The 139,574-nt window shown below is 45.2% G+C and overlaps 2 protein-coding genes across 6 annotated transcripts; one reads left to right on the forward strand and one right to left on the reverse strand.

Moving 5' to 3' along the window:
* Positions 1-30,189: 30,189 nt before the first annotated feature.
* On the reverse strand, positions 30,190-115,710 carry abhd4 (abhydrolase domain containing 4, N-acyl phospholipase B). 5 transcript variants are annotated; one of them, XM_084313268.1, is made up of 10 exons: positions 115,687-115,710; positions 115,467-115,537; positions 114,631-114,673; positions 106,887-106,969; positions 100,209-100,313; positions 98,820-99,108; positions 95,746-95,933; positions 90,300-90,411; positions 50,973-51,159; positions 30,190-30,962 (listed from the first exon to the last, which is right to left on the reverse strand). In XM_084313268.1, exons 3-10 carry the CDS (start codon positions 114,654-114,656, stop codon positions 30,957-30,959), a joined length of 996 nt encoding a protein of 331 aa, XP_084169394.1. In that variant the 5' UTR covers positions 114,657-114,673; positions 115,467-115,537; positions 115,687-115,710; the 3' UTR covers positions 30,190-30,956. The 5 variants fall into 5 exon arrangements, with proteins under 5 accessions (XP_084169394.1, XP_084169393.1, XP_084169390.1 ...); XM_084313267.1 differs by having other exon boundaries at positions 30,190-30,965; XM_084313264.1 differs by lacking the exon at positions 30,190-30,962 and adding an exon at positions 31,809-34,426.
* A 5,159-nt stretch (positions 115,711-120,869) lies between these two features.
* Positions 120,870-138,111, forward strand: dad1 (defender against cell death 1). Its single transcript, XM_084313025.1, has 4 exons — positions 120,870-121,069; positions 121,448-121,583; positions 134,671-134,842; positions 137,877-138,111. Exons 1-3 carry the CDS (start codon positions 120,995-120,997, stop codon positions 134,799-134,801), a joined length of 342 nt encoding a protein of 113 aa, XP_084169151.1. The 5' UTR covers positions 120,870-120,994; the 3' UTR covers positions 134,802-134,842; positions 137,877-138,111.
* Positions 138,112-139,574: the final 1,463 nt, after the last annotated feature.

Below are 139,574 nucleotides of genomic sequence, written 5' to 3' on the forward strand. Positions count from 1 at the left end.
ACATATCAGCGGGGGACTTGCACTCCGGGTGGTACCGCAGGAATGTTCTTTGTTGTGCACTCTCTATGGACGTGCAATCGTTTATGTTAGGGTCGGTGGAGGCTACGGTGCTCAATCCACAGAACACAGACTTCTTAATTTCCACCTCCTCTGGACTTGCTTCGCTCGGGATAGGCATGGGCCACTGTCCTTCCGGGAGTCTTAGGAATGCGGGGCCGTCACTGTAGACATTGCGACGGGTGAGGTCATCCAGGGGCATCCCCCGGGTGATGACGTCAGCTGGGTTCTGTTTTGTATCAACGTAGCGCCACTCTGTTTCTCCGGTTAACTCTTCGGTTAAGTCTTGAATCTCGGTGACTCTGACTCCCAAGACTTTGTACTTGCATGAGTCCGATTTGATCCAGGCGAGTACCGTCGTGGAATCTGACCACAGGATTGTTCTAGACACCGGTATGGTGAGCTCACGTTGGATGAGCGTGGCTAGGTGCGCTCCGGCTAGGGCTGCGCAGAGCTCTAGACGTGGGATAGATTGTTGCTTGCGTGGGGCTATTCTCGAGCGGGCGAGGACAAATGCTGTGTAGATCTCTCCCCCCTGGTCTTGGGCCCGCAAGTAGGCTACTGATCCGTATGCGACCTCTGAGGCGTCACTGAAGACGTGTAAGTCCATTTTACATGTCTCTGGCCTCACCGTGGGTGGGAAGTAGCTTCGGCGCATATTAACGCCTGGGAGTGAGTGGAGCTCCATCTCCCACTCTCTCCAGGTGGATATAAGGTGTGCGGGAATGGGGTCGTCCCAGCCCTGGTCCTCCGTCTGGTGGTCGGCGCCGCCGCCGGCCTTCCCTGCTCCGTAGTCAGGGGCTTGTGTCTGTAGTGAAGCGAATCTGTTTTGAATCGCCACACCAATCCCAGGGTCATCTCCTGGGCTTCTCCCGGGATTGTAGCCATCCAGGTCTCGCTGCTGGCTGCCTTGTCCTCGGAGGAGAGGCTGCGCAGTACTTGCGGATCGCTGCTGGCCCACTGCCTGAGATCAAAGCCGCCTTTGATCAATGAGGCGCGGAGTTTAATCAGGAGAGCCTCGGCTTCTTCCTGGGTTGAAAGGCTTTGTAGACAGTTGTCTACGTAGAAGCTGTTCTTTACGCTGTGTCGGACCTCTTCGTCCGCTGCTGGGTCCTCTGCTACATGTTTCTGTAGTGCAAATGTCGCACAGCAGGGGCTGCACGTCGTTCCGAAGGGGAGGACTTCCCATTGGTAGATGGCTGGGTGCTCATCTCCTGGCTTCTCTCTCCATAGGAACCGTAACAGGGGCTTGTCCGCCTCTACTAATCTCACCTGCAGGAACATTCCTTTAATGTCCCCGCTGATGGCCACCTTTTCCTGGCGGAAGCGGAGTAGAACGCCGAGTAGGGAGGGGCCGAGTGTGGGACCGGGCAGTAACTCTTTATTCAGATTTTGGGATCCGATCTGGTAGCTGCAGTTAAATACTATGCGGTCTTTACCGTTGTGATGGACCTTGTGGTGGGGCACGTACCACGATTCAGTGGTCTGGTCAGCCTCTTTAATGTCCATCTTTGTGACGTGTCCCGCTGTGATGAGCTTCTCAATCTCAGCGCGGTATACACTCTCTTGGGCGGGGTTCTTGGCTAAGCGCCGCTCCGTGTTCAGCAGGTACCGTTCTATGGCGTCTGTCTTGGCGTGGAAAGTAGGCATTCCTTCTCGCCGCAGGAGTGGCGTGGCGTATCTCAACACGCCGTTGACCGGGACTCTCTTGGTCCCTGTCTCGAGGAGGTGAATGGCGTAAATGTCATCTTTAGAGCGAATGTCTTTCTTTCCATTCTTAAAGGGCATTTGTTCCAAGCTCCATAGCCGCTCTACGTGTTGCAGGAGTGCGGTTTCTCCCTCTGTGACTCGGGAGTGGAGACATCTAGTGGCTGTACTTCGGTTGAGAGATTTGGCGAGCGGGCCTTGGAGAGTCCATCCCAAACGGGTCTCGACTGCTGCAGGACAGCCTCGGGGTCCGGTATGAACCCGGTCTATCGGGACAATGAGGTCTGCATGGTCGGAGCCTATCAACAGGGTCGGCATAGCATTGTCTATGAGCGGGATCGGTAACTTGCGCAGATGTGCATATTTATTAGGGATGTCCGATATTATCGGCCGACCAATATTATCGGCCGATATCGGCAGTAAAATGTGATATCGGAAAATATCGGTATCGGTTTAAAAAAAGAAAAAAACAATAACAATATTTGTTATATATATATCCAGTGAAATTATTAGTTACCTGAAATTATTCCGTTTTTTTTGGGGGGGAAACCCTGCATATATCGGTATCGGTTGATATCGGTTGATATCGGTATCGGAAATTAAGAGTTGGACAATATCGGAATATCGGTATCGGTAAAAAAGCCAATATCGAGCATCCCTAATATTTATCCATCAGCTTGGCGACGGGGTATGTGTACCGCGACAGTCCTATTTCTTGGCTGGTGAAAGCGTCTGCAATCTGGTACCGTCGCTCAGGCTGGCCGCTTGCTGCGATAGAGAATGAGACATTCTCGCCCTTTATCGTCTTCAAATCTCGTCTTATTGTCCGAATTGTCATTTGGGTTTCGCTTCCCCGCAGCCCTAGCTGGGCCGCAGCGGAGGCGAGCAGCAGGGTCTTCTCTGACCCGTCATCGAGGACGGCGTAAGTGTCCAGGACTTTATTCTGGTAGCTTAGTGTCACACGCACTACTTTTAGGAGTACTCGGGCTCCACTGCTGCTGGCGGGATCGATGTACATGACGCTCGCTTTGCGGCTGGATGGTGCAGGTGAAGGGCGCCGTCTGTTACTGTCGTGAAGTATGTCCAGATGGGCTCCATCGCACTTGGTGCACCTTTTCTTTAAGCGGCATTCGGCTGCCATGTGTGAGCGCGCACAGCGAAAACAGCGCTTGTTGGACTTTATCCATTGACCTGCTTCCTCCGCGTTCAGCTTGGGGAAGGAGTCACATTGCGCTAGCCAGTGTTCTTTCTCACAGTAGGGGCACACTATCTTCCACTTCTCCGTTCTGGAGGGGGTACTGTGGCTCCTGCTGCTCGGTACTGACTCCGATTGGTGCATCACAGTCACCGATCTTCTTCCATCATTTAGTCGTCTGGTTCCTTCTCTGGAGCCAGGGGTGCTCCGTCCGAATGTATCTAGCCGTAGGCTGCTGACTTCTCTCGCCAGGAAGTCTGCTAGATCGAGGAGGTTCGGTTCGGGGCCATTCGGGTCTCTGTGGTCCCTCTGCCGCCTAAAGCGCTCCTGACGAGCGGGCGGCAGCTTCTCCAGGATCCTTTCCACATTTGAGTTGGCGTAAAGTTCATACTTCCCCTTCTCTCTTTGCGCTCCCAACATCCCTACCAGGGACTGCACTCTGATGGACAGGTCGTCCAGTGCTCGATTGTCTATTGCTGGGGGTAAGCGGTCGATGTGTCGGATCTCCTGGATCACGTAATCCCATATGCGCCCATACCTCTGGTCCAATGCTACCAGCGCTGCTGTGTATGGGGTGGTGGAAGTCGCGTAGGCGAGCGCTATATTATGTGCGCGGGGCACCTTTAAGTGCTGCAGTAGGATGGCGTATTTGTGGCGTTCATCCAATACATCCACCAACATGGTCTCCAGACACATGCGGAGTTCTGTATACTGGGCCCGGTTCTCTTGGGTGAAGTCGGGTACCATAGGCGTGCCAATGTATGACGCTGACTGTGGATACATCGGCGAGCGTTGGGGGGGAGGCCTCCTAGGCGAGTCTCCTCCCGCTCCTTGGTATGGGCTGGTACCGGCAGTGTACCATGGCCCGCTTGTCCAGGTGCTGTTCCTCGGTGCGGGTCGTGCGTCGTGCTCACCCGTGTATAGAGTCGGGGGTCTGTAGCGCAGCTCCGCGGGAGTATAGCCTGGGCTGTACCGGACCTCCTGGTCCGGTAGAGTACTGTGCTGTCTTCGGGCGCGGTTCTCCTCCTCTTCCTCTTCGTCTTCAGTTAGGTCATCCAGTGCTTGTAGTCTCTGGTTTAGCCTCTCCACAGGATATGCTGCTCCTTCCCGGTTGCTAGGTCTCGCTTGGACCGGTGGGGGGAGGTGGTCTGTGGGGGGTATAGACCTCGTCTGTTGGTCAAGTTCAGGGTTGTTTACTCGGCTAGGGGATGCCGCCCTGGAGGTGTGTCTAGACGAGTTCCTGGAGCCTCTGGCGGAGGGAGAGGGTGTTGTCCGTCTGATCAGCTGTTCTATTAGTTGCGCTTGCTGTCTGTCGCGCTCTGCGTCCCGTAGAGCACCAGCAGCTGCTCGCTGGCTGTCTGCTCGGTCTCGGGCCACATTCTCTTCCATCTGAATGTGTCTTATTTCCAGGCGTATGTGCTCTTCTTCGCTCCGTTGCTGTAGCTGCAATCGATCGCGTTCACCCTGGAGTCTATCGCGTTCAGTAGAGGCTTTCAGGCTGACGAGGAATGCCTGCTGTAGGGTCCTCTCTGCCTCGCTGGGAGAAGGCGGTTGTATAGGGGAGCCTTCCCTCGGGGTACTCCTTGCGGAGCCTTGGAGCTCTATCTCCACGGTGCTCTCCCCGTCTTCTTCCGTGCCGAGTTCTCTCTCGGTAGCGTTGTATTCCTCCCGGGACTCATCGGGGACTACTTCTTCAGTACTGGCGGGGTGTGAAGTCATGTCTGGTTCCCACTGGTCCCCACCGTGAACTTGGTCAGTTACATTAGAGCCCGTAGGGGCCTCTATGGTCGGGGTAGTCTGGGCGTTGGGGTTAGACATACTTTTACTTTCTAGTTTTACCGCGTTTACTGTTAGTAGAAGACTAGGTTGTTGACTGACAGCGTAAGCCTCTAAGTACTGAGGGAGCCGTCGTTCGCGCTGCGGGCGTTGGTTAGGAGGATCGTTTCGTGGAGTGTTCATCATAGGCCATTTCAATATTAATAACACTATATTAATATTACACTAATTACCCTCCGGCTCGAAGGACCAATTGTAACTGAGGGGTACAATTCCCTGACTGTATTACTAGATATGATACTTACTACCACTACCTTTGTACTTAATATTCGGCCACCCAGTACACGGCATAAATATATTATCATGAACACTCTCACGTAGATGAAACGGATCCAACACAAATGTACGAATTAGAAACAGGTCTTTATTTCCTACACAGCGATGGTGTGTAGAATAAGCACTTAATCACTTAATTACATTTATGAATTGAAATAGTATGCACTTTTATGGCAAGGAGTATTCGTCGGTATATCAATAGATAATGTCCAATCTCTGAAGGCGCAGGTGGTAAATATACGACCTGGAATAGTTAAGGAATAACAGCAATGATACTTTAATGATTATAGGCTGGATACACTAGAGGGGGTTAATCCGGTCGCTTGTAAGCCGACAGGAGTAGGAGGGGGGGGGGGGGTAGAATCCAGCTGCCTCGTCCGGCCAAGGGTATCCCAGGAGAACCCACTGTAGTGCCGTTCAATGCGCCGGCGATCCTTGGACCACAGATGAAAGCAGGTGGACTCTTTGTGGGCCGGCTCTCTCCGGTCCACGGGGGAGAGATGTGGAGAGACCTCGTCTTGCAGAGCGTCTCCTCACCTTGCGTCCTCTCCAGGGGGGGGGGTTCCAACACACGGTAGTGTCGGGGGTCTTTATCCATAGAATAATCAAAGTATCCAAAGCATAATCCGTGCCTGGGAAGGCGGGCTGTCGTCGGTAGAATAATCCGGTATACAGGTCCACTCGCTCGTCGGCTCTAGGGCTCCTCGGGTGCAGCTTCACATAGGGTCAACCACCCTGGGTAAGCAGCCAGTTCTCTGCCCGAAACGATGGGGTACTGACTACGGTAGTATTCTCACCGCACGAAGCACTATATATTAACAGACTATTATTAGCTTAATAGACTACGTCCAACTCGACGATATAGTGCCAAATATGACCATTCAAATATTAATATACACGATGTCTCAATACCGATGGTAGGCCGAACTTGGCCTTACTCCCACACGTGGCATCGCGGGGAGGCTTTACGTCTGTGACTCTATTGGAGGGTAAGAAACTGGACTGAAAAGAAAGTCCTACTTTAGTAGCGCAGTATATATACGCACTATGAACAAATAGTCCCATTAGTGGTGCGGTAGCCAAATTCCTACGCGGAACTAGGACTTGTTCGTACATGTCGAGCGGTACGTTTGAACTGGGTCTGAGGGGTATGGCAGCCTGGCACCAAGGTCTCGACCAATAGTAGAATGGAGACTATTATGGGATGTTCAGTAGGCTAGAATGGATATTCAATGCATATTGTACAAGGAATATACAAGGGATATCAGGGAATATTAGAGAATATACAAATACAATTAAATATATATAAATAAATATATATATTCGGTTTAATCTGGCCCTTCACAACACTTGTCGTTTAGGAGCCTCTTTTTAACTATGATTTCTTTTTTTGTTTTAGTAAGGGTTATTTGAGTATCAAAAAATATACAGTGATGGTCGGAGACAGGTAATTCAGTTATTGAGACATTTGTTATGCTTAGCCCAGTTGTTGTTATAACTAAGTCTAATGTATTTCCAAGCTTGTGAGTTGCATTTGTTATATGTTGTGTTAGGTCAAAGCTATCCAGTAGATTTTCTAGCTCTATAGTTTTGGAGTCTGTTTTCTTATTAAAATGGATGTTCAAGTCTCCATTTAGGATCACCTTATCATATCCGGTAACACATAATGAGATCAGTTCAGAGAGCTCCTGTATAAATATTGGTGAGTGTCTGGGCGGTCGGTAAATCGTGACAATAATGATTGATTCTGTTTTCAAATAGAAGAAGTACCATTCAAGTTTCACTGTTGATTGATTGAAAACTTTATTAACAGATTGCAGAATGGGTACAATACAGTACAGCTCAATACACACAATTGTTAAGGGGATGCAGACCAGAGAAAGACTTTCGTCTTGTTTACATCAAGGTCCCCCATTTTAAATTCATCAGGACATACATATATGACATACATGACATACAGATACAGTACTGCTACATCTATACATTTATGACATACCAGATGTCATAAATCACTGTATGCTAACACAAGGTCAACGGTACAATGGAATGTGTTGGACGAGAAAACAAGTCTGCTCAACAGTAAGAGCACTAGTCATATAAAGGTAAATAAAGTAAGTAAGGGGAAAAAATGGAATAACACAAGTAAGATATAGTAGTATTAGTATTGCACATTGGGTATGTAGCAATAGTCTGCAATATCTATATTTTCATGTAAACAGTGTGTAATAAGGTACTAGTGAAGTGGATAGCCTCTTCCTAATAATAATAAGTGTTACAAAGGGTCAGATTAAACCGAATATATATATTTATTGCCTGAGATCCCATGTATAATATCTGCATATCGTTTGATATCCCCTGTATATTCCTTGTACAATATATACGGAATATCCCTTTACCTGGTAGCAGGACAGACCATAATATTCGTTCCCCTATTGGAAGTGATCCCCTGGCGCCAGGTACCGAGTAAAGCCTTACCCCCTCGAGCTGACTTGAAAGCTACCGCCAGGACTTGCCCAAACATGCCCGCTTTCGCCCAAGGCTACGAGACAGTGAGTAGGCTGGCACCATCGTTTACCCCCCGCATATATAAATATAGCGCGGCGAATACAGAACTCCCCTTGCAGTTCCTCTTCAGTTCGCCTTCAGTTCAGTCTGGTTCAGTTACCAAGTAAAGCCTTACCCACTACGCAACGTGCGGTACAGCAGGGCTCGCATTGCCCCAAGATAGTCTCGTGTTATCCTAATACGTCTGTTTGTCGTATCGTTCGCTGTTTATTAGTAAACCTTCATTACGAGTCAAAGACCACGTGGAGTGAGTAATTGTGCGTCGACATAGAGCACTTATTGCCCGTGCTAATAGTATAGTAACGTCGAGGTTAACCGTGCACTACCGCACCGGAGAGGATATCTACACCGGAGCAGCAGCACCACGGGGGATTTACACCCCGCCCGCAGTGCCACTTTTCCGGCAAGGATTATTATTCTTCATTCTTCACTAAGCTGCTGGAAGCAGAAGAACCGTCTACACCCACTGCTGTGGGACCCACGTGCCCGTGGAGACCATCACTCAAGCCAGTTTCTGTCGTACCAGAGACTCCACGGCTCTCACCTACACGGCGCGCATCCTGGAACCAGGCTGCCTCTCCCCGCTGCTCCAGGGATGACATCGCCTCCGTGAACCATTGACTTGCCTAGAGCTTTGGCCCCCTCTGCTGGCTTACAACCGGTAGTACACCCTTTCCCAGAAGATCCCTAGATAATTACTTAATATTTACTATTGACTCGCCTATGCACATTCTATTTGCCTTATAAGCGCAACTAAGTCATGTAATATAATCCCTTTTATGTAATAAATATTCTAACCGAGTATTTTGTGTGGAAAACCGTGTTATTGTTGGAGTGTTCTAATCTAATAATACTTATGTACAGTATTGGCCAGGAGTACATAGACGGTAGTGATTAATGATATCAGTACTTGATTAATACAGTCAGGGAATTGTACCCCTCAGTTACAATTGGTCCTTCGAGCCGGAGATAATAATTAGCGTAATATTAATATAATATTAATATTGACATGGCCGATGACGAACACTCCACAAACGGTTCTCCTAAGCTAGATCGCCCGCAGCGCAGACGACAGCCACCTCCCTACCTAGAGGAATACTCTGTCAGTCCAATACCTAGCTTTAAAGGGAAGTTAAACGCGGAAAAAGTAGAAAGTAAAATTATGTCTGACCTTAACAACCAGGTTACCCCGACCACAGAGGCCCTAGTGGGTGCTAATGTAACTGACCAAGCTCACGGTGGGGACCAGGAGGGAACTGACACGACTTTACCCCCAGACAATACCGACCAAATAGCCCCCGATCACCCCCGGGAGGAAGACAACCCTAGAGAGACGCGCACCCAGGAGACGGATCTCCTCGGTACGCAACAGGAGAACGGATCTCCAACCAGTACTGCCGGGAGCCGATCGCCCCGAACGGCGTCTTCCCCCAGCGAGGCGGACAAGATGCTGGCGCAGGCACTCATCGCCACCCTGGCAGCCTCCACCGAACGCGATCGACTTCAAGCGCAACAGACGTGCGAGCGCGAACATTACGCAGGTGAGCGAGAGCGCTTCCAGGCGCAACAAAGGAGCGAGGACGACCGAATAAGACTGGAGACCAGACGCCTCCAGACAGAAGAGAACATCGAGCGAAGCCGCGCCGACGTCGCAAATGCACAGCTCCACGCCGCCCATGCCAGCGCCAATGCCCAGCGCGACGTCGAGAGAAGCCGCGCCGACGTCGCAAATGCACAGCTCCACGCCGCCCATGCCAGCGCCAATGCCCAGCGCGACGTCGCCAACGCACAGCGCGACGCTGCCCAGGCCAGTGCCAATGCGCAGCGCGACATCGCCAATGCCCAGCGCGAAGCCGCGCGCGACGCAGCCCATGCCCGGCGCGAGGCAGAGCGCGACCGGCTGCAGGCGGAGCTGATGGACAAACTAGTTGCCATGGCGACACCCCCTCACTCCGCACGGAGCTCTCAGAGGTCGTCAAGACACGGGTCTAGGACACATTCCCCTACCCGACGAAGCGACCCGGGACCCCGCCAACAGGAGGAGCCTGTCCACGTCTCCGAACCCCCTCCCCAGCCGGCCCATACGAGACCTAGCAACCGGGGTACAGAACCGAACCACGCCGAGAGACTGAACAGAAGACTCCAGGTCCTAGCAGAGGAAGAGGAGGAGGAAGAGGAGGGGTGTCAAGCCGACCAGCAGCAACGTGCTCTGGCCCAGGAGGCCCAGTACAGCGCCGACCCGCAGCGACGTACTCAGGACCAGGAGGTCCAGTACAGCCCAGAAGTCAGCCCCGAGGCCCTGCGTTACAAACCCCCGACTCAACCCACGGGTGAGTTTGACGCACCGCCAGCCCCGAGGAACAGCACCTGGGTACCCGACCTTCGGTACCCACCAAGTACCAGCCCAAGACGACACGCCAGAGGAGACTCGCCTAGGAGGCCTCTCCCCCAACGCTCACCGATGTACCAGTCATCCATGACATCATACATCGCCACGCCGTCGTTTCCCGACTTCGCCTATGAGACTCGAGCACAGTACACGGAGCTCCGGATGTGCCTAGAGACAATGATGGTGGACGTCGCTGGTGAACGCCACAAGTATGCAATATTACTGAAGCACCTGAAAGTACCGCGAGCGCACAATATAGCGCTGGCCTATGCCACCTCTTCGACACCATACACAGCGGCCCTAGCGGCGCTGGACCAGAGATATGGACGTATATGGGATTACGTAATAGAAGAGATAAGGCATATTGACCGCCTACCCCCAGCCACAGACAATCGCTCACTAGACGACCTGTCAATCAAAGTGCAGTCCCTGGTGGGGATGCTGGGAGCGCAACGGGAGAAGGGCAGGCATGAGCTATACGCCAACTCTAACGTTGAGAGGATTTTGGAGAAGCTGCCACCCGCAAGACAGGAGCGCTTTCGGCGGCAGAGGGACTACCGCGACCCCGACGGCCCCGAGCCATCCCTCCTTGATCTAGCCGACTTCCTGGCGAGAGAAGTCAGCAGCTTACGACTAGATACATTCGGGCGGAGCACGCCAAGCTCCAGAGAGGGACCCAGGAGAATAAATTATGGAAGAAGATCGGTGACTGTCATGCACCAATCAGAGTCAGTACCGCAGCACTCCAACCACAACACCCCCTCGACGAAAGAGGACCAGTGGAAGATTGAGTGCCAGTACTGTGAGGGAGAACATCGGCTCCATCAGTGCGAAGACTTCAAGAAGCTGACCACGGATGATGTGAGCCAGTGGGTCAAGGACCACCGCCGCTGCTTCCGCTGCGCGCGCAGCCACCTAGCAGCTGAGTGCCACCTGAAGAAAAAGTGCAGCAGGTGCGGTGGCACCCACCTGGAGGTCCTGCACGACATCAACAAGCGTCACCCAGGACAACAGAGTGGGCCCGTCGCGGTCATGTACCACGCCGAGGCGGTGGCACCAGAACCAAAGTTCCACCAGACCGCTCCCTTCTGTCCCGACTGCTACGGCAGACACTGGCGGACAAGGTGCGACTCGTACCACATAGAGTCTACGTCACCACCCACAGGAGTGCTCCACATTGACCAGCACAGCGAGACCCCCCGAGTGCTCCTCAAAGTGGTCAGAGTGCTCCTGAGCCACGGGGACAAAGTCATGGACACTTACGCCGTCCTTGATGACGGGTCAGAGAAGACCCTTCTGCTCGCGTCCGCTGCGGCCCAGCTGGGACTGCGGGGGAGCGAGAACCAAATGACGATTCGGACAATAAGAAGAGATTTAAAGACGATAAAGGGCGAGAATGTCTCCTTCACTATCGCAGCAAGCGGGAAGCCAGAGCGACGGTATAGGATTACAAATGCTTTCACCAGCCAAGAAATAGGACTATCACAGTACACCTACCCCATCCCACAGCTGATGGATAAGTGTGTGCACCTGCGCCAATTACCTATCCCGCTCATAGACGGCGCTACCCCGACCCTGTTGATAGGCTCCGACCATGCAGAACTCATAGTCCCGATTGACCGGGTCCATACCGGAACCCGAGGCTGTCCTGCAGCAGTCGAGACCCGCCTAGGATGGACATTGCAAGGCCCCCTCGCTAAATCTCTCAGCCGAGCAGCAGCCACTAGTTGCCTCCACTCCAGAGCGACAGAAGAAGACACCGGCCTCTCCCCCGTACAGCAGAGGCTATTGACATTAAGCGAGAGGCCCGTGAGAGAACCGTGGGTACCAGAGGGAGTTCGGAACTCCACCCCCCTCAGCTGCGCTTCAGACGTAGCTGACCTCGAACCCAGCACCCCAAGCGACTCCTTGACGGGGCGGCCGGGACCGGCCCCTCCTCACACGGGGTACAGAGCGAACAAGAGAAACAGACGGAGGAGGAGAAAGCACAGCCAAGCCCAGATCAAAGCAGTCTCAGGCCCGCTTCCTCCTAAGCCCCCCTTCATCCCGTCTAGCCGTCATGACCATAGACCAGTCACTACCCCGAGCTGCGTGGCCGGCCGGCCGCGTAAGCAAAGTGACCACTGGTACCGACGGAAAGGTCAGAGTGGCAGAAGTGCTCGGCCAAGGGCGGATCTACAACCGACCCGTGGCGAGGCTGATCGAGTCACCAAGGCTCCCCGACTCGCCTAATGACGACCATGACCCCTGACTTTGTGAACTGCCCGACCCCTCACAACGGACATTGAGTAGTGGACAGTGCGGTTAATCTGTCCCTGCTTAGCTAATTAGGTGGGACTAATTAGGGGGCGGCTGTTACAAAGGGTCAGATTAAACCGAATATATATATTTATTGCCTGAGATCCCATGTATAATATCTGCATATCGTTTGATATCCCCTGTATATTCCTTGTACAATATATACGGAATATCCCTTTACCTGGTAGCAGGACAGACCATAATATTCGTTCCCCTATTGGAAGCGATCCCCTGGCGCCAGGTACCGAGTAAAGCCTTACCCCCTCGAGCTGACTTGAAAGCTACCGCCAGGACTTGCCCAAACATGCCCGCTTTCGCCCAAGGCTACGAGACAGTGAGTAGGCTGGCACCATCGTTTACCCCCCGCATATATAAATATAGCGCGGCGAATACAGAACTCCCCTTGCAGTTCCTCTTCAGTTCGCCTTCAGTTCAGTCTGGTTCAGTTACCAAGTAAAGCCTTACCCACTACGCAACGTGCGGTACAGCAGGGCTCGCATTGCCCCAAGATAGTCTCGTGTTATCCTAATACGTCTGTTTGTCGTATCGTTCGCTGTTTATTAGTAAACCTTCATTACGAGTCAAAGACCACGTGGAGTGAGTAATTGTGCGTCGACATAGAGCACTTATTGCCCGTGCTAATAGTATAGTAACGTCGAGGTTAACCGTGCACTACCGCACCGGAGAGGATATCTACACCGGAGCAGCAGCACCACGGGGGATTTACACCCCGCCCGCAGTGCCACTTTTCCGGCAAGGATTATTATTCTTCATTCTTCACTAAGCTGCTGGAAGCAGAAGAACCGTCTACACCCACTGCTGTGGGACCCACGTGCCCGTGGAGACCATCACTCAAGCCAGTTTCTGTCGTACCAGAGACTCCACGGCTCTCACCTACACGGCGCGCATCCTGGAACCAGGCTGCCTCTCCCCGCTGCTCCAGGGATGACATCGCCTCCGTGAACCATTGACTTGCCTAGAGCTTTGGCCCCCTCTGCTGGCTTACAACCGGTAGTACACCCTTTCCCAGAAGATCCCTAGATAATTACTTAATATTTTACTATTGACTCGCCTATGCACATTCTATTTGCCTTATAAGCGCAACTAAGTCATGTAATATAATCCCTTTTATGTAATAAATATTCTAACCGAGTATTTTGTGTGGAAAACCGTGTTATTGTTGGAGTGTTCTAATCTAATAATACTTATGTACAGTATTGGCCAGGAGTACATAGACGGTAGTGATTAATGATATCAGTACTTGATTAATACAGTCAGGGAATTGTACCCCTCAGTTACAATAAGTATATATTCGATTTGTAGGGGCGCTTTATATTTGTGGAACAAATCTCAAGGCGCTACAGGGTAGAATAACATAAAAACTAGTAAGAGTAAAAAAGAACAAAATAACTTAAGTAGGACTAAAACTAGTAAAAGAGCATAAAATAAGGTCTAAAACTAGTAAAGAGTAAAATAACATAGAATGGGTGGAGCTAAAACTAAATAAAAATGAACAAAAGGCTTTATTAAAGACACAATATAAAAAAAATCACCCACCCCACCGACATCCTTCTCTCTTTCATGGTGGCAAAACAGTCACTGGAGCACTCATGCAGTCTGCAAAATAGACTGACCAAAGTAAAACACTGGAGCACTCATACAGTCTGCTAAATAGACTGCCCAAAGTAAAACACTGGAGCACTCATGCAGTCTGCAAAATAGACTGCCCAAAGTAAAACACTGGAGCACTCATGCAGTCTGCAAAATAGACTGCCCAAAGTAAAACACTGGAGCACTCATGCAGTCTGCAAAATGCAGATGGCGAATTTACTGTATTTTGAGCAGGGCTCTAGAATAATTGAGTGTATTTTGAGCAGGGCTATAGAATAATTGAGTGTATTTTGAGCAGGGCTCTAGAATAATTGAGTGTATTTTGAGCAGGGCTCTAGAATAATTGAGTGTATTTTGAGCAGGGCTCTAGAATAATTGAGTGTATTTTGAGCAGGGCTCTAGAATAATTGAGTGTATTTTGAGCAGGGCTCTAGAATAATTGAGTGTATTTTGAGCAGGGCTCTAGAATAATTGAGTGTATTTTGAGCAGGGCTCTAGAATAATTGTTCCACTGGTGCATTCAACTTACTATGGGCCATCAAGTGAAGAGCTGCAGCAAGAACTGGACACGGAGAAGTGACTGGTATCACACAGAGAAGTGACTGTTGATCACACAGAGAAGTGACTGGGATCACACAGAGAAGTGACTGTTGATCACACAGAGAAGTGACTGGGATCACACAGAGAAGTGACTGGTATCACACAGAGAAGTGACTGTTGATCACACAGAGAAGTGACTGTTGATCACACAGAGAAGTGACTGGGATCACACAGAGAAGTGACTGTTGATCACACAGAGAAGTGACTGGTATCACACAGAGAAGTGACTGGTATCACACAGAGAAGTGACTGTTGATCACACAGAGAAGTGACTGTTGATCACACAGAGAAGTGACTGGTATGATCACACAGAGAATTGACTGTTGATCACACAGAGAAGTGACTGTTGATCACACAGAAGTGACTGGTATCACACAGAGAAGTGACTGGTATGATCACACAGAGAATTGATTGTTGATCACACAGAGAAGTGACTGGTATGATCACACAGAGAAGTGACTGGTATCACACAGAGAAGTGACTGGTATGATCACACAGAGAAGTGACTGGTATGATCACACAGAGAAGTGACTGGTATCACACAGAGAAGTGACTGGTATGATCACACAGAGAAGTGACTGGTATCACACAGAGAACATTGGTACGATCACACAGAGAATGTGAGACTACCCTACTGTTGGTCTGGGGAGGGTATAGACTACCCTACTGTCTGTCTGGGGAGGGTGTAGACTACCCTACTGTTGGTCTGGGGAGGATGTAGACTACCCTACTGTTGGTCTGGGGAGGGTGTAGACTACCCTACTGTCTGTCTGGGGAGGGTGTAGACTACCCTACTGTTGGTCTGGGGAGGGTGTAGACTACCCTACTGTTGGTCTGGGGAGGGTGTAGACTACCCTACTGTCTGTCTGGGGAGGGTGTAGACTACCCTACTGTCTGGGGAGGGTGTAGACCACCCTACTGTCTGTCTGGGGAGGGTGTAGACTACCCTACTGTCTGGGGAGGGTGTAGACTACCTTACTGTCTGTCTGGGGAGGGTGTAGACTACCCTACTGTTGGTCTGGGGAGGGTGTAGACTAGCCTACTGTCTGGGGAGGGTGTAGACTAGCCTACTGTCAGTCTGGGGAGGGTGTAGACTAGCCTACTGTCTGGGGAGGGTGTAGACTAGCCTACTGTCAGTCTGGGGAGGGTGTAGACTACCCTACTGTCTGGGGAGGGTGTAGACTAGACACCATGCCTGCTCCGATACATGTGGAGTCAGCAACCACTTATTTTCACATAACAACTAGGAAGTTCACTGGGAGACTTGGAACTACTGTAGGGACGCACCGATCTGACTTTTTCAGTACCGATACCGATACCTGGGCTTTGGGTGTCGGCCGATACCCAGTACCGATCCGATATTGTTCAATTAATAAACTGTATGCCTCACTGTGTGGGAGAGACTGGGATCATTCTTTTGTGATCAGGCTTGACTTAAAACATTACTTTCCTAACTTAGTGAAACAAATGAACACAGATATAAATGTACTGAATTGTTATTTATTATTATAAAAAATATAATCCGATATATATATATATTTTTCCCCCGCTACCCGATCCAGCTATTTTAGTCATATCGGGCCGATATCCGATATCAATATCAGATCGGTGCATCCTACCTGGACCTCGCTGCAGTTCACTCCATCTCCCCTCAGACCCCCTCCCTGCTGAACAGGCACCTCAGACCCCCTCCCTGCTGAACAGGCACCTCAGACCCCCTCCCTGCTGAACAGATACCTCAGACCCCCTCCCTGCTGAACAGACACCTCAGCCCCCCTCCCTGCTGAACAGACACCTCAGACCCCCTCCCTGCTGAACAGACACCTCAGCCCCCCTCCCTGCTGAACAGACACCCACCAGGACTCCCACCGGCTGACCGTGTGGAGGCACCGCTGCCGGGAATGGAAGCCATGTTGTGCTTAGACCTCTACACTACCCAGACGCCCACAGATTCTACCTTTGAGGTGGTCGATCCTATACATTCTCTCATTCTAACTTTTCGTGAATTAAATCGTTTATTATTATTTTTTTATCTACTTTTTCTCCCATCCCAATTTCGTATTGTCCAATTCTACCCTCCCCTGTCTCGAACGCTGTTAGGCCATGCCTCCCACTGGCCGGCTGCAATGTGGACGAAGCCTTGCATCACGTGTCCCCTCCGGTACACGAGGAGGCAGCCGTCGCATCTTTTCACCTGAACAGCGTGATCTCTCAGTGGCGAGGGTCTGCGTGGGAGGGACACGCCGCCCCCGTTGCTTCCTGATGCTGCTGTGCAGGCGCACCAACCGACCTGTAGGAGTCGCTGTCCACAACGTCCGATCCCCACCCACCAGCTTCCCACCCCTAACACTGCCAATTGTGTTAATATGAACGACCAGCCAAGCTGGTAGCAATGCCGAGAGCTGGGCTCGAACCCAGCATTTGCAGCATTAGTGGCGAGCGCCTTGCCCACTGCGCCACTTAGCCGCCTGTGAATTAAATAGTTCTGAAATTAATCCATTACCGATTTTGTCGAGGACCCCCTGGAATCCTCTTTAAGAACTCCTATTCATCCCCAATAACCACTACTCTAGTCTAGTCTCTAGTCTAATCTGAGACCACAAGATCATGTGAGAATCCTTAGGGATCCAGTACTCTAGTCTCCTAATCTGAGATCCACTACTCTAGTCTCCTAATCCGAGATCCACTACTCTAGTCTCCTAATCTGAGATCCACTACTCTAGTCTCCTAATCTGAGATCCACTACTCTAGTCTCCTAATCCGAGACCATGTGAGAATCCATCTTCGTCAGGCTTTAAATTACACACAGTGGTTCGGACCAATCAGCATCAGCGTCTGGTTTAGGTGTGTCAATTCTTTTGGTATCCTTTCCTTACAAAGACGGCGAGAGGACATGCTAACTACATCTACATGTAGTTTCCTCTTCAGACTTCAGCGCTCTCCTATTGTCATACGGTTTGTTGATTTGATTGATTACAAGTTAGCCTGTAATAGACAGTGATAGACAGATGGTTCATCCAATCACCTGCCAAGTAATTTTTTTAAGTGCCTGCCTTTTTCCAAACAGTTTCCACGAAAGACTTGGACTTCCTGTAACAAACCATCTGGTCCGTCAGCGTGTATATTTTCCCTAACGGACTTTCACTTCCGCGTTCGGGATGCGCGATCTGATTGGCCACTTCCGACATCACATCAATATACTAACTAACTAGCTATTCATATCAATCGAAATAACGTAGTTTTCATCTCTCTATATTAACGTAACTAGCTATTCATATCAATCGAAATAACTTATTGTTTTCATCTCTCTATATTAACGTGATTCCATCAACACAACATAAATGTTCAAAACACGACTTCATTATTGCGCGATCTTGCAGTGATTTGAAGCTTATCTCTGCTCTGTTTACGTTGGGTGGACGAGCAGTGAGTTTTAATATTGAGCACGGCATAAGAATAGCCTACCAGTAGCCACAGGCAGGAGTCTTTAGATCACAGGCTGGTCATGCATAATCTCGCCCACCAGACTCTTCTACCGAATTGACTAGGTCATGCAAGTCAATCAATAGATTACACTTTCTGTAGGCCTAACACTCACCTACTCATTCTGTTGTGACACAACATGACATGTTAGGGATGTCACCTTCCGTGATCAGAGATGAAAACAATACGTTATTTCGATTGATATGAATAGCTAGTTAGTTAGTATATTGATGTGATGTCGGACTTGGGCTGTGGAACTGAAGGACTTGGGCTGTGGAACTGAAAGATAGGCACAACAGCATGTCCTATATGCTCTGTAAATAACTATGTACAGATACCGAGATGTCACATCATGTTACCTGTTACCTGTTTATTGCACAATGTTGTTTTTTATTGGATTCTATTATATGTTGTACCACTGTATTGCACATCGTTGCGGGCAAGACCACCCGCATTTCATTGTATACTTGTATGCTGTGACAATTAAAACTCTTGACTTGATTGTTAGGAGTAACGCGATTGGCGCTGAGAGAAACATCAGTGGCCAATCAGATCGCGCATCCCGAACGCGGAAGTGAAAGTCCGTTAGGGAAAATATACACGCGGTCCGTCAGGTTAACTCATGATATTCTACAGGAAGTCCACAACCATGGATTTTTCTTTTATCCACTTTTTCTCCCATTTTTCTATATTTTCTCCCATCCCAATTTCGTATCATCCAATTCAACCCTCCCCTGTCACGAACGCTGTTTCTTGCCTCCCACAAGCCGGCTGCAATGTGGACTAAGTCATACATAGCACAAGTCCCCTCCGGTACTTGAGGTAACAGCAGTCGCATCTTTTCACCTGCGCAGCTCGATCTCTCAGTGGCGAGGAGTAACGCGTGGGAGGCTCACGCTGCCCCCGACACTTCCTGATTCTACTGCGCAGGCGCACCAACCGACCTGTAGGTGTCGCTGTCCACAACGCCCGATCCCCACCCATCAGTTTCCCACCCCCTAATACGGCCAATGTGTATTAGTATGAACGACCAGCTAAACTGAAAGCAATGTGGAGCGCTGGGCTCGAACAGGCGAGCCCAGCGTCTCCGCATTCGTGGCGAGCGCATTGCCCACTACGCCACGTAGCCGCCCTGGAGTATTTTATTTAAAGGCAGAGGACACAGTCCATGGTATATGGAAAAAAGGGTTTCCATTACTATACATTTTCTTTGTATTGTATTGTATTACTTTTAGCCCAACTAAGAGCTAGCAGAGGGCTGAATGGCATCACAATGAATGAATGAATGAATGAAAACTTTATTTAACAGATTGCAGAATGGGTACAATACAGTACGGCTCAATACATACAATTGTTAAGGGGATGCAGACCTGAGAAAGACGTTTGTCTTGTTTCCATCAGGGTCCCCCATTTTCAATTCATATAGACATTTATGACATACATAACATACATGACATTTATGGCATAGGGACATATAGGTATTTAGTACTGATACATTTGTGACATAGGCGGTATTCAAATATACAGTACTGTTACCCCTAGATCCTGACAGAGTATATACATATGATGGGGAGGGGACTGTACATTAGGAGGGGGTGGGTGGGTGGGAGGGGAATATACATACGGCGGGGAGGGAATATATACATGCGGTGGGGAGGAGACTGTCTATTAGGAGGTGGTGGGGGTTTTGGGCATTTACGGTGGCCAGTTTCGAATTGCAGCCTCCCGTAGGTGCTCTTTAAGGGCGGTTTTGAATGTGGGCAGGGATTCACATTCCTTTACAGCTTTGGGTAGGGCGTTCCACATTGTTGTGGCATAATTGCGAAACGTGTTTAGTCCCTTGTTTGAGCCGAATCTGGGTTTAACATGATTTGTTGAGCTTCCTCTGGTGTAGTGGTTGTGGTATTCACTGACCTTTGGGAAGTATTTTGACATGTACATGGGCACCCCGGTCGTATAGTGTATCTTGTAGACCAGGCCCATTGCAAGTTGCTGTACTCTGTCGTCTACTCTAAGCCATCCTAGGTTGGCAAAGTGGGCAGGGGTGAGGTGGGTTCTGGGGTTCAGGTCAAGTAGTAGTCTGACCAGTTTGTTTTGTGATGTTTGTAATTTTGTTTTAAGCGCCTTTGAGGTGCTTTGGTACCATGAGGTGCACGCATAGTCATAGTACCCTTGAATGAGTGCTCCTGCCAGAGTCCTCAGGGTATTCTTGTTTACCAGAGAGGAGATCCGGTACAAGAATCTAGTTCGTTGGTTGACTTTTTTTATTACATTGGATGCCATTTTGTCACAGGAAAGATTTGCCTCTAGGATGGAACCCAGGTAGGTAATTTCGTCTTTCCTTGTGACAATATTGTCACCCACTGTAACTGAGAAGCCGTCGGTCTTGCTGAGTTTGTTATTTGAACCGAAGAGAATGGACTCTGTTTTGCCCATGTGTAATGATAGTTTGTTATCAGCGAGCCATATGCAGATTTTGCCTAGTTCCGTGCTGAGGGTTTTTTCAACCTGCAATTTGTTCTTGTCAGAGACCAGCAGGGCTGAGTCGTCCGCAAACAGGAACAAGTTGCAGTCACAGGCTGACGACATGTCATTTGCATAAATTAGGAAGAGTAGCGGTCCTAGTATGCTTCCTTGTGGAACACCACAGCTCACTGTGAGGGGGGGGGATAGAGTACCGTTTACCTCTACCATCTGTTCTCTCCCCTCCAGGTAGGATTGCATCCAGCTCACTGATAGGCTATCAAAACCAATTGCTTTTAGCTTGTCCATTAGAATGGAGTGATTGACAGTGTCGAAGGCCTTTTGTAGGTCCAGCATGACCATGCCGCAGTATTTGCCAGCGTCCACCTCTTGTTTGATGTGGTCGTTCAAATAGAGGAGGCATGTGTCAGTGGAGTGGGACGTTCTGAAGCCAGATTGGAATTCGTAGATTAGGTTTTTTTCCGCCAGGTACTTTTCGACCTGTTCGTAGACTATTTTCTCCATGACTTTCGAGATGGAGGTAAGAATAGAAACAGGGCGGTAGTTGCCTGGGTCTAATTTGCTGCCCTTTTTGTGTAGAGAGTATCACACCAAACAACACAGCGCATTCCCTCATCCATGAGTGAAACTTGAGTGGCAGCTGTGAATAGGCACAATTTCTACTTAGAAAAATGTATATTAACAATTCATGAAGCAATGTTAATTAACCAAACATCTAACTGTAATCATAACCAATAACCAGGATCAATATATCCATATAAGCATGAGGACACAGAATATTGCAAGCATTATCCGTGAAAACAGGACAGAAAAACACAATACAGTAAATATTGTATAGATTTAGCCATTTTTCAAAAAAAGAAATTTGATCCACTTTCTTTTTTTCTATTTTTCTCCCATCCCAATTCCACTGTGCCAATTCTTCCCTCCCCTGTCTTGAACATTGCTCGCATATGCCCCCCACTGGCCGGTTGTAGGGAGGATAGAAGCCTTGCATCACATGTCTCCTCCGATACACGTGGAGGCAGCCTGTCGCATCTTTTCACCTGCCAGCGCGGACTCTCATTGGCGAGGTGTAACGTGTGGGAGGCTCACACTACCCCCGCCATTTCCTGTCTCTGCTGTGCAGGTGTCCCCCAACCGACCTGTAGGAGTCGCTGTCCACAACGTCCAGATTACCACCCATCGACTTCCACCCGCTGACTCTGCCAATTGAGCCAGTATGACGGCCGGCCCAAGTCGGAGGCAACGCCGACAGCCAGAGTCGAACCCGGTGTCTCTTGCGTTGGTGACGAGCGCAATGTCCGATGCGCCACCCAGCCGCTTTTCACATTTGTAACAACCATGTCTAAAAGGGCCGAGGGACAAAGAACAAAGAAACCATACACACAACTGATTAGGCAGGCAGCGATTTTGTTTAGTCATAGAATATTTTTGTATTTATTAAATTGCATAAAATACAGACAGCAGTTTGATCCAGTTATAGATCGTATAGCTCTACGCTCTGCTCTATTGGAACTATCCCTTTAATCCATTCTAATACTGAAAAACGTTCACATGTACACACCCCTATTCACCTCCGCCTGGCTACACCCACATCCGCTCCTATATAAGCGGGGTCGTGGCCACACAATCAGCTCCTTCTCTACTTTCACCACCGAAAGTGTCTGTAACACACTACTTTAAGTTTAGTGCCAAAGTAGTTTGTGAGGGATGCGCAAGAGAAGAGGAGCTGCGTTGACATTGTATCTTTGTTTTATCTCACTATTTTTCGAGAAAATGAAGCGATAATGTCTTCACCACCGGAGAGTCTAGAAGATGATCATTCTGACCTCCACCGGTGCTTCGCATTGGGGCGCGCGTCGCTGAGCAATCCCCGCCGGCGTTGTCTCCGGCTCTGCAGCTGGATACTATGCCTCGGGAGACGGTCGGCTGTGTGAGAGCTGACGGTCTCCCTGGGCGGGTGATGTTTTTGCGACGCGAGCCTCAGGTGTGTCAGTTGTGAGGGGACAACTGTGTGCAGCTTGCGAAGCTCGGCTCCAGGCTAGAATCCTTTCGTTGCCCTCATAGCGGTGTGGAGGGGGTTCTAGTCTGATAATATACTCCTCCTCAGTGAAGTCGTAGCTTTGTTTTCCTGGGGCCGTGATTCCGAGTCTGCGGTTCAATTCCTAAAAAACGGACACCCTCTGCCACCGTGCTGGCCCCGTTTTTCAAGACGAAAACACCCGGCACGAGGGATGCGAGTTTGGTGTTTCATTATGAGAATATCTCCGAGCTCGAGTCGGCTGCAGCCCGCAACGGGGCTTACTGCCGATGCGTCTGGTAAACACCGTTCTGTGAGAGGGACGTGTTGCCTTTTCCCCTTTTTTCTTCGGATAAAAAGGAGGAAAAGACAGCAGCTGTCAGAAGTGTTGGCCTGTATCGCTATTTCTCACGTTATATACAGCTTCAGAGTAGCCGCTTAGCTTGCTACTGCGGTAGCTAGTGGCTATCGATAGCCGAAGGAGCTAACTGTTAGCCAGTTAGCTGCTAGGCTAAGTAGTTAGCTGGTGGCTACGCTCGGCTGGAAACGTTAGCTTGATGCTATCAGTTAGCCTGGAGTTAGCTGTTAGCTTATGCTACAACCATTGGCGCTAGCCGTGAGGTAGCGGGCCCTGGCACTCTGACTACGGGGTCATCTCTGGCAGAAGATGTCATCAGGACTGCGCCATGACGGCCGCAGGAGGGGGGCGTCGCGCCGGAGCGAGGCTCCAGCCGTCGCCGCTTCTGGTCCTGCCAGCGAGAGGCCTCGTCGACGTGGTAGACCAACCTGTGTTTGCGGCCTTTTCGTCCTGCGTACGAGGTGCAGGTAAGATGTCCCTAGGACATTGCCCCACTCTTCCTTCCTCCCCCTCCCGAATGTTTTTGGTTGATAACGATGTCGTTGTTTAACAAAACATGTTGCTTCACTGCATTTGGAGATACGACGTGTGCTATGTGAACATTTTCTTGGTTGCTATCTTGTATAGCTTAGGTTTTAGCATTGGCCAAGGCTTATGTCTTTCTCTCTACCTAAAAACGGCGTTATTTTTTACGCGAGTAAAAATGAACTGGGGTTTTTTGTTGTATGATGAGAAGTTGTGTGTGTGTTCATGTAACGTTTAGACAACGTGGCTGAGTCCACAACTGGCTGGGTGTTAACCTGCAGCGCTGTACATAGTGGCATGTGATCGAGGGCCTGAGCCCTCTCTTAGCTTGTTATTTTCTTTACTTAAGGGTAATGGTAAAAATAACGAGTGGCAAGTTTTCACACATAAGCAGAGCCGTGGATAAAACCTGTTTTCAAACGAGGTTATCGGCTGTGGCTGGCGTGCATGATGTAAAGCTTTTACTCTACAGGTGAGTACTGTATGTGCTTCATCTGCCGCGCCATGCACCTGGTGTCACGGCTGTTTTTTCTTTTGGCATCGTATCAGGGGTGAGGTGGTGAGTGAAATTATTCCCCGGTTTGCCCCTGTCCCCCCCCCTCCCCTCAAATATGATTTTGCTTACAAAACGTGTGTTGATTCACTATATTTTTGGGGATACGGTGTAATCCCTCAGCTACTGCTGGGGTTGTGCTCTTGCTTAGGGAGAGTGCAGTTTTCTCGCTATTTGTTTGGTCGCTATTATGGACTTAGCAAGGCCTGTAGCTAACACTTGGTCGAGGACTTATGTCTTCACTCGTCATAAAAGACGGCGTTCCTCTTGCAATAGTGAGAGTGAACTTTTGCCTTTTTTATTGTGAAAGAGGGTTGTGTGTAGGGCTGGGCGATACGGCCTCTAAATGATATCGCAATATTTTTTGGCCATATCACGATACACGATATATATCGTGATATTTCGACATTTCCCCTAAAGCACTTAAAAATGCTTGATTTAACCCTTTGATGCATAGTCACGCCAATATGATGATTATAATAAGTCCCTGCAACATATGTTTGCATTATTAAACCATGAAGATGCTTTAAAAAATTATTGAATGAAAATGTACTAAGAGTAGTCTACTGACACACTAATAAAAAAAATTATTTACATCGAAGACAATTTATTGGGTGCCTAAAGGCCTCTGCATGCTACAGAGACTGCAACACAACATCAGCACGACTTCAACGCAACATGTTGTAGAGGGTCTTGTAGACTGTGTTGTGAGGATGTTGCGTACCTCTCCCCAAAATCTAATCTGAACAACCTTGCGTTGATGTTGCGTAGCAGTGATTGGTTGGTTAGCGAATGGGGGCGGGGCTGTCATAGAATAATATTAGAATACCATCCTCCATTGTTGTAGCCAGCCAGCTAGCGTTGATGCTATTCAGAATTTATTAACATAGCTACTACAACAACACAGTAACGTTAATATAATTACATGCATCATTGTTTACAATGAACGGTGGGGCTAATCAAAAGGACTGGACACCGGGACAAGTTAAACAGCAATCAATTAATTTAATATAACAGGTAGTTCGGGCTGCATTTTCGTGCCTACAACCACAGCCATAGGGATATATATCCGGCTTTGACGAGCTCTCTCTCCTGCCGATTAAATTCAGCAGCTCTTCCTCTACCTCGAGTGCCTGCATTTGCACAAAGGCGTCCATCCCTGCTGCTAGCTAACGTTAAAACTAACCTAAAGTTAGTTGTTCACCAACGATCTATTCTACAGACATCAACAAACACAGAAGTTACACAAGCAGAATACATCACAAATACTTCCGGTCGGGGGATTTCAAAATAAAAGAGCGACGTCTAAAAGCACCGTAAATACGTTAATTTTGTACATTATCTAACGTTAACACGAACCTAAACTAACTTTACATTAGTTTAGGTTCGTGTTAACGTTAGATATTGTACAAAATAAACGTATTTACGGTGCTTTTAGACGTCGCTCTTTTATTTTGAAACCCCCCGCCCGGAAGTAAAAATTATGCTTATTTTTCTGCTTGTTATCAATGGGTTGGTTGAGAATTGAAGTTTCATCTATCTAGGGAACCTAGCTACATCCGGGGTACAATGTTGCATAGGCTGCTCGTCGATGTTGCAGAAGCATAAAGGCAGAGTGTCTGCAACACTGTTGCATTGTCGATGTTGTGTTGCATTTGCTTCGCAGTTTCTGTAGCATGCAGAGGCCTTAAGACTTTTGGACAGTACTGTGTTTTCTATCCACTTTAGCCAAACACACATATATATATATATATACACACACTACTGTGAGAAAATAATAATCACACACAAAGGGATAATGGCTTATAGCAGACTTAATGATTTTAGAATATTTCAGATAATGGAATTAAATGTTTACTGGATGTCAACTATCCAGTTAGTATTTATACTGTAACGTTTGGCTACTTTAAATCATTGAATGTAGAGAGAGCAAGAGAGCCAGCCCCCCCCCCCCCCCCGGGTTTTGTTCTAGGTTTGCGTTTTCATCGTCTAAGCCAGGGGTTCCCAAACTTTTCAGGCCGGGACCCAAAAAATAAGGCGTCAGAGAGCCGCGGCCCAATGCACATCGTCAGGCTTTTTTTTTTTTTTTTTGCCATGCAACCGATTTTTTAAGCCAAATATCACTTCAATCCTATTAAGTTAGTTCAAGTTAGTTATTAATTTATATGTGCTATTTATGAGAGGGCTAACTTGTTGCAAAATAATAATGATAATAATAATAGCCTCATTAAAATACTATTGTTGCTTCTGTTGTTTTCAGCGTTTTATGTTCATAATCTGTTATTTAGTTTGAAATGTTCGTTGAAATAAGTAGATTTTTCGTTTTTGTTTATTTAATATTAAGTTAATATAAAACCATATAGTCACATTTTAGAATACAATAGAATAGAATTTTAGAATACAACTAGAAACACTGTCCTGGCCTGCTTCTAAGTTCAGTGGCCTAAAAAAAAAAAAAAAAAAAAAAAAAATTTTGAAATCATCTCGCGGCCCTCCCGTGGCTGCTCGGGGCCCACCTTTGGGTCGCGACCCCGACTTTGGGAACCACTGGTCTAAGCTGCCGTAGGTGATGTCACACTCGAATGTAAACAGGAAGAGTTTAACACACAGAGATGGAAAGTGGATGATATAAAGAAACGAATAACCAATAAATATGAAGTTATGTTTAAACTACCATTGTCAAGTGTCATCAATATAACCCACCCCCTTTCCTCACGAATGGAACTAGTGTTGTGGAGTCCGCTTTGAGCGTTTTCCAGGGTTAGCAGCTAACGCTAGGTAGCTTAGCCTAGTCATCATGGATAACTTGGTTAGCAGCTAACGTTAGCCCATTGCTTGCGTCAATTAAATTGCATGTCATTAAAGGTCCGCGCTGGTCTGTCTAATTAAATTACAATTGCATGTAATTTAAGGTCCACGCTGGTCATGTGTCTATAATGAAATGAGAGGACAGCTCTGCGCTAAAGCTAAAGTCTCATCAGCCGCGACGTGACAACATATACTCGATGTTCACGATATACTAATTGACTACATCTCATGTAGAACAAGCCGCGATACATCGAGTATACTCAATATATCGCCCAGCCCTAGTTGTGTGCATCATGTTTTCACGTTTAAGTAAACGTGGCATTGAGTCCACAACTGGGTTATGTCAGGTGTTAGCCTACAGAAGGTTACATGTATAGCTCTTGTACCAAGGCCTTTGGCCCCTCTCTTTGGTCTGTGTTTTTTCTTACTTTAGGGTAAAGGTGTAAAAATTCAAGTGGTTCGCACATGAGCCTGAAGCCGTGTATAAAGCCAGTTTTTTGTAGATCGTCTGTGGCTGGCGTGCAGAATGTGAAGCTGTTACCCTAACAGGTATAATGCGCTTTCATGTAGCGCGCTACGACTGGTGTCATGGCTCTGCTTTGTTGTTGCATCGTATCAGGGGTGAGGGGTCATAAGGGGTGGACTAATAACCCCTCCCCCCTTTACTGATTGGCCGTCAGTCTCCCTGTCGGCTGAGGGGTCAGCGCGTCACAGGGAGGGGGAAGGGGTTCCCTGGTTCCACTCCATGTTAGGATGGGTGGGTCACAGGATTTCTCCCCGGCCGTGGAATACGTCACTGGGCGCGTTTTTCCTATTGGCCATGAGACATCCGTGAGTTTTCAGGCTCTGTGCTACAGACCGCTGTCATTGTCAAAGTTGGATGATGCGATGCATTCGAAAACTGTTTGTTTTCTGCTCTGCTCTCTATTAAAGTGTGTATTGGGCCGTTGGTCACTTAGCCCAATTATTATTACATGTATCTTTTTCAATTGTTACTCACGTAGAGGTCTCTCAGGGGGTACTTCTGTCTTCCCCTCTTATGTAAAGAGCAGAATTGACAGGGTTTTACCCTCAGACGCTGATGAGACTCGCTGCCCATCAATCTGTCGGGGAGTCGAGATAAGAACAGGAGACATGGCGTTCCTTTACAAGCACCACTACCTCCCCCACCAGGACTTGGCTCGTGCACTCCCCCCCACCCCCACCAGTCCCATCTCCTGGCGCTGCACTGCCGGCTGCCTCGTGTGAGGGATCACTCCCCCCCCCCCCCCCCCCCCCTACAGCCCTGTAACAACCCCAACCCACCCCCCCTCCTCCCGTACATGGCGCTGCCTAGGACAGCTGCCAGTCTGTTTGCGGTGGTGAATATGCATATGTCTGTCTCAAGGCTAGCCCTACATGCGTCATCAAAGCGCATGTAGGTGTTTTTATGCTGTGTACCATTATTACTATCTAAATTGTAATAATTGTGGAATATTACTGTAATGAGCTGTATGTGTATGATCCAAGCGTCCTATGATCCTCATAGGAGCATAACAGAAAAAAGCATTCCATGTGAAGGTATTCTGTATTTTTGCATGTCAACTAATAAAGAAACTTGAAACTTGAGACGCGTCATATGAGACCCGTGTCTGTGTCTTATAGACCGGCTTCCTGCTGCTCGTCCCAGACTGCATGGAGGGAACGTTGTCTGGTGTTTCTCATTAGAATTCAACATTGATGTGTTTTGGAGTCTCGACGTGCATATAGCGCTGGCCCTGGGTGCATGAGGTGGGCCACCAGGAGCAGTGCATTCGCATACTGACCGTCTTGGTGGCGCCCTCTGTGATGTTTTAGATCGACACACGTACCTACCCCCCTCTTAGGACTGGGGATGGCGGCGTGACTATAGGATGCGGGACTGGTTCTGGTCGCGCCGGACCAGGTCAGTTAACCCGTTGTCCACCGGGGCGCAGATCTGCTGTTCTGGTACCCCAAAGGTGCTTTTCCGGGGGGAAAATGCCGGGTCGGGCCGGGCGTCGCAGGGATTGATGTTGTGGATGTGCGTGTCATATGTATGCCACCACGGGTTGCCCTTAACAGTGACGTGCTTGGTCCATACTGTGTTGTACCTTGCGCTGTGTTAGGGGGCTTGGTCCTCTCCATTTGTTTCACCCCTCCCTCCCTGCTAGGACGGGGCTGGGAGGGGGCTGTCGGGGAGGTTGTCGTCAACTCCTCTAGGCATCCCTGTGTAGGTCCCGGTCCGTCGAGCCCAGGTCCGAACTCGTTCTCGTCGATCTGTTGGCCTGGGTTAACCCTTTGAAAACTGAAACACTTGTGCTGCTTGTATAGCCTGTGTATACACACAGTTATGTTTCTGAGTTTTCTTTGTGGGTTAAGGGAACAACCGCCTCCTGTTAAACTAAACATAGGGGGGTGGTTGGTTCTCCGGTGTGTTGGTAGCAGAGTCGACTCTCGGGTTGAGGCCGGGCTTGACCCCGTCTGCCCTAGCGTATGCACCCGCATCTTTCATGACGTCTGCCAATTGTGTCAGCCTCTTCTTTGAACCTTGACCCCGCTGGATTGGGGGGTCGGGTTTGTGGAGGTTATGACATGGTGCACAGCATACTGAACACCCCTTCCGCCGGGATACTGTTCTCACAGTAGACCCCTTAGGCACCTGTCTAGTCCGCAGTGCTCCAGGCACAGGTCGAGTTCTGCTCTTGGGACCTGTTGCCTGGATTGAGGGATCAACCTCCTTGGGCGTTGTCTCCCCGGCATGCCGACTGGCCCCGCAGTGTTGTGGGGGGGTAGCCTCTTGAAGAGTGCTTCAGAGCGGCGTGCCGAGGGGGGAAGGGCCTGCTCTTGATTTGGGCCCTGTCCGATACGCTGGAGATGTGGGGGCTGTGACGGGGGTGTTTTGCTTCCCTTCCGTTCCCTGGTGGCATGTGGGATGCGCGCCTGAGTGGTCGCGGGTCCTTCTGAACGACGGTAAGTCCCACGGTCTGCTCACCCTGTGCGTTTGAGGTGCTAAACCCTCTTCGCACAGTCGGATCCGATTCCCTCCCGTCCTCCACTAGGGAGGACTGGGGGGCTCGGGTCCTCCCCGGTTCTGATGGTTGTAGGGGGCCTCAGCGGGTACAACTGTCGAGCTTTTCGCTCTGCTCAGCTCCTGTGTTCCAATAGAGCAGAGCGTAAAGCTATACGATCTATAACATAAGGTTATCCTATAACCCTAGTTATACGAGTATAGCGAGCGCTCTGCTCTGACTCACTGAGGACCCCATGGTCTTTGCATTCGGTAGTGAAAGACTTGGGAAGGAGCCGATTGTGTGGCCACGACCCCGCTTATATAGGAGCGGATGTGGGTGTGGCCAGGCGGAGGTGAATAGGGGTGTGTACATGTGAAAGTTTTTCAGTATTAGAATGGATTAAAGGGATAGTTCGAATAGAGCAGATCGCTCGCTATACTCATAACTAGGGTTATAGGATAACCTTACGTTATGGACCAGGAGATATCTGGTCACATGAGAGGTCAGAGAAAATATTAGAATCACATCTAACTGTACTGTTGTTCACTTCAGGCACAGGATCAAAGCTTCACTGGCTTCAGCGGGATACAGTATAGTTACTAAAAACACAGAGTGAGCAGTGTGCGTATCAAAACTCTTGTACAGCAATAAAAACGTTTGTACTTAAGGGATTCAAGAGTTCAATTCAAACATAGGAATGAACATATTAATAAGTAATACAATAATAAATAACATTACTGTATATTATCAACGTACCAGGAATTTACACTGGCGGCATTTTTTTGTATCCGTTTTCTATAATGTGCCAGACTTATTTGAAATGGTTGTAATCTCCACCAGGTGTGCATGTTGCGTGTGAGACGGACTTAACACACGCATGCTTTTCTGATGCTGTTCCTTTTATACTTCTATCCTCATTTTCCCCGGACTTGCGTGTGAATGAAGTGTGGTAATGCAGACAACTGCCATATAAAAACATTACATGTTCACAAAAAATGAAAGTTCTTACATAATTATGTAATCTCTTAAAGGCATAGAGAAGAATTATCCAAAAAAAACGATGTATAGAAGAATGATCTTAATAAACTGTGTATAGACTCATACAAACATACTCCCTCTCAATCATCACTTATGATCCACTAGAAGTGTGTGGTGGTGTCTTCATGACTCCTTCAGCTCAAACCTGCTAAAAGACAGGTTGTTTTCATTAGATTAGATCTGTTCCATGCCTGGATCCAGACCCTGATCCATAGTCCCACCTACATAAAATTACTTTACGATGCAATTCAGTTTCATTAATATAGGCAGATATGGTCCCATATAAAAAATTACTTGATAGAATAAATGTATGCACAGAAATCCCAATTGCCAAACTTTGAAAGTCATCTTCGCTCCCGTCATCGTCGGCGATTATAGATTGCAAAAGAAAATGCTTCCATGACACTCACATCTCGCAGTCATTAATCATCCGACATGCGTGTAGATTCTAGGCCTGTCCCCGACTAAGGATTTGTATAGCCGACTTTGATTGGCCGAAATGTGCAGATAGTCAACAATTTTTTTTTTATTTAGATAAAATAAACAAAAATAAATAAATTATAAAATTATATACATTCTTTTTTTGGGGGGGGGGATCATTCCATTTGGGCTGTGGGCGGTTCTTAATGTCTTTTTTTTTTATCTACTTTTTCTCCTTTTTCTATTTTTCTCCCATCCCAATTTCGTATATCGTCCAATTCTACCCTCCCCTGTCTCGAACGCTGTTAGGCCATGCCTCCCACAAGCCGGCTGCAATGTGGACGAAGCCTTACATCACGTGTGTCCCCTCCGGTACTCGAGGAAGCAGCCGTCGCATCTTTTCATCTGCACAGCGCGATCTCTCAGCGTCGGGGGTCTGCGTGGGAGGGCACGCCGCCCCCGTCGCTTCCTGATTCTGCTGCGCAGGCGCACCAACCGACCTGTAGGAGTCGCTGTCCACAACGTCCGATCCCCACCCATCAGCTTCCCACCCCCTAATACTGCCAATTGTATTAGTATGAACGACCAGCCAAGCTGATAGCAATGCGGAGAGCTGGGCTCGAACCAAGCGTCTCCCGCATTGGTGGTGAGCACCTTGCCCACTGCACCACCTAGCCGCCCCAGGGTTCTTAATGTCTGAAGGAGTCGACTGAAGGCTTCTTGTCCTCTGCGAAAGCATGCAATTGGTCCACTGATGGATACATCTTGATATGTTCATTAGACGGGTGAAATCCTCTTTCAGTGCCTCTGTGCCCGTTTTCTTAGGCAGTTAGCCTCTGGTATGCGCACCATTAGCGTTAGCCACACTTCTAGACCTCTTTGCTTTTGGAAAGAATGATACAAAATATATATTATACTTTTTTTTGTGTGTGTGCATTCGACTAAGAGGTTGGCAGTCGACTACGGCTCTTTTCTGTCCTCAATTGGACCATAAATGAGCAACATATATTTGGCAGATTTTGATGACCGTTTCTTTGTTACTGTCGCATGGTTGTCCTGTTGGACTGATTTGCAGCCGGGAGAGCTGCAGCCAACTTGAGGGTCGTGGCTAGAAGGTATCCGCATTTAGTCGATTATCCACATAAACCACATAGACTTATAACCCTTACCTTAACACTAAGCGTAACCTCAGTAGGGATAGGTATCGTTAGGATTTTATCGATACTACTACTCTTATCGATACTGCTTAACGGTTCGGTACTTTATCGATACTCTTATCGGTTCTTTTTGATTATTTTTTTTATGATTTTTATATTTGCAGTTGAGAGCATTGGTCATCTCCCTACAGTAAAGATTAGAAATTATTGAAAATTTGTGTGGAGTTGTGGGAATAGCTGCTTCAATAATAACTTATAACAACAACAGACAAGTTAGACAACTATGTATACAAAAAAAAACGATATACACCGAATGATTAGTTGTTACCTAAAGTCCTTGGACTCCACTGTAGAGAACGGGTGCAGGCCTTTGACAACAAACTTTGTCACAGCCCTGTGACACTCGTTCACCCTATCCTCTGTCATCCTTCCTCTAGCTACTAGGGAGAAAGGACTTTGGGTGGTGGAGGTAGAGGGAGGATGTGTGGTGGCCTGGGCTCACTGGGCTGCGACATGGTGGCTGACGCCTCAGCTTGACTATCTATAAAACGTTTTTAGATTGTAGTATTTGTAGCTAAACAATAATTTTGTTTATTAGCTTATTTGTAATAATTCGTTATTAGCCAAGGCAACTCCGTATCTTGGCTTACCGGCTGCAGTGGACGTGGATGCAGATGGAACACTGCGCGCAAGGCAGTCGAATACGCGCATTTCTGCACACTAATATCATGTTTTGCCAACAGATGTTTTAATAAATTGCTCGTATTGCCACCCTTACTGGCAAATGTTTTGTTGCACTTGTGGCAACGTGCGTTGTCGGCATCGACTCTTGTAAAGTATATTCATACTTTCGAGCGCTTCGCTCTATCCGCCATCACGACTCAGTGCATGCAGAGGCAGAGCTGTCTGTGTCAGCACGGAGACAGCACCTTAAGTTAAGAAGTACCCGTAAGGGGAGCTCCAGTAGCTCACCACGTACCGCGAGTGCTATTTCAGCGCCGTGGACAACCGTGCTCGTCACGGATCTGGGGCTGAGCGAGTTCGAATCCCGGACTGCAGCCGTGCCTTTCCCAGAGTGTCTTCCCCCCCATCTGAACCCTTTCAGCCTGCTTCTGTCGGTCGAACTTGACCAAGTATAAATGCGATAAACGTATAAAAGAGCCAGGGAAATGGCCAAAGTTTAAAAAAAATAAATAAGTACCCGTATGTGTATGACTATCGCGACTCGCGAGGAGTGTGTGTAATAATAATAATGGCTCGCTGCGGCTCGCTTCTCGTGCAGAGACAGAGAGAGGAGAGATCGTTCGCAACTTTTAAATAATAATAATAATAATTTCTCTAGAGTATCGATAGCAGTACCGATGACGTCGGAGCTTATAAATACTCCGGTCTTTTCTAATATAGTACCGGTTCCCGTTTAGAACCGGGGTCCGGGGGTCATCCCTAAACCTCAGTGGAGACATCACGCCCCACCTTAACCCAAAATAAAAGATCCATCATCTTTAAAGTGCTGAACTAAGCCTAGTGCTAAACATGTAACTGATGGAATTTAAACGCGTTTATATATATAACTCCATTATATATAACTCCATTATATAGTCCAACGGACAGTCACGGAGCTATATCCATGTGGGATGGGCGACAGTGGCTCAAGAGGTAGCGCAGTCGTCTGGCAATCAGAAGGTTCTCGGTTCGATTCCCGCTCCTCCCGGGCAGCGTGTCAAAGTGTCCTTGAGCGAGACACTTAAACCCCCAATGAGCAGGTTGGCACCTTGCATGGTTGCCTTCACTGTCGGTGTGTTGATGGGTGAATGTGAGGAACAAAATTGTAAAGCACTTTGGATAAAAACTATATAAATGCACCATTTGTGACTCAGTATACATCCCTCACGCTGGATCAGTGCATTACACCCACAGGTGTAGAGAAGATACTGTCCCAGCTTCAGTCCACAGAGTCACATATGTTCTCCACCATTTTGTTGAACACTTCTGGCTGGTCAGCATAGACATGGTGGGAGGCATCACCCACCAACTAGAGAGAGAGAGGGGGGAGAGAGAGAGGAGAGAGAGAAAGAGAGAGGGAGAGAGAGAGATAGAGAGGAGAGAGAGGGGGGGGGAGAGAGATGGGAGGGAGAGAGAGAGAGAGCGAGACAGACAGACAGACAGACAGACAGAGGAGAGAGAGAGAGGAGAGAGAGATAGAGACAGAGAGGAGAGAGAGAGAGGGGGGGGGGAGGGAGAGAGAGAGGGGAGACAGAGAGGAGAGAGAGACAGAGACAGAGAGAGACACACAGAGAGAGAGAGAGACAGAGAGAGAGGAGAGAGAGAGAGAGAGAGACAGAGACAGAGAGAGAGAGACAGAGAGACAGAGAGACCCCTGATGTAAGTAAGCAATAGAAGAGGAGCTGTTAGCATCAAGTCGCGGAGTCGGCCTGGGGTGCAATTTAAGCCCAACATTGTTTAATATATATATAAATGAATTAGCAAAGTTATTAGAACTTTCCACTGCACCCGGTCTGACTCTGCACGATACCAATGTAAAATTACTGATGTATGCAGATGATCTGGTTCTGCTGTCAGCCACTAAAGAGGGTCTACAACAGAACCTAGACATCCTCCACCAGTTCTGCCAGACATGGTCTCTGAACGTAAATATGAAGAAGACTAAAGTCATGGTCTTTCAAAGGAGACACGAGTCTCTCACATAATACATTTAAATTAGGTACACACATATTAGAAAACACAAAAAGCTACCCATATTTGGGATTGAAAATAAATCATAATGGTAACTTCAATATGGCTGTGAATGAACTGAAGGAGAAGGGAAGAAGGGCTTTTTATGCCATCAAAAGGAACATTCCAATTGACATCCCAATTAGGACCTGGCTCAAAATTCTAAATTCTGTAATAAATCCAATAATATTATATGGCAGTGAAGTGTGGGGTCCATTAACTAACCAAGATTTCCCAAAATTGGAAAAACACCCATTAGAAGTACTGCATGCAGAATTGTGCAAAAACCTACTTAGGGTCCACAGACACACTGCCAATAATGCATGCAGGGCAGAACTTGGCCAATACCCCCTAATCATTCAAATTCAAAAGCGAGCCATCAAATTTTACACACACCTCCAATCAAGTGACCCCCACTCCTACCACTACAAAGCCCTTCAGAGCCAAGAGATGAACCCAGATAAGAGTCCCCTCTGCCAGCTAGTCAGAAATCTCTACCCACAAACGCTTCAGGACAGATACCAAGAAATCTGGCCCAACCAAATAATCTCAAAACAAAAAGAAAATTATATAGAATATTGGAACAAATCAACCAAATCTCAAAGTAAATTAGAATTCTATTTGACCCTAAACAGAGAGTACACGGTGGCAGAATACCCGACTACTGTGAATGAGATAAAATTAAGAAAAACATTGACACGGTACAGACTGAGTGGACATAGTCTAGCCATAGAAACAGGCCGTCACAGGCAAAACTGGCTGCCCAGAGAGGCCAGGCTGTGTTCACTTTGCCATCAGGGGGACATTGAGACAGAACCTCACTTCCTGCTATACTGTGAGAAATACAAGGATCTAAGAGAAGTCCTCTTTGATAAAATAAACAAAATTGATGCACAGTTTATCCATCTCCCTGATCACCAAAAGCTGCTATACATGTGTGGGGAGAAAAGTCAGTGTACAGCATTAGCTGCAAAATATGTAGACGGTTGTCACAAAATAAGAGAACAAGCCCTGTAAATGTATCTGAGTGGCCACACTTGAAAAATGACTACCCGATCGAGTGACTATTTTGTAAATTAATATGTTTCTTGTTGATTGTCCTTACTGTTATTACTAATATTATGATATTTTATTGCTTAATATATATGTTATTGTTTGTATGTTGAACTTGCTTTGGCAATAAGTATGTTAATATTTCATGCGAATAAAGCCTATTTGAATTGAATTGAATTGAGAGAGAGAGAGGGGGGGAGAGAGAGAGAGGGGGAGAGAGAGACAGAGAGGAGAGAGAGAGAGACAGAGGGGGGGGAGAGCGAGGGAGAGAGAGGAGAGAGAGACAGAGAGACAGAGAGAGACACCCAGAGAGAGAGAGATGGGGAGAGAGAGAGCGCAAGGGAGAGAGACAGAGGGAGAGAGACAGAGAGAGACACACAGAGAGAGAGATGGGGAGAGAGAGATGGGGAGAGAGATGGGGAGAGAGAAAGATGGGGAGAGAGAGAGAGCGAGAGGGAGAGAGAGTCAACCAATATAATCTATATAACCAGTTTCTTCATACAACTGACCTGTAAGGTCCCTATTTTACATTAATCCTTTCATTGCCACACTACCAAACGGTTAACCCTTTCACTGCGACAATACACAGGTTAACCCTTTCACTGCCAAACAACAGCAGGTTAACCCTTTCACTTCCGCACTAACCGTCGGTAGTGTGATAGTAAAGGGTTAACCTTCTGTAGTGCGGCAGTGAAAAGGTTAAGCTCAGTTCGTGTAGGAGTGATGCAAACACTAGTAGCATAAGTAGACTCACTGTCTACTGTTTAAATGGCTCCCTTTGCTGATTCTCAACCTTAACACATTGGTTGCCAGCCGGATATGACGATTTATCGCTTGGATGCCACCACGTTAACCCTTTCAGTGCCACGGACAACATATCTCGTTGTATTAGCCCCCCCCACTGAGTGCCCACAACGACAAATATCGTTTTATTGTTTTATTAGGGATCTGAAATCATATTTCATCAACCGAGTCTCCCGTTGGTACACCAGCTCCTACAGGAGCTCAGAATGGAAAAAAGCGCCCCCTATCGTCTATCCCTGTGTAACTGCGGATCTGTAGATATGTAGAGGCGGAGCCAGCTGGTTCCTTGTGCTGGCAAGAAGTCTGATCAACATGGAAGTCATCGCGGGACGGGAATCAGCCTGGAATATATATTCACAGCAGCCAATACTCAATCAATAAGCGTGATCGATATTTGGAATGGCGATCAGGAATTGGAATGATCTTTTTGGAGAACATCTGATCTGAGGTAAGGAATCTATTTGACCAGTCTTGGGATAATCAGAGTTGTATTCGCTGAGATCTCAGCGTTTGCCCTATGTGTGATGTGTCTGTGTGTGTGTGTGTAGGCGATCGCTGATGAGGAAATAAGAGAATAGATTTTTCAGCTCCCGTCCATACGTACACATATACTATCGATAATCTAGCGTTTATTTGAAAACTATTCATAAATAGGCCGAAAAATTACAACGTTTTTGTGTATTCTAGAATATTCCAGTAAATGTCTTTTATCATGGAATCTTTATATTTTCCTTGAAAACGAGGGCTTTTCAAAATGCTATAAAACGAAAATGAACCAATAAAAAAACAATTCCGCTTCGACAATGTTGACTGCAAACAAGTCATTGATAAAGCGACGGGCAGATTAGACACATAGCCATAATTTAAAACATAGATTAGGCGTTTTTAAGCTAACATTGAAGTGGATGGTGGCATTCAACGAGTAAATCAAGGTTAAGCAAGGGCTCTGAAAGTGTTAATCAATGGGAGGACGAGCACATTTGCGAACGCATAAACTATATCTTAAATTATCGCTATGTGTCTAATACACCAGTCGCTTATCAATGACTTGATTGCAGTCAACATGTACGAAAATGAACTTTTAATCCTTGGTGTCAAACAGTATAATGGAGGCTATCCAAGAGGGGGTCCTGTGGGGGGGGAAGAGCGCGCAAGAGCATAGTATATGTATTGTTTTGTATTGTAATTAATTCGTATATTTTTAATCTGCATCTATTTTGATTTAAAAACTGGGCTGTCATTATTGTTAGTATTATATCGGTAATAGTCCTGGGATTTATAGTGGATTTAGACTGTTAATGCGTGTATGTAATGTACAAACAAAAAAATAAAAAAATAAAAAAAAACATGTACGAAACGGATTGTTTTTTCACCAGTACATTTCAGTTTTATACTGTTTTGAATACGAGTATAGTTTCGGAGAGTTCTAGTAATTTCAGAGAAATTCCGCAAAAATAGCCATTTACTGGAATACACAAAACACGTCGTCATTTTCCGGCTGATTTATGAATCGTTTTCAAATAAACGCTAGATTATCGAGAGTATTTGTGTTCTAATGCACGATACAAAAGCGGGCTGAAAAATCATTTATTTGTGCCGCGCTCAGCGCCTAACGCCACACACACACACGTTGTGAAATCTGTGAAAAACAAACTCTGATTAACCCAAAACTGGTAACAGATTCCTTACCTCAGATCAGATGTTCTGAAAAAAGATGAATCCAATTCCTGATCGCCATTCCAAATATTGATCGCGTTTATTGATCCAACGTTATTGTCTGAAACGCATAATCCAAGCTGCTTCCAGCCTCGCCAGTGAATCTGGTAACACGACACTGCTTGCTAGAGATAGGAAAATCCTGGACCTGAGTATTTCTCTGATGCACTTTTTCACTCAATCCAATCCAATGATGTGCATTACCATCCGGGAGACGATAGGGGGCGGTATTTGCCCTTTTCGAGCTCAGAGCCATTCCCAATGATAATGTCAGGCTGGACAGATGAAAAATTAATGGATATAGCTAATAAAAGAAATAACGATTAAATAACGAGAAATCTCGTTATTGGCAACCAACGCATGTCGGCCAATAACGAGAAATCTTGTTGTTGGCAACCAATGTGTTAATCCTATTGTTCTGTTGTGAGGAGGCCATGTGATAATCAGTATGTTCTGTGTCTCGAGAGCTCGGCTGCATGGGGTTAGGGTTAGTTAAGGGCAGGCGTGTAAAAAGTACCCATAAATTATACTTAAGTGAAAGTATGGGTACAGTCTCAAAATCTTACTCAAGTAAAAGTCAGAGTATCTGGCAAAAAACACACATGAGTAAAGTGTTTCTACTTTTAAATGTACTTAAGGCCATGGTTACACTGGGGAATACAGCAACGTTTTTGTTGCTGAATGATTACGTTTGCTGTCCAAGTTAAAAAGAAACGCCGTTTTGGCAGGAAAACGCGTTGTCCTACTGGCAACGCTGAAAAGGTGTTTCCGTTTTTGAATACTCGCCAAAACTCACAGACAATGGTGCCATGTAATTTGCGTGAGCCGGATACAGAGCCGTTGTTGCTCAACGCCCATGCGCAGTAGAGACCTGCACGGTTATTTCCAGTGTTTACAGCAGAGCTGTCCCAAGTAGCTGCGGCTACCATGTGTTGTCAAGTTATTGTTATAAGGAGCCCAGTCCAAGGTACAACAGTCTGCATTCCCTTAACAATTGTTTGTATTGAGTCATATTGTATTGTACCCATTCTGCAATCTGTTAAATAAAGTTTACATCCATTCATAGCATTAACGTTACCAAGCTACTAGCCACAATGCTATACTGTTATAATGGCATATCCCAATCACGTTAGCACGTAAGCTAACAAACTTTGCTGCTAGCCACAATGCTATACTGTTATACTGGCATATCCCAATCACGTTAGCACGTAAGCTAACAAAATCGGTGACGATCTTTTTGTGAGACTAAACTCCGCTCTTGGTGGTCAATTGTGTTGATGTTAGTTTTGTTTCATCAACAAATGAGAGGCAGAACACACAGTGAATGTATCCGTTTTGTTTATTGCACTTTTATTGCACTTTCTTTGCTGAAAAATAAATGCTACGTTGGCTAAATGGCTCACGCGAGGCATTTAAAGATGGTGGATTGTTGATTTTTAGCAGGAAGTGTATTGGCACATTCAACTTTTCTGATTGGTTGAAAATGGCCTTCATGTTTGAACTACATCGCCACCTACTGCTTTGGCATTGTACTACATGTATATACATCACTGTGCTCAGGAGGCAAAAACGATGTCTAACTTGCCTGCCATTACGTTGCGTTCTGAAAAGCGAAACTGACCCTGAAAACGAAACGAAAACTGGCCATAGTGTAACCGCAGCCTAAGTACTAAAAAGTAAAAGTTAAAACTTTTTTCTGACAGTCTATTCTTCTGATAGCAGGTGTTTAATCAAAGATCTCTGCTTTCTAGTCTTGCACAAGGACCAATCAGCATGGGTATGGGCGGGTTCATTTTCCATTGATGGGGATTTGATTGGCTGTTTTTAAATAAAGCGCGGCCGCAGGATTAATAACGTTAACGTTAGTTCGGCCAGAGAAACAAATATATTAATTAAAATGGTTGGACCTGCGAGATTTGTACTTTGTAGGTCTGCATTTTAAATGTAAGGAGTAAAAAGTATGTTTTTTTTTCTCTGAAATGTAATAGAGTAAAAGTACAAGTATACAAACCTAATAATACTCTAGTAAAGTACAAATCCCCAAAAAACAGTACTTAAGTATTGTAACGAAGTACAATAATTCAAGTATTTTACACCCCTGGTTAACCCTTTTACTGCCACATGACAGAAGGTTAACCCTTTACTATCACACAACCGACGGCGATGCTCCATCATTAGCATCATTAGCTCCGCGGATGCTATGCGGATGGAGCATCGCCGTCGGTTGTGTGATAGTAAAGGGCTAACCTTCTGTATTGTCACAGTGAAAGGGTTAACCGGCTGTCATGTGGCAGTGAAAGGGTTAAGGGTTAACCCAGCCTGAGAATCGTGACCCCTGACCTCTAGTGCAGTGGTTCCCAAAGTCGGGGTCGCGACCCAAAGGTGGGCCGCGAGCAGCCACGGGAGGGCCGCGAGATGATTTCCAAAAAAAAAAAAAAAAAAAATCCAAACACTTTTTTTTTTTTGGAAATCATATCATACAAAAAAAAGAAGCCTGACGATGTGCATTGTGCTCTCTGACGCCTTATTTTCTGGGTCCCGGCCTGAAAAGTTTGGGAACCCCTGCTCTAGTGCACTGCAGTCTCCTCAGCTACTAGTAGGTCTAGCCGCAGGGACACACTGAGGGCCCTTTCTCACTCACCCTATTTAGTTTCTATTTCGTTCCGTTCTGCCCATTCCGAGATCAGATGCGAACTCCCCCCCCCCCCCCTCCCCCCTCTCCCCCCTCTAGTTTGCGTACACACTGCAGTCTTGTTTCGTTCCGGGTTCTGTTTACGGTTTGCCTTTTGAGCGTTTACGCTTGCCGTAGGTGATGATGTCACGTTCAAAAATGTAAACACAGGAAGTGTTAACATGGTGCTGGAGACTGAATACTGATATAAAATGAATAAATAAGCAATAAATATGAAGTTATATTTGAACCTCTGTTGTCAAGCCTTGTCAATATAACCCACCCCATTTTATCACGAATGGATGGTGTTGTAGAGTTCGCTTTTGAGCGTTTCCCAGGGCTAACGCTAAGCTAACGGTTAACGCCTAGTCTAGTATAGCCTGTAGCACTTTCTTTTCAGCAAAGAACGTGCAATAAACAAAACGGATACATTCACTGTGTGTTCTGCCTGTCATTTGTTGATGAAACAAAACTAACATCAACACAAGTGACCACCAAGAGCGGATAGTTTAGTCTCAAAAAGGATCGGTAGCATTGTTAGCTGCATGCTAACGTCAATGGAATTTGCCATTATAACAGTATAGCATTGTGGCTAGAAGCTAACGTTAGCTCACGCTACTTAGCCAGCACCAAAACTGATGATATCGAGAGCTATCAGTAGTTAGATAACATTAGAGACAACGCTGTGTGTATTAAACAAAGGTGAATAGATGACTGGGCCATTTTGTTTAATGCTTGTTAAGTTGAAAGAGGAGCTTTGAGCTAACAGGGTTTGATAGCTAACACTAGCTCATGTTATCCAGTGGCAGTGCCAATCGGTAATGCTAGCAGAATGAATGGATGTAAACTTTATTTAACATATTGCATATGGGTACAATACAATACGGCTCAATACAAACAATTGCCCATAAATATCGTTTTTGTGGGTATTCTCCAGTTGTTGCTGTGTGTGGTGTTATCTGCCCAAAATTCAAGCAAGCATGACAGTAACGACGTTGTGTGTGTCACGCCCCCCGCACCGCACGGCGCGAACCCGAGACCACCTCTGCCAGCTGATCCCGTTCAGCGGGGGGTGAAACGAATCAGCGCCGTTTCGCACCCCAAAAGGGGTGAGTGAGAACACTCCCCCCCGTGCTCCGGGACGGTGATTCGATACAAAAGGCTGAGTGTGAAAGCCCCCTCAGAAATAGCTGAGGAAACGGTGTCTGCGGTTCACTAGAGGTCTGCTCTAGTGACGTCACCTGCAAGAATATCTGATCCATCGTTTATTTATTTATCTATTTTTGCACGTTCCCCTCCTTGTTGGTTTGTCTTGCTACTTTTTTTTATTATTTTTTATTATCTTTTTCCTCCTTTTTTCCGTTTTTCTCCCATCCCAATGTTAGTCGTTATGCCAATTCCCAATCCCCTTCCTGGTCGTTGCGCACTCTACCCCCTACCGTCGGTCTGGGAGGGCGGAGACTATCACATGCTTCCTCCGACACATGTGTACCCAGCCCACCGCTTTTCACCTGGCAGCGTGGACTCTCACTGGGGGAGTGTAACGTGTGGAAGGTCACACTACCTCTTAGATCCTTCCCTTGCTGTGCAGGCGCCCCGACCGAACTGTAGGAGTCGCTGTCCACAACGACCCAGACCCACCCTCGCCGAGTTTCCCACCCGCTAACACTGCCAATTGTGTTAGTATGGACAGTCGGCCAAGCCGGAGGCACCACAGCTGGATTCGATCCCACTGTCTCTGTGGTGGTAGACAGACGCTTAGTCCGCTGCACTACCCGGCCACCCATTTGTCTTGCTACTTTGACTACGCCCAGTCTGTATCTAGGACTACGCCCAGTCTATATCTAGGACGCCGCCCAGTCTGTATCTAGGACTACGCCCAGTCTGTATCTAGGACTACGCCCAGTCTATATCTAGGACGCCGCCCAGTCTGTATCTAGGACGAGTGAGTCACTTTGACTACGCCCAGTCTGTATCTAGGACGAGTGCGTCACTTTGACTACGCCCAGTCTGTATCTAGGACGACGCCCAGTCTGTATCTAGGACGAGTGCGTCACTTTGACTACGCCCAGTCTGTATATAGGACGACGCCCAGTCTGTATATAGGACGACGCCCAGTCTGTATCTAGGACGACGCCCAGTCTGTATCTAGGACGACGTCCAGTCTGTATCTAGGACTACGCCCAGTCTGTATCTAGGACGACGCCCAGTCTGTATCTAGGACGACGCCCAGTCTGTATCTAGGACGATGCCCAGTCTGTATCTAGGATGACGCTCAGTCTGTATCTAGGACGACGCCCAGTCTGTATCTAGGACGACGCCCAGTCTGTATCTAGGACTAGGCCCTGTAGTCTGTATCTAGGACTAGGCCCTGTAGTCTGTATCTAGGACGACGCCCAGTCTGTATCTAGGACGACGCCCAGTCTGTATCTAGGACGACGCCCAGTCTGTATCTAGGACGACGCCCAGTCTGTATCTAGGACCACGTCCAGTCTGTATCTAGGACGACGCCCAGTCTGTATCTAGGATGACGCCCAGTCTGTATCTAGGACGACGCCCAGTCTGTATATAGGACGACGCCCAGTCTGTATCTAGGACGACGCCCAGTCTGTATCTAGGACAAGTGCGTCACTTGATTGCCATCGCAAAACAATTAGATGGGATAAACAAAGTGCCATCATAATCATATCTTATCTGTATCGTAACAAATACATCATGACATCTTATCATACTGTATCGTAAACAAATCATATATCACATCATATCATACTGTATCGCAACAAATATCACATCATACTGTGTTGTAACAAACCATATACTGTATAATAACAAACCATATATACTGTATAATAACAAACCATATACTGTATAATAACAAACCATATACTGTATTGTAACAAACCATATATACTGTATAATAACAAACCATATTGATAGAATCCTTGTTTTTCAATGTGTATATAATGTAAATATCTGTAGATGACAGCATCTGCTATTAGATCTCAGATGAGGAGGACAGGATTAGTGGTGTGTGTTTTCAAGTTAGACTGGGCTCCGAGGTCTTCAGCAGGTTGGTAACATCAACACCTGATAGCACTGGTGGGGGAGGTTTGGTCAAAGAGCTACGGGGAGAGTTCGACATCGATAGAAACGGACATTTAGTGTTTTAAAGGTGACCAGCCGTTGCCATGGTAGCGTGTCACTTAGTAACGAGAAGAGGGGGCGGGGCCCCGTTGCTAGGGAAAACATGTTATGAGATGTGAGTTTTTCCGGGGTAAGTTAGATTAAGACACAACGTGGAGGCGAGCATACGCGTTGATCGGAGACTTTGAAACTATCCCTCCTCCCCTCGCGGAAGGAAGGGAAGGCCACGTCATCGCTAGCTTCGGCTAACAGGGAAGGTTTTGGCTGACGACGAGGCCTCAAAACCATTGGACTAATAGCAGAAGAGACGGTAGAGATAATGAATTCGATATATTCTTCCAAGGACCTTTCAGAACTGTGTTTCCATCTTGTGCAGAGTATGTTTATGAAAATAAACATCATGATCTAAGGAAAGAGATCACATTGCCAGTGTTGTTTTCTTCTGATTACGGATGTACCAACGGGGTTTGATACAGTGTGTGACAGCCAATGTGAAGTATTGAAAACAAACACAACACAGATGGGGAGAGTCACGGAGGAGCAGGTGACGAGATGAGATTGGCTGATTACCGAAGTATCCAACAATATATACTGTTTTGTAACAAACCATATATACTAGGGGTGTAACCAGGGTGCGATCCACGGGGGGAGCTGGATGAGCCATGGCTCCCTTAGATCAGACATCAGCTCCCCTGAAAACATGATTTGTGAATCTTTGGGGGGTCTCTAAATGACTGAAAATAAATGCTACTTTTGCCATGCATTTCTAATTTTTCTGTAATTTTCTGTATCATCATCGTGTATAATAATAAACGTATGCTATTTTGGATGTATGATTAATGATTTGCGCACTAATTCACACGTAATATGGCAACATGCATGCTATTCTTGCAATTACCATTCGGAGCGCGGCGGCGCTGCAGCCTGCACGCACGCACGGCACAAATCAAACTTGACACACTTTGTAACCTGTGGCTGTGACTTGTTGACACAGTGATCGTTTTGACAGCCAGTAAATAAGGTCACTCAGGAATGCATAATGTCTAAACGAAAACAAGTAAGCCTAACCAATTTTGGTTTCACGAAGACAGTGAAGCTGACAGAGCAGCAGGAGGCGGGATCATCTACAGGCGACGCCGTTACAATTACACCTGCTGCTGGTGCTGCTCCGGTGGGGACTATTATTAGTATTATATCTTTGACAACGCCCGGTGACCGTGCCGGCGCCTGCTGCGGTCGTACCAGAACAGGAGTCTGAGATAATCACAAGATACTGTAGACAGTGTTGGATCTATCATCTATCTAACTAAATCATGGATACTTTTTTTATCATGGAATGTGCTGTGCAGACGGCCGGACCACAACTACATCAACAAGTGAGTTGTCTGTTACTGAAACTGATTGAATATATGACAGGATTCAGGAGGTTTATTTGTCACATACATACATACACATTAATATATGACAGGATTCAAGAGGTTTATTTGTCACATACATACATACACAACACAAGGCCTACTAAAGGCTACAGTAACGTCTGCGATCACAGTCCGACTCCTCCCTGTGGCCGGGACTACTATGACATCACCGCTATGACATCACAATGTTCCAGAACGTTCTAGCCTGTTCTAACCGGTCCTACTATGACATCACACTGCAGCTTAACTGGAATTACACTATGACACGGCTGCAGTTACACTCCCACCAAGCATATATAAGCATTGTATATGATTCTTACGATAACTGCCCACATAATGCCTAAAACGTAAAGCAATAACTACAATAACTATGGTCCTTGGCCTCCACAGGACGAATCACCTCAGCCTGCCTGGAGGGAGAGAAAAGGATAGAAAGATATATAGAGCAAGCTAGAGGGCGCAAGAGGCTTCATTCTGCTTCCACCAGCGTCACCGTCTTATGGATGGGCCTCTCCAGGACGACTGGTGTGGAGATGCGCTTGCCTTTCTTATCAAGATTGGGGTCGCTGATAAGCAACTTAAGGCTTCGCACTCTCCTGTCTCTCCCTGGGTACACCTCAATAACCTTCACCATCCTCCACTGGTTACGTGGTGTGGACTCATGCTGTAGGAGTACAATGTCGTCGACCCTTGCGTTCCTACGATCCTTGGTCCACTTCTGTCTCGGTTGGAGGTGCAGGAGGTACTTCTTCTTCCATCTTGTCCAGCAGTGGGTGGATAAGATTTGAACTCAACGCCATCCTTTGCCGATGTACAGATCTTCCTTGACGAACTGTCCAGGAGGTGGAGCGAGGATTGTGGCCTTCGTGGTCAGGATGTGGCTTGGTGTCCGGGGCTCTGGACTAGATGAATCATTGAGCCAATCCGTGGTCAGAGGTCAGCTGTTTACAACCGCTATGACTTCATATGGGAAGATGGTCAAGACAAGCCCCATCAAGCTCCTTCTGATGGTGCGTCTTTGTCTTTCCCAGAAAGCAGCAGGCTTCGTTGCCGCCTTCGTGGGTCCTTTGGCTTCCACAGGTTTCTTGGCTGCTGGCTTCTTGGCGGGCTTGTTGGCTTTAACCTCAGCCTGGTTGATCTTGAGAGAGCCGGAGGCTCCGGTACCCTTGACCTGGAACAGGGTTCCTGGACCAGGGTTCTTGTCCCAGTCATAGCCACCGACAGCTAGAGCATTCGTTACGGCAGAGACGCACCGCTCCCTCCCACCTTGACTTCTCCACGTGGTCCAAAACGTTCCATCCCATAGTAGGTGAATGGCGGAGCCGTTTCCATTCGTTCCTCCGGGAGGGCTGCCATTCTTTGCTGTTCCGTGCATCGTCTGAACTTCCTGCACGTAGTGCACTTGTAGATATGGGATGATACTGCCTTGCTGCATCCTAGTATCCATATGCCATTGGATCGGAGTGCCTTCATGGTCATCCCTCGTCCCTGATGGTGCACTCTCTCATGATAGTGCTTGACGAATAACCCACACACATGACTGTCCTTTGGAAGGACCGCTGGATGCTTCCCCTGTGGCTGTAAGGCGGCGTGCGTTAGGCGGCCGCCAACTCTGAGGATGCCTTGGTCATCCAGGAATGGACCTAACCGGTGCAGATTAGTGGCTCTGCCTTTGACTGGTGTCTCCTGGTGACTGTCTTGTGAAAAGGTTGCTTCTTGCACCATCTTGATTATGGTTAGCTCCGCTTCTCTCCTTTCCTCTAGACTGGTGGCTTCACAGGACTTTGGCTGGTGACCTTTCCTTTCTTTCACATGGCGCTGGAGTCTGGCGATAGCTTTCACCAGTCTGGACCAGTCTGAGAACTTGTGTACGCGTGCTAGCAGCGGCCAGACTTCTTTCACCCGTGTGGTGAGCACCTGGGCCTTCCTAAGTTCAGGGTCGTCGCTTGCGATCTCTCCCACCTTGCCTTCTCCACTTGGTAACCCTTTCTGCCAAAGCAAGTCTGGGCCGGTGACCCAGTTAGAGGCTATCCGTGGCTCTGCTGTGAGACCTCTTCAGGCATGGTCGGCTGGATTCTCTTCCGCCGCCACATACCTCCATTGTGTAGACTCTGTGCTTTGCTTGATGCGTTCCATTTTCGACTGGAACCTTAGATTCTCTTGGGGGATGGGGGTGGCCTCTGACGCTCTTTCAGCAACGTCAGGCTCCAGCATCTTTATGTCATCTGCAGGTAACACAACTTCCTTGATCGGTGTTCTACCGACATCGTGCCCTTCACTTATTGTCGAGATCTTTAGCTGACCTGGTTCACCCTGTGTGTTGAGAGCCTTTGCTGTCATTTCGCGGATCAAGGTTGTGTCACTTTGTGTATCGCGGAGTGCGATAGATCCGTCTTCTTGCCTTGTTTCTGCTACAGCTAGCAGTGGAGACCGCTGCTGGTTTTGCCTTGGTTGTGCTTCCGCTGGCAGTGGCGCCTGGTACCGGTCTTGCCTTGCTTGTGGTGCAGCTTGCAGTTGGGGTTGCCGTGGTGGTGCTGCAGCTGGCCGTGAAAAATGGTGCTGCCCTACGCTTGCCTAAGACGTGACTTCCTCTTTCACAGCGACGCCTCGCTCTTGCGACACCTTTATTTCTCCAGCTGGGTAGCCACTTTGGCTGGCTGCTTGAGCTGCACCTTTGGGCTGATCGTATACTTGCGGTCGTGCCGTGGCAGCCCTTAGCGTCTTCCTAGTTTCCAATCGCTTTACTTCTTCTTCTTCTTCTTCTACTTCTTCTGAGGTTTCTTCTGCGGTTTCTTCTTCTTCTTCTGCGGTTTCAGCATCCTGCTGAACCTTTCTCTGTGCAGCTTCTAGCACCCTTCGTCTTTCCGCGGCTTCAGCATCCTGCTGAACCTTTCTTTCCGCGGTTTCAGCCTCTTCATTGGCTTTTCTTTGTGCAGCTTCAGCGTCTAGTGTCTGAAGTGCTTCCTGCCTTTGACCCTCTTGCTCTCGTGGAGCCCTCTGAGGTGCCTGCCTTGGGGCTGGGTGGGCTTGCAGTGGCGCCGGTCTGTCTCCAGCTGGGTAGTCACGCCGGCTGGCTGCCCGAGCTGCCCGCAGCTCCAGCTCGGCTACCACCAGCGCTCCTTCTCTGCGTCTAGCCTCTAGCGCTCCTCGTCTTTCGGCCTCTTGTTTGACCCTTCTTTCCGCATTTTCGGCCTCTTGTCTGGCCTTTCTTTCCGCGTTGTCAGCATCCACCTGGGCCTCTCTTTCAGCGTTGTCAGCCTCCACTTGTGCCTTTAACTGTGCCTCTTCGGCTACCAGTTTCCGGATTGCTTCACTGTGCTCCTCTTGCACTCGCAAGCCGTCTACGATGGCTTGTCTAGCTATGACATCACCGCTATGACATCACAATGTTCCAGAACGTTCTAGCCTGTTCTAACCGGTACTACTATGACATCACACTGCAGCTTAACTGGAATTACACTATGACACGGCTGCAGTTACACACGCAGCTACACTGAACGATAGCTGTAATTCAGCCTAGCATATTAGCCTTAGTATGGCGAGTCAATACTAACGGACAAGCCAGAGCCATGTCATTGTTCAACTTTATTGCGAACTTTATCACGCATTTGAAACGGCATCACCCGAATGTGAATATCACTGGTACACGGAAGAAACAGATCCTAGTGCAAACCCAGCTCCCCGTTGCATTCAAGCAGCATCTCGCTATTAGCCAAAGCAATAACAAACGCCATATGTGTTTTTATAGCAGCAGATCTGTGACCATACTCCGTTGTCGAGAACACTGTGTTTAAGCACATGTTAAAAGTAATATAGCCCGGCTACCTAGTTCCCTCTCGTCCGTATTTCAGCCAGCAAGTCATACCACCAGGTTATGTATAAACAAGCACACGCTACAGTTGTCCACGACTTATCCTCCAAGGCATCTGCTATATAATAATCTTCAGATTTACTTAAGTGTTATTAGTAGGTTACAGCAGTAAGCATTAGTTTGCTCAGTCAATTATGGCCAATTTGTTTTATATTGTTTAATAGTTAAATAAATAGATAAATGAAAAGCATTTTTTTTGTATCTCCCCCCCCCCCCCCCCCCACTGTACCGAAAATAATACCAAACTGTGACTTCAAAACCGAGGTACGTACCGAACCATGGATTTTGTGTACCGTTACACCCCTAATATATACTGTATAATAGGGCTGACCCCTATTAGTCGATTAGTCGACTAATCGGTCGAAAGGAGCCGTAGTCGACTGCCAACCTCTTAGTCGAATACAAAAAAATATATAATTATAAAAAGAAATATTATCATTCTTTCTGAAAGAAAAGAGGCCTAGAAGCGTGGCTAACGCTAATGGCACACATACCAGAGGCTAACTGCCTACGAAAACAGGCACAGAAAGAGGATTTCACCCATCTAATGAACACACTAGACTAGACAAATATCAAGATGTATACATCAGTGGACCAATTGCATGCTTTTGTAGAGGACAAGAAGCCTTCAGTCGACTCCTTCAGACATTAAGCACCCCCCACAGCCCAAAATGGAATAAAAAAAAAAAAAAAATATTATATATCCTTTTTTTGTCGACTAATAGTAGACTAACGGCAAATTTTGGCCGACTATCCAAATCCTTAGTCGGGGACAGCCCTACTGTATAATAACAAACCATATATACTGTATAATAACAAACCATATATACTGTATAGTAACAAACCATATATACTGTATAGTAACAAACCATATATACTGTATAGTAACAAACCATATATACTGTATAATAACAAACCATATATACTGTATTGTAACAAACCATATATACTGTATAGTAACAAACCATATATACTGTATAATAACAAACCATATATACTGTATTGTAACAAACCATATATACTGTATAATAACAAACCATATATACTGTATAGTAACAAACCATATATCATACTGTGTCATAACAAACCATATATCATATATATGTATGGTATCATACGTCACATCATACACAACATATATCCCTCAGCCGGCCCGCTGCCTGCTCACCAGTACTCTGGTCTGGGTCTGGTTCCGGATGCAGGCCACCCGGTACCCGGAGGAGCTGTCCACCCAGGAGCGCGCCCCATACAGCATGCTGAGGGGAAGGGCGGGGGCTAGCTGCTGCACCCTCTGCAGCATGGGTCTCTTGGCCCAGCCCAGGTACTCTGCCATGGCCCGGAAACCCACCTCACCGCTGGGAGAGGAGAGGGGGAGGAGAGGGGGAGGGGGTGGAGAGGGAGAGGGGTAGGGGGTGGAGAGGGAGGTGGAGAGGGAGAGGAGAGGGGGTGGAGAGGAAGGTGGAGAGGGAGGGGGGGTGGAGAGGGAGAAGGAGAGGGAGGTGGAGAGGGAGGTGGAGAGGGAGGAGGTGGAGAGGGAGAAGGAGAGGGAGAGGATGTGTGGAGAGGGAGAGGAGGCATGGAGAGGGAGAGGGGAGGAGAGGAGAGGGGTGGAGAGGGAGAGGATGTGTGGAGAGGGAGAGGAGGCATGGAGAGGGAGAGGGGAGGAGAGGAGAGGGGGTGGCGATGGAAGGGAGGTGGAGAGGAGGGGTGAAGGGAGGTGGAGAAGGAAGGGAGGTGGAGAGGAGGGGTGGAGAGGGAGAGGAGGTGGAGAGGGAGAGGGAGGTGGAGAAGGAAGGGAGGTGGAGAGGGGTGGATATCATCATCAAACCTTTATTTAACCAGAAAATAAAAACCCTTTGAGACAGAGGTCTCTTTTTTAAGGGTGATCTGGCCAAGAAGGCGAGCATGAATTATGACAAAACATACATAACAAGACACAATACACATACAGTAGACTACCATACAACAGACATTTTAAATGAAAAGTAAAAAAAAAAATACAAGTACAATAAAACAATAGCAATCAACCAATTTGTTTTAATTCAACATCAAAGCGGGAGCAGCAGGTGGAAAGGATTTCCGATATCTTTAGTTTAAAACAATACAAGGAGATCGGAGAGGCCAATTTGAGACGTGTCTGGAGGTCATTCCAGGACCAAGGACCAAAATAAAAAAGGCTTCTTTTACATGCCTCAGCACAGGCGGTATTTTAATAAAGCGCATCCAGGTGCTGGATCTGAGGTTGAGCGAGTTTTGAATTAATTCAAGCTTGGAACTGATGTACCATGAAGCCCATGTCCATCCCATTGCAGTTGTGTCCTTGGGCAAGACACTTAACCTACTTGCCTCGTATGAATGTGTATGCATGTGAATGAATGTTGGTGGTGGTCGGAGGGGCCGTAGGCGATGATTATTCGCCACGCTTCCGTGAGTCTGCCTCAGGGCAGCTCTGGCTGCAATTGTAGCTTACCACCACCGGTATGACTGTGTATGAACGAATAAGGGACTCTGTGAAGCGCTCTGAGTCAGAGAAGAGCGCTATATAAATCCAATCCATTATTTTTATTATTATTTATGAAGTTTACCAAGAACAGCCTTATATATAAAAACTAAGGCTGTCAAAGTTAACGCGGTATTAACGCGTTAACGCACAATTCTATTAATGCCAAATTTTTTTTTTACTCACGATTAACTTTTTAGAAAAATAATAATAAAAACTATATATTTTTTTAACTAGACTTCACTCAGGTGTATTATTGATACTGTAACTGAGGGGTACAATTCCCTGACTGTATTAATCAAGTATTAGTATCATTAAACTACTACCGTGTATGTACATTACTGGCCTTACTGTACACAAGTATATTAGATGACAACACTTCCACAATGAAACGGTTTCCACACAAATACTCGTTTAGAATATTTATTACATAAAGAATATTATATTACATTACTTTGGTGCGCTTATAAGGCAAAGAATGTACGTAAGTAAATCAATATGGAATGTTAGGAATTAGATCTGGTATTCTGGGGAGGGGGGGTGTACTACCGGTTGTAAGCCAGCAGGGGGAGGCAATGCTCTATGAAAGTCAATGGTCCACGGAGGCGATCTTACTCCCTGGAGCAGCGGGGAAAGGCAGCCTGGTCCCAGGGTGCGCGCCGCGTAGGTGAAAGCCGTGGAGCCTCTGGTACGACAGAGACGGGCTCGAGTGATGGTCTCACGGGCAGGTGTAGATCCCACAGTAGCAGTGGGGTAGGCGGTTCTCTGCTCCAGCAGCTTGGTCAAAGCAATGAAGAATAATAATCCTTGCCGGAAAGTGGCTCTGCTGGTCCGGTGTAGGTATCCTCCGGTGCGCGGTAGTGCACGGTTGAACTTGACGTTACTATCCTATTAGTACGCGGCAATAAATGCTCTATGTAGACGCACAATTACCCACTTCACGTGGTCTTTGACTCGTAATGAAGGTTTACTAATAAATAGCGAACGATACGTTAAACAAACGTATTAGGATAACACGAGACTCTATCTTGGGGCGATGCGAGCCCTACTCTGCCCACGTTGCGTAGTGGGGAGAGACGTCACATGGATAACTGGAACTGAACGAGACTGAACGGGACAAGGGACTAAGAGGAGTTCTACATTTCTTGCGCCCTATTTATGTGCACGGTGAACAAATAGTACCATTCGTATTTCGGTAGCCGTATTCCTACGCGGAACCGGGGCTAGTTGGGACATGTTCGTGTCGGTAGCTTTCAAGTCAGCTCTAGGGGTAAGTCACTGGCGCCTAGGGGATCGCTTCCAATAGGAGAACGAATATTATGGTCTGTCCTGTAGACTAAAGGGATATTCAGTGTATATGTACAAAGAATACACAAGGGATATCAAACGATATACAAATACTATACATGGGATCTCAGGCAATAAATATATATATTCGGTTTAATCTGACCCTTTGTAACAGATACTATGTTTGTTTCTGACTCAAAGTGTGTGTGTGTGTGTGTGTGTGTGTGTGTGTGTGTGTGTGTGTGTGAGATAGAGAGGGGGGGTGAGAGAGATGAGGAAGGGGCAGGAGAGAAAGAGAGCTGGGAGAGTGTGTGTGTGAGAGAGTCGGGGGGGGGGGGTGTGAGTCCTCAGCCCTTGTGTGGGTGAATGTAACAAGTTCCTAACGTTTTCTTTCCCCTATTATTTCATGCACACTGTATCCAAACATTTATGGAGTCACCGAGAGACTAAACCGGGGAAATAATCCTACCTGCCAGACGCGCCGCGCCGATTGTCATGAAATCACTGCTCCAGGATACTGCGTTTGGTTACTTTATTGCGATTAAAAGCAGTTGATATAGTAACGTCATTAAAAGTAGATCACAGCTTGATTTAATATTGTATAACGTGCGGTCAGCAAAGTATGACTTCCCCGTTCACTCCCTCATCATTCCAATACCTTAAACCCGCCGGTGAACAGCTGACTTTTACTCATACTACTACACCACGTGACCCTTTTGTGAATGACGTGACCATAACAACCCGTCTTGTTGTTTTAAGTTATTTTGTGCATCACTCCGTTTTGAATTTGATGCCAATTTGTAATGCATGAGGGTCATCCTTTTGTGTTTAAATGGCTGCATAAAGCAAGCATTTGTTGACTCATGTTGATAAGAGTATTAAAACTTGGAACTTGAAAAAGACCGGTTTAAGCTTAAGGTAGATACAAAAATGTATTAAAGAAATGCGATTAATTAGCTATTAATCGTGAGTTAACTATGGACAATCATGCGATTAATCAGGCTACGGCTGCCCAAGACATTAAAGTCCTGCCATAGACTCATCTTCTTCCCCCTCAGCAGCTCGCCTGGTAAATGAGTCAGGTGTCCCCCTGCTCCCCCCCCCCCCCTCTATGGCGAGCTGCTAGGGCTGGACCTCTGGACTTGAACTGTGCTGCACTGTTTCCATGTCCCCTACCACTGCACTTTACTGTCTTATTGTTGTCTCACTGTTCTGTCCTGTTTTGCACTTAATTATTTATTTATCATTATTATTATTATGTTGTTCCTATTTGTGAAAATATCAATCATGCACTGTAATGTCAAATCACGTTCCATTTTGTACCTGTATTCTGAAAGAAATCTGAATCTGAATGGCTACTCCATCTGCCCCGCCACGGAGGTAAGGAACCTGGGCGTAATACTGGACTCAACCCTCTCATTTCACTCTCACGTCAAGTCCGTCACCAGATCCACCTTCTTCCACCTCAGAACCATTTCCCGCCTCCGCCCCTCACTCTCCGACACCTCAGCGGAAACACTCATTCACGCCTTCATCACTTCCCGCCTCGACTACTGTAACGGAATCCTTCTTGGTGCTTCCAAGAAGGTTCTGGATCGCTTATAGTACATCCAAAACACTGCTGCGAGGGTCCTCACGCGCACCAAACCCTGGCAGCACATCACCCCCACCCTGCAAAAACTCCACTGGCTCCCCATCAACTACCGAATCTCCTACAAGATCCTCCTCCTCACCTACAAATCCCTGCACGGGTTGGCCCCTTCCTACCTGACCAACCTATTCCACCCCTACACTCCAGCACGAGGCCTCTGCTCCTCCAACTCCGACCTCCTCACCATCCCCCGCACCAGGCGTTCCACACTGGGAGACCGAGCTTTCGCTGTAGCTGCCCCTAGACTGTCGAACTCCCTCTCCCCCTCCATCCGAGGCTCTGACACTATCAACCTATTCAAAACCCACCTAAAAACACACCTGTTCACACTTGCCTTCACACAACACGGCCCTGCTCCCAAGTAGCCCACCCCTGACTCTTTTCTTTTAAGCCACAGATCCCGTTGTTTTGTTTTGTTGTTTGTTTTTGTTTTGTTTTCTGTTTTTTTGTTTATTAATTTCAACCACTTCATCCAATTGGACAGCACCTTGCTTCCTTTTTTACATTTTTACTTTTATACATCTGTCTGATTGAAAACTTTATTAACAGACCGCAGAATGGGCACAACTGAGTCAGCACGGGCTGAGATATGAACGACTAATGCTTGCTATCTATCTAGGTCGACCTCGGACGTTGCTATGTAAATACGCTGATGTTATTGAACGTGTAACTATATAACGTTAATGCCACAAAACGAATGCCTTTGTTATCATAAGTAGTAACTTTGATGCAGTAGTGTGTGTGTGGGGCGGCGCTGTTAACACTTTGGTTGCCTAAGGTTAAATTAATGATATACCATAGATTGCCAGCGCTATTTGTCTATGGAGAAAGTCCCCTTCTTTGCAGGGCTATAACTTTTTAAATTCTATTGCTACATTGCCATTATTAGGGCCCATTCAAAGTCCTATATGTATTGTTCATTGTGTAGCAACGTTAAACTTTTTCATTCACATATTCATAGTAAAGTATGGTCTAATGTATAAGTATGTTTTCATCTCTTTCTGCAGCTTTCTCCAGAACGTGATATATAGCCCCAAATGCATTATATTGATGATGAAATACAGTTTGATGGCAATCAGCGCGATATAAAAAATTCCAACTAGACGTACTTCTAGAAGTTACTACACGTCATCTGATGTTGACCGGATGGGCGAGGGGGCGTTTATAATTCTGTGGGCAGCGTTATACCAATCATCTAATGTGGGTCAAATGTTCATCATAGCAGTTAGTGTCGAACACGGTAATATTACACGCTAAAACTCACCCCAGTCTCCGCGGGCCGTTGGGCGATCAGCGTGGGGTAGACAGTTTTCCATTATGGGATGTTGAAATAGTCGGTCCATTTCCAGGTTGTATAATAATTAGTGCTGTCAGGCGATTAAAAAAATTAATCTAATTAATTACAGGATTTGTAATTAATTAATCTAATTAATCGCATTTTAATCGCATAACCATTTTATGCATGATATTCTATATTCTATAATCATATTTCAAATTGCATGTGTCCGGATGGCAGAATTCAGTACTGTATCTACAAAACCTTCTGTTTAATCATCTTCCATCTATTAATTTGCTTAGATTTTTCAGGTCTGGTCAATTTGAGCATAGTGTTATTCACAGTCAAAGATAAAACATTTTTTTTATTGATATTCTCATTTGGTTCATTACAATTTACTCAAGCCTAGTAACAGACACAGTATTTCTGACACTGGGAATACATTCCCTGAGATCCATAGATGTCCCTAGAATCAGATACCAAGAACATGCAAATGGACCATATAAAAAAAAGTCTGTAATGTGTATTCTACGTTCTTATGGAATGAACGAGATAAAAAAAAAAAATAAAAAAAAAAAAAACATTTTTTTTTTTTTTTTTGTAATTAATTTTGAGTTAATTTTCATAACGCGATAATTTGCTGTGTAATTAATTAATCTAATTAACGCGATAAACTGACAGCCCTAATAATAATATATACGTCCAAATCATGTTGTTTTTTCGAGTTATTTGCAGCGATCGATGTTCACTGTGTGAAGACGGAGTCTCTCTAACATTAGCGAGTGCCCGGACCCCATATGGAGTGAGTCCTACCGGGTTAAAGGTTGACATCCGGTTTCGATCTGCCGATCGGCCACCAGATGGCGGTCTTGAACCGCTAGAGGATTGAGAGGAGATCACACTTGTGTCTCAGGCCAGCGGAGGGACATTATGAATCCGATCGCAGATTTTTGAAATATTGATATAAAGACGACGTACAGCGTCCCCCGGCAACTTTAGCATGGCCAGCAAAGACGTCTAAAGACGCCCCCTGGCAGTCAAAGTGTTAAAAAGTTTCAACGTGTGGACCAGATTGACGCGACACAATCCTCTTGGACAAAACATCACGATATCCACGATACGTTTAAAAAGTGTATCGTTAATGAACTGTACCCGATATTTATATAATATCGTCATATCGCCCAGCCCTAATATACGGGTTTCGGTGCCATGCGTTGTGGACCAGAGCCGCGTATATAGCCGTGGCAAGTTGTTATTGTTTTATTCCATATTTATAACGCTATTAGCACTTTGACTGCCTAAAAACGCTTTACAGCGTCATTGCTGGCCATGCTAAAGTTGCCGGGGGACGCTGTACAGCGTCCTTATATCAATATTTCAAAAATCTGGAATCGGATTCATATTCCCCCTCCGCTGGCCTGATATCCACCAGCAGGACCCACTGAGCTCTCTGGCGGTTCAGGAGCGCCATCTGGTGGCCGATCGGCGCAACCGCTTAACAGGAAGCGCAGTAGAGGTTTTGCTGGTCGGCCCTATTACTTCCGGCCACTCGGTATAGGTTCCGGCACTCTAGCTCGTCACTCTACATAGCGATCGATTGCCAATAACTCGATAAACAACATGATTTGGACGTATATACCATTATACAAGCTGGAGATGGACCGGGTAATAATATATCCCATAATGATAAAATGTCTACTCGACGATGATCGCCCAACGGCGCGCGGAGACTGGGGTGAGTTTCAGCGTGTAACGTTACCATCTTCGATACTAACTGCTTTTATCAACATTTGACCCACATTAGATGATTGGTATAACGCTGCCCACGGAATTATAAACGCCCCCTCGCCCATCCGGTCAACATCAGATGACGTGTAGTAACTTCTAGAAGTACGTCTAGTTGGAATTTTTTATATCGCGCTGATTGCCATCAAACTGTATTTCATCATCAATATAATGCATTTGGGGCTATATATCACGTTCTGGAGAAAGTTGCAGAAAGAGATGAAAACATACTTATACATTAGACCATACTTTACTATGAATATGTGAATGAAAAAGTTTAACGTTGCTACACAATGAACAATACATATAGGACTTTGAATGGGCCCTAATAATGGCAATGTAGCAATAGAATTTAAAAAGTTATAGCCCTGCAAAGAAGGGGACTTTCTCCATAGACAAATAGCGCTGGCAATCTATGGTATATCATTAATTTAACCCAAGGCAACCAAAGTGTTAACGTCCGCGATCGAGATGCATGACCTACCCACATATTTGATTTTCGAAACATGCAATACCGGCCAGATCCGCTCAGGGGCGCCATCGCTCCACTGCAGTATCATTGAGGGGATTTAAAAAAAAATCTTTTACAGTCCGTGAGCCTCGATTCCAAACGAAGACCCTCCATCTTTGATCACGTTACCGAACGCATATTTCAGCCTGGAATAATGGGATTTATGATTAGCCAATGGACATATCGATCTACCAGAATCCGATGACTAATGAAGAAATGCTGCCGGCGATCACATGGCCCGACGGTAGGATACTATTCCCCCAAATTACAGCTGGATTGGACATTGTTTTAAAACCTAACGTGATAGATCACTGACATTGGCTACCTGAACGCACACTCTATTGCTAATCAATAATACTAATCGGCGTTCCCCGCCGCCCCCATTTCATCCATAGATGCTCTGTAATAGTCCGGATGCTACGCAGTTTGTTTTATTTCATTCGTATACATACAGCAGAAATGGCGTTTGATATAACGGCGCCAACGTTTAGCCTATTATCTAGCTTCCTGGGAAAAAGACGAGACGAAAAGCGCGATAAACCTTATATTCACGACGCTATAAAATGACAACCAACCGATGGATTTTTCTTTTCTTTAAGCCATTATGAAGGCACGGTTTATGCACTCAAGTGACAATGAGAATGGACAGATAGCAATACTATAAATTATATATATAGCTCTTAGAAAATACATCGGTTTGTAAACAAACCTCTGTCCTCTGAGGCATAAAGGCATAAATCGCCGCAAGAGTGTGGTCGCCGGGGCTTCCGGTATGAGAGCGGAAGGGTAACACGCATGCGGTGGAGCTCCTGGTCAAAAGAGTGAAAAAACGGATAAAAAAGGACCCGAAAAGTGATTAAAAATGAAAATGCAAACGAGAAGGAAGGAGGAAAAAACAATTGTGAAGGAGAGAGAAATGGAGGACTCACGGGAAGAGGAGAGTTTGATGGAACAGAGCCCCCGAAACGAGACCGAGAAGGGTCAGGCGGAGGAGGATCGGCTGGGACAAGCACGGGAATGCCAGGATGGGATATTGGAGACCATAACAGCGACGATAAAACTGAACACGGACACGATAAGGAACGATATTGGGAAGTTACGGGAGGAATTGAGGAAGGAACAGGAGGACTTCAAAGGTGAAATGAATACAGAACTCAAAAGGGTGGATGAGAAGATGGCGGAACAGGACAGAAACGTAACCGAGTTACAGACAAGAACGGCGCAAGCGGAGGAATGGACAGGGTTTGTACACCTTTTCCAAGGCAAAATGGAAGCACTTTTCAAGGTGCATTTTCAAGGTGCATTTTCAAGATTTTCCAGCATCTTATGCGGCTGTGGTAAATTAAATATTTACTCAAAATGATTATTTCACTTCTTCCATCACATTAAATCAGATGTTATTGTGCTATAAACAACCAAAATTATGTAGACTTGACATCATATATAACCTGGCTGAGCCCATGTGTTATGCAGTAACGTACTGTATATCTGTATGTCATAAATGTCATGATGAATTGAACATGGGGGACCCTGATGTAAACAAGACGAAAGTATTGCTCTGGTCTGCATCCCCTTAACAATTGTGTGTATCGAGCCGTACTGTATTGTACCCATTCTGCAATCTGTTAATAAAGTTTTCATTCAATCAATCAAACGTGACGAGCCAGGCCAATTTTAGCATGTTAATTTATGGAATATGCAATCTAACAGCTAACGTGAACTTTACAGTAAATTACATGGATAATAATGTTAAGGTAGTTAGTTCATTCCTGTAGGTAAACAATCACTCAAATAATCACCAGATAAAACTTCAATTTCAATCAAATATCTTATGAAAATTTGCTAAATAAGAGAACAGACTTTGAGGTAGGCAGTCAATCAGCTCCTGGAGCCTTATGTATGTAATGTATACAAAATGTATACAAAATCAAACACTTTAAAGGCAAAACATATCTCCTTGAGAAAAAACTGCATCGAACAACAAAATAGTGCAAACAGGCTGTGGTAAATTGACTGGAATGAACTAACAACCTTAACATTATTATTTTTTTTAAAGGTTTATTTTTTGGCGTTTTATCGCTTTATTTCTACTGGGCAGTCCAGTAGAGAGAGACAGAGGAGGAATGGGAGACAGAGTGGGGGGGAAGACATTCGGCAAATAACGACGGGTTCGGGAATCGAACCCGGGTCGGCCGTGTCGCGGCTGAGCGCGCTATGTGGTTCGCCACTGGGGTGCCCCGAACCTTAACATTATTATCCATGTAATTAACTGTAAAGTTCACGTTAGCTGTTAGATTGCATATTCCATAAATAAACATGCTAAAATTGGCCTGGCTCGTCACGTTTGATTGATTGATTGAAAACGTTATTACCAGATTGCAGAATGGGTACAATACACTATGGCTCAATACATACAATTGTTAAGGGGATGCAGACCAGAGAAAGACTTTCGTCTTGTTTACATCAGGGTCCCCCATTTTCAATTCATCATAACATACACGACATACATGACATACACATATACAGTACGTTACTGCGTTCCAGACTACAACTGCTCCACAACAGTTCCACACCAGTCTCCGTAAATGTTCTGTTATAAAAATAAAATACCATTTCAATACACAACAAGTTTTCGTGTTTCGAAATACATGAAAGGAAATTAGCTAACGTTGATTCGCCTAACATTAAGCTAGGCTACATGCTGCCTATTTCAAAACACTGCGGTGAAAAACAGAGTCCGGTAAACACGAGTTTGTAATTCCAATAGTGTATTCTGCCTGTTACTTGACTATTTCGATTATTGAAGTGGTATTTTTATAACGAACATTTACGGAGACAAGTGTGGAGTCTTGTAGTCTCAAACTTAGTAGTACCTGGCGAGCCAGGCCGAGACACGTTAATAACATCCATGGCTCATTGGCTCACCTTTCATGTGGCTCTCCCCCATGGTAAAGATCTGCAGGTCCTTTCTGCATATGTTGCACACGGCTACTCTGGGATGTTGTCCTCTTTTTAACCATGACTTATGTTATATCTCCAAGCCAGAGCTCATTAAAACGACAGCCTCCCGGCATGTTGGCCACACGCGCGCGCACGCTGTTCTCAGATGGCACAGGTAAAAAAACTACGGGTAGAGCCCAGCCACATTTCATTTTGCGTGAAAGGCGAAGGCAAAATAGGCTCGCTCGAGTCGCTCCGACTTATTTTATTTCTTTGTCTAAAAACCAAACTATTCAGTCAGATAGCGATTTATTATGAAAGTATAAAGTGCAATTACAATTTCAATAACTTTCCAGCACTTTATACACAATTCAAGCACATTTAAAACCTTGAAAACAGCACATTGAAATACAAGCATTTTCAAGGATTTCCAGCACCCGTACGAACCCTGAATGGAACACAGAGATACACGAGGTATTAACGTGTGCGATTCAACAACAAGAACAGATGGAGACAAAGCTATCGGACATGGAGGGGAGGTCACGGAGAAATAACATCAGAATATGGGGATTGAAAGAAGGAGTCGAAGGGGAATCGGTGACCCAATATGTGGAAAAGCTTATCAAGGAACAACTGGAGGAGACGGGACTGGAAAAAATGGAGATACAGAGGGCCCACAGGGCGTTGGCTCCGAGACCGAAACCGGACAGACCTCCGAGGGCGGTGATTATTAACTTTCTGAGATTTGAGATTAAGGAATTGATACTCAGAACCGCGTGGACCAAGAAGATAGAAATCGAGGGGAAAAGACTGTCGTTTGATCACGATTACTCAACAGCGGTAGCAATAACACGCAGGTCCTACGCGGGACTGAACAGAATTCTGAAAGAAAACGGAATGAAATTCCAATCACCCATGACCTTGCTAAGGATTCACTGGAAGGAAGGGACGGTGACGTACGCGAAGGCGCGGGAGGCGGCGGAGGAGATGAGGCGACGGGGGATGCAGATGGCGGAGGACGGAGAAGGAAGGGGACAGGAGGGCCAGAAGCTGAGCCTGCAGCAGAGATTGGAGAAAGCACGCAGATGGACCAGAGTAGGAGATCGAAACCCGGGAGAGGGAGGAGAGAGGAGAAGGCCGAGGTGAGACGTGACAGACCGAAGGCGGAGACAGATGAGGAGGCCAGAGACGGAGAAGGAGGGGAGAGGAGGCGGGAGGAGACGAACGGATGAGTACACGCACAAGAGATTGAAAAAACTATCCAAATAGAGACAAAATATAGAAACTGAAAAAACATATACATAAACACACATTCCCAGGTAGAGGCAGGATATAGGAACGAACATAACGTATACCAGCGTTTCCGTTAGCCGGTAATTACCGGTATTTGACCGGCAAAATCTGTTGAAGTCCGACATATTTAATCTCTCCGGTCATAATGTCCGGTGAAAATAATTCCCTCTAAGCACAATTTGATTATTTGAATTGTATTCAAATAGGCTAAAATTAAATAGCCTATGCGATGAACGAAACAATCATTACATTTGTTATCGTTGCTTCACCAAGCAGCCGGTCTAATAATGACGACGCTGTGTCAGCGAGAGCTTGCTGCTAGATTTGCGAAAAGCATGCAGCTGCAGACCCACAGAACCCACCAGCTTTGCTGGCACAGTGCGGTCCCCAGACCTGGAAAGCTGCTCTGCGGGTCTGCAGCTGGATGCTTCTTGCAAACTAACTGCAGCCAGCTCGCGCTGACAACAGCTTTCATTATTAGACCGGCTGCTTGGTGAAGCAACGATGAAACGAATGTAATGAATCGTTCATCGCATAGGCTATTTAATTTTAGCCTATTTTAATACAATTCAAATAATCAAATTGTGCTTAGAGGGAATTATTTTCACCGGACATTATGACCAGCACCAAGTCGTTGGGAGGTGGAGATATACATCACGCAAACCCACGATAATGTTGCCGTCTCTCTGCCAAATTTCTCAGTTCTTCGCTTGATATAATTAATACAAATGTCCAATATAACGGAATTCGTTAGCTCATAAAAATGTGATTATAACAGACTGCTGTTTAGTGTCGGACCGACTGCCCACATACGCGGTCTATTTTATTTCAAGTCAGCAGCAGCACGGAGTATCGAGGGACTTATTTTATTTGGAATATATTAATGACTGTATACGCAAAAGTAGCCTAGTTTTAAGTAATAATATTATAAATCTACATGCCTTGAGGATGACATTCTTTATATAGCCTGCCTATCAATTGTTTTAAAGCTCAATAAACTATGACCATCGACTTCCGGTTGTGTGATGTCCGGGTAGCAGCTTGAATCTCGAGCTCCTCAGAACCCCCGAGATAAACGACCCAACAAACAGATATTGTCAGCAACATTTAACGAGTGAAACGGTAAGAAGTCTAAAGATGAGCCCGAAGAAACGAAGTGCTAAAAGAAATACCAAAACCGACTCTGGAAATGAGAAAGATGTCACAGATGAACAGGCTTGTCAAACCAGCTCTTCCGACACTGACGAGGAAACAGAGAGAGAGGAATCCGCGATTCTAAAAGAATTAAAAGATCTAAGGAGAGAGAATAAAGAAGCACACAATGCCACCCAGTCTTCAGTGAGCAAACTTGAAACATCTATGTCGCAAGTAACTGAATGGATTGACAAAACAGAAGGTAGAATTACGGTAATTGAAAAAGAAATCACGAAACTGGATGATAGTGGAATGAGACACCAGAGGGCGCTCAAATACCTTGTAAGAAGAGATGCAGAAATTACAGCAACCTGTGAAGACTTGCAAAATAGACTCAGACGCAACAATATCCGGATCTACCAAGTCCCTGAAGGTAGCGAGGACAAGGATACTAAAGAGTTTGTGAAGCAGCTATTGACAACATCCCTGAAAATAACACCTGAACTTGAGTCTGAGATTAAGATAGAAAGAGCGCACAGATCACTGATGGCCAAACCGAGAGAGTCTAGCGCACCCCCGCGCTCTATCATTGTGCGCTTTCTAGATTTCAATATCAAAGAACAGGTTCTACAGCTCGCATGGGGACAAACCGTCACATTTCAAGGGAAAAGGATCTATTTTGATCACGATTACTCCCCAGACCTGCAAAAGAAGAGGGGTCAGGTGCGTCACGTCATCAAACAGCTGAAGGAAAAAGGGATACGCGCTAATTGCCCATACCCGGCACGACTCAGGATGACAACAGAATCGGGAACGAAGGTGTTTGACTCTCTGGTAGATGCAATTCCCACACTGAAAGAACTGGGAATTCATGTCCAAATCGACGAAAGAGAGAAACTACAAAGAGAACTGACAAGGGACAGGTGGCGAACACAAAGAAGAGGGCGTGAGCAGCGAACGAAAGGAGCCATGACGTCACTATCTGCCGCAGACCTAAGATCATTCATGGACGATAAAGATGAGTAAACCAGTTAGATATAGTAAACTAACGAAATGTTTACAATAAGTGTAAAACACAAGAAATAATGGACATGCTGCTGACTAATATGATTATCATTTACCCTGAGTATTAATTACCTGTTGGGAAAATTTAAATATATTAAATCTACTTTAATTTATATGTGGTTCTGAGGCCAGAGACTGAGCCATAGACGGATCACACTTAGCCTGTGTTACCAGGCAAAGGTTAACCCTATACGTTCGTGGTTAACTTCTCTGCACTTAGTGCAATATGCTCCCTGAGAGAGAAAGCTACACCTCTCTAGAACATCGGGAGATTATTTCATTTGTGATTTATGTAAGACAGCTTACTGGAAAATTGGAAGCCCTAGGTTTTCCCTTACAAGTGAATAGGGGACCATTTTGTTTTGTTTTTTATGTTGTATACTCTTTGACAAATGCCTCAAGCTCATATACTATGGAAGATAGATCTATGTTGTACATACGAAATACAATGACATTATGACAAGCCTTAAATGTATTAGTTACAATATAAATGGTCTTAACAACCCAATAAAGAGGAAAAAACTTTTTGGACAACTTAAGAAAATGCAGTGCTCTATAGCATTCATTCAAGAAACGCACTTATCAATGAACGAACACCAGAAACTGAAGAGAGAATGGGTGGGCCAGGTGTATAGTGCGTCCTGTCAAACAGGGAAAAAGAGAGGAGTGGCTATTCTATTTAACAAATCAGTATACTTCACCAAAGAAAAGGAAATTGCAGATGACCAGGGCAGATATGTTATGGTCCTGGGGTCAATAGGAGGATCAATCATAACCTTTCTAAATATATATGCACCAAATGAAGACTGCCCCAATTTCTTTAAAGGTATAGCCTCACTTTTGGCTGGTAATGCCAAAGGAATTATCCTTATGGCCGGTGATTTCAACTGTGTACTAAATCCAAAAGTAGACAAACTGCCTGTAGATTGTGGACCCATTTCAAAAAAATCTAGATCACTGAATGCAATGATAAAAGAATTTGGACTTATAGATGCATGGCGTTTCCACCATCCTAGGCAGAAAGACTTTACCTTTAGGTCTGGGGTCCATGGTAGCTACTCTCGGATAGATTACTTCTGTATTTCCAAGCAAGATATTGACAAAGTTGAATCATGTATCATTGAACCAGCGACCATCTCAGATCATGGACCTCTAACTCTTCAACTTAACCTCAGTACCAATAAAATCTTTAAATATTGGAGGCTCAATGTATCCATGCTGTCTGACTCTCACACACGGGAGAGGATAAGTGAAGAACTGAAGAGTTATTTTGATCTCAACAATAAGGGGGATGTCTCACCATCAATTTTATGGGACGCGGCAAAGGCTGTAATGAGAGGTAAAATTATCTCAATTTCAAGTGCACTAAAGAAACAGCGAAATGAAAAACAGCAGAACCTAGAAAATGAGTTAAAAATACTAGAAAGGAAACATAAACTGAACAGAGATGAAGAAGATTTAAAAGCTCTACTAACCTGCAAACAAAAACTAGATGACCTGTTGACATACAAAGCGGAAGGAGCCCTTAGATTTGCTGGTAGGAATTACTATGAGATGGGAAATAGGGCAAGCAAGCTACTGTCATTCCAGCTCCACAAAATACAGTCAAGTCAGATAGTTCCAAAGATTAAACACCCCAGCACACACATGGAAGTAATGCAAACGCAAGAAATTGCTAATGCATTTGCAGATTACTATACCGACCTCTACAAAGCACAGCAATTGGAAAACAAGAAAGAAAAAATCAACAACTTCTTAGATAACCTTAAACTTTCTAAACTATCCCCAGATGAGGCGGATGAGCTAACCTCCCCTATTACGGAGAAGGAGATAGGGGAAACTATTCAGATGCTTAGGAACAATAAATCACCAGGTACAGATGGGTTTTCAAATGAATTTTATAAACATTTCACTGAACAATTAACACCAGTATTAAGTGTAGTTTATAACTATGCCCTATCTGAGAGAGATCCACCAGGAAGCTGGTCAGAAGCTATTGTCTCGGTAATACATAAAGAAGGTAAAGACCCCACAAGATGTAGTTCCTATAGGCCCATAAGTCTCCTTTGCAACGATTTCAAGATATTGACATCTATACTTAAAAAAATAATACAGAAACATATAACAAAACTGATACACCCAGACCAGACTGGCTTTATCACTGGTCGACAGGGTGCTAACAACATCAGAAGAACTTTAAATCTGCAAACAGTGGCTGGATTTCGAAAAGAACCATCAATGCTTCTCGGCTTAGATGCCGAGAAGGCATTTGATAGAGTTGATTGGCTGTACCTTGAACTAACATTGAAAGGTATGGGATTCAATAACACATTTATAGAATGGATAAAATGTTTATATAAAAATCCTAAGTCTAGAGTAAGGGTGAATGGTCACTGCTCTCACTTCTTTGACATACAGAGAGGGACACGCCAAGGAGACGTTTTGTCTCCATTACTATTCGCGATTGGCATAGAGCCACTAGCGGAGATGATTAGATCAAACCCTCAGATACAGGGAATAGATGACCAAAAAGGCATTACACACAAGATCTCGCTATTTGCTGATGACATTTTACTTTATATCAAAAACCCTTTAGAATCAATTCCAAACATAATGATGGATTTAAGAAATTACGGCGAACTGTCGGGTTATAAGATAAATGAGACCAAATCAGAAGCCATGATGATAGTGGGAACATGGCCAATACATCTGAATAGTATAGCACCCTTCCATTGGGCTAGAGACGGATTCAGGTATTTAGGAATCATTTTGACTCCCAGCAGCAATCAGTTATATCAAGCAAACTACGAAAAGTTGATTGTACAAATCAAATCAGACATGGCCAGATGGGACATTTTACCTCTCTCCCTAGTGGGAAGAATAGAATCAATTCGAATGAATGTGCTACCTAGACTTATTTTTCTCTTCCAGTCTCTACCTATACCAATACCTGCCACTACCTTTAAAAGGTTAGATAAACTCCTATCCAAATTTATCTGGCAGAGGAAAAAACCTAGAGTAAGGCTTAAAGCACTATGTTTGCCAAAGAACAAGGGTGGTCTTGGTCTACCAAACCTAAGAAACTACTACTGGGCAGCTCAATTACGCATACTTGTGCATTGGATACAAAAGGACCTAGACTCAGGATGGGTACAGATTGAGCAAAACTCAATTCCAAAGACCCCTCTCAGATCCATAATATTCCTGGGGAAAGCATACTGGAAAAAAATTAAGATTGGTAACAAATGGATTACAAATACATTAAAGGTATGGGAAAGTGTAAGGAAAAAGGGGGGAGGTCCACGATCAATATCTAGGGCCATGCCAATAGCAGACAATACAGAATTCCGGCCAGCTATGGAGGATGGGGGTTTTAAAAAATGGGCGGATTTGGGCCTGGTTACTATCAATCAATTAATGGAAGGAGACTGTTTTAAATCGTTTGCACAGCTACAGCAATGTTTTGATCTACCTTCGAAAGACATGTTTAGATACTTTCAAATAAGACACTATGTAATGACTCACAGTGAGTGGGAAGCAATTAAGAGACCACCAACAAATGTGGAGCGGTACTTTATAAACACAATAGAAAAAAACTTGATGGAAAGAAAGCAGATATCCAATATTTACAACATGTTACAACTAGACGATCCAGGAGACACCACCTATATTAAAGAAAAATGGGAGTTGGAAGCTAATGTGATCATAGAAAATGAAGAATGGGAGGACAGCCATTCAAGCAATCATAAAATCACAAATAGCCCAATGTGGAAGGAGTTTGACTGGAAGGTCAAGGTCAGGTACTTTAGGACTCCTCAAGTTCTCTCCGGATTTGCTGGTGGGTCCTCACCACTATGTTGGAGAGGATGTGGAATGATCGGAGATCATACACATATTTTCTGGGACTGTCCAAGGGTGCAGACATTTTGGATGAATATCAAAAATGAGATTAAAACCATTCTAGATCTTGACTTACCTCTGAATCCATCGTACTATATCTTGGGATGTATACCGAAAGGCACATACTATGGAGATACGTTATATATCTTGAGAGTGATACTGTTAATAGCAAGGAAAATGATAACTATGGCATGGCTACAAAATCAACCACCGACAATCAAACAATGGACCAAGAGACTGAGACAGATGTATACAATGGAAGAAATGACTGCACAATTGCAACTGAAAAAAAGATATGTTTATGCAGAGATGGTCACTTGTAACCTTGTACCTGGAGATACATTAGCATGAGCCTGACGCCCTCTCTCTCTTTTTTTTCTTTTCTTTTTTTGTTGTTCTTTTTTTTCTGTTAAAGTATATATTTTTTTCCTTTTGCTAAATTTATTTTTCTATTTATTTTTTCGTTTCTTATCCTACAAAAAAATCATAAAAAAAAATATTGTAAAAATCCCTCCCCACTGGGTTGTTTAAGAGGCGTACTCGGATTATACAGCTTATTTTGATTACGCTGAATACCTTAAACAAATTGAATAAGAGGGAAGAGCCTGAGTAACAAATGTCATTGACTATGTGAATCAAGTATATTATACTGTATGATTAATGCAATGTGATGTTCAATATGACACAAAATAAAAGAAAGTTAAAAAAAAAAAAAAAACTATGACCGGAATTAATCTCATTTGTCCGGTAGATTGAAATCTTGCAGGTCACGGAGACCGGCAACAATTTTTTCTAACGGAAACCCTGACGTATACATGGACACATAATACACATGCTGATGGAGGAAATAAATGGAAATATAATTAGGTAAAATAGACGGAACACAGAACATATTGAAACAAATACATAGACACACGCTGTGAGTAACACAGTTGGAAGGGATTAAGGGGATAAATGGACATCACATAGGAAAAAGAGGGGAGGAAAAGAAAGTAAAAGGGGTACACAGAAGACACCACACACGTATTTGGGAGGAAGGAGGGACATTGGAACATATGAGCCACACTGAGAGGGACCTAGGAAATGGGGGTCTTTGATCAGAATGAAGGACAGAGCGCTTTTGACCAGGAGCTCGACAGCAATAAAAACAGTAAGAAGGCTGGACAAATATGACGAGCGGTTGGGGGTAAGGGTTTCAAACCCCCAAGCCATCAGGAGGGGGCCTCTCGCTAGGAGAGCAATTACCCCTCACCCACCAGCAGGGGACAGGGGGGGGGGACACAGGGACCCCCCGAACGCCTTGGGAGCACTTTATGTAAAGTTTATGTTTTTTATTTATGTTAATCATTATATGTATTCGGTGAAGAGAGCGGAGGCTACAACCGGAGGGGGGAATGACTGTGACATGGGGGGGACTGATAGACGAAAGAAGAAGAAAGATGACAAAGGTTAAAGGTATAAAAATGATGTCGTTAAACGTTAATGGAATGAATAATACGATAAAGAGGGGCAAAGTGATGTTGAAGTGTAAAAAAAGTGAGATGGAAGTGATTTTTTTGCAGGAGACACATTTGGTAGCACAGGATCATGAGAAACTGAAGAGATTTGGATATGAAAATGCATACTATAGTTCCTTTAAACGGAACCTGAGGAGAGGAGTAATCACGTTAATCAAAAACACAGTCAAATTTGAATTGATCAAGGAAGTAAGAGACAAGGAGGGAAGATTTGTTCTGGTGAAGGGGAAAATGGAGGGCCAAATGGTTACGTTAGTGAATGTTTATGCACCCCCAGAGAGTGAGAGGGATTTATATGAGACCATTTTTGATATGATAGTGATGGAACTAGAAGGGATATTGATATGCGCGGGATATTTTAATGTAGTACTGAATCACGACCTAGACACCACGAGTACTGGAAAAGGACGGACACAAATCAGTAGATATATGAATATTCAGATGACGGAAATGGGAGTTATAGATGTTTGGAGGGGGATGCACGCCATGGACAGGGAATACACACATTACTCACACCCGCACGTGACATATGCGAGAATAGACTACTTTTTGATGACGACGGGGGACAGTTACAGGGTATGGGAGAGCAGAATAAGAGTAGCGGACATATCGGATCACAGTGCCATATATCTGACAGTAGATCTAGAAGGGAGACGGAGGAACACGATCTGGAGACTAAATGTAGGAATATTAAATAACAAGGGGGTGGTGAGTCAGATCAAGGAGGAGATAGCCAGGTATAAGGAAGAAAATGACAACGGGGCGGTAGATCCGAACATTCTATGGGACACACTGAAGGTGGTGATAAGGGGAAAATTGATGGAGAAGACAGCAATGCTGAAGAAGGCCAGAACGGAGACATATCACAATCTGATAGGGAAGCTGAAGAAGCTAGAGGGGAGACACCAGATATCAAAAGAACAGGAAACGCTCGGAGAAATCAAAGAAGTAAAGGCCAGGATAAATAGGGAATTATTGACGGAAATAGAAAAGAAAGCGAGGTTCATGAAACAAACGTACTATGAAGGGGGACCAAAAGCGACCAGACTGTTGGCTAGGAGAATTAGGACGCAACAGAAGTTGAACACGATACACACAATAAGGGATACAAAGACTAATGAAATATTGAGAGACCCAGCTGAAATAGAGAGGACATTTAGAGAATACTATGAGAGACTATACATGCAGCCAAAAGCAGCGGGAGAAGAGGAAATAGAAGCATATCTGGAGAAGCTAGAGTTACCATAGATAGGGAAAGAACAGAATGAAGAATTAAATAAAATAATTACGGAACGAGAACTGGAAGAGGCAATTAGTAGAGCTAAAAACAACAAATCTCCGGGGAGCGACGGATTCCCATCGGAATTCTACAAGACATTTAGAACGGAATTAGCACCCATGTTAGGGGCGGCGTTCAGACACACGATGGAAGAGGGCAAAATGCCCCCCCTCGTGGAAGGAAGCCATAATCACCACGATACCGAAGGAAGGGAAGGATAGAGAATTATGTAGTAGTTTCAGACCTGTGTCCATACTCAACGTGGATTACAAGATGTATACATCGATAATATCAAAGAGATTTGAGACGTTTATGCCAGACATTATAGATGAAGATCAAACTGGATTTATTAAAGGGAGACAGACACAGGACAACGTGAGAAAGACATTACACATAGTAGAGGAGATACAAAAACAAGGTGGTAGCGCGGTACTGATTAGCCTAGATGCAGAAAAAGCATTCGACAGTGTGAGCTGGACATTTTTATATAAAACATTGATGAGGTTCGGACTGAACGGGAGGGCGATGAAGATGATCAAGGCGCTATATCAAGAACCGACAGCGAGGGTTAAGGTGAATGGCAGCCTGACGGATAGAATCAGATTAGAGAGGGCTACCAGACAGGGATGTTGTCTCTCACCAACGCTCTTCGCCGTTTTCATAGAACCACTGGCGCAACTGATCAGACAGACCGAGGACATCAAGGGAGTAAGGATAAAGGGAACGGAATATAAACTAGGCCCATTTGCGGACGACGTGATAGTATACATGAGACAACCAGACAAGAGCTTCCCGGCACTGATGGATCTACTGAAGGAATATGGCCACTACTCAGGATACAAACTAAACTAAACGTGACAAAGACACAGACCTTAGCATGGAACTATACCCCAACGACGGAAATTAGGGAACAGTACGGGATAAGATGGGACATGGACAAGATTAAATACTTAGGGGTGAACATCACGAGAGGGGTGGGGAAACTGTTTGAGGCGAACTATACACAGATAAATCAGAACATCAAGAGAGACTTAGAGAGATGGACAGTAATGCCCTTGGACTTCAATTCAAGAATAGAGGTCATTAAAATGAACATACTATCAAGGTTACTGTACCTGTTCCAGTCACTACCGATACAAATACCACAGAATCAATTCAGGGAGTGGGACAGACTGATATCGAGGTTCATATGGGCGGGGAGAAGACCACGGGTCAGATATAAAACACTACAACTACCAAAGGAAGAGGGAGGGATGGCAGTACCCAGCCTACAAGATTATTATTATGCAGCGCAACTGAGAGCAGTGACGTGCTGGTGTAACGACAAATATGAGGCAAGATGGAAAGACATTGAAAAAGAAGGGGAGGGATACAAGGTACAAGCTCTGGTGGGAGATAGGGAACTGTTCAAAGAAAAAGAGGGACTGTTAGATCCTATCACCAAAAATGCACCTTGACCATATGGAACAGAGTAGTAAAAACACACAAATTGGAGAAGCAGTCAGGGGTCCTGAGATGGGTAGCACATGACAAGAGATTCAAACCAGGGAGGCTGGACCATGGATTCAGAAGGTGGGAGAGGGGGGGGGCAACAGCGATATGCAAAATGATAGAGAAGGGGGAAATGCAAACACTACAAAAATTAAAGGAGAAATTTGGACTAGAAAACAAGGACCACTTCAGATATCTACAGATTAGAGATTACTATAATAAAGAAATAAGAGGGGACAAGGAAGAAGAACAGAATGGAATAATTAGGATGATAGTAAGGGCATACGAAGGAGGGAAAGGAAGGGTAATATCAGCACTGCACCGGGCTATAATGACCAGCAAGGGACACACGACCGATTATATAAGGGAGAAATGGGAGAGAGAACTAGAGATAGGAATAACAGGGAAGGAATGGGGGAACATATGCGAGGTGCAACATTCAACAACAGGATCGAGGATATGGAAAGAGTTTGGATGGAAAAACATAATCAGATTATTTATAACCCCAGAGCTGAAGGGAAAATATGCACCAACACAAAGAGCATGCTGGAGGATGTGTGGGAAGGAGGGGGCAAATCACACGCACATATTCTGGGGATGTCAGAAGCTGAAGGGGTATTGGGAGGAGATAGGGGAGGCAATGATCAGAATATTGGGATACGGGTTACCACAAACAGGACTGGTGCTTTACTTAGGAGCAGGGCTGTACGCTAAGCTTTTTCACTAGGGGCACACTTGCCCCTAAATGAGAAATTTAGGGGCAAAGAATATTTTTTAAGGGCAAATTTTTAAATAACTATTTTACCATTATAGTAGGGCTGGGCGATATGGCCTCTAAATGATATCGCGATATTTTGACATTTCCTCTAAAGCACTTAAAAATGCTTGATTGAACCCTTTGATGCATACAGTCACGCCAATATGATGATTATAATAAGTCCCTGCAACATATGTTTGCATTATTAAACCATGAAGATGCTTTAAAAAATTATTTAATGAAAATGTACTAAGAGTAGTCTACTGACACACTAATAAAAAAAAATATTTATATCTAAGACAATTTATATAAAAACTCTTGGGTGCCTTTTACACAGTAGTGTTTTCTATCCACTTTAGCCAAACACACACACACACATATATATATATATACACACACACACACACACACACACACACACACACATATATATATATACACACACTACTGTGAGAAAATAATAATCACACAGACTTAATGATTTTAGAATATTTCAGATAATGAAATTAAATGTTTATATCATCAACTATCCAGTTAGTATTTATACTGTGTGTAACATTTGGCTACTTTAAATCATTGAATGTAGAGAGAGAGAGAGAGAGAGAGAGAGAGAGAGAGAGAGAGAGAGAGCGAGCCCCCCTTCGGGTTTTGATCGTCTAAGCTGCCGTAGGTGATGACGTCACACTCGAATGTAAACAGGAAGAGATGGAGACACACGGAGATGGGAATTGAATGATATACAGAAACGAATAACCAATAAATATGAAGTTATGTTTAAACTTCTGTTGTCAAGCGTTGTCAATATAACCCACCCCCTTTCTTCACGAATGGAACTAGTCTTGTGGAGTCCGCTTTGACCGTTTTCCAGGGTTAGCAGAGATCGCTAGTTAGCTTAGCATAATCCTAATGGAGACCTTGGTTAGAAGCTACCGTTAGCTCATTGCTCGTGTCAATTAAATTGCATGTTATTAAAGGTCCGCGCTGGTCTGTCTAATGAAATTACAACCGCAACATTATATTGCACTGTACAGCCCTGGTTGTAGGCTAATGTTTTACTACAATTTGTATGGATTAATTTAGGAGTGAAATGCGAATGAAGGGTTGAAATCACCACTCGCAAGCTTGCCCCCAGATATTATTTTAAACTCGCACGGACCAAATTATGGGGCAATTTGCGATCATATCATCGCAGTGTACAGGCCTGCTTAGGAGACCTGACACACGAGGGAATACAAGGGGGGGACAAATATTTAATAAAGATAATGTTGATAGCGGCCAGAAAAGCAATAACAAGACTGTGGTACAAAGAAGACCCACCGACAATAGCACAATGGGTAGGAATAGTGGAGGAGATACAGGATATGGAGAGGATAACACACATGCTGAGGTTACAGGAAGAGAAATTTGGAGAAAGATGGGGAAAGTGGGAGGATTACAAGGGGAACGAAAACGACATCACAGAGGAAGAACCAAATGCATCACAAGAGGGCGAAGGGTAAAGGAGGAAAGAGGTTCAAGGAGGGTCTCTGAACCCATGTCACACACTTTTAACTTAGTTAGTATTTTCTGATTTTCTTTTTCTTTTTTTTGGGTATTACAATTGTATTACATTTTTTGTACTTTATTATTTATGTCTGTTTAACAATGTTGTATTAATAATCAAGGAAGATGTGGTTTGTAAATGGGTGAATCAAAAGGCAAAGAGAAATTTAGTATAAAAGAAATAGAAAGGGCGAAGGATAAGAGAAGAAAGAAATTCAAGGAGGGTCACTGGACCCATACCATACATATTTGCCTTAGTCAGTATCTAATCCTTTTGAGTAGGTATTAAATTTGTCTATACCTGTTCAAGGGCGGTATACAATCAGTCTTTGTATTAAGTGCCTGGAAAAACAACTGTAGTGGAAACATATAACCAACAATGCTATTCATGTAACCATTTATGTTCACTGCATTCTTTCATATTGTGTTATGGGATCCATTTTTGTGTTGTTTGTCTATAAATGTTAATAAAAATGTAAGTTTAAAAAAAAGTGTGGTCGCCAAAGTGTTAAAATCCAATCTATTATTATTATTATTAAGAGTGATGAATAGAGTGATGAATAGTGAACAGTGATGAATAGAGTGAACGATGAATAGAGTGAACAGTGATGAATAGAGTGAACAGTGATGAATAGAGTGAACAGTGATGAATAGAGTGAACCATCGAGCGGCACCAAGGCAAGTGTCATGTACATTGACCCCGCCAGCAGCAGCGGCGCCCAAGTGCTCTTAAAGGTAGTCCGTGTGACATTGAGCTACCAAGATAAAGTCATGGACACTTACGCCGTCCTTGATGACGGGTCAGAGAAGACCCTTCTGCTCGCGTCCGCTGCGGCCCAGCTGGGACTGCGGGGGAGCGAGAACCAAATGACGATTCGGACAATAAGAAGAGATTTAAAGACGATAAAGGGCGAGAATGTCTCCTTCACTATCGCAGCAAACGGGCAGCCAGAGCGACGGTATAGGATTACAAATGCTTTCACCAGCCAAGAAATAGGACTATCGCAGTACACCTACCCCATCGCCAAGTTGATGGATAAATATGTGCACCTGCGTCAACTACCTATCCCGCTCATAGACGGCGCTACCCCGACCCTGCTGATAGGCTCCGACCATGCAGAACTCATAGTCCAGATTGACCGGGTCCATACAGGACCCCGAGGCTGTCCTGCAGCAGTCGAGACCCGCCTAGGGTGGACACTACAAGGCCCCCTCGCTAAATCTCTCAACCGAACAGCAGCCACTAGCTGCCTCCACTCCAGAACGACAGAAGAAGACACCACTCTCCTGCAGCATGTCGAGAGGCTATGGACACTAGAGACAATGCCCTTTAAGAACGAAAAGAAAGATATTCGTTCTAAAGAAGACATTTACGCCATCAACCTACTCGAGCAAGGGACAAAGAGAGTCACAGTCGGCGGAGTGATGAGATACGCAACTCCACTCCTGAGGCGAGAGGGAATGCCCACCTTTCACGCAAAGAAAGACGCCACGGAGCGCTATCTATTGAACACGGAGCGGCGCCTAGCCAAAGACCCCGCTCAAGAGGGTGTGTACCGCGCTGAGATTGAGAAGCTAATCACAGCGGGACACGTGACAAAGATTGACATTAAAGAGGCCGATCAGACGACCGAATCATGGTACGTGCCGCACCACAAGGTCCATCACAACGGCAAGGATCGCATTGTGTTTAACTGCAGCTACCAGATCGGATCCCAAAATCTGAATAAAGAGCTCTTGCCCGGCCCCACACTCGGCCCCTCCCTACTAGGCGTGCTACTGCGCTTCCGCCAGGACAAGGTGGCTATCAGCGGGGATATCAAAGGGATGTTCCTGCAGGTGAGACTAGTGGAGGAGGACAAGCCCCTGCTGCGGTTCCTATGGAGAGAGAGGATCGGAGATGAGAACCCAGCCATCTACCAGTGGGAAGTACTCCCCTTCGGAACCACATGCAGCCCGTGCTGTGCTACATTTGCACTACAGAAACACGTCGCAGAGGACCCAGCAGCAGATGAAGAGGTCCGACACAGTCTGAAGAACAGTTTCTACGTGGACAACTGTTTACAAAGCGTTTCGACTCAAGAAGAAGCCGAGGCTCTCCTAATCAAGCTACGCGCCTCCCTGATCAAAGGCGGCTTTGATCTCAGGCAGTGGGCCAGCAGTGACCCGCACGTATTGCGCAGCCTCTCCCCCGCGGACAAGGCTGCCAGCAGCGAGACCTGGATGGCGACCATCCCAGGAGAAGCCCAAGAAATGACACTAGGACTAGTCTGGCGCTTCAAAACAGACTCGCTCCACTATAGACACAAACCCCTGACTCCAGAGCAGGGAAGGTCGACGGCGACACCGACCACCAGACGGAGTGTGTACAGAACACTCGCCAGACAATATGACCCGTTGGGATGTATTCTACCTTACACCACCAGGGCAAAGATGATTGTACGAGCACTATGGGACAAGGACCAGGGCTGGGACGACCCCATACCCGCACACCTTGCCTCAACATGGAGAGAGTGGGAGACGGAACTCCGCTCACTCCCAGGCGTCAATATACGCCGCAGCTACTTCCCATCCACAGTGAGGCCAGAGACATGCAAGATTGATCTACACGTCTTCAGCGACGCCTCCGAAGTAGCCTATGGATCGGTGGCCTACTTGCGTGCCCAAGAGAAGGGAGGAAAGATACACACTGCTTTCATCCTGGCTCGCTCAAGAATAGCCCCACGAAAGCAACAATCTATCCCGCGTCTAGAGCTCTGCGCAGCCCTAGCAGGAGCGCATCTAGCCACGTTAATCCAACGTGAACTCACCATTCTGGTGCACAGAACAATCTTGTGGTCAGATTCCACGACAGTACTCACATGGATCAAGTCTGATTCATGCAGATACAAAGTCTTCGTGGGAGTCAGAGTCACCGAGATTCAAGAGTTAACAGAAGCAGCGAGCTGGCGGTATGTGGACACCAAACACAACCCAGCTGACGTCATCACCCGGGGAATGTCTCTGGATGACCTCACCCGTCGCAACATCTACAGTGACGGACCAGAATTCCTCAAGCTCCCGGAAGAAGAGTGGCCTACGCCCACCCCACGGGAAGCAAGTAACGAGGAGGCTGAGAACAAGAAACCTATGTTCTGTGGACTGAGCACAGTCGCCTCCACAGACCCCAACATAGATGACTGCATTACCCTAGAGAGTGCGCAGCAAAAGACATTCCTGTGGCACCACCCAGAGATTCAGTCCACCACTGACATTTCAGCAGCTGACTACGAAGAAGCAGAACTTCTTCTACTACAACGAGCCCAGAGAGACTCGTTCCCCGATGAGCTAGACTGTCTACAGGGAGGAAAGCCCGTCCCATCAGACAGCAGACTGCTCCACCTGGCACCCGAGAGTGACGCCCATAATCTCATCAGAGTGGGTGGTCGCCTGCGGAGAGCCCCCGATCTACCGGATGACATTAAGTACCCGATAGTCTTGAACAGCCGACACAAGGTCACAGAGCTGATCATAAAGAAATACGACGAGGATGTACACCACGCAGGAGCAGAGAGAGTCTTCGCGGAGATCAGACGTCGCTATTGGATACTTCAAGGAAGAGAAGCGGTGCGACGCTTCCAGCGAACCTGTCTAGACTGCCGAAAGTGGCGCGCGCAGCCCAGCATACCACGGATGGCTGACTTACCCCCCTGTCGCCTCCGACTCGGCGACAAGCCATTCCACTCCACAGGCATGGACTGTTTTGGCCCGTTGTATATAAAGAGAGGAAGAGGAACCGAGAAGCGGTGGGGTATTGTATTCAAATGCATGACCACCAGAGCGATACATATCGAGCTCCTTCCGACCATGAGCACAGACTCATTCCTTATGGCCTTCCGAAGATTCACATCACGGAAAGGAAAACCGTCTACATTGTTGTCTGATCACGGGACAAACTTCAAAGGCGGAGAAAGAGAGCTGAGAGAGAGCTTCCAAGCTATGGGCCCAGAACTTAAGACCCACCTCGCTCCATCCCAGATTGACTTCCAGTTTAATCCCCCGAACGCACCCCACTTCGGTGGAACCTGGGAACGAGAAGTACGTTCTATAAAGACAGCCCTGTACGCCGTGCTTGGGGCCCAGACTGTGGCGGAGGAAGTCCTAATGACAGTCCTCACGGAGATCGAGGGAGTATTGAACTCAAAACCCCTCGGTTACGTCTCCAGTGATGTAGCAGATGTCGACCCAGTCACCCCCAACACACTCTTAATGGGGCGGCTGGACCCCGCGCTACCCCAGACAATGTACAGGCCTGAAGAAGCGAACGGCCGAAGAATGTGGAGGTACAGTCAAGTACTAGCTGACAAGTTTTGGAGCAGCTTCCTACTCCACTACCTACCGTCTCTACAGACCCGCCAGAAGTGGGTAAAAGAGAGAGACAATTTGACAGAAGGAACAGTCGTCATGATTATTGACCAGTCACTACCCAGAGCTATGTGGCCGGCTGGCCGCGTAAGCAAAGTGATCACCGGTGCCGATGGCAAGGTCCGAGCAGCTGAAGTACTCGTCCAAGGGCGAACTTACACACGACACGTGGCGAGGCTAATAGAACTGCCCCGACTCCCAGATACTATCGATGATGACCATGACCCCATGACTTTGTGAGTTGACTGACCCTTACAGCGGACCTTGAGTGGTAGACAGTGCGGTTAATCTGTCTCTGCTTAGCTAATTAGGTGGGACTAATTAGGGGGCGGCTGTTGTGAAGGATCAGATTAAACCGAATATATATATTTATTTATGGATATATATTTAATAGTATTTGTATATAGTTTGATATCCCCTGTATATTCCTTGTACAATATGCACTGAATATCCCTTTAGTCTACTAAACAGCCCATAATAGTTTCATTCTACCATTGGACGAGAACCTGGCGCCAGCAGCCATACCCCTAGGTTCAAGTTCAATCGTGCCGACCAACATGTCGTGGCAAGCCCGGTTCCGCGTAGGAATACGTCTGGCGAAATACGAATGGTACTATTTGTTCACAGCGCATATATATATGGCGCAAGTAAAGTAGAACTTTCTTTTAGTCCATTAGTTCTTTACCCTCCAACTAAGTAACAGACGCGAAGCCTCACCCACGACGCACGTGTGGTGCAGTAAGGCCTACTTGGCCTCAGAATAGGCATTGAGATATCGTGTGGATTAATAGTTGAATTGTCATAGTTTGGCACTATACCGTCGAGTTGGACGTATTCTATTAAGCTAATAATAGTCTATTATGTATGGTGCATCGTTCGGTTAGAGTTATAAAGTGAGCAGCACCCCCATCGTTCGTGACGTTATCTGGAGTCTTAACCAGGCTGGGCAGACCACTAGTGGTGCTTGCATCCGAGGAGCTCCGGGCCAGGACGAGCGGACCTGTACATTGGATTACTTTACCCGGACGACGGCGAGCCTTCCACGGCTTGGATTATCTACATGCTTTGGGTGCTTTGATTATTCCATGGATAACGGCCAACACTGCTGAGTGTTGGAACTACCCCCCGGAGAGGAGTCCAGGTGAGACGGCGCTCTACACCAGTGAGGTCGCCTCACGTCTCTCCGTTGTGGACCGGCAGCTACCGTCCACCAGAGGGTCCAGCTGTATTCATCTGCGGACCGAGGTTCTGTGGGCATCGTGTTCAGGACTCTGAATTCTCCCAAGAAACCGTCGGCCAGATGGGATACCGCCAGCGGCTCTTCTAACCCCCCCCCTTCCTACTGTCTTACAACCAGCGGGACCCCCCCCCCCCGTTAGTGTATCCAGCTATAATCATTTAAGTACCATCGCTATAGTTCCCTAAAGAACCGGGTTGTATACTTACTCCCTGCGTAACCAGAGATTGGACATTCAATGTTGATTTACCTACGAATACTCATTTGCCATACAAGTGCATTTCAAATCATAAATGTCATCAAGTGAACGTTGTATATACCCTTTGCTATATAAAATATTCGATTTGTACATTTGTGTGGACTTCGTTTCATCAGGTGGGAAAGTGTTCATCATATCTATATCATGTACTGGATGGCCAGAAGTTAAAGTACAAGAGGTAGTGGTTTAATAATACCATACTTATCAATACAGTCAGGGAATTGTACCCCTCAGTTACAGTGATGAATAGAGTGAACAGTGATGAATAGAGTGAACAGTGATGAATAGAGTGAACAGTGATGAATAGAGTGAACAGTGATGAATAGTGAACAGTGATGAATAGAGTGATGAATAGAGTGAACAGTGATGAATAGTGAACAGTGATGAATAGAGTGATGAATGGAGTGAACAGTGATGAACAGTGATGAATAGAGTGATGAATAGAGTGAACAGTGATGAATAGTGATGAATAGAGTGAACAGTGATGAATAGAGTGCTGAATAGAGTGAACAGTGATGAATAGAGTGATGAATAGAGTGAACAGTGATGAATAGAGTGAACAGTGATGAATAGAGTGAACAGTGATGAATAGAGTGAACAGTGATGAATAGAGTGAACAGTGATGAATAGAGTGATGAATAGAGTGAACAGTGATGAATAGAGTGATGAATAGAGTGAACAGTGATGAATAGAGTGAACAGTGATGAATAGAGTGATGAATAGAGTGAACAGTGATGAATAGAGTGAACAGTGATGAATAGAGTGATGAATAGAGTGAACAGTGATGAATATAGTGAACAGTGATGAATAGAGTGAACAGTAATGAATAGTGGAGAATTATCCAGCGCCTTTCCTACAGAGATATTATTATTATTATTATTATTATAGGGGCACTTATTATACAAGTATTATTTATCATCTGGTGCCACCTAGTGGGCGTTTACTGCAACTGTAGGATGCCTGGGGACTGAGATTTGGACAGGTGAGGCCGATTCAGCGTCTCTGTGACGCACTATTTAAGCGACACACGTAGCCATATGCCTGTAATGAGAAAAGCCCCGTGGGCGATCTAACTGGCTAACGGTACGTTGCATTGTATCATCTCTTGTATGCACTGACTCTGTTCATAACTATCATTTATGTATGTAGCGCATGTGGCTAATGGATGCCGTTTTGTTTCCTGTTTTGTATAGGTAAATAATCTACTGACCGATGCTAAATGCTGACAGCTACTACTAACTGGCTAAATGCCACTACTACTACCAAGCTGCTAAACGCTAAATGCTGCTAACTAAGGACTAATGCTACCAGCTACGAGCTGCCTGAATTGACCATCTGGTGGCTATTAGTCAATGACAGTGGAATATTGGAGCGTTTGGATGGGATATCCTAAATAAATAACGTTCAAGCAAGAGTCTGAATTGTTTCCTTTGGTCCGGTATAAACAGTTGATCGCCTGCACCCTTTCAATGGGGAGATCTAGTTGACACATTGACAGTGACTGCTAGATAATTGAACAATTATTTACCGACGCGCCCGCTATGAGACGGGACGGACGGAACGCAGAAGCAAGTGCCCGCGTGAGATACCCCTCAACGTCAAGGTGGAACCAGGACAGAGTGGATACACACGACGGGGCACATTGGAGAGGACGCAGTTAGCTCAAGGGAAGTGAAACGTTGATGTTGACTGCTTATTGGGTTGGAATCGCCGTATTCCGCCCACATGCTGGTTGCTTGAAGTGGTGGAGTCGCCGAACTCCATCCAATGTGAATGCTTAATGCTAGCCATTAGCCAACCAATGCTAAATACTGCTAGCCACTAATGCTAACGCTGTTAGCCAAAGACTGCTAACACTGCTAGCTGCCAATGCTTAAACGCTAGCCATTAGCCAACCAATGCTAATACTGCTAGCCACCAATGCTAACGCTGTTAGCCAAAGACTGCTAACACTGCTAGCTGCCAATGCTTAACGCTAGCCATTAGCCAACCAATGCTAATACTGTTAGCCACCAATGCTAACGCTGTTAGCCAAAGACTGCTAACCCTGTTGGCCAAAGACTGCTAACACTGCTAGCTGCCAATGCTTAACGCTAGCCATTAGCCAACCAATGCTAATACTGCTAGCCACTAATGCTAACCCTGTTAGCCAAAGACTGCTAACACTGCTAGCTGCCAATGCTTAACGCTAGCCATTAGCCAACCAATGCTAATACTGCTAGCCACTAATGCTAACCCTGTTAGCCAAAGACTGCTAACACTGCTAGCTGCCAATGCTTAACGCTAGCCATTAGCCAACCAATGCTAATACTGCTAGCCACCAATGCTAACGCTGTTAGCCAAAGACTGCTAACCCTGTTAGCCAAAGACTGCTAACCTTACTAGTCAAAGAATGCTAACACTGCTGGCCACCAATGCTAGCTGTGAACATTATCATTGACACCCATGCCTTGGCTGTGTTGAACCAAGCAACTATGTTGTTGCTCCAAACGCTGTGAACATTATCATTGACACCCTATGCCTTGGTGGTGTTGAACTAAGCAACTACGTTGTTGCTCCAAACGCTGTGAACATTATCATTGACACCCATGCCTTGGCTGTGTTGAACCAAGCAACTACGTTGTTGCTCCAAACGCTGTGAACATTATCATTGACACCCAATGCCTTGGCTGTGTTGAACCAAGCAACTACGTTGTTGCTCCAAATGCTGTGAACATTATCATTGACACCCAATGCCTTGGCTGTGTTGAACCAAGCAACTACGTTGTTGCTCCAAACGCTGTGAACATTATCATTGACACCCATGCCTTGGCTGTGTTGAACCAAGCAACTACGTTGTTGCTCCAAACGCTGTGAACATTATCATTGACACCCCATGCCTTGGCTGTGTTGAATCAAGCAACTACGTTGTTGCTCCAAACGCTGTGAACATTATCATTGACACCCTATGCCTTGGTTGTGTTGAACTAAGCAACTACGTTGTTGCTCCAAACGCTGTGAACATTATCATTGACACGCCTATGCCTTGGTTGTGTTGAACTTTGCAATTATATTGTTGCTCCAAACGCTGTGAACGTTGCTATTGATGAACTAACCTAAAGTGACTATGTTTCATCCGACAGTCTTCAAATTGCTCTTTACGTTGTGAACTGTACTATAAATGAATTAACCAAAAGCTGTAACGGTGCTCACCAACTCTATCCTACTTGCTCACTCACATTGTGGTCATTACCAGGTTTCAAGTGAGTTAAGCAAAACTACGTTGACCCACCAAACGGTCCCGTCATTATCCCCTGCTGGGAGCAGTATCATTGTAATCACACTGCTACACGCCAACTGTACAACTGTGCTTCTGACTGTTAACCCCATTGTTTACTACTGCCTGCGACCAGTGACTCAGCCGCAAAAGGAGCTCCAGTTGGGGCAACGGCTGACTGGGACAAGATGGAGGGTGTAGATGTGGAAGAGCTAAAGAAGAGGCGTACTGCGGCGCAAACAGCTTTCACAAGGAGAGCTAACCAGGTAGCTGACAATGTTGACACCGCATCGCCAGCGGAGCTGGTCAACGACAAGAAAGCTCTTCAAGTAGAGTTTGCTAAGCTCGTTGACACGACGGGAGACTATGTTGGAGCATTGGAGGAGGCCGACGGAGCCGCACATGCTACCGTGATAGCCGACGCCACAGCAAAGAAAGACGCAAGCAAGCAGAGGAAAATGGCACTGGAGAAGAAGATCTTCTCGGAGGTATGGTCCCGCTTCGTTCAGCCAGAGTTAGGCCCCCTTGAAGTGGAGTTCAAGGAGGCCTTGGAAGAGACAAAGAGACTCAGCACCCAATGGGCACCCAAAGACAAAAGAGCGTTGGAGGGGAACAAATTGGAGAGGAGACTCAACGCCTTCGAACAGATGGTGAGAGAGTGGAGATACTTTCTTCCAACTCCCAACATAGCTGAATTAGGGAAGCGGTACAGGCACCTAGACGAGGAAAGAGCAGCACTAATGGACAGGTGGTCGACCCTCCTAGAGCCTGGAGGAAAGGGTGGCGTTGAGCTGGACGACGAGGATGAAGAGGAGGAAAAGGTACACGACGTTGAAAGGGATGGCGACGTAACCAGCCCACCTGGCGTCGCCAGGGACGCTCCTCAACATGCCACTGAAGCTAACCCCTCCCCGTCCGCCGACGATAAAGGGGCGGTCGCTCATGCCCATTCACCTCCCCAGTGTAACAGCCGTCAAGCAGAGGGCGCTTATGGAAGCCCTCCCTTGCCTCCCGGCAGCCGTGAGGAGGCCTCCAACGCCGTCCATCTCCAGTATGGAGTAGGGACCGCAGGAAGTGGGCCTCTCCATCATGCTGGAAGGCAATCACCCCCACGGGTAAGACAACCCAGCAGGGAACCCCGTTTCAGTTCATCCGTCACCATCTATATTCATGCCAACCCCACTGACACGCCTCAGTCACGAGGTGACCGCGCCACGCCACCAGGTGATGAGGGCGCAACGCAGGAAGGTCTCGCTCACCACAGAGTCCACCAGGGGGCCCGACCTAGGATCAAGCTTGCCGCCATCAATCTACCCAAATTCTGTGGGGACAGAAGGACCTATTGGCGCTGGCGGGATAACTGGGAGGACCTCCAGGCGCTGGCAGAACCCTCAGGTTTACCAGTGTGTAAACTGTATCACCTACTGGACAGTGTGGAAGAGCCACTGAGGAAGAAGCTTGGGCTGGATCGCTGTAGAACCGCGGATGACATCTTCAGGCTCCTAGACAACCGCTTTGGGGACAGGAGCGTGACCGCAAGCCTGATCCTCAAGGACCTGGAAGAAATGCCTGCAGTGCGAGGCAGCCAGCCTAGGCCGATGATAGACCTGGTCCAGGCAGTGGAAACCGCACTGTATGACCTGAAGGACCTTGGAATGGAGGATGTTATCAAGAACCACTTAACTGTCGCCGCCATAGAGAGGAAGCTGCCTATAGGCATGAGAGAGAAGTGGATCTCCTACGAGCGTGACCCCGCAAATGGCGTCACGCCCAGAAGCTACTTCGACAGGCTCTTGTCATTCCTGAAAGGACAGGAAAGGATCCTCGAGAGGCTAGCACAGCTGGAGATCAGAACCACCCACGCTGGCGATAGACCAACCCAGCGTGAGATGCTGAGCGACAGAGGTAGTGAAAGACAGTCATTTACCAGAACAACAGTGAGTGATGTCAGGAGGGAGTCCCAGAGGGACCCGTGCACCATGTGTGGAGACAAAGCACATGGAGGGAGACTTTACTTCTGCCCGGCCTTCAAGAAGGCTTCATTGACGGAGAAGAGAGCCCAGGTGAAAAAGGCAGGGATGTGTGCCAAATGTCTTGATTATCACGGGGTTGACAGCGGGTGCAGGGAGAGATTCTTCTGCCATGAGGAAGAGTGTGTGGAAGAGGACGGCCCTGTCGAGCATCATTTCCTCCTCTGCCCCAAGACGCAAGGGAGGAGTGAAGCAACCGAGGAGCCACGAGCTAGGAGAGGACCCCAAGGCCTGACAGAGAAGCAGGAGGAAGTCATCGCTGGGTTTGCGCTCCAAATGGAAACATTCAAAAAGGCCTTCACGAACAAAACAACCTCCAAAGTGTGCGCCAGCAAGAGCCTGTTGGACAAAAGCGGCATAAAAGAATATCCAGTCCTCATGATGCTCATGGATGTCACAACAAGAGGAGGAGACTGTGTTGGAGCGTTGATGGACCTCGCCTCCGACACCAACTATATCACTCACAGAGCCGCCAAGAGACTCGGGCTGACCGGCGAGCCAATCACACTGGTCGTGTACGGTGTTGGGAAGATGGCAGTCAAAGTCGATACCAAGAGGTATGTGGTGGCAATCAAGGTATGGACCCCGAAGGGGACCTCAAGGTGCCATGAGATGCTCTGCTATGGCCTTGAGGACATTGCCAAGGTGGACCGAGTGGTGGACTCTGAGCAGCTGGAGCTGTTCTTCCCACGTGTCCAGCCAGGAGAACTGACCCGGCCCGAGACCATCGACCTACTCATCAGCGCCCGGGAAGGTCGCTTAGTCCCACAAAGAGTGGGGAGAGTCGGCGATCTGGTGCTGTGGGACGGCCCGCTGGGCAAGACTGTGAGTGGTGCACATCCAGACCTCTTTGAGGGGGTAGAGTTGACGGCACGCCAATCATTGACCCACTTCGCACACTCCATGGGGACGAAGGCCGTCGAAGTGAAGAAGCACCTTGCGGTAGACCTGACCGAGAGTGGCCACTCACCTGGTGCGAAGGAGCAACCTGCATCACTCCCTAACGACCATAGGATCTCACAGTCGGCACTCCTGAGAACGGAGAAAGCCTCAGGAGGGACCTCGCATGGCGTTGAGCCTACACCAGACAGGCCCGGTCTGGTCAAGGTGGGAGGCGTAACACCACAGAGGCGAGACCAAGGACACTCATCCAAAAGCGCCTCGAGAGGAACCCCAAGTGGAAAGGAGCCTACACCAGGCAGACCCGGTCTGGTCAAGGTGGGAGGCGTAACACCACAGAGGCGAGACCAAGGACACTCGTCCAAAAGCGCCTCGAGAGGAACCCCAAGTGGAAAGGAGCCTACACCAGGCAGACCCGGTCTGGTCAAGGTGGGAGGCACAGCGCCACGGAGGCGAGACCAAAGACACTGGCCCAAAAGTACCTCAAAAGGGGCCTCAAGTGCAAGGAAGCCCACACCAGGCAGGCCCGGTCCTGCAAAATGGGATGCAGTTACGGGCAAGGAACTCCAAAACACGTCCGATGAACTATGCCTGGCTGGGCAGGAAGGAGAAGTCCACAGGGCCAACCACGAGGGCGTTGCTGAAACCCTTTCACAATTGAGGAACAATGACCAAGTCAAGGACGTCGAAAGTCGCCTGTTTCTGGCACAAAGAAGGACGTCGAAAGTCGCCTGTTTCTGGCACAAAGAAGGACGTCGAAAGTCGCCTGTTTCTGGCGCAATTGAGGACGCCGAGGTTTGCCTGTTTCTGGCACAACTGAGGACGTCGAAAATCGCCTGTTGCCGACATAACTTACGTAGTTTTCACGGACGCCGTTGAGCTACCACTGTAGATAGAACGAGAGTTGTATCTTTTCTTTTGTTTCCCTTTAAATATAAGTACATTTGTATGGGTAGAACAATTTGTATGGTTTGGGTAGTTTTCTGAGCCCTTACGGCCAGAATACTAGGTGGGAGGTGGAGAATTATCCAGCGCCTTTCCTACAGAGATATTATTATTATTATCATTATTATAGGGGCACTTATTATACAAGTATTATTTATCATCTGGTGCCACCTAGTGGGCGTTTACTGCAACTGTAGGATGCCTGGGGACTGAGATTTGGACAGGTGAGGCCGATTCAGCGTCTCTGTGACGCACTATTTAAGCGACACACGTAGCCATATGCCTGTAATGAGAAAAGCCCCGTGGGCGATCTAACTGGCTAACGGTACGTTGCATTGTATCATCTCTTGTATGCACTGACTCTGTTCATAACTATCATTTATGTATGTAGCGCATGTGGCTAATGGATGCCGTTTTGTTTCCTGTTTTGTATAGGTAAATAATCTACTGACCGATGCTAAATGCTGACAGCTACTACTAACTGGCTAAATGCCACTACTACTACCAAGCTGCTAAACGCTAAATGCTGCTAACTAAGGACTAATGCTACCAGCTACGAGCTGCCTGAATTGACCATCTGGTGGCTATTAGTCAATGACAGTGGAATATTGGAGCGTTTGGATGGAATATCCTAAATAAATAACGTTCAAGCAAGAGTCTGAATTGTTTCCTTTGGTCCGGTATAAACAGTTGATCGCCTGCACCCTTTCAATGGGGAGATCTAGTTGACACATTGACAGTGACTGCTAGATAATTGAACAAATAGAGTGAACAGTGATGAATAGAGTGAACAGTGATGAATAGAGTGCACAGTGATGAATAGAGTGAACAGTGATGAATAGAGTGAACAGTGATGAATAGAGTGAACAGTGATGAATAGAGTGAACAGTGATGAACAGAGTGAACAGTGATGAATAGAGTGAACAGTGATGAATAGAGTGATGAATAGAGTGAACAGTGATGAATAGAGTGAACAGTGATGCGTCCTATAAGGTGAGCTGGAGATAAATCTCAGAGCGGTGATAAAGCGGATCGAGTTTGGCTAAGGCAGTAGGAGAAGCACATCTATAAACTATGTCGCCATAATCTAGTTGTGACAAAAAAAGGGCCATAACCACCTGTTTCCGGGAGGCGGGGGAAAGCATGATTTAACCCTATAGAAAAAAGCAACTGTGAATTTAAGTTTTTGATTAAAGCATCAATATGATGTTTAAAATCTAGATTCTTGTCCAGCCAGATGCGTTTTGTACCTTTCAATAACCTCAATAGAACAACCATCAAGGGTGAAAATAGAGGGGGGAGAGGAGGTGGAGATGGAAGGGAGGTGGAGATGGAGAGGGAAGGGAGGTGGAGGGAAGGGAGGTGGAGGGAAGGGAGGTGGAGAGAAGGGAGGTGGAGAGGGAAGGGAGGTGGAGAGGAGGGGTGGAGAGGGAAAGGAGGTGGAGAGGAAAGGGAGGTGAAGAGGGGAGGTGGAGAGGGAAGGGAGGTAGAGAGGGAAGGGAGGTGGAGAGCGAAGGGAGGTGTGTGTTTTCTCACCTGGGTGTCTGGGCGTTACAGTGGTAGATATACTGCGTCATCGTATCGTCCTCAAACAGGTCTTCAAACTTCCTCTTGAAGTCCGGACGGAATCTGTTCACCAGGCCTGGGCCTGAACAAATGATATAATGACACTATAGCCTACTGTCACACGGCATGTCACCTTGCCTGCCTCCAGGACATAAAAACATGGATGACCACCAACTTCCTTCAACTCAACAGCAAGAAGACAGAATTAATAGTTGTAGCCTCCACAGCCCTCCTCCAAAAGATCGACCACCTTGTTCTCTCCGTGGATGGCTACTCCATCTGCCCCTCCACGGAGGTAAGGAACCTGGGCGTAATACTCAAGTTCAAGTTTCTTTAATAGTTGTCATACAGAAGTACAGAATACTTTTATACAAAATGCTTCTTACTGTTACGCTCCAGAGACTGTGCTAGACAAGATAAGTATGAAATAAAAAAGTATAGCATGTAAAATAGAAGTAAAATAGAGGTCACAGTGTTTAGTATGTACAATGTTCGATGCAGAATAGAAGACTCCGGTATCGCTTGCCTGACCGCAGCAGTTCAAAGAGGCAGTTGTTCGGGTGGCTGGAGTCCTTGATGATTCTCTTAGCCTTCCCCCTGCACCGCTTGTTGTAAATGTTCTGGAGGGTGGGAAGCCCCCCTCCAATTGTGCGTTCGGCTGAACGTGTCACTCTTTGTAGTCTGCTACGGTCTTGTGCAGTGCTATTCCCAAACCAGGAGGTGATGTTGCCAGTCAGGATGCTCTCTATTGTACTGTACATGAGTAGAAGTTCCTAAGGATCTTCTGACTGACTTGGAACTTCTTTAGGCGCCTGAGGAAGTAGAGGCGTTGTCGTGCCTTCTTCACAACACTGTCAATGTGTGTGGTCTATGTCAAGTCCTCGGATATGTGGGCTCCGAGGTACTTGAAACTGTTCACTCTCTCAACCGGTGCCCCGTCGATGCTGAGGGGGCTGTAGTCCTTGACCCCCGACCTCCTGAAGTCCACAATCATCTCTTTTGTTTTGCTGACGTTCAGGGAGAGGCAGTTCTCCTGACACCACTGTGACAGATTCTCTACCTCTTCCAGGTAGGCCCTCTCGTGGACTCAACCCTCTCATTTCACCCTCACGTCAAGTCTGTCACCAGATCCGCCTTCTTCCACCTCAGAACCATCTCCCGCCTCCGCCCCTCACTCTCCGACACCTCAGCGGAAACACTCATTCACGCCTTCATCACTTCCCGCCTCGACTACTGTAACAGAATCCTTCTTGGTGCTTCCAAGAAGGTTCTGGACCGCTTACAGTACGTCAAACTCTGCTGCGAGGGTCCTGACGCGCACCAAACCCTGGCAGCACATCACCCCCACCCTGCAAAAACTCCACTGGCTCCCCATCAACTACCGAATCCCCTACAAGATCCTCCTCCTCACCTACAAATCCCTGCACGGGTTGGCCCCTTCCTACCTGACCAACCTGGACCAAGGTACTGGAACGCTGGTGCCAGGACAACAGCCTGCTCCTGAACATTGGTAAAACCAAGGAGCTGATCGTGGATTATAGGAGAGGACAGCAGGAGACAGACACACACACCACTGAGGATAAACAGGGCCACCGTGGACAGGGTGAGCAGCTTCAAGTACCTGGGGGTCCACATCTCAGAGGATCTGACATGGTCAACACACATAGACACAGTTGTAAAAAAGGCGAAGCAGCGCCTCTACCACCTGAGACAGTTAAGGAAGTTCAGAGTATCGGGGAAGATACTCCAGTCCTTCTACTCCGGAGCTGTAGAGAGCATCTTGACTGGAAACATCACTGCCTGGTATGGAAACAGCACGGCACAGGACAAGAAGGCCCTACAGAGTGGTGCGCTCTGCCGAGCGTACCACGGGTATTGCACTACCTCCCCTGCAGGTTCTATACAACAAGAGGTGCAAATCCAGAGCCTGCAGAATAATGAAAGACCCTCACCACCCCAATAACAGCCTGTTCCAGCTGCTGAGGTCAGGCAGACGCCTGCGAACACCAGCTACTAGGACAGAGAGGCTTCGGCTCAGCTTCTTCCCCCAGGCCATCAGAGCCTTGAACAATGAACTCTCCACACACAAGCACACATTAGCACACACACGACACGCACGCTGTGCACGCTCGCACACTAGCAGCCACTTTAACATGAGAAAGCACTCACTCATGCTGCACACGCCCACACTTATGGCCACAAAGGAAAGGTCACTTTAAAAATAGTATAGTAACAGTGTATTGCACTACCAAGGGACCTAGCATGTCCTTCATGCTCTGTAAATAACTATGTACAAATACCGTGATGTCCCACTATGTTACCTGTTTATTGCACAATGTTGTTTATAGGATTCCATTATATGTTGTACTACTGTATTGCACATCGTTGCGGGCAAGACCACCCGCATTTCATTGTATACTTGTATGCCGTGACAAATAAAACTCTTGACTTGACTAACCTACTCCACCCCTACACTCCAGCACGAGGCCTCCGCTCCTCCAACTCCGACCTCCTCACCATCCCCCGCACCAGGCGTTCCACACTGGGAGACTGAGCTTTCGCTGTAGCTGCCCCCAGACTGTGGAACTCCCTCTCCCCCCTCATCCGAGGCTCTGACACCATCAACCTCTTCAAAACCAAGCTAAAAACCCACCTGTTCACACTTGCCTTCACGCAACACGGCCCCGCTCCCACGTAGCCCACCCCGACTCTTTTAAGCCACAGATTCCGTTGTTTTGTTTTGTTGTTTGTTAATTTCAACCACTTCATCCAATTGGACAGCACCTTGCTTCCTTTTTTATCTCTTTTATCTTATTTGTTTTTTCCTGTTGTTACAACACAGATATTCATAATTTTTTATCTTTTATTTTTTATTTTTCAAAATTTTAATTTTTCCATCCTTTCCTTGTACAGTGTCCTTGAGTCTGAGAAAGGCGCTTCTCTCTTAAAATCCAATCTATTATTATTATTATTATTATTATTATGGTCCTGCCCACCCTAACTAGGGATGTCCGATATTTTTTTAATTTAATTAATTTAACCTTTATTTGCCCAGGCAAGCAAGTAAGAACAAATTCTTATTGTATTTATTGTCAAAAGTATGCATAATGTTGTGTTAATTCCACGACAAGAGATATGTAATGTTAATTACCTGAAATTATTCCATTTTTGGGGGGGGGGGGGGGACCCTGCATATACAGGTGCAGCTCAATAAATTAGAATATCGTGGAAAAGTCTATATACTTAGCTGTATTGATGCAGTCATTTGTGCAAAAGGAGCCCCAACCAAGTACTGAGTGAACATACATGAACATACTTTTCAGAAGGCCGACATTTCTATATACAAAAGAAAAATACATCTATTTTTTATTGGTGATACAGACTTTTGGGCTTTCATGAGCTGTAAGACAATCAATTAAAACAAATAAAGGCTTGAAATATTTCACTTTGTGTGTAATGAATCTATAATCTATGAGAGTTTTGCTTTTTGAATTGAATTACTGAAATAAAATAACTTTTCCACGATATTCTAATTTATCAAGCTGCACCTGTATAACGGTATCAGTTGATATCGATATCGGAAATTAAGAGTTGGACAATATCGGTATATCGGTAAAAAAGCCAATATCGAACATCCCTAACCCTAACCCTTACCCCCTGTTCCTGCCCCATCTTACCCCCTGACCCATCTTACCCCGTTCCTGCCCCATCTTACCCCCTGACCCATCTTACCCCCTGTTCCTGCCCCATCTTACCCCCTGACCCTGCCCCATCTTACCCCTGACCCATCTTACCCCCTGTTCCTGCCCCATCTTACCCCCTGACCCTGCCCCATCTTACCCCCTGACCCTGCCCCATCTTACCCCCTGTTCCTGCCCCATCTTACCCCCTGACCCATCTTACCTCCTGTTCCTGCCCCATCTTACCCCCTGTTCCTGCCCCATCTTACCCCCTGTTCCTGCCCCATCTTACCCCCTGTTCCTGCCCCATCTTACCCCCTGACCCTGTCCCATCTTACCCCCTGACCCTGTCCCATCTTACCCCCTGACCCTGCCCCATCTTACCCCCTGACCCTGTCCCATCTTACCCCCTGACCCTGCCCCATCTTACCCCCTGACCCTGCCCCATCTTACCCCCTGACCCTGCCCCATTTTACCCCCTGACCCTGCCCCATCTTATCCCCTGTTCCTGCCCCATCTTACCCCCTGTTCCTGCCCCATCTTACCCCCTGTTCCTGCCCCATCTTACCCCCTGTTCCTGCCCCATCTTACCCCCTGACCCTGTCCCATCTTACCCCCTGACCCTGTCCCATCTTACCCCCTGACCCTGCCCCATCTTACCCCCTGACCCTGTCCCATCTTACCCCCTGACCCTGCCCCATCTTACCCCCTGACCCTGCCCCATTTTACCCCCTGACCCTGCCCCATCTTATCCCCTGTTCCTGCCCCATCTTACCCCCTGACCCTGCCCCATCTTACCCCCTGACCCTGCCCCATTTTACCCCCTGTTCCTGCCCCATCTTACCCCCTGCCCCATCTTACCCCCTGCCCCATCTTACCCCCTGACCCATCTTACCCCCTGACCCTGCCCCATCTTACCACCTGACCCTGCCCCATCTTACCCCCTGACCCTGCCCCATATTACCCCCTGACCCTGCCCCATCTTACCCCCTGACCCTGACCCATCTTACCCCCTGCCCCATCTTACCCCCTGACCCATCTTACCCCCTGACCCATCTTACCCCCTGTTCCTGCCCCATCTTACCCCCTGACCCATCTTACCCCCTGACCCTGCCCCATCTTACCCCCTGACCCTGCTTCATCTTACCCCCTGACCCTGCCCCATCTTACCCCCTGACCCTGCCCCATCTTACCCCCTGACCCTGTCCCATCTTACCCCCTGACCCTGCCCCATCTTACCCCCTGACCCTGCCCCATCTTACCCCCTGACCCTGCCCCATCTTACCCCCTGACCCTGCCCCATCTTACCCCCTGCCCCATCTTACCCCCTGACCCTGTCCCATCTTACCCCCTGACCCTGCCCCATCTTACCCCCTGACCCTGCCCCATCTTACCCCCTGACCCTGCCCCATCTTACCCCCTGCCCCATCTTACCCCCTGACCCTGTCCCATCTTACCCCCTGACCCTGCCCCATCTTACCCCCTGACCCATCTTACCCCCTGTCCCTGCCCCATCTTACCCCCTGACCCTGCCCCATCTTACCCCCTGACCCTGCCCCATTTTACCCCCTGTTCCTGCCCCATCTTACCCCCTGACCCTGCCCCAATTGCCCCATCTTACCCCCTGACCCTGCCCCATCTTACCCCCTGACCCTGCTTCATCTTACCCCCTGACCCTGTCCCATCTTACCCCCTGACCCCGCCCCATCTTACCCCCTGACCCTGCCCCATCTTACCCCACGGTCCTGCAGCTCTGATGACCGCCAGTGGGTTGAAGAGGGAGACCACAGCAGCGATAGCCTTCACCCAGTGAGGAAGGGGTGGTCTCTTCACCACCTCCGTCCCCTGGCCCCCCTGGGTCTCCTGCCCTGGCTGAGGTCGCTCGGGGAAGCCCCACGGGTCCACCAGGATCAGGTGACTCACCCTGGAATCAGTTTAGGAAATGTCACCTAAAACTTTTGATTTGAACTGAATTTGTAATAATAATAATAATAACTTTATTTGTATAGCACTTTTCATACAGAAGAAGATCTTTAATCTTTCAAAATGTTCAGTTGCTATTGCATGCACTCATCTGTGTTCCACCACACACATGAGTGCATGCTTACCAACTGTCCGTCTGCAACACTACTATCACCAACATCTAAGAAGGGAGATCCCCCCTTGAATGGCCCTTCTAAGGTTTCTCTCCTCCACATTGCCTGTGGAGCTTTTTTCCCTATTGTTAGGTTTTAGTGAGTTTTTCCTTACCTTCGCGTGGGGTATGTCTGGGAGTGCTTGCATTCTTTCATTTATTTGCATTTATTTTAAATTTGTTGGACCTTATGGTGTTCTTGTTCTGTTCTTGACTTAGTTATGTTTTCTTCTTGACTTGTTTAAAGTAGACGTGTACGGCCCATGGGGACATTAACGTGTGTTGTCGGGCCCTATAAATACATTTGATTTGATTTAAGTTGCAGTTCAAGGTGCTTCACAACAGTAAAAAATACAGGCATAAGCGAGCATAAAAAGATAGAGAGGTAGCAAGGTAAGGTAAATCACAGTGTTTCACATTAGGATCTAGCATCCCAATAGGCCTCTCTGTTTACAGTTTCATTCAGTAATACAAATAATAAAAATAGTTTAAAAATAGGCTAAAAATCATAAAATAGAACGGACATACAACCCAAGTAATCAACCCATGTTCACAGATTCCAAGACGTAAACGTTTCCTGTATCGGCCGATACAGAGTCGATCCGATTCATCGCTGATACTGAACAGTATAGACTTATTAAAATATTGAAAATTATTGAAATATTATATAATATACATTTACATTTACATTTAGTCATTTAGCTGACGCTTTTATCCAAAGCGACTTACAAGTTCTGTATGACAAGCCATCAGGAAGGGCACAACTCTATCAGCTGAGCAGCTGATACACTCTGCTTTCATTTCTACATGTAACACTTTCTTGGTGACTTTTAGTGAACAGCAGAGCAGCATATACGGGTACTTTGGCTCTTTCTGCGTCCACGCCTACTTTTAGTGTAAAACACAGATTCCTATTGATCGCTATTCTATCTGGCCTGTATAAAAACAAAAAATGGCAGAACGCTTACACTTGTTTGAAAGGTTTGTTTTGTTAGTGCATCAAGTTAAGTCAAGCAATTAACCAGAAATTAACATGGAAACAACATGTTAACTATATTCAAGGAAAAATATCTAAGTCAGTAGCAATATTGTATAAATGTAAGGATATATTAAACTACAAAGCCTTGCACATCATTTACTGCTCACTTATACTTCCTTACATATCTTACTGTGTGGAAGTATGGGGGTCGACATTGAAAAAGACGGTAAATCCAATAGTCTTACTGCAAAAGCGGGCCATTCGGAACATTTTCAAGGTATGAACACACAAATCCATTGTTTATAAAGTCTCATATTATCTAACCCTAACTAACCTTACTGTCATGCACTTGTCCTAATAAACTAACCTACACTGTAGCACTCAACACTTTGATGAACATTGTTACTCAGCTGATAGAGTTGTGCCCTTCCTGATGACTTGTTGTACAGAACTTGTAAGTCGCTTTGGATAAAAGCGTCAGCTAAATGACTAAATGTAAATGTATATTATGAAATTGAATGATTTTGTTTATTATAAAACTATGCAAATAATGTACAGAGCTAAAGCAAAGTTACTCCTGGATGGTGTGCAAAGTTTTTTTTCAATACATGAAAGAAAATATTATTTGAGAGATATTTGTAAATTTACTGTTCAAAAAGATAAGAAAGGGATTAAAAGGAGGTGTATTTCTATTATTGGGGTTAACTTGTGGAACAATGCAGATCAGTTAAGAATGAGTCATTCGCTTTTGGTTTTTAAGAAAATGGTTTTGTAAAGCTATTTTTGAAAACTACAAAGGTAAATACAGTTTTTTTTGCTATTTTCTTTTAGAATACTGTTTTAGAGTCTTTAATTTTGTTAAGAATATAGGACAGGCATATATAAGCATTATGCTTCAGTCTGTACCTTTTCAGTCACTAATATCAAATATTGTTAAATGATTGTATATATTGTACTGTGTGAGATGATGACTGAATAAACTACTACTACTACTACTAATTACTTTCCAACATTGCCCACCATTGAGCGTTCCTGCTGTTGTGAGAAGGTAGTTTGATCCATCACCAGGCTCCTTCAGTCTGTGGTGTTTCCCCAGTCAGCTGCAGCATATGTCCCCATTTCCCTACCTGGATATCTATTATCACACTTATGAATCTCTGGGTGACCCTAAAACTAAGACGTAATGCCCATTTCTGGGATGTCTTTCGACATGATTTACATCAGTTTGTTTTGTCCTAAAGTTTGTGAGCATAACCTCCGTTTACTGCCCATGTTGTTTTCCCCCAAAAAGAGGCGTGGTGCTCACAAATCAGGGCAGAGGACGTACTGCTGGTCTGACGTATCGGGGGGGATATTCTCTGGATATTTTAGTCTGGCATTGGAACGATATCCGATACCAATCTATGATCAATCTCTAGTTGATCAAAAGGACTGCCACTAAATCATGAATATGATTCATCATTATTGATATAGAGACAGCTGCACAGAACAAACGTCTTTGAGAAAGACACGAGTCTACAAACCTGCTGAGGACCGCAACTAATGACTACTTCTATCAGTTCAGCGATTAGCACCAAAGAAGGTCACCTTGAAGGGTACTGGAGGGTTAAGGTCAGAAGGTCACCTTGAAGGGTACTGGAGGGTTAAGGTCAGAAGGTCACCTTGAAGGGTACTGGATGGTCAGGGTTAAAGGTCACCTTGAAGGGTACTGGATGGCGTAGGAGGTGGCCAGGTAGCCCCCGAGGCTGTGGCCCAGCAGGATCATCTTGTCCAGGCCCACCGCCTGCCTCCACAGCTCCATGGACTGGATGAACTGCTGCTCGGCCCGGCCGGGGTCCGCGGGGAACGCCGGCCTGGAGCTCCGGCCGAAACCCAGCAGGTCGAAGGCGTAGACGGGCCGCGAGCGGCTCAGCGCGTCCAGGTTCCTGATCCACAGGCCCACCCCGCCCCCAAAGCCGTGCACCATCACCAGGGGGGTCTTGGAGGCTGTGAGTGTGAGAGGGGAGCGGGGGCAGAGAGGCGGAGGCATGTATGGACCAACACAGGTACAGAGCAATACTGCGTGTCTACAGCTAAACCAATACAGGAGCAGAGCAGAAACAGTACCAAAGAAAAAACATGGACAGTAAGAAAAAATACAGACAGTATAAAAGGACAAATGCTAAGGTTGATAACATCCCCTAAAGTGCATATCTTAGTAAAGTGCATAATGCATAGAGAGGCACAATTTACAGTAAAAGTGCATATAATTAAAGTGCGTAATGCACAGACACACAGAAACAGCACTTCAACAACCTGACTAGTAACACACCAAAATAAAAATAAGATAATATACAAATCTGGGGGGGAGGGGGGAGGTGGTTGGAAGGAGGAGAAGGTGTGAGAGAGTGTGAGCCAGGCCCTGTTTACATCTGTATCGTGTTGATTTATTCAGAGTGTGAACAGGGCCAAGACAGAAAAACAAGAACATATTAAGAAAGACTAATTCAACCAATGGAGAGCTCTGCTGCGTGTCTTTCTGGTTCCGTCAGAACGGCCACAGCCACTGGAAACAAAGATTAGCCGCTGGAATTTGACTGTTATGATCTCTGTGACCTGTAAGGGTTTCTGTTATGTGTATAATGTGCTAGCCTATGTACTGTATGTAGGTACAGTATGTGTGTATAAATGTGGATGTATCCTGTATCCTTTCATGTAGATATGCTGTGTGGATGTATCCTGTATTGATGTCTTTCATGTAAATATGCTGTGTGGATGTATCCTGTATTGATGTCTTTCATGTAAATATGCTGTGTGGATGTATCCTGTATTGATGTCTTTCATGTAAATATGCTGTGTGGATGTATCCTGTATTGATGTCTTTCATGTAAATATGCTGTGTGGATGTATCCTGTATTGGTGTCTTTCATGTAGATATGCTGTGTGGATGTATCCTGTATGTGCTAAGTGAAGTTACTGTGGCTAATCTTGGTTTTAACCAGAGGTTACGGCCATAGAGGAAATCCTTCCAAAACCAGAAATGGAGTTCAGTACTCACTGTGAAGCTCTAATTTTTATTTTTTTTATTCACTGGAGGTCAGTAGTACCTTGCTCCACAGGTTTGCGGGCCGTCTTGTTGGTCAGGGTGAGAGTCCATATCCGGTCTTGGTTTGGGAGGGTGACGAACCTCGCCCACAGGTCATTCTGGATCCCTGTAACAAGCAGAGACACACACAGAGGACTAGGACCCCATTCAGAGGTGAGCACCGCGCTCAAGCCCTCAGACATAATACAAGATATACGCAGGAGAAGATGTTGGTATTCACTCAGACCGGCTCATGTTAGGCCGGTGTGAACAGCGACGCCTGTTTACATGGGAGCGAAAGTGAAGCGCTGATCGCCCGCCCGCCTCACGCCCGTACCTGGTGGGTTTGGGCCGTAAGAAGGAAATAATTGTTGTTGGTGACCTTAACATTAACTGGGATGTAAATAAGGAAAGGAAAAATCTCCCAACAGATTACTGATTAGATGGGTTTTACTCAACTTATAGAAACGCCTACTAGGATAACTCCTACATCAAAAACTAGAATAGATCTATTGTTTACCAATCAACCAGAAAGAATAACTAAGATCTATAATTTTTTTTTACCGGTCTATCAGATCATAATGCAATTTTCTTTTCAAGAAAGCTAACAAAACAACGATTCTCTAATTTATTCAAATCTAGACCCGTGTATCAGAACACAGTTCCAAAGAGTCAACAGCACCATCTTGTGGCAGCTCTTAAAGAGCAGGACTGGAGTAAAATTCTCCTGAGTAAGGACATAGAGAGTGACTGCGATTCATTTTTGCAACAATTAATGAAGTTGTGTCCTCCTTTACAAAGATGAGGAGTCAAAAGAGAAGAAAGAAGGACACGTTACCCTGGTTGAATGATGAATGTCGGAGACAGATGAAAGAAAGAGACTTTGCTCAAAACATTTCTGAATTCTGGCCTGGCTGACAGGCTGTAGACAGACAGACAGACAGAAATTCACTTCAATGAGGAATAAAGTAATAAATACTATGCAAACGGCCAAAGCCAATTATTTTATGGACATGATCAAAGATGCTAAAGGAAATGGTAAGATAATTTGACAACATAATTAATAAACTAATTGGTAGACAAAACAAAAGCAACAAAGAATTAGAACTCAAAATGAATAATGAATTAGTGAAAACCCCACTGACTCTAGCCACCCAATTCAATTGTTTCTTTTTGGATTCTGTCCAGGAGATAACAGTGTTTTACCCCATCTGATGCCATCCATATACTATTAATCATGCACAGCCTATTTTTAATTTAGAGGAAATAACAGAGTTGGAGGTGACCAATATTATTGGTACACTCAACAGTTCCAAAGCTAAGGATGCCTATGGGCTTGATACCAATTTTTTGAAAACCCATATACTCTTTGGTCCCCCCAATTACAAATCTGGTCAATTTGTCTTTCAGGGAATCAACTGTTCCTTGCCCCAATCTTTAAATCTGGACAAAAAACGGACATTGCTAACTACCGGCCAATCAGTATTCTCCCGGTCATATTTAAAGTAGCTGAGAAGTGGTTTTTGAATAAAGCTTTTGAATGAACATCTAAATAAAAGCTGTACCCTCTTGCACCCCATGCAATTCAGGTTCCGCGCCCATCATTCAACAGAATCAGCTAACTATGTTCTTAGAAAAAGTTAAATACTCACTGGACTGGACACACATTTGTGTTGGTGCCGTTGTCGTTGATTTGAAGCGGGCATTTGATACGGTCAACCACCAGGTTCTATTGTCCAAACTTAGCCATTTAAATTTCTCTGAAAGAGCTCTCTTGTGGCTGAAATCATATCTATCCAGTAGAAAGCAATGTGTTTGTGTTGATGGTGTCAAATCTCCCTACCTTGACTGTTATACAGGCCTTCCACAGGGTTCAAGTCTTGGGCCAATACTGTTCTCATTATGTATCAATGACCTACGATGCATGCCAAAACACCAATGTCCAAAATAAATGTATGCTGATGACTGTCATTTTTACATCTGCAAAATCAATACAAGATGCCTCTGCAACTCTGACATCTGCAATGACCCATGTTCAAGACTGGCTAACGAAATCATGTCTTTCACTTAATACCAAAAAACCTGTGTGTATGATGTTCACAAAGTCACCAGTAGAGGTCACTCACTCTAATGTGTTTCTGGGAGAGGCGGAGCTGGACATTGTAAATTAGTTCAAGTATCTTGGGGTCACATTGGACTCTACATTGACCTTCAAAAGTCATGTGAAGAAAGTGACAAACAGTCAAGTTTAACATCGAAAACTTCAGGCAGATCAGGCCTTGCCTGCCAGTTAGTGCTGCAAGGATGTTTCTGCATTCAATGATTTTCTCACACATCGAGTACTGTTTCATCAACTGGTCTCTATCATATGTCACTACTCTTACACCAATAGAATTACTCTACAAAAAAAGCCATACAAGTATTTGATAGGAAACCAATTTAATTTCATCACTAACGTTTTGGAAAAATATAACATGCTAAGTTTAGCAAATTTCCAAATAGTTTCATGTTTAAGGTTCTGCATGGACTTGCCCCTCCCCCATTGAATGAGTTCATCCAACAAAAAGCACTGGCATTACCACCAGGGCCATCAGTAGAGGGGACTGTGAGGTGCATTACGACCAGGGCCACCAGTAGAGGGGACTGTGAGGTGCCTTTTCGGTATACTACCTTTGCAAAAACTGTGTTCTCTGTAAAAGGTTGTAACTACTGGAATAGCCTACCAGTTGTGATTAGAGAGTGCCCTACCCTGCCCATGTTCAAGACCCATCTTAAACTGCATCTTAAGGCAAACCAGAACTGTGATAATTTTTAATCTGATTTAGTTCATGTAACTTGTTTCTTGCTTTTATTATTGTTATTTGAAAGAGTTTTGCTGTCTCCTGCTCAGGGACTACGGGTGTAAATTAGCATTTCTGCTACAATCCGGCATGTTTACATTTTGTATTTTTTGTGCTTGATGTTCATTAACATGTGCTGTCCCTATCAAATAAACTATCAATCAAACTTACAAAGGCTGCTCGTAAAAGATGAACATGAACAGAGTCAATTTCTGATCAGGTTTATTTGGATGAAACAGACCTGAAGTTGTACCTCAATTGCAAACTACTTCCCAACGACACTGCTGAATAACAAGGAATTCATTACACAACTCAAAGAAGCTCTTTCAGTATTCCTACCAGAGAATGTGAACTCGGTGCCGGACCCTAGAATATTATGGATGTCGGTAAAGGGAATGATCAAGGATTTCACTGATAGCTTTTCATCCAAAATACGCAAGAATCGATGCTCAAAACTGGCGGAACTAGAAACGCTTTACTCTACGTTATTTACTTCTTTACAATATAACGACTCGGTTCGACTGGAATCTCAAGTTAATTTACTAAAAATAGAGATTAACGCCATTTATAAACAACAATCTGAAGTACAAATACGTAGCACAAGACAACAGCATTACTCTCAAGGTTCCAAACCAAGTCACCTACTAGCTACGCGATTAAGAGCTAACGCAAAATATGCAGATATAACTTCCATTAAAGCACAACAAGGACTTGTAACAGACACCAAAGTAATAAACGCGACATTCAAAGAATTCTACTCCAACTTGTATAAATCAGAACACAAGGACACATATCTTAATCAAATTAATCTCCCCAAACTTTCAGAGGATGATGCTAAACAGTTAGAAACACCAATCACACTAGAGGAACTCAGGAAGGCCATATCCGAAATGCAAAGTGGTAGGGCTCCTGGAAGAGACGGTATCCCACCAGAAATGTACCTCTCATGTTGGGACATAATTGGACCCCTATTACTTAATATGATTTTATACTCAGTCAAGGAGGGGAACTTTCATAAGAACGACAATATTGCACTCATAACAGTTCTCCTTAAAAAAGACAAAGACCCCACGAGTGCGGTAGTTATAGACCCTTAAGCCTCCTCGGAACCGATATCAAACTGTTCTCTAAGGTATTAGCCATCAGACTTCAAAAGCATATGACGTCTTTAGTTCATCCGGATCAAACTGGCTTCATAAGAAACCGTTTGATCACTGACAACATAAGACGATTACTATACGTACTAGATGCCAGCAAGGACGACACCACACCTAAGGCTCATGCTGTCCCTGGATGCAATGAAAGCTTTTGATAAGCTGGAATGGTCGTATCTATGGGCAGTATTAGAAAGGATGGGGTTAGGAAAAGGATTCATTGATATGATTAAAGTATTATACAAAGACCCATCGGCCATGATTACAACAGGTATAATCACCTCCGGAATATTTCCGGTATCACGCTCTTCTAGACAGGGTTGCCCTCTTAGTCCCGGACTATTCGATTTATCACTAGACCGTTTAGCACAATATATAAGACAATCCCAACTCATAGAACCAATCGTAATCAAGGGCACTCAACACAAAATTAGTCTATATGCGGACGACGTAATACTGTTCATGCAAAACCCTAACACCGCAATGCCTCATCTTCTCAAGTTGATTAATGACTTTGGCGTCGGCGACCTATCGGGATTTAAGATAAACTGGCCAAAGTCGGCTTTCCTTCCACTGAACGCCCCTGCAAAAAAATACAAGTCATCCAGAAGAAATACCAATGGTTAAACACTTTAGATGTTTGGGAGTTGAAGTATTCCCTACCATAAGCCAAACGGTGAAACACAATTACATAGAAATCTAAAATAAAATACGACTTTGACAGGTGGTCAAAACTTAAAAACTCAGTACAGGCACGGGTTTCAATAGTTAAGATGGATGTCTTACCTAGAATCAACTTCATCAGCTCAATGCTTCCGTTACCCCCTCCAGATGGTTACTGGAAAAAATTACACTCTTCCGCATATACATTTATTTGGAATAACAAACCACCACGTATAAAAAGATCCACCGCAGAGAAACAAAGCCGACGGAGGGATGGCATTTCCAAATTTTTTCCACTATTTTAAGGCGTACACTTTAAGACCACTGGCAACCTGGTTTGAACCCCAAGCATCAGTATCCTGGAGAAATTTAGAAGTAAATATAGTAGCACCACAGAGACTGCAGGACATAGTATACACCAAAGTATCAATTAAGCAATGCGAACTGAAATTTGGCCCCATAATTACTCATGCGATCCAGATATGGCGTGAAACACAAAAAAAATATTCTACATTTACATTTACATTTACATTTAGTCATTTAGCTGACGCTTTTATCCAAAGCGACTTACAAGTTCTGTACGACAAGCCATCAGGAAGAGCACAACTCTATCAGCTGAGTAACAATGTTCATCAAAGTGTTGAGTGCTACAGTGTAGGTTAGTTTATTAGGACAAGTGCATGACAGTATGGTTAGTTAGGGTTAGGTTTTTTTTTTTTTTTTTTTTTAATTTTAATTTAATTTAATATTCTAACCCACATAAATGGCATAATCATACTCCCTTATTCAATAACAATGCACTCCTGATTGGAAAACGACCTATAATATTCCCTAGATGGGAAAAGCAAGGCATACATACATTAGGAGATGTTTTCAACAAACAGGGTATTTGTAGTTATGATGAAATAGAAAAAAAAATTATCTCACCGGTTCCACATATTATTTTTACGCACAACTATTGTTATGTTTGAAGGCTCACAGTGTTCCATTAAGGATACCAATTGCACACCACAGATACCACAATTTTTTCTATGAAAGAGAGACATCGAGAGGTTTTGTATCAGATTTTTATCATCAATTACTAACGGCCTCGTATGAAACCCTCCACCTAGACTCTATTTGGAGGAGGGATATACCAGACCTGGAAAAAGATTTTGATTGGCAAGAAGCCTGGGCAAATGTTCGACTTGCATCAAGGAACCCGGACCATCAACAAATCAATCTTAACTATATTCATAGGACATACTTGACTCCTATAAGACTGAACAGATGGGTCTTAAACAAGACTCCAAATGCTCCTTATGTACAAATGGGGACGAGGGGACATTTATGCACATGTACTGGGACTGCCCACCAGTTAAGATATTCTGGAAAGAAGTGACCCAGCAATTATCAAATCTCTTAATTCTGAATATACCTGTACACCCCTCTGTATTACTGCTGAATGATGTTTTTGAGTATGCAGTACCTATACAGCTAAAGAGATTGGTTTTATCTGGTAGCATCACGATGGATTCAACCGGAAAAAATGTGCCGAAAGGTCTGGATTCTTACATATCTCGATGTGATTTATCTAGAAATATCTACAGCAAGAATTTTGAGTCTCAATGAATCCAAATTGACAATGTGGTTAGAAGTGGTGGAGAGAATAAAAGCTAGCATATAATGGTAGTGTCTGGTTAGGAGCGAATGATAATGGATGGATTATCCATTGGGGGGTCCAGGGTGGGGGGTGCGAGCAAGAGCATATGTGTGTAGGGGAATAGATAGCAGGTATTAGGGGTATATCTTGTATAAGACATTTATCTAAACTGTGATTTAATTTGATGTGCACTGTTAACAATGCTTGTATATCTAATCGTGTGTTGTCATGTTTGTTTATGTGTTTGTTTAAAAAATAATAAAGAAATAAAATACAAAAAAACTACTTCCCAATTAACACAGAAATTTGTATTGGTACTTATGGAAGTACTCAGTGAAGTAAAAAACAAAGCCAAATGACAGCTGGTTGGCGATTGGCAGTTATAGCGAGCAGGTTCTTACAGGCAAGGATCTTGGCCTCTGTGCTCTTGAGCAAGGACATCGATGTTGGACGCCAGGAGGGCCACCACCAGCCCGAACTAGGCCTGAGGAGAGAGAGAGAAGAGTGATTGATTGATTGATTGAAAACTTTATTAACAGATTGCAGAATGGGTACAATACAGTACAGCTCAATACACACAATTGTTAAGGGGATGCAGACCAGAGAAAGACTTTCGTCTTGTTTACATCAGGGTCCCCCATTTTCAATTCATCAGGGTGTAGAGAGAGAGAGAGAGAGAAGAGAGGCAGCAGACAGAGAGAAGAGAGACTGTATTTAATGTGTCGCCTCACTTCTAGATACCGTGTAGAGAATGAATGCTGCAGTAGCAACATGTTAACACTCCTCAAGAGTCTCACGTTTACATTTACATTTAGTCATTTAGCTAAGTCTTTTATCCAAAGCGACTTACAAGTTCTGTACGACAAGTCATCAGGAAGGGCACAACTCTATCAGCCGAGTAACAATGTTCATCAAAGTGTTGAGTGCTACAGTGTAGGTTAGTTTATTAGGACAAGTGCATGACAGTAAGGTTAGTTAGGGTTCGATTTTTTTCTTCTTTTTTTTTTAAGATAAAAAAGGAAAAACGTTTCACACACGCATGCCCTCAATCTACTACCACTATACAAAATGAGGAGGCCTGTAATCAATGATGATGCAACCGAGTGGATTTGAACCTGGGCCCATAGGATCCACAGGCGGCCGCTCTAAACCAGCTGAGCTAAAGGGTCAGACAGGGACATTATTTTTTATTTTAAAACATAAAATCACATTAAGACCGAGGTCTCATTTACAACTACAAGTGCGACCTGTTCAGACAGCAGCCCATATGACAGTTACACATGTAAACAGCAACAGTACACTCACCAGTCAACACACAATAAATTACAACACAAAACATAAAGAGTCAAAGAGGGGGCGGATAGAAAATACAGCCTTACAAACAAGAGCAGAGCATAGAAGCTCTCTCCAAGACACCCAACATCAGGGGGACTAACCTGGCCAGCTTCAGACTCTGCTGTTCTGCAGGTGGAGGGGGCAGAGTGATATTCTGAATATGTACGCTATATCTGGTCTGTTTGCGAAGTAGATAGGCAAATAAGTAAGTGGGAAGCAGACCTAGGATGGATTTGTAAATGAAAGTATGCCAGTGCAAGGTTCTGCGCATGGAGAGATATGACCAATTAACTCAGGAATACAGCAAACAGTGATGTGTAAGGGGTTTACAGCCAGTAATAAATCTCAGCGTGCCATGATAAACAGCATCCAGCAGATGGGAGACAATTAGCAGATGCATTCATAATATACAGAATATCACCATAATCCAGAAGCGGCAATAAGGAGGTGGCAGCGACCAATCGTCTCCTTGCATTAAAGGAGAAACAAGATTTGTTTCTAAAAAAAGAAGCCCAATTTCAACTTTAATTTCCTTGCTAGCGAATCAACATGGAGTCTAAAAGATAGGCCAATTAAAATACCTAAATATTTATAAGAAGTAATAAATTCAATAGGGGTACCCTGCACTAGTGACATAATGCAGAGGAGAACAGCTGGCACCTTCTTAAATGAAAATAACATGGCTTTTGTTTTATCTGCATTTAACACAAGTTTGAGATGATACAGGTGTGACTGTAAGACATCAAAAGCAGGACTGTAAGGAAGCAAGGGCAACAGTGCTCGCACAGTAGGGCTGACCTTCGAAAATAAAATTGGAATTCAAAGCTTCGGGCCGAGATTCGATTTTAATTCGAAGCTTCGAGATAAAAAAATATATATATTTTCTTTTTTCTTTTTTTATGTTGTGGGACTTGTACAGCACTTTGTTCAACTTTGTCAGTGCTGTAAAGTTTAAACCTTTTTAAATCTTAGACAAACGAAACACTTTGCTTTCATGAAATATTGTAAGCCGTCATTTGAGGCTTTAATAAAAGCAGCACAATGAACACAAATCTGTCAGTGCCGAGTCCGACCTCATCTTAAATAACAAACAGCCTTGCTTGTTGTAGTTAACAAAGAGAGGCAGAGTTGATTTTGCACACAACATCTTTTTTTATATTCAAATTTTATTTTCATATTCGAATCCCATGCCCATCGAACGAAGCTTCGAAGTATTTAAGACAGCCCTATCGCACAGCAGTACAAAATGGTGTCGTCCGCATAAAGATGGACAGAGACGTACATCGTTTATATAAATGATAAACAGGGTCGGCCCTAGGACAGAGCAGAGCCCTGTGGCACACCATTTGTGACATCAAGGACACTGGAGGAGAGATCACCAAATTTCACACTGTTTTCGGTTTTGAGAGGTAATTTGCAAACCAACCAGTGGCTTGAACAGACAGACCAATAAATAACTAACAGGCGCTGGCATAAGATTACATGATCGACAGTAACAAACGCTTTGGACAGATCAATACAAAGTGCGGCACAATGATTTTTCTTGTCCAAAGCCTCCACAATATCATTAACCACTTTAGCAGCAGCAGTCACAGTGCTATGATGCTCCCTAAAGCCAGATTGAAGAGGAGATAAAATGCCATTTAAACAAAGGAATTCCTACAGTCAGTTCTATAGGCTAAGAAAGGGGCGCCATAACTGAAGCCTTGGGTGGCACTCAATAGGCAATTCAAAGTTGGTGAGCCACTTACAATAACAGACCACTTCCGCGTTACATGGTCTCTCCGTGTTCAGGAGACTCAGGCGTATAAAAAAGTATAATATTGGCTCATGTCTCTCCAGCACCCCCACAGCCGTAGCTACAACCTGACGTCAAGGCTCTAATCAACATGCATTTATTTCATCCCCCATGCTCAGTCCCACAGCCCTATGTTTCCACATTTCTAATATTTTTCTCAAAATGAGGCCCTATGTTCCCACAACCCAATCGTCCCACATTTCTAAGAATTTTCTTTCACTCAAAATTAGGCCCTATGTTCCCAGTTCCCACAGCCCTATCTTCCCACATTTCCTTTTTTCATGCATTTGTATCTGATTGTATCCCCCTTTCTCTTAATTTGGTAGCCAATTGCACCCAAACATAAGGCTGTGGGAACATAGGGCTGACCATAGATATATATATACTGTATCTATCGGGACTGACCGGAGTCACGGCTGCTTATATATACAACCAACAGACCTGTCAGGTCAGAGGCATGTCATGTCAAGGCAACCCAATGTGAACTTTATGGCACTGCAGGTGAATAGTTAAATAATTTAAGTTAAGGCGAGACACCCCAGGTGAATAGTAGGGTTGGGCACCGAAAACCGGTTCTAATTAGGAACCGGTTCCTAACTTCCGGTTCTGGAACCGGAAGTAACATACCTGCATTTTGATAAAATAAAATAAAAAATATATATATATACTTTGTTAATTAATACCCTAGTTACAGTACAGCAACCAAATTAAACTGTATCAAGTCAACTGAAAATGTGAATAGTATGAATTTCTTTTTAAATTCAAAAAAAAAAAAAAAAAATCTCCTGCGAAATAAGCTGTGACCTGCACCTCAAAGAATCGGAATCGAGAATCGTTCAAAACAGGAATCGATATGGAGAATCGGAACCGGAATCGTTTAAATCCAAACGATGCCCAACCCTAGTGAATAGGCAAATATACTTTTTTTGTTGATTTTGAGATTGTTATATTTTGCTTCCTAAACATGTCTTCTATGAAACTAGTGACAATAAAACGTCAATAACAAACATTTAGTTGTTTATTTTACTTCATTTAGCCTTATTGCATCCATAAATGTGCACATATTTAACACTTTAACTGCCGGAAACGTGTTTAGGCGTCTTTCCTAGCCATGCTCAAGTTGCCTAGGACGCCGTAACTCGTCTTTGATATCAATATTTCTAAAATCTGTGATCGAAATCATATTTCCCCTCCGCAGCCTTGACACACAGTGCTGATCTCCTCTCAACCCTCTAGCGGTTCAAGAGCGCCATCTGGTGGCCGATCGGCAGATCGAAACCGGATGTCAACCTTTAACCCGGCAGGACTCACTCCATATGGGGTCCGGGCACTCGCTAATATTAGAGAGACTCCGTCTTCACACAGTGAACATCGATCGGTGGAAATAACTCGAAAAAACAACATGATTTGGACGTATATACTATTATACAACCTGGAAATAGATCCGGCATTTCAACATCCCATAATTGAAAACTGTCTACTCCACGCTGATCGCCCAACGGCCCGAGGAGACTGGGGTGAGTTTTAGCGTGTAGTATTACCGTGTTCGATACTAACTGCTATGATGAACATATGACCCACATTAGATGAATGGTATAACGTTGCCCACGGAATTATAAACGCCCCCTCGCCCATCCGGTCAACATCAGATGACGTGTAGTAAATTCTAGAAGTACGTCCAATTGAAATTTTTGATCTCGCACAGATTCCTACCAAACTGTATTTCATCATCAATATAATGCATTTGGGGCTATAAATCACGTTCTGGAGAAAGCTGCAGAAAGAGATGAAAACATACTTATACTTTAGACCATATTTTAGTATGAATATGTGAATGAAAAAGTTTAACGTTGCTACACCATGAACAATACATATAGGACCTTGAATGGGCCCTAATAATGGCAATCTAGCAATAGAATTTAAAAAGTTATAGCCCTGCAAAGAAGTGGAACTTCTCCATGTTAAATAGAGCTGGCAACGGATGGTATATCATGAATTTAACCTTGGGCAGTTAAAGTGTTAATGGGGAAGTGCCTCATTTGCATATATAACATAAAATTCAGAAAACTTGCAATATATTTTTTCTTAGTTTATATGTACATAACAAACTGGGAAAGTTTCATAGTGATATCTATTCAAATATGTTTTGCCTATTAGGGGGTACTACACTGTACTAGTACTACACTGTTTGTAGCCTGTGTGTAGTTCTGTTCAGTTCAATAACATCATTATTATTATTCAGTTATCAGGCATGTGTTTAGGTTGTCTATTACTAATGGTTTGATTAGGTATTGTGTTTGTAAATATCTGTTTAAAAAAAAAGTATGGCATTTTACAATACAGAACTTTGAAGGCGTTTTCCCAAAAATGAGTTTTAAGAGTTTTTCCTCATACTCTGAGCCAGAAATCTCCACTTCAGTAGCACTCACATACACCAAACCTTCCAGTTCTATTCATATCTATGTTCTGAAGGTATTTACAGAAGGGTTTGTTGATATCGCATTCATACCCTGATTTATATCACATTTTATTCCTAAAAACATGGCGAAATATGGAATTTTACCATAAAAATGGACTGAAGTGTCTTCCCTTAAGGTCAGGCTTGAGAGACAATGAAAGACATAGAAAAGTTTTCCTCTGTAAAAAAAATGTCAGTGAATTTTTTCTTTTTAAAAAATGGCCAAAATTGACAGCTCTGAGCAGGCCTGCACTGCAGTAATGACTGCAGTAATTATTCGTGAAGAAAACTTCACAGGTGTGACCCAATGTTATATAAATAATAAATAACAGCCAATCGAAATAGGCTATTAACTTCGTCTAAGCACGGTATGTGCAGTTAAACTCTCGCCATTGAATGGAGGATTGAATGATTGACAGCCCTTGCCATCCAATACATGGAGGTTGAATATGATTGGCAGCCTTGCAAATCCAATCAGAGATTGCTGCATTGCAAAGTCAAAACGGGTCCATCTGCAGGGTAGGTTTAGCTCTGGCCAATCTCAAGTTTCTCAAGTTTCTTTATTAGTTGTCATACAGAAGTACAGAATACTTTTATACAAAATGTAACTGAAATAAGCATTTTGTATAAAAGTATTCTGTACTTCTGTATGACAACTAATAAAGAAACTTGAGAAACTTGAGATTGGCCAGAGCTAAACCTAACCTCCGACCCTGCAGATGGACCCATTTTGACTGTTCGAAAGAGCAAGGAAGTAGTTTAGTTGTTGTTTAGTAGAAGTAAGCTGTACAGCTATAACAAGTAAAGTCAGGCTAAATTAAACTTTGCGCCAACATTAGGACCGAAGTATAAACCAGCAACTGAGCAACATGAAGAAGTGGATCAGAAAAAACGTTGTGGATGAAAAAGTAAGTAGGCTAGTGTTTGTAAAAGCTTGTATGCTAACAGTAGCTAGCCATCTTAGCCTACATCACAATGATAATCACCAAGCTAACTTACTGTACACACTGTAGGGCTGGGCAATTAATCAAAACAGAATCGCGATATCGATTCATAGACCTATGCAATCTCATTTCTAAGTTATGACTATTTTTTTTTATTAAACTTTTTTTTTTTTTTTTTTTTTTACTTTTTAAATTATTTTATCTGGGTTGAACATGATTTGTGGAACTCCCTCTGGTGTTGTGGTCGTGGTATTCACTGACCTTTGGGAAGTATTCTGACATGCACATGGGTATCTTAGTGGTGTAGTGTATCTTGTAGACCAGGCCCATTGCAAGTTGCTGTACTCTGTCGTCTACTCTCTAAGCCATCCTAGGTTGTCAAAGTGGGCAGGGGTGAGGTGGGTTTTAGGAGTAAGGTCAAGCAGTAGTCTGACCAGTTTGTTTTGTGATGTTTGTAATCTTGTTTTTAGTGCCTTTGAGGTGCTTTGGTACCATGAGGTGCAAGCATAGTCGTAGTACCCTTGAATGAGTGCTCCTGTTAGAGTCTTCAAGGTATTCTTGTTTACCAGAGAGGAGATCCGGTACAGGAATCTAGTTTGTTGGTTGACTTAGTTTTATTACATTGGATCCCATTTTGTCACAGGAATGATTTGCCTCTATAGGATGGAACCCAGGTAGGGAATTTCATCTTTCCTTTTAAGATAAGATAAGATATTCCTTTATTGATCCCCTTGGGGAAATTCAGGCATCATAGAAGCATGGGGGAAGGGGGGGGGGGGTACAGGTAGTGAAAACAACACAAGCAGTGTAAACAAATAGGTCAATATAATTTACTATCTAACTAACTGAAATATATTTTCACAGTGTCACATAAGGTGCAGTATGCATAAGGTAGTGTTATAATTTACTATCTAACTAACTGAAATATACATTATTCACAGTATCACAGTATCCACATAAGGTGCAGTATGCCTAAGGTAGTGTAAGTTGTCCTCCTTGGGTTCCTATAAGTCCCAGGTCGATGTCTGGCAGCAGTTGCTGCCCACTGTTGTGGAGCCTGATGGCCACTGGTATGAAGGACTGTCCGAGGCGGTTAGTTGAGTGTCGGGGGGGTATGAGTCTGTGGCTTCCTTGTCACCTTCACCTAATATGTTTTGATCTGGTCAGGTGCGCTGTCACCTAAAATGTTTTGATCTGATCAGGTGCGCTGTCACCTAAAATGTTTTGATCTGATCAGGTGCACTGTCACTTAATATGTTTTGATCTGGTCAGGTGGGCTGTCACCTAATATGATTTCATCTGGTCAGGTGCGCTGTCGCCTAATATGATTTCATCTGGTCAGGTGCGCTGTCACCTAATGTTAATATGTTTTCATCTGTGTCCACTGACCACTGACACACAGTGGGGGATGTTTTAAAAATATAATTTAATATATAATATAATATAATAATTTGTGCTTCACCTAAAAATTTGGTCAGCAGCCTCCACTGGACTGAACACATACATTTGAAATAAATGAGCAGCAACCTAAGTAACTGTTAGATGGTGTAAGGTTAAGCAAGATAAATATATATATATAATGACTGTATATCAAGGTGTGTTTGACTCACTCTGTCTCAGTGTCGCTTCTCTGCATCGGAGCTGTGGCTGCTGCTGCAGGGTCCATGAATGAATGAATGAATGAAAACTTTATTTAACAGATTGCAGAATGGGTACAATACAGTACGGCTCAATACATACAATTGTTAAGGGGATGCAGACCTGAGAAAGATGTTTGTCTTGTTTCCATCAGGGTCCCCCATTTTCATTTCATATCTCATTTATGACATACACAACATACATGACATTTATGGCATAGGGACATATAGGTATTTAGTACTGATACATTTGTGACATAAGCGGTATTCAAATATACAGTACTGTTACCCCTAGATCCTGACAGAGTATATACATATGATGGGGAGGGGACTGTACATTAGGAGGGGGTGGGTGGGTGGGAGGTAAATATACATACGGCGGGAGGGAATATATACATGCGGTGGGGAGGAGACTGTCTATTAGGAGGTGGTGGGGGTTTTGGGCATTTACGGTGGCCAGTTTCGAATTGCAGCCTCCCGTAGGTGCTCTTTAAGAGCGGTTTTGAATGTGGGCAGGGATTCACATTCCTTTACAGCTTTGGGTAGGGCGTTCCACATTGTTGTGGCATAATTGCGAAACGTGTTTAGTCCCTTGTTTGAGCCGAATCTGGGTTTAACATGATTTGTTGAGCTTCCTCTGGTGTAGTGGTTGTGGTATTCACTGACATCCACCATTGGATGACATATTCCGGTAGCTGCTATACTAGCAGCGTCATTCTAATTACAAGTGAAGATTGATATAATAAAATAATCCTTACAAAACGCAAAACGCGGACACTGTGGTTGAATGTTTTGTAACTCGTACGTACCAAGAATAAGATCAGCTGACTCACTGTGAGAGGTGTACTGGGCGACGTCAACTTCCTGTCTGTTTAACTTTCTGCTTGGGGGGAAACATGCACTTAGAATCACCAGAAAGGCTTTCGAAATAGTGAAATGCCACGTTGACCGCAATATTTTCAAAAAAAATTATATGAAAAGAACAAGAATGTGATAAAACATGTAATAAAAACGGAGCTCAACGCATACGTTTGATCAGTAGAAATTCGTTTGTTTCCCCGAATGCCAAGATGGCGGCGGTCTAGTGACGTCAGAGTGTCTTCGAGATGGTGTTTTGTGTTACAAGGAATACGTTCCGACTAACTAGGCTGCGTGAATACTTTCCCTAAGCCAGTTGTCCTTCCGCGTTCGGTTTGCGCAATCTGATTGGCCACTGATGTTCCTCTCAGCGCCCAATCGCGGCCTAACTTTCAGAACTTTCAGCTCCACAAGTTTGTCGCATCAGCTACCTACCTGCATCAATATACTACTAACTATCAACTAACTCGCTACCGCCGTGCATCAATATACTAACTAACTAACTAGCACATCAATATACTAACTAACGCGCTACCGCCGTGCATCAATATACGCATCAATATACTACCGCCGTGCATCGCTATACTGCTACCGCTGTGCATCAATATACTAACATGACTTGCGCAACCTAGTCAATTCGGTAGAAGAGTCTGGTGGGCGAGATTATGCATGACCAGCCTGTGATCTAAAAACTCCTGCCTGTGGCTGAATAATGAAGCCCAAAGTCGCGTCACGCGCAAGAGCATATTACCTACTTATGCGGCATAAGTTAGTTATAAGTTATGCCGTGCTCAATATTAAAACTCACTGCTCGTCCACCCAACGTAAACAGAGTGTTAATATAGAGAGATGAAAACAATACAATACGTTATTTCGATTGATATGAATAGCTAGTTACGTTAATATAGAGAGATACCCTGAAGACTCTGACAGGAGCACTCATTCAAGGGTACTACGACTATGCTTGCACCTCATGGTACCAAAGCACCTCAAAGGCACTAAAAAACAAATTACAAATATCTCAAAACAAACTAGTCAGACTACTGCTTGACCTGACTCCTAGAACCCACCTCACCCCTGCCCACTTTGACAACCTAGGATGGCTTAGAGTAGACGACAGAGTACAGCAACTTGCAATGGGCCTGGTCTACAAGATACACTACACGACCAAGGTACCCATGTACATGTCAAAATACTTCCCAAAGGTCAGTGAATACCACGATCACAACACCAGAGGGAGCTCCACAAATCATGTTAAACCCAGATTCGGCTCAAACAAGGGACTAAACACGTTTCGCAATTATGCCACATCAATGTGGAACGCCCTACCCAAAGCTGTAAAGGAATGTGAATCCCTGCCCACATTCAAAACCGCTCTTAAAGAGCACCTACGGGAGGCTGCAATTCGAAACTGGCCCCTGCAAATGTCCTAACCCAACCCCCTCCAATGTACAGTAAATGACCAAGTATGGCTTTGTCAATATTCCAATGTACAGTGTACAGTGTCCCCTACCCAACCACCTCCAATGTACAGTCCCCCCCACCCAACCCCACCCCACCTACCCAACCTCCTCCAATGTACAGTTTCTACGTCAAATACTCTCTTTTCTGGACTTTTTTTGTATCACAAACAGTACTGTATTTGCAAATCTGGTATGTCATAAATGTATAGATGTAGCAGTACTGTCTTCTATCTGTATGTCGTGTGTGTCATATATGTTATGATGAATTGAAAATGGGGGACCCTGATGTAAACAAGACGAAAGTCTTTCTCTGGTCTGCATCCCCTTAACAATTGTATGTATTGAGCTGTACTGTACTGTACCCATTCTGCAATCTGTTAATAAAGTTTTCAATCAATCAATCAATCAATCAATCAATCAATCAATCAATCAAACAGACCACACAGGCTATTTCCATATTATTAGGCTATTACTTCACATAAAAGATCATGTCTAAATTAAATGCACAAAACAAAAAATGTATGTATCATAACGCTACCCTGGTATAAATCTATATGCATGTATTTATTATTCATAACGTTATACATATTCGTTAACGTTAGATCGTGCATGGCTTTTACATTGAAAAACGTACTAGGCAAAATCTGCATATGGCTCGCTGATAACAAACTATCATTACACATGGGCAAAACAGAGTCCATTCTCTTCGGTTCAAATAACAAACTCAGCAAGACCGACGGCTTCTCAGTTACAGTGGGTGACAATATTGTCACAAGGAAAGAAGATATTACCTACCTGGGTTCCATCCTAGAGGCAAATCTTTCCTGTGACAAAATGGCATCCAATGTAATAAAAAAAAGTCAACCAACAAACTCGATTCTTGTACCGGATCTCCTCACTGGTAAACAAGAATACCCTGAAGACTCTGGCAGGAGCACTCATTCAAGGGTACTACGACTATGCTTGCACCTCATGGTACCAAAGCACCTCAAAGCACCTCAAGCCTCCACAGCTTCAAGAGAAGCGTCAGGAAGTGGCTCATGGACAGAATAGAGGAATAGCCCCATATAGTTTGAATGGGTTTCCAATCAGGTTTTAGTTATTGTGGGATATACAATTTTAGCGATAGGTTAGTCTTCTAATGTTTTAAATGTATGTGTTTTGTGTTACTGTCGTGTTTTTGTTGTGGCCTAACAGCCCTGGGACCATGACGGAAATAAGGGTTTTACTCTCTCATGTTATCCTTTGGATTCTTGTTGTGTGTTTTGAATCCATCAATAAAATCAATCAATCAATCAAAGGCGCTAAAAACTAAATTACAAACATCTCAAAACAAACTGGTCAGACTACTGCTTGACCTTACTCCTAGAACCCACCTCACCCCTGCCCACTTTGACAACCTAGGATGGCTTAGAGTAGACGACAGAGTACAGCAACTTGCAATGGGCCTGGTCAACAAGATACACTACACGACCAAGGTACCCATGTACATGTCAAAATACTTCCCAAAGGTCAGTGAATACCACGATCACAACACCAGAGGGAGCTCCACAAATCATGTTAAACCCAGATTCGGCTCAAACAAGGGACTAAACACGTTTTGCAATTATGCCACATCAATGTGGAACGCCCTACCCAAAGCTGTAAAGGAATGTGAATTAGGGATGCACGATAATTATCGGGCCGATAATTATCGGGCCGATATCAGCAATTATGACGTCATCCCGATAAACTCGATAACGTTATTAATAGCTCCGATAATTTAATATATTTTTTGGTAAAAAAAAATGCTGTGTGGGTGAATTGGAATGAAGTGCGTTTGTTTTGACTAAAGGCTCCTCCCGTTTTGTCAGTACTGTGCTACGACTGACAGCGTGTGGTTTAGGAACAGGGCGTTTTACATAAATCCAGCGCTCCCTTACTTGGCTGTGACGTAGCCACGCAAGTTAACAACAAAGATGGCCGCGTCGGTACTCGGAGTTTCAGAGTAAAAAGATCGCTTGCTATTTGTAATAAATGCAATGCAGACGTTCCAGAAGGAGGGAAAAGGGCAACAACTTGCAATACATCCAGCCCGACGGGTCATCTGCGGCATCACCACCGCCACGACGGACAGACAGACCGGCGCATGCAGTTCAGCGTCGCGGAGATCCAGCAGCTTGTCGATGTGCTAATAGCCTCAGCAAGCTAACGTTAGGTTGCTGAGGCTATTAGCACATCGACAAGCTGCTGGATCTCCTGAATGCTAACGTTAGCTTGACTGGTTGCTGGCTAACTAATGAAGCTACTCGTCCCGGGAGATAACGGCGCTGCCTGGCTGGTTGTTGGCTAACTAATGTAGCTACTCGTCCCGTGAGATAACGGCGCTGCCTGGCTGGTTGCCCTTCTGTCAAACTTCTTTAATTTAGCAAACGATGCTAATGATGGTGATGCCGCAGGTGACCCGTTGTTGTGGTGGTGATGTGTCCACTCAAAGCCTCTTTATCAAGGCTCCGCTTTGAAAAAAGAAGAACAAAAAGCTTTGAGCGTCTTAGGTTGGATGCACAAGCTGTTGACGGATTGTGAATTTTCATTTGGAAAAATAAATATGGTCACTTTATCAGTCAAAACTGTTGTCTTGGCTTTTGTTTCTGTTGTCTGGTTAGGTCACATTTAAGTTGGTGTTAAGTTATTGTCCTGGGAAGTCTTTTTATGTATTATTATTGTATTGTGATATGTTTTGTTTCATGTTAAAAAAAAAAATGTTTGATCAAAAAAAATATATACATTAAAAATGTTTTATAATACAATAAATATCGGTTATCGATATCGGTTATCGGCTTGAGGAGCATACATTTATCGGTATCGGTATCGGTGTCAAAAAAGCAATATCGTGCATCCCTAATGTGAATCACTACCCACTTTCAAAAACACTCTCAAAAAACACCTACGGGAGACTGCAATTCGAAACTGGCCCCTGTAAATGTCCTAACACAACCCCCTCCAATGTACAGTAAATTACCAAGTATGGTCTTGTCAATATTCCAATGTACAGTTTTGCTTGTACAGTTGTACAGTGTCCCCCACCCACCCCTCCTACCCAACCCCCCCCCCCCCCCCCCCCCACCTACCTAACCACCTCCAATGTACAGTTTCTACGTCAAATGTATACTCTTTTTTCTGGACTCTTTTCGTATCACAAACAGTACTGTATTTGCAAATCTGGTATGTCATAAATGTGTAGCAGTACTGTCTATCTGTATGTCATGTTGTATGTCATATATGTTAAGATGAATTGAAAATGGGGGACCCTGATGTAAACAAGACGAAAGGCTTTCTCTGGTCTGCATCCCCTATTGAGCTGTACTGTACTGTACCCATTCTGCAATCTGTTAATAAAGTTTTCAATCAATCAATCAAGTCACGAGATTCCGTTCTCCATTCTTCACATCAAAAACTAAAAACGAACTATCAAAACGTACACGGACCAAAATCGGCCCATTATTTACTCCTTTTTTATTTGATTCTGACACCAAAATACGATAAACAGCTCCGTATTTCAGTTTTTTCCCGTTTTTTCGATTTTGGTTTCAAACGGAAATAGGAAAACACCTCGTATTTCCTTTTTTTTTCTTTTTTTCGTATTTCCGTTTGAAACGAAAAACGAACTATCAAAATGTACACGGACCGAGAATGGGTGTTTCTATCTCGCTAGGAACTAAAATTATTCAGCTCTTATCAGCAAATTGTTTTGATATGGGTGAATATTCAGAAACGTTTGTTAAAATAAACCACAAAAAAAATGATTTGACGTTGCTCTATGGTTCAGAGGTCATATTGACGTGAAAGATCGCGAGAACATGCACTTAGACAGGAAGTTAAACAGACAGGAAGTTGACTACGACACGTCATCCATTGGAACCATACGGCTCTGATTGGAACCAGGAAGTGGAGCTGTGTGCAGGAAGACTGCAGATTGATTTAGTTTCTTCTTGTCATTCAGGCATCAGCGTGTGATATCTGGGAAGGAAGGAGCCATGTCGAACTCAGTTCTCTCCGTTATTTCTCGCTTCCTGGAGGAGTACACCGGCACGACGCCCAACAAGCTGAAGGTATGTATATAAGCCCACCGTATTCTCTCCCCACCGTATGTATATATTTGTCCTCCTAATGTACAGTCTCCTCCCCATATCATGTATATAATCTCTGTTAGGATCTATGGGTAACAGTACTGTATATTTGCATATTATATATGTCACAAATGTAACAGTACTATATACCTGTATGTCATGTATGTCCCTATGCCATAAATGTCATGATGTCATATGTCGTGTATGTCATAAATGTCTATGAATTGAAAATGGGGGACCTGATGTAAACAAGACGAAAGTCTTTCTCTGGTCTGCATCCCCTTAACAATTGTATGTATTGAGCCGTACTGTATTGTACCCATTCTGCAATCTGTTAAATAAAGTTTTCATTCATTCAAGGTAGTGGACGCCTACCTGCTGTACATCCTGCTGACAGGGGCGCTGCAGTTCCTCTACTGCGTCCTGGTCGGCACCTTCCCCTTCAACAGCTTTCTGTCCGGCTTCATATCGTGCGTGGGCTGTTTCATCCTCGGAGGTAAACATATTGCATTCTGTTCATTTGATTTTGATTGCTCTTCTTGGCTATTTTACTGACTTGCGATTTGTTCCCAACGCCGTGCAACAACCACTGCGTCTGCTGTGTGGGGCCTGTTCTCCAGACAGCGAGGGTTCTGCGGCATTTTGACATTCTTTACTAACATTACTAGTTTAACGTTCATCCTATTTCCCCCCACAGACTCAACATAGGGAGGGATATTATGTATTGACCCCTCTGCAAACTGAAGAGGAGTTAATCATAAATAACAATCTGTATAGTTAAAGTCATGCCACCAAGAGGAGTTCTGTTTCATTATGGCTTACGCTCAGCATCAGGACCAGGACCTGGTGAACCCAGGATTCTCTGGACGAGCGGATGCTTCTCTGTAGGGCTGGGCGATATGACGATATTATATAAATATCGGGTACAGTTCATTAACGATACACTTTTTAAACGTATCGTGGATATCGTGATGTTTTGCCCAAGAGGCTTGTGTCGCGTCAATCTGGTCCACACGTTGACACTTTTGAACAGCGCCGCCCCACACACACACTACTGCATCAAAAGTGACTACTTATGATAACAAAGGCATTCGTTTTGTGGCATTAACGTTATAATAATAATAATGCAGGACCTGTTCAGAGGTCTCTATATAGTTACACTTTCAATAACATCAGCGTATTTACATAGTGCCGACCGAGGTCGACCTAGATATAGCAAGCTCGTTCATATCTCAGCCCGTGCTGACTCAGTTGTGCCCATTCTGCGGTCTGTTAATAACGTTTTCAATCAGACAGATGTATGGAAAGGCTTTTATTATAACATCCGTTGAAGTAAAATCATTATGCCTCCAGTCGTTTAGTCCTTCTGCGGAGCTAAAAGCTAAACGTCGGCCGCGGCGAGCTGCCATTGTTATTGTCATTGAGCTCTCCAATGGCGGAAGTAAAAAATAAATACGCGCTTTCCGATTGGTGCTAAGAACAGCAGGGCGGGTGCAAGCGATGTGACGTAATTGGCAGACGCGACTGTCAATCAAAATGATTCTGTTTGCCGACTGAATGAATGAGAACGTTATTAAAAGATTGCAGCATGGGTACAAATAATACAGTACAGCTCAATACAACAACAGTCAACAGCGGACTGGAGGATGCAGACCAGAGAAAGACTTTCGTCTTGTTTACATCAGGGTCCCCCATTTTCAATTCATCATATTTCATATCTAAATCATATAATATCTCATTGCTAAATATATGCAATATATAATCTAATAATCCAATAATCTAAATCTAATATATAATATAAAAATGCTAAATGCATGGGTATTTTATTTTGTCTTTAATGTTAGCTTGCAAACTCAAATACTGTCTTGGTAAGCCTCATAATGAATTTTGGGGAAAAAAAGAAAAACATCGTGATGCGTATCGTGTATCGCCGAAAGGTCAGAAAATATCGTGATATCATATTTAGGCCATATCGCCCAGCCCTACTTCTCTGTCCCGTGCAGGCCCCATCTTTCACATAAAAGTGAAAGTACACCCTAACGAGGAAATGTGGGCATAGGATCTTCTTTATTGGGAGTTCCATGCTCAAAGTCGGCTGCAGCCCGAAATGGGAATTGTGCTGGCCCCGCTGTATGTCTGGATCACCGTTGAAAACTGTGTTGACATTCTTTTTCTTTTCCCTCTTAGGATGGGGAGGGACTTGGACAGCGGCCTGTCTGAAGTGTGGATTGTTATGTTGTTTTGTACAGTTCAGGTGATAGCTGCTTAGCTGGCGTGCTAGTTGTGGCCTACTGTGTTAGCCAGTCAGCTGTTAGCTGCGGCGCTAGCTCGCTGTGTTTACCAGGCTAGTAAACGTTAGCTTGTTGCTATCAGTCGGACGGCTGTTAGCTTAATGCTACACTGTTGAAACGATACTGTGACTATAACAAGTATAACATGCCTTAAAACACTCTGACTACGACGTCATCTTTGACAGAGGATGTTAGTCGACACTACACCCGGTTGCCAGTGCCAGCGAGGACTTCGTCAACATGGAGAACGGCGGCTGGGTGGTGTTGCGGACATACCCTCGTCACCGGCGCTAGGGGTGGGAATCGCCAGTTTCATCACGATACGATATCGATTCTTTGGACAACGATACGATATTATCCGATATCACACAGTCTGCCACGATACGATAAGATTCGATTCAGGTGCCTGCGATCGATATGAGACTATATTATATGCCCATTTAACACAATCGGTAACATTTCAACAATCAACAAAAAAAAAGGCAATGGAAATATCATTTGACATTTTTATTTTTAAGCTCTTCCAGACATTTAAATGAAAAACAATCTATTGTTTTTAATACAAATAGACCTCCTGTTCACTGTTTTTGGTTTGTTTTTCTTTTTTTTCTCTTAATATCCTATTCACTAGGGCTGGGCGATATGGCCAAAAACGTTATCGCGATAAAATTATAAAATTATTTTCATATAACTCGATATCGATAATTATCGTCGATATAATGTCTGTCAAGTTTAATTAACTTCTTATGCCCGGCGGCGAATGTCCGGCGGCGAATGTCCCGAGAGTCGAGTTGATGTCGTCATCAGTCCGCGTACGTTAGCAGTTAGCCGACAAGCGGAGTATCTCATGACAATGTACTAAATATGACCCTAAAACACTCTTCCGCCCAATACATTGCAACGACGTCCACTGTATACCCCACACTACTATAAACGTGGCCTCAGAATTCACGCCACACACATACTCGGCACGTAAATATATAAAATAGCGCTGTGCAAGCTAATTATCATAGCCAGCCTGTTGTTTCTAAGCGGAGTATTCCATGACAATGTACTAAATATGACCCTAAAACACTCTTCCGCCCAATACATTGCAACGACGTCCACTGTATACCCCACACTACTATAAACGTGGCCTCAGAATTCACGCCACACACCCACTCGGCACGTAAATATATAAAATGGCGCTGTGCAAGCTAAATAGCCTAGCCAGCCTTGTTGTTGAGTCCTACCTCCGGGTCTCCTTCCGGGTCTTCTTCCGCTGTCGGCCATCTCCTTCACTGATTGGTTGTTAGTGCGTGTGCTCATATCCAAGCTTGGAAAATCGATATATCGAAACTTTGCGACCACGTTTCATGTTTATTTCGAGGAAATAATTTATCGCGATGGTTATCGTTATCGTTTTATCGCCCAGCCCTACTATTCACTGTCACAGAGCTGTATTTTGGCTGAAAAAGCCGGCCAGATCCTGTTAGTGGGGATATCCCGAGAATGCACCCTCCTTCCCAGTCCCCACTTCTCTCTACCTATGGCTCTGGGTTAGCTTGTTAGCTTACGCTAACGTAACGTTATCTTCGATCTTTAACGCGATGTGGGCATAATGGAGTGGCGAGGATTGAAAAGCAGGTTAGATGCATTGGACCCGTTGCGGAATAAAACAGCAGGGACATGTTTTGGGTCACAGAATAGGCACAATAGTCTTGCTCGGCTCTGGGTTAGCTTGTTAGCTTACGCTAACGTAACGTTATCTTCTATCTTTAACGCGACGTGGGCATAATGGAGTGGCGAGGATTGCAAAGCAGGTTAGATGCATTGGACCCGTTGCGGAATAAAACAGCAGGGACATGTTTTGGGTCACAGAATAGGCACAATCATAGATATCTAGTGTTCTATATAGATATCTATGGGCACAATAGTCTTGCTCTAGTGACGCTCTGTGTGCTGTTGATGTTAAACGGAGTTTCACAACACTGGGCGCGGGGCGATGACGTCGCCGGATTTTCAAAATAAGAGTATCTCAATATGAATCGATCTTTTTACGTGGCATCGATCCTATTTGATTATTGATAATAGATCGATATATCGATCTGGATCGATGTATCGTCCCACCCCTAACCGGCGCAGGAGGTGCTGGGTTCAACTCGGTGTCCCGTTAACCTGTGTTGCGGTTCTTTCGGCCTGCGTTCTGGGTGAAGGTAGGAGTCCCGACCGGACTTTAAACACTTCTTCTTTTCTTCCCTTCTAAATGTTTTGTAATAACGATGTTTTCCAAAACATGTGTTGCTGCAATACATTGAGGATACGACGCGTGTTGTGTGTGAATTGTCTTGTCACTGTTTGTTGTTTTTTACGTGTGTAAAAATGAACTGGTTTGGTTGTGATGAGAACATGTGTGTTCACAGGGACCGAAACTAGAGAGCGCCACCCGCCATTTGCGCTCAGTTTTTACGTTTGGCGCCTCCCACTGAGAGGTCTGACCGCCGTGTGGCGGGCAATCAAATAGTCATGTGAAAATCATGATCCAATTCTTTAGCGGAGTTCTCACTCGCTGTCTCAGCACGGACATGCAGCGCACCGCGCACTGCTGCTGCTGCTGCTGCTGCTCCTACCCCCTCCCCACCTGTTTCTGTATGCCTGCATGTAAACGGAGGCTATTGCCTCCGAGTCACCGTGACGTTAGTCTAGTCAGTGTGGGACCTTCGTGAGATAACGTTAGCTACCGTTACAAAATGACCCAGTCAACTATTCACTTAGTTTAATACATGAGGCATTGTGTAACGTTATCCAGCCGGCTAGCTACTGATGGCTCCAGACATCAACAAATCCTCCAGCAATAGTCCAGTGCATAATACCTCCGTTGGCTAGGTAGCTCACTAGTCACTACGAAATGTCGCAGTAAACTAAATAGTTCACTGAGGCGTTGTCCCAACGCCATCCAGCAGTAGCTACAGATAGCGCCTGGCATCAATGTCCTACAACAACAACATGCGTATTCGAGTCCCTGGCTGAGGGCTGCTGAATAGGGTCCAGCTGTAGCTCAGGAGAATCCTTTTGCATGCTGAATGTAGCGTTTAGGGTCCAGCTGCAGCGCCGGAGAATCCTTGCTGGAGGCCACTCGAGTATACACACAGACAGTGGAGCTGTTTGCAGACAGCGAGGTGGCGATGTCTCGCAGATAACACAATCACAAGTATGATTATATGATATATATATTTTATTAAAAAAAATTTTTTCTATAAAATAATAATAAAAAAAATTTTATCAAAAAAAGTTGGCAGGTAAGAAATATGCTTGGCGGGTAGATTCTTCCCATCTACCCGCCACTGGCCGGTGAGTCAAAGTTAATTTCGCTCCCTGTGTTCATGTAACGTTGTACTTGTACCGTGGGTGAACTCACAACTAAGAGGGTTAATTAAACCTGTAAAGCTATGCTTAGTGACATGTGATTGAGGAATGAATCTTTTTCTCAGCCTGTGATGACAATGAACAGTATGTTCACACATTAACAGAGGTGCCTGTTCGCCTTGGTCGTATCAAGGGTAAGATAAGAGGGGTGTCCCCCCCCGGTTTCCCTGGGGCTTCCCCCCCTCCTCTCAGACATGTTGGTTACAATATATTGTGTCACTGTTTGTGGGGATACGATGTAACCCTCAGCTTAATTGCTGGGGTTGTGCTTTCCGCTTGAGAAACTATTTTTTCCTAATGAAAAGATTGTTTGGTCACTTATCATGTGTGCTTAGCAAGGCCTGTGGCCAATACATAATCAAGGATTCTGTATTCTCTCGTTATGAAAAACGGCGTTCCTCTGTAAGAGTGTACTTTGCCATTTTTTGTTGTGATAAAGGGTTGTCTGTGTCTTGTGATCTACAACTGGGTTAGGTTGGCCCACAGAAGCACATGTGTAAGTCTGGACTGGGGCTCTTAAACCGGGGTGTTCTGTGTTTTTTCCTTAGTAAAACTCAGGTAGCAGGTTATCACATGAGCTATGTGAGGCCGTTCGATGCTTCATGTAGCAGGCTATGACTGTCATACTCTACTTGTCATTACATCGTATCATGGGTGAGGGGTTGTAAAGGGGTGAACTGGTAATCCTTTCCTCCCCTTTTTTCTGTTGGTCAGGGGTTAAAACCACCTGTCCTTCAAGGTTCCTGTCACGTTGCTGTTCGGCACGTTACAGGGTAAGAGGAGGGAGGGGGGGGGGGGGGGAGTTTCCTGGTCCCACGCCCTGGAAGATTCCCAGAGAAATTCCCCCGCCATAGAGTACGTCACTGAGCGCGTCTCTGTTGGTAAGACTTCCGTGGGTTGTTTGGGTCCATGTTATGGATCTGTTTCAGGGAGTTGTCAGAGCTCCTCCTCACGAAGCTCCTCCTCAGGGAGAAGTGCCTTCTGTGAGTTCGGACTCTCCTTCCCTGTGAGGGAGCCTCCTCAGAGTTTCAGAGCCTCCTCAGATTGTCAAGGTGAGTATAACTTCAAAAAGGAGTTCTGCTCTATTGTGTGTGTTCGATTCAATTCGATTATTGAGTGTGTATTGGTTCAGTGCCTCCTCCTCGGAGAGCCCTAACCCAAGTGTTACATAGCTCAATGTTGCAATATATTCTTTTCAATCTATGCAGCTCGCGTGGGAAGTCTCTCTGGGGATTTCCGTCTCCTCCCTGTGGTGAGGGTGGCGGGATGTAAAAATGTAACTATTTTTACCCTCAGCTGCGTCACGTGGTATTCATGTCAGTCTGTTTCTTTCTTTTTTAGATAAAAAGAGGAAGGAACATGAAGCACGACGGCTCCGTGTCGTTCTCCCAGGCGACTTGGAGGAACAATGTTTGGTGTCTTGCTAGACTATCCATTGATGTGTTTGGGTCTCGACGCGTACATAGTGCTGGCTCATGGTGTTTCTGTTAAGAATCACGCAGGGGCTAAGTGCGCCTTGGTTGCTCGTTATTAAAACAGCGTTTTTATAGGGCAACTGGGATGGAGTTTTGTCTCTTCCGAGCGCCAGTTTACTAGGTTGTCTCGATGAATTCTCGTTCATATCTGGGGGATGTTAACGGAATGGATCAGAACATAGGTAGAGGGGTCTCACGCCCTTGGGGTGGGCCACTGAGCGCGGTACAAATGGGACCGTCTGGGTGGCGCCCTCTTTTCATGTTTTAGATCGACACGCATACCTACCCCCTCTTCTGGAGTGGGCATGTCGGCGTGGTTAGGGCACGGGACTGGTCTGGTCGCGCTGGTCCAGGTCAGTTAACCCGTTGTCCGCCGGGGATGCAGATCTGCTGTTCTGGTACCCTGAGGGACTTGTGCTTTTTTCGGGTGTCTCGTGTCAACCTTCTCTGCCTCGACCCCGCTGGGTTTTTTTTTTTAATGGAAGCGTTGTCATGGTGCTCAACAACGGCAGCATACGCCCCTTCCGCCGGGGGGGCTGTTTTCAGTTGACTCCTTTGGCGCCTGTCTTGTCCACAGTGCTCCAGGCTCAGGTTACAGCCTGCTGCCTGGTTTCCCTGGTGCGCTGCCTGCTTCCGTTGGTTGGACTTTTTGAGTGCTTACGGCCATGCTGACTGCCTGTTCTGCAGGGTCAGTGTGCCAGGCGGTGTACTATTGGGGGGAAAGGGCCTGCTCTTGGAGGGGCCCTAGCCGAATACGCTGGCGATGTGGGGGGCGGTGTCACTAAGTGACCGCCTGGTGGGGTCTTGATGCCTGGCGTCATTGACCTCTCCGGGCCCCCTTTTTCCAGGGGATCCAGTCCCTTCAGTGGGTCTGGGTCTTCCTTTGCGCTCCGCTGCTACAGCCTTGCCACGGGGTTGGGTTTGCTCTTGACCCCGTGATTTTGGGGGCAGTACCGAGGGTTGTTCCTTCCGTTCCCTGGTGGCATGCGGGTTGTGCGTAGTCGTGGGGTCAAGCCACGGTCTGCTCACCCTGTGCGTTGAGTTGCTTGAGTTGCTCTTCGCACGGTCGGATCCGTCTCCCTCCCGTAAGCTTCCAATAGGGAGGGTATCCTCCATTAGGGAGGGTCGGGGGGCTCGGTCCTCCCCGGTCTGATGGTTGTGGGGGGCCTCAGCGGGGTACATTTGTCGAGCTATGGCTCCCGCTCAGCTCCTCTTGTGCAGAATGATGCTGAGCATAAGCCATAATGAAAAGGAACGTAAGGTTATGTATATAACCAAGTTCTGTGAATTATGGTGACGCTCAGCATCAGACGCCGCTGCGGCCCTTGATCTCGCCTTGTGGTGAAAGTTTGGGAAGGAGGCGAGTAGGTGACCACACACCTGCTTATGAAGGTAAGCGGATGGGGGTGTGGCCAGACGAATGTTGGGATGTAATTGGTACATGGTGGAATTTTCTATTCAGTGCTCGTGCACGAAGTGAAGTACAGTGCAGAATGATGCTGAGCGTCACCGTAATTCACAGAACTTGGTTATATACATAACCTTACGTTAATCATAAATAACAATCTGTAGAGTTAAAGTCATGCCACCAAGAGGAGTTAATCATAAATAACAATCTGTAGAGTTAGTCATGCCACCAAGAGGAGTTAATCATAAATAACAATCTGTAGAGTTAAAGTCATGCCACCAAGAGGAGTTAATCATAAATAACAATCTGTAGAGTTAAAGTCATGCCACCAAGAGGAGTTAATCATAAATAACAATCTGTAGAGTTAAAGTCATGCCACCAAGAGGAGTTAATCATTTAATCTGTAGAGTTAGTCATGCCACCAAGAGGAGTTAATCATAAATAACAATCTGTAGAGTTAAAGTCATGCCACCAAGAGGAGTTAATCATAAATAACAATCTGTAGAGTTAAAGTCATGCCACCAAGAGGAGTTAACCATACAATGGAAAAAAAAACTTAAATAAAAAGTTTAAGTGGAGAGGATCTTTAAAATGTGGTCCCTTGAAAAATGACTTCTATAACTTCTTATTGTTATCATTTTAACTTGGAAGTACTGCTTACAACAATGTTTGAACTTGACAAAAGCCACTGTATTTATATTTAAATAAATAAAAACTGCTCTCCTTCACCAACACCAGCTGGATCGGGGTCATCCTGTGGAATGAAACATTGTGTTTACCTTTAGTTGGCCCTAATATTGATTTGAACCCTTTCACTGCCGCACTACCAAAACGGTTAACCCTTTCACTGCGACAATACACGGAAGGTTAACCCTTTCACTGCCACACAACAGCCGGTTAACCCTTTCACTGCCGCACGACAGAAGGTTAACCCTTCACTATCACACAACCAACGGCGACAGTCGGTTGTGTGATGGTAAAGGGTTAAGCTTCTGTCGTGTGGCAGTGAAAGGAAACTGGGGGCATGCGTTACTGAACTACATGTTACTGAACTACAATAGTTGGCTGTTTTCCAAAAAAGGTGAAACATTTGCTTGAATCCGTTTCATGGCAACAATGACCCCTGTCTGAATTTTAGGTCAAGCTAATATGATGTAGAACCAACATTGTGTCCTCTCTCTCTCTTCCTCAGTGCTAATATGATGAAGAACCAACATTGTGTCCTCTCTCTCTCATCCTCAGTGCTAATATGATGAAGAACCAACATTGTGTCCTCTCTCTCTCATCCTCAGTGCTAATATGATGAAGAACCAACATTGTGTCCTCTCTCTCTCTCTCTCATCCTCAGTGCTAATATGATTAAGAACCAACATTGTGTCCTCTCTCTCGTCCTCAGTGCTAATATGATGTAGAACCAACATTGTGTCCTCTCTCTCTCTCGTCCTCAGTGCTAATATGATGAAGAACCAACATTGTCCTCTCTCTCGTCCTCGGTGCTAATATGATGTAGAACCAACATTGTGTTCTCTCTCTCCCTCTCGTCCTCAGTGCTAATATGATGAAGAACCAACATTGTGTCCTCTCTCTCTTCTTCAGTGCTAATATGATGAAGAACCAACATTGTGTCCTCTCTCTCTCTCTCTTCCTCAGTGCTAATATGATGTAGTTTCAAGTTTCTTTAATAGTTGAACTTGTCATACAGAAGTACAAATACTTTTATACAAAATGCTTCTTACTGTTACGCTCCAGAGACTGTGCTAGACAAGATAAGTATGAAATAAAATAGTATAGCATGTAATAGAAGTAAAAATAGAAGTCAGTGTTCAGTATAGACATATGTACAATGTTCGATGCAGAATAGAAGTAACTGAGTTACCATACAATATACTATGCAATGTACTAATATACAATACTATATAGTGCAAAGCAGAAATGGGATGAGGTACAATTTACAGTAAGGTGTACGAGTTGTAGTGCAAATCCTTTACCAATAAATATAAAGTGTGTTTAGGTGATCTAAAGTCTGGAGAGTGGGTGCTGCAGTGTGTTGTTTGTTTAAAGTGAGTGTGCGCGTGTGTGTGCTGTGTGCATTTGATGGTTGTTGCATAGTGTTTATTGTTCGTTGAGCAGCCTGATGGCCTGGGGATAGAAGCTTCTTCTGAGTCTTTCTGTGCTCGCCATGAGACTCCGGTATCGCTTGCCTGACCGCAGCAGTTCAAAGAGGCAGTTGTTTGGGTGGCTGGAGTCCTTGATGATTCTCTTAGCCTTACCCCTGCACCACTTGTTGTAAATGTTCTGGAGGGTGGGAAGCCCCCCTCCAATTGTGTGTTCGGCTGAACATGCCACTCTGTAGTCTGCTACGGTCTTGTGCGGTGCTATTCCCAAACCAGGAGGTGATATTGCCAGTCAGGATGCTCTCTATTGTACATGAGTAGAAGTTCTTAAGGATCTTCTGACTGACTTGGAACTTCCTTAGGCGCCTGAGGAAGTAGAGGCGTTGTCGTGCCTTCTTCACAACACTGTCAATGTGTGTGGTCCATGTCAAGTCCTCGGAAATGTGGACTCCGAGGTACTTAAAACTGTTCACTCTCAACTGGTGCCCCGTCGATGCTGAGGGGGCTGTAGTCCCTGACCCCCGACCTCCTAAAGTCCACAATCATCTCCTTTGTTTTGCTGACGTTCAGGGAGAGTCTGTTCTCCTGGCACCATCCCGCCAGGACCTTGACCTCTTCCAGGTAGGCCCTCTCGTCGTTTGCAGAGATCAGGCCCACCACTACTGTGTCGTCAGCAAATTTGATGATTGTGTTGTTTCTCCGCTGAGCCACACAGTCATGTGTGTACAGAGAGTAGAGGAGGGGACTGTGGGCCTGTGGGGCCCCTATGTTGAGGGTGATGGATGAGGAGGTGCAGTTGCCTGCTCTCACCACCTGGGGTCTGCCCGTCAGGAAGTCCAAGACCCACTGGCAGAGGTCATAGTTCAAGCCCAGGTCCCTGAGCTTGGCTATGAGTTTGGAGGGGACTATGGTATTGAATGCTGAGCTGTAGTCGATGAATAGCATTCTCACATAGTTCCCCTGCCTCTTGTCCAGGTGTGATGCTGTTGTGTGCAGCAAATGGGCTATGGCGTCCTCCGTGGACCTGTTGGGGCGGTATGCAAATTGCAGGGGCTTCAGGTTGATGGGGAGGGAGGAACAGATGTAGCCCTTCACTAGCTTCTCAAAGCACTTCATGGCTATGGAGGTGAGAGCTACAGGGCGGTAGTCGTTGAGGCAAGTGGGCGTAGATTTTTTGGGTACAGGGATGATGGACTTCTTCAAACAGGTGGGGATGACAGCCTGTTCTAAGGACAGGTTAAATATGTCAGTGAATACCGGGGCCAGTTGGTCGGCACAGACTTTTAGGACGCGAGGTGTGCACTTTCAGAGCCTCACGGACGGATTTATCTACCCAAGGCTTTTGATTTGGGTAAATTCTAATTGTGGTAGAGGGGATTGTTTCTTCTACCAGAGTACAGACAAAGTCAAGCACCGTTTCAGTGTATTCGTTAAGGTTGGCTGTGTTATCATGAAACACATTCCAGTCTGTGCATTCCAGCGCAGCCTGTAGTGTCTCCTCTGACGTCACAGTCAAACGCTTAACCTCTCGCGATACTACCGGCGCGCGCTTAAGACTCTGTTTATACTTTGGCAAAAGAAATATGGCGGCGTGGTCCGATTTGCCGAATGGACTAAGAGCCTGTGACTTGTACCCATTCTTAAATTGCGAGTATACATGGTCTAATATGTTCTCGCCTCTGGTGGGACTGGTCACATGCTGATAGAAATTCGGCAACACCTTTTTAAGACGCGCGCTGTTGAAATCGCCCAGAACCAAAATAGCAGCGTCTACGTTAGCGGTCTGTTGTTTGTTTACCTCGTCGTCTAGCTTCGAGAGTGCGGCCCCAGTGCTTGCTTGTGGTGGGATGTACACTCCGATCATGATGATGGACGTTAACTCCCTCGAGAGAAAGAAGGGTCGGCGTTTGATGGTGATAAACTCCAGGTCTGGGGAGCAGTGGTTAGACAATTCCTTTGCATTGCCTATATCGCACCACTCCTTGTTTACCATGAAAGCTATGCCACCTCCTCTCGTCTTTAGTGATTCTTCTGCCGTTCGGTCCTTACGGAGAACGAAGAAGTGATCTGCCGGTTCTATTGCATGGTTTGGGACATTCGGGGTCAACCAAGTCTCGGTGAAACAAAGGACGTTGCAGTCCCGAATGTCCCTCTGGAATTGGATCCGTGCTCTGATGTCGTCCAGTTTGTTTCCTATCGATTGCACATTGGCCAACAATATGCTGGGCAATGTGGTTCTGTGTCGCCTGGATCTCAATCCGTTTCGGACCCCAGCTCTTCTTCCTCGTCGTTGCGCCTTTTCCTTGCGTCGGCCGCAACAAAGGATCTCCGCTGGCCACTGTTGTTGTTCAGCAATCCAATCCAGAGAGCAATCCAGTCTGTAAGTTTTTCTTAATCCAATGTCAATGAGTGACTGACGGTCATACACATATAATGCACCAACAGTTGGTGCAAATAAAACTCTTAAAACTATAAAAATTAACAAAAGTAAGCACAGTCTCGACGGAGCTAACAGAACGGCGGCCGGTCGGAGCAGTGCCATCTCACAGAGAACCAACATTGTGTCCTCTCTCTCTCTCTCTTCCTCAGTGCTAATATGATGTAGAACCAACATTGTGTCCTCTCTCTCTCTCTTCCTCAGTGCTAATATGATGAAGAACCAACATTGTGTCCTCTCTCTATCTTGTCCTCAGTGCTAATATGATGAAGAACCAACATTGTGTTCTCTCTCTCGTCCTCAGTGCTAATATGATGAAGAACCAACATTGTGTCCTCTCTCTCTCTCTCTCGTCCTCAGTGCTAATATGATGTAGAACCAACATTGTGTCCTCTCTCTCTCTTCCTCAGTGCTAATATGAAGAACCAACATTGTGTCCTCTCTCGTCCTCAGTGTGTCTTCGTATCCAGATCAACCCACAGAACAAAGGCGAGTTCCTGTCCATCTCCCCCGAGAGGGCCTTCGCTGACTTCCTATTCGCCCACACCGTTCTCCATCTCGTCGTGATGAACTTCATTGGTTGAAACGAGACGTGCGTCCCGCCCACCTTTCCCCCTCTCGGCAGGTGTGTATATGAGTGAAGTGTGCATGTGTACTTTTATTTTTTATTAGCAGCTCTTCAAGGAACGGTTCAGTTTGAAATGAAAAGTATTGTCATTATCTACTCACCCCCTTTCAAAATATGTAACATTGTAACACAGTAACTTGTCATTATCTACTCACCCCATTCAAATTGTGTAACATTGTAACACACTAACTGTCCAATTATCTAGCAGTCACCGTCAATATGTCAACTAGATCTCCCCATTGGAAGGGTGCAGGCGATCAACTGTTTATACCGGACCAAAGGAAACAATTCAGACTCTTGCTTGAACGTTATTTATTTAGGATATCCCATCCAAACGCTCCAATACTCCACTGTCATTGACAAACAGCCACCAGATGGTCAATTTAGACAGCTCGTAGCTGGTAGCATTAGTCCTTAGTTAGCAGCATACAGTCGGTAGCATTTAGCAGCTGTCAGTAGTAGTGGCATTTAGCCAGTCAGTAGTAGCACTTAGCCAGTAGAGTCGATACAGTCAGTAGCATTTAGCAGCTGTCAGTAGCAACAGTTAGTAGCCGTCAGCATTTAGCATCGGTCAGTAGATTATTTACCTATACAAAATGGGAAACAAAACGGCATCCATTAGCCACATGTGCTATGCATACATAAATGATAGTTATGAACAGAGTCAGTGCATACAAGAGATAATACAATGCAACGTACCGTTAGCCAGTTCGATCGCCCACAGGGCTTTTCTCATTACAGGCCTATGGCTACGTGTGTCTCTTAAATAGTGCGTCACAGAGACGCTGAATCAGCCTCACCTGTCCACATCTCAGTCTCCTGGCGTCCCACAGTTGCAGTAAACGCCCACTAGGTGGCACCAGATGATAAATAATACTTGTATAATAAGTGCCTCTATAATAATAATATCTCTGTAGGAAGGGCGCTGGATAATTCTCCACTAACTTTGCTAGTCTTTGCTCTCTTGGGCACAGTTGCATCTTAGCCTTCTTCCACACAATTGTAAGTGAATGTCGCCTGTTTCTTTGGGGTTCCAAAAAGGGCATAACATTATCAAACTTCTCTAAACAGCTCATGCAGCATAATGCAAGGTTTTGTGACCAAATGATTGCACTGTTAGTCCATAATAATATAACAATAAGATCCAGTTTACAGCAGCAAGACATTGAGAACCTTGTAGACTTATGTCGTGTACAAAACGTGTAATAATAGGCAACAGTGTTTGAGTCTAGCGGTTCCTATTCTCTGCTGTAGTGAGGATTTCAGTGAGGACTTGCTGTGCTACTTAGAATAGAATAGAAATACTTTATTCATCCCTAGGGAAATTTGGTACTACATATCGCTCACGGTAAACGGTAAACATTTAGTTAGACAAACACAAATCATGAATAAGAATAAGTGACTACCTGGTAAAATAAAGGTTAAATAAAAAAAAAAAAAAAAAAAAGTAAAGTAAAGGTCCAGGAAGATAGTACTGTCACTCTGTGCCCAGTGATGCAGTGAGGCACAGTGATGCATTATAAAGTCTGATGGCTGTCGCAATGAAGGACTTCCTGTGCCGTTCAGTGCTACATCTTGGGAGTGTTAGTCTACCACTGAACTCTTCCTGTCAGCCAAGTCTGTGTATAGTGGGTGGGAGGGGTTGTCCCTGATGGCATGGAGCTTAGCAAGGCTCCTCCTCTCCGCCACCACCGCTAGAGAGTCCAGTTCCACCCCCACCACTCTACTGGCCTTCCTGACCAGCTTATCCAGCCTGTTTGCGTCCCCCCCCGCTCTCAGTCCGCTGCCCCAGCAGGTCACAGGTTACTGATGTAAATGTAGCCTTTGAATCGAAAGTGCAGTCTTTTGATTACGGAACACAATAATGCTGCACAAGCAGTTTTGAGAAGTGTGACTTTATTTTTCACTTGTGAGAAGGCTAATGTGTTGCTGCTCTAGCTAACTTGTTTGTGAGAAGGCTAATGTGTTGCTGCACTAGCTAACTTGTTTGTGAGAAGGCTAATGTGTTGCTGCACTAGCTAACTTGTTTGTGAGAAGGCTAATGTGTTGCTGCACTAGCTAACTTGTTTGTGAGAAGGCTAATGTGTTGCTGTGCTAGCTAACTTGTTTGTGAGAAGGCTAATGTGTTGCTGCGCTAGCTAACTTGTTTGTGAGAAGGCTGGCTAATGTGTTGCTGTGCTAGCTAACTTGTTTGTGAGAAGGCTAATGTGTTGCTGCGCTAGCTAACTTGTTTGTGAGAAGGCTAATGTGTTGCTGTGCTAGTTAACTTGTTTGTGAGAAGGCTAATGTGTTGCTGCGCTAGCTAACTTGTTTGTGAGAAGGCTAATGTGTTGCTGTGCTAGCTAACTTGTTTGTGAGAAGGCTAATGTGTTGCTGCGCTAGCTAACTTGTTTGTGAGAAGGCTAATGTGTTGCTGCGCTAGCTAACTTGTTTGTGAGAAGGCTGGCTAATGTGTTGCTGTGCTAGCTAACTTGTTTGTGAGAAGGCTAATGTGTTGCTGCGCTAGCTAACTTGTTTGTGAGAAGGCTGGCTAATGTGTTGCTGCGCTAGCTAACTTGTTTGTGAGAAGGCTAATGTGTTGCTGCGCTAGCTAACTTGTTTGTGAAGGCTGGCTAATGTGTTGCTGTGCTAGCTAACTTGTTTGTGAGAAGGCTAATGTGTTGCTGCGCTAGCTAACTTGTTTGTGAGAAGGCTGGCTAATGTGTTGCTGCGCTAGCTAACTTGTTTGTGAGAAGGTTAATGCAACAAGGACACAACAAACCTCAGTGGGGTTTCGACTGACATGGGAGTGGGTAGATGCTGACATCTTTTTTTAATGTGAACTGTCACTTTTTAAAGTTGATTACTGGCTGTTTGTTGTACTCGCCTCAGTCGCCTGCAATAAAAATACTATTTGGAATTGAACCTACTAGAGTCCAGAGGTGCCAGAACAAAGCAAGCTCTATTGTACAGGTACTAGTGACTTTGCTGCGTCCGCCTCCAATGACACGTAGGCCACCAGTCCTGACAAGCTGTTCCTTTTTCTTCATAGATCAACAGAAGAGATCAAGGCCGCCCTTCAAGACACCTCTTCTGTGCCATCTTCGGAGAGTCTAAGCCCAACAACAGTCGCAATTAATTTGTTAAAACATGTCAATAATATGATACAAGACAACTTTCTTACTGATATTGGTATTTTTTTTTCTTTTAGCCCTTTTCTTTTTACTTTTCAATTTGTAAAGCATTCCCTTTTGCATGGACATCTGAATAAAGACAACCGAAATGGTGCCATTTGTATAATGTGATGTTTTCTCATCAGAACTGGCTTACAGCTGAGTAGCAGGGGTGTAAAAAGTACCCAGAAATGATACTTAAGTGAAAGTATGGGTACAGTCTCAAAATCGTACTCAAGTAAAATCAGTATCTGGCTGAAAACGCAATTGAGTCAAAGTAAAAAGGTTTCTACTTTTAAATGTACTTGAGTACTAAAAAGTCAAAGTAAAAACTTTTTTTTATTCCGGAGCAGAGAAATGTTCCGTTTTGTCCTCTTCATCACTCGGTAAGTTTGTGGCCATCTTCTGTAGCTTGTCACTCTGACGGTCTATTCTTCTGATAGCAGGTGTTTAATCAAAGATCCCCACTTTCTAGTCTTGCACAAGGACCAATCGGCATGGGTATGGGCGGGTTCATTTTCCATTGATGGGGATTTGATTGGCTGTTTTTAAATAAAGTGTGGCTGCAGGATTAATAATGTTAATGTTAGTTTGGCCAGAGAAACAAATATACTAATTACAATTGTTGGACCTGCGAGATTTGTACTTTGTAGGTCTGCATTTTAAATGTAAGGAGTAAAAAGTGTTTTTTTTTCCTCTGAAATGTAATTGAGTAGAAGTACAAGTATACAAACCAACCTAATACAAGTAAAGTACAAATCCCCCAAAACAGTACTTAAGTATTGTAAGGGAACTTGTAACAAAGTACAATTACTCAAGTACTTTACACACCTGCTGAGTAGAATGGCACTCAGTGTAAATGGTAAAAATCTTTATCCAAAGCGCTTTTTGTCTTACACATTCACACACAGAAGGCAAAGGCAACTATGCAAGGTGCCAATGTGCTCAATGGGTGTCTTGCTCAAGGACCCTTCGACACGTTGCCGGGAGAAGCCGGAATCATACCGGTAACCTTCTAAACCTTTTACAGTCACACAATACAGCAAATACTGTTTTAAAAATGGGGAAAATAATAACTATATATTGATAAACAATATTTAAAAAAATTAAAATAAAGAGAAAAAGGAGAGGAAGAGAGTTATAATAATAGTAAAATAAATAAAAGGGGTTCAGGTAAAGTAGGACACAAGTAAATGACTTAGTTAGGGGTGTCCAGCTCTATTGTTTGTCAGTTTCTTCGTTGATAGTCAGGGCATCGATATGTTGTAAAAATGGTTGCCAGGTCGCATAGAATGTTTTTAGGTAGCCTTTCAGAGTATTTATACTCTATACATTATAATTAACTTATATATATATTCTTATTTATTGCTTTGTAGACGAGAACAGGTACAAACTAATAGGCATTTGGCCGATCAGCACCTCCTGGTGGTCCTCAGGTCCAGGCTAAAAACAAGGGGTGATCGAGCCTTCGAGGTGACGGCACCAAGGCTCTGGAACGCTCTCCCCCTGGACCTGCGAACTGCCCCCTCTGAAAACTCTTTTAAAAAAACAACTATAAACACATTCAGACAGGCCTT

The sequence above is a fragment of the Notolepis coatsorum genome (genome assembly GCF_963971535.1).
Source record: "Notolepis coatsorum genome assembly, chromosome: 4".
NCBI classification, from domain to species: Eukaryota; Metazoa; Chordata; class Actinopteri; order Aulopiformes; family Paralepididae; genus Notolepis; species Notolepis coatsorum.

Bases quoted from the DNA above. Each gene is read 5' to 3' on its own strand.
- abhd4 (XM_084313264.1), bottom strand. From the start codon at position 114,656: ATGCAGAGAAGCGACACTGAGACAGA. The intron at 106,970-114,630 runs GTGAGTCAAACA...CTCTCTCCTCAG, and splicing joins AGAAGCGACACTGAGACAGA to GCCTAGTTCGGGCTGGTGGT. The intron at 100,314-106,886 runs GTAAGAACCTGC...TGCTTGTTACAG, and splicing joins AGAGGCCAAGATCCTTGCCT to GGATCCAGAATGACCTGTGG.
- dad1 (XM_084313025.1), top strand. From the start codon at position 120,995: ATGTCGAACTCAGTTCTCTCCGTTATTTCTCGCTTCCTGGAGGAGTAC. The intron at 121,070-121,447 runs GTATGTATATAA...CATTCATTCAAG, and splicing joins CGACGCCCAACAAGCTGAAG to GTAGTGGACGCCTACCTGCT. The intron at 121,584-134,670 runs GTAAACATATTG...TCTCGTCCTCAG, and splicing joins GGGCTGTTTCATCCTCGGAG to TGTGTCTTCGTATCCAGATC.